The sequence below is a fragment of the Corvus cornix genome, chromosome 1 (assembly GCF_000738735.6).
Source record: "Corvus cornix cornix isolate S_Up_H32 chromosome 1, ASM73873v5, whole genome shotgun sequence".
Classification (NCBI taxonomy): domain Eukaryota; kingdom Metazoa; phylum Chordata; class Aves; order Passeriformes; family Corvidae; genus Corvus; species Corvus cornix.
In genome coordinates this window covers 42,955,042-43,099,220 of record NC_046332.1, presented here as the reverse complement: position 1 = coordinate 43,099,220, position 144,179 = coordinate 42,955,042, and the positions used below count along the sequence as shown (strand labels likewise).

Here is a 144,179-nt window from a genome sequence, read left to right as displayed (position 1 = left end):
GTATAACTAAGGCACTTACTTAAATGTCTTAAAACGCTTGGCTTGTAAGTGAGAAGGTATTTTTTCAGGCCCAGAACACTCACAGGGAGGTTTGTTTTTGTTGCTTACTTTGATTTCATCAGCTGTGTCCATTTTGGGGTTGCCTCTTAGTAGGAAGAAAAGGGCTGAAGGTGACAGTGGATTATTTAACCAGTGCCCTCAGTGAAGAGTTATCTAGTCCTCCTAATTCTTCTCCATATGTTCTCTTGACTTCCATGCCTGGAAGAATAAGAGTACCAAACTTTATCTGAAACATTATACTGCAGGATCCTCACTGTAGAAATAATTCATCCAAACAAGTCCTTCTAGGATTAGATAATGCCCACCCAGTCCTTGATCAGATTTTGAAGCAAGAGCTGACAGGTGTCCTGTGGCAGGGATGGATGCACATTCCAGGGACAGCTGTGGGGGGGACTTTGGAGCCCCAGACCCATGGCAACAGTGGCATGATGTTGCCTTGGCCACGTTGTCAACAGCAGGCTCTGGCTCTACGGGCCTTGGCTGTTTGAGACCACACAACTTGTCCCAGGAAACCTGCCAGGCGTCACGACTGCACTGGAACAGGGCTGGTGTGAATATATAGAACTACGAGCTGTAAGGAATACTTCAGATGCTGCTGCAGCAAGGACTAATGACTGAAAAGGAAAACTCTGCTTGAAATTCAGGGTCTATGAAGATTAGCTTTCAACCCTCTACAGACTATCAGAATCTGTCCTTTGCCTGTCCATAAATACCAAGGCCTTCAGATTATCTCCTCACAGGAATGACATGATCCAAAGGTCTGGTAAAAGACCCATATTCACAATCATAAAAAAAAATCACAGTCCCAACAGGGAAATCTTGCTACCTAGAGCATGAGCAGGGAATTTGTGGTCGGTATGTTTCTTTTTGAAAAAATAATTTTTGAAATAGACTTTAAAAAACCCGAGCTTTCTTAGATTGTTACAGAAGATATTTGCAGTACATAAAGTATATTAACAAGACAAATAGTTTTAAATGTATGACTTTGACAAGTGAGACTGATCCTGGCTGGGTTTAGATTGCGATTTTTAAGCAAATTTATTTCGGTGGCAATAAAGGGGTTAGTGGTGAATCCTGCATGAACTCCAGACTTCATATCTAGACTCCCTCTCCTCCTTGCTGAGAGCATCTTGTGCCATGGCCATGTTCTTTCTGTGTTCAGGAAGCAGGTTTGTATTGGAATAAAATGTTTATAACATATGAGGGTTATTTTGGCATCTTTAATGGTGTCTAGTTATGAAAATATTCCTTCTGGTTCTTCTCCATCTCCAAGCTGGAGATGGAAGCAAAAGTTGGAAGCAAAAGAAGTTACTTTTCTAGTTGTCTGGACGATGCTAAAAAGAAATGTAAATGTCTTGTGCTCATACATATCTATACGGCTGCTTTTTCTCTATTCATCTCCACCTGAGACTGAAGCAGGTGGCCTGTGAAAGTTGGAGAACTCAAGCTGTATTAAGGAAAAGTTGCCCCAGCCCTTCAGCACTCTCAGGAATTTCTTCTTGTGTTTTCTGGCCTCTGCAGATGCCACCAAAGCTGTTCCAGTCCTGTGTAGAGTTGAACTGCAGCATGACCCTTCTTTATAAGTGCTGGACATGCAGGGATCCTTATGCTCCTGTGAAAGGCTTGGCACTGATCTCGTGAGGTTGGCTCAGGAAGGCTCATCCCCATTCCTGGGGATCTGCAGGTTAGACCCTCCCCACAAGGGGTGGTTGGGACCAAGGCAGACATCTGCCCCAGCACCACCCCACTGTCCAGAGTGGCCTGCACTGGCTGACATCCCTCAGAAGAGTCTCCAGAGATGCTGAGGTTGGCCTTTCTTCCCACTGACTGCTGGGGCATCTCAGAAAGATTGGCCTTGCTGGGCTGAAGTTGTGCTTTGGCTGTGTGCACCTAAGTCTTCATCACACAGACAGGTGAGCAAAAAAAAATCGTGCTGGCTTTCTGTATACATCTTGCTCATCTTCCCCCTGCCCCCACCCCCCCACCCTGTTCTCTCCTCTGAGTTTATCTAGGAATAAAAAAGAGTCGATGCAATTGTTTCATTGTCCATGAACTACTTACGGCAAACAGCTTTCCAGTATGCCCTTTATCAAATGGAAAGACTATAGCTTGGTCTTTAGTAATCCTCAGCTTTGAAATTCAAAGAAAAGAATTTGCTGTCTATAAAGTAAACAAATAAGGCTTTTGAATGGAAAACAAACCCCAACCTTTTTTTTTTTTAATTAGCTATATTTTCAGGCTTTCCTCTTTCTGTCTCTTCAGTAAAACATCCAACACTTTTTCAAAGAATTTTTTGTCCAAATGAAATGAGTAGACCTGAAAATATTTTCAATTTTTTCACAATAGCTTGTCCTGCAGGTCCATCCAGTTTTCACAAGAGTGTGAAAGGTCCAAGAGATGGACAAAATAAGTATTGCTTGAGCTAAAAACATGACAGGGTCTCTCTGCATTTCCTGGGGTTTAAATCAGGCCCTAGAGCGAGGTTGTTTTGCCAGCTGTGATGTTTCTCCCTGAGCTCACTGCAGACTGCAGCTACAGTTTGCAGTAAACATTAACTGCTTCTCTACTGCAATTTTCACATTTGTCCAGAAACATATTATAGGAAAATGAAGAAATAGTACAATATTTACAGATCAGATGAATTTATGTATTCACCTCAGTGAACTGTTCTTAGGAAAGATAGTGAGAAATAAACTGTGAATAATTCATCCCCAGTCCTACCAAGAGGAAGATGGGAGAAGAGGCATTTTAAAATCTCACTCAATGTGTCAGCAATTTTCTCCAGGCTTTTTTTTAGCTCAAATGGTTTTTAGCAAAATTAAAAAAAAAAAGGTGTTAAAATAAGTCTTTTTCAGACGTTTTCAGGGAATGTTTCTAATGGAAAAAGGTGCATACAAACCCCAATGCACCTAATTTAATACTCTTGACATTTTCTGGTAGCTGGGATTACACAGAATGAGGAAATTATGCAGAATGAGTAAAAGCTATTGAAGCACGTGGACCTGCCTCCTCTTACTGCCTTCCTGCCACCAAGCTGGTTTTAGGTTAGAATGTGCTAGCTAGGGTGAAAGGCTGGTGAGAAATTAGGGGTTGCCACTCTGCTTGCGTTATCTTTCTATGGCAGAAACCAGGATATTCCTGCAGCGAGGTGTGCCTCCTATTGGCAATTCCCACCTGTATAGCACGCTACCCTTTAGAAACACTTGAAATTGGGAGAGTAGCTATTAATGATTTACGTCCTCCGACATGCATTGATTGGTGTATCTAGAATGTAAGCAGGAAAATGCCATAAGATTTCCATAGCTTGGCTTCCTGAAGTTGCCTGACTTGGCTTTGACTTTTACAATGCCATGAAATCATAACATAGGCTCCATGGGTACTGGGCAGTCCCTCAAGGTCCCATTTGCGTGCTGCTTCCAGAGGGCACTGCAATGATATTTGAGTTCCTGAACACCCTCCTGTGTTGGGGTGGTGTGCTCATGGCGTGGGTGCAGCACCGGTGCTGTGCTGCTCTGCCTGTGCTCAGCCCAGGGCTGCTGCCTGCCCTCCCTGCACCGCAGCAGTGCTGCGTGTGGGGTGCCCGAGCTGAGCCGTGCTCCACCTTGTGCTGCTCCAGCTGCCCCAGCTGCGAGTCTCGTCTCTTCCTCCCCTGGGAAGTGGATATCAAACACCGACATGAGAGGCTGGACAGATCCACAGTCCAGCTTAGGAAGGGAACGTTCTTGTAGCCTGCATTGATGTACAAAACCCAGGGACAGTCAAGTCCCTGTTGAATTCCCCAGAGAAGACAAGCCTGTGTCTTTCCTTCTGAGTCAGCAGACCTGCTTGGGTCTGGCATCTCCTTCCAGAGCTGCACATGTGGTCATGGCCAATCCTGGGCCTGAGTGGCCCTTGGCACAAGGGGCTTCTCAGCTACATGCAGATGTACTACAAATTCAAGCAGCAGAGGAGGGCAGTGGTGTTCCTTCAGGGCTGCTCTTTGCCGCAGGACTGTGACCTTACAGTACTTCTAGTGCTTCATTAATTCCAGGAGGTGACATCCTATTAGACCTCCTTATCACATTCCAGAAGTTTATTTCAGAAATATTACATGGACTGTAAGTGGGACAGCTGTTCCCTTGTGACACTGTTATTAGCATGGATCCCCTTTGTCAGGAGTCCCGGAGCTCCTGCTGCTGCTCCTCTCCCAGGCTCAGTTTAACGCTTTGCTTTTTCTTTCAGCCCAAAAGAACTCAAATGAAGGTCCAACAAGGTGTACCAGGCAAGGAGGCTTGGAGAGCTGGGCAAGGGGCAGGACCGAGGGCAGGTCAGGCTACTCTGAGGCTGACCAGCCTGGCACAGTGTTACTCCTGTGCAGCTGTGCCTGTGCTACTAAATAAAACAAATCAGGGCCATCATTTGCCCTGAGAGGGGGAGGTATGGCCCAGCTGCCCTGCCTATAGCTCTCTTCCCTCTTAAGATGGGATGATCATATCCAGACTGCCTCCAGTGCAGGGTCCCAGTGTCATGCTGCAGAAGCCGTGCTTGGGGACATGCCTCTGTGGGGCTCAGCCTGTATGTCCTGGGTGGATAAATGGTACTTTTTGGACTAGTGGGAAGCACAGAGGTGGAGGTCATCTGTATGGCAAAGCGGGGAATCTCTGGGGTTTTAGAGGGGAGCAGAGCCCTCCACTCCTGTGTGCCTGGACGCTTTGCTGAAAAGACAAGGAGGAGCAGAGACACAGTCCTGACAAATTTATGGGTAGGTGAATCCTGTCACATCTTTTTTTTTTCAATCTGGAGCTTACTAAATTACAGCAACCCAGTAAATAAGGATTTGCACCTAGCCATGTGTGAATTGTGGCAAGCTGTGCATTGTTCAGTAAAAGGGCCTGCCTCCTACAGAGGATACTTTTGGGTTTATGGTAAACCTGGTGGGACTGAGATCAAATAATACAACATGCCTTTTTCCTCACTTGCTATGTCATGTGCAACCTGATAACCTGTGATGGGAACCTGAAACTTCTGAATAAAGCACAACAGAAAGGGAATACAAAATACAGAGCCGTGAATGGGACAGACATGCAGAGCTGGTGGGCACTGGATCTGAATTCAGAAGAACAAATTTCCTTCCTCCATGAGGACAGGGCTTGGTGGGTACCAAGTACATCATGAAGTCCCTCAGGGTGGGCACGGGGGATGCTGCAGACAGATGGCTCCAATTTTTGTCTCTGTTGTGCACTCAAGTCAGTCACAAAACTCATCACCTCCTGCATGTCTTCCGTGATGTGTTTTGGACAAGACATGCACTAATGAGACTGAATCCCAAATCCAAGGTTGTATTTGTAGGTGGGATCAGCAATATTTCTTGCTGAGATTATGGTTGTTTTACAGGCATCAGCCTGCTAAAGTGCCAAAGGTGTTTATGAAATTCATAGCTTGAACAATTAAGAAAACCTGGGTCCGAGCTGAGTGGTTATGGATGAAGAACAGAGGACTGTTGTGAGGGAAGGAAAGCAGCCCAAATAACCTGATTTTAGAAACAATCTCTGCGTAACGAAACTGGAACAGGCTTTTTGTGCTCTTGCCTACTGCATTCTTAAATCTGTAGCTGTCTGAATTTCTGCTGAAGAAGGGATTTTGCGGTTAGTTGGTAAAACCCAGTTATTTATACAATCATGTTTTATTTGCAGTTTTCTGCCCAAAATAAAATGTATTTCCCTGACATTTCTAAACCAGCTCTGTTATGCCTGGTTAGTGCAGCAAAGCCAGAAGCACCAGCCTTGGCCAGTAATCACAGTAAGTCCCATTTTGGGTACCACTGCTGACCAAGTAAAAACTGATGGTGGGGTCGATCATGATCAAAAATATTTGTTGCTGGATGCAGAAAGCTCTGTGCCCTACATCTGTCTCCAGCTGTGTTCAGCCCTGTTCTGTCTGGATGTGATCTCTGAGTCCTGCCAACCTCACTGTAAGTACTTGGGGCCCAACAGCATTTTCTAAGTCACTGTGACTGTCACCAGTTTCCCTGAATTTGAATGGGGCTCTGCTTGGCCACTTTTCCCTCCAACCAAGTTTAATAGACTGTATTTCTGTAGAGGACTAATGGGGCAAGACCTTCTTTTACTTCCAAGTTAAATGGCTTGGGAGACAGTAAGCAGGCAAAGGCATGCAGTCATGCCTCTGGGGGTGGGGAGCAAGCAGGCTCCTTGGCTCAGAGTATCCTGTGCATCCTGCCCCCCTTGGATAACACACACTCCTTGGCTGACATTTCCCCAGCACCTTCCGTTCTCTCAGACTGGTCATACCCAAGCCACGTGCTGCAAACCTCAGAAAATAATTGGCACAGAACCAATAACTTCTTGTTATTAGGAAAACTGCACGTAGAAAACAACACAAACTAGCAAGGTTCTCGTGCCATTATTGCCCAGGTAATCATCAACCATTTCAACCCTTGTCAGTGTGTCGGGGTGGAAAAACTGAACTTTAGCTCAAGCTAATGAAGCAACACCCCTCTAATGTTGCCTGGAATAACAAGTTTCTTGTCTGACCTGGCACAGATTGCTGCTTCTCTCCAAAAGCATAACAAGCCCCACAGGAGCTCTGCAGAGGATCAGAGTGTGGTTCCCTGGCTGTTCCTGATGGATTAAGAGATCCTTCTATCATCCAGGGTTGACACAGGTCAGTGTCATGTCATCCAGCCTGAGCAGTCTATTAGGTGTCAGATGGTTGCTTAGGTCCTATGGGCAAAGTACTGATCTTGTTAATGTTATCAAATCAAGTCAAAGAGTGCACAGACTTGCACCCCTGACCCTCTCTTGCAGGGAAGAGTCATAATCATAGAATCATTTAGGTTGGAAAAGACCTCTAAAGTCACTGAGTCCAACTGTTAACCCAGCACTGCTGTGTTCACCACTAAACCATGTCACACCAACCCCTGGTGACATATCTATGCATTTTCAAACATCTCCAGGGATGATGACTCCACCACTTTCCTGGGCAGCCTGTTCCAATGCTTGATAATCCTTTCAGTGAAGAAATTTTTCCTAATAAAATCTAAACCTCCCCTGTGGAAATTTGAAGCCATTTCTTCTTGTTCTATCACTTGTTACCTGGGAGAAGAGGCCAACCACCACCGTGCTACACCCTCCTTTCAGGCAGCTGTAAAGAGCAATAAAGTCCCCCCTTGAGCCTCCTTTTCTCCAGGCTAAACACCCCCAGCTCCCTCAGCTGCTCCTCACAGGACTTGTGCTCCAGACCCTTCCCCAGCTCCGGTACCCTTCTCTGGACACGCTCCAGCCCCTCAGTGTCTTTCTGGCAGTGAGGGGCCCAGAACTGAACACAGGATTGGAGGTGTGGCCTCAGCAGTGCCGAGTACAGGGGGACGGTCACTGTCCTGGTCCTGCTGGCCACACCACTGCTGATCCAGGCCAGGATGCCATTGGCCTTCTTGGCCACCTGGGCACAGCTGGATCATGTTCTATGATGGGTAGGAGTTCATTCTTGCTGACACTTTAGCCAGACCACCTACCTGGAAAGTGTCTCCTGTGATGCAGAAAGCTCCGGAAGATGGCAGATAACACATCTTCCAATAAAGAAGAACTGGAAGATACTTCAGAGGGGCAAGTGCCAGAGGTGCCCTGAGCCAATGCTTTCAACACAGCACTTTCAAGCAGAGCATCTTGTAACCATGAAAAGGTTTGCACTGTGCAGAGTGGGTAGCACTGAGGAGCACATCCAAGGGTGAAGGGAAGGTGGGGTGCCCGGCTCCAGCTGCCATAAACACTGAGTGCACGCTGGCAGGTCACCTATTCACTGCTGCAGGATTATGTCCATGACCTGATTCAAAGAGAGTCATGCTGACAGCTGGTTTGGTAGTGCACAGGTTTGATATTAACAGTTACCTAATCAAGCCCTGAGAGGCTAAAACAAGTAGTTTCCTATTCCAGGGAAGGGAATGAAAGGTAGAGTATTAATAGAGGAAGGGAAGGAAAGGTATGATAGCTGAGCAGGGAGTGGATCTCCTATTTGCCCCTTAGCCATATAACACTTGAGTCTGTGGGCATAAGCGTGGGTGACTGTGTGCTGCTCACTTGCTTCTTTCTTGCAGTTGTACACCCTCAGGTAATGAAGTCTCCATCTGTTCATGCAGAGATGTGTTAATTGATTTTGTAGAAAGCAAAAAGTGGATTTAACTATTCATCAGTGATGCACAAACTGTGATTACTGAGACAAGAAGAGGGCAAAGAACATTTATCGCAAACAACAGAGGAAGCTTAACCTTAGTGATGCAGCTATCTAGTGTTGAAAGACTTTGCTCCCAATACATTACTGGTCAGTAGTCCTGTTAAAAGTTATTGTTCACTCTTAACACTTGTCTTTCCAAGACCCAGAACATACACCCAGCAAAACAGACTGGGAGAGCAATTATAATAGATGTGGATTTTGACTAAGAGGAAAGAAGAAAGCACTGGCAGGGCCTGGGCTGAGAGTGCTGGTTTGGACTGTTCCACTAATTTGGCTGTTCAAACTTTTTTTCTGGATTAAATCCTGACAGTCTCAAAAGCTTTTTCAGCTTCATTTCATAGCCTGGAGAAGCATCTGGGTCCTGGAGAGGGAAGGGGTTACTGGATTGTTGAGAATATCCATGTTTTTACTTCTTCTCATTTATTCCATATAAGTACATTGCTCTGAGAAAGAATAACAGTTTCTTTTCATTAGTTAGTTACAAAACTCTGGTCTACATTGTCTTGAGTCAAGGTTTATTTCAGATTTCATCCCACTTACACAGGGTCAGTGACTGATGTAATTAGAAAGTCATTAGAGACCTCTTGACTCTCTTTGGCTGTGTATAGACACCTCAAAAATGAAGGGTGAGTCTGTGTTGAGAGAGGATCTTCTCCTGCTTTCCCCCACTATCAAGTCAATCCAGCCCTTATTAGGGGGCTGTTATTATTAGGTCTGTTTTTTTTCTAATGAACACAAAGCAATGCAACCAAATCCTTTGGGTTCAACTCAGCCCTTGCTAAAACCCATAGCAAGATTCCTCTGGAATTAAGTGAGAGAAGGATCAGATCCTTCATGAGCTTTTCTTGCTAAGTAATACCGGCTTTGGATTTATCTCAATGGATAATACTGAAATGTGAGTGTCAGAATCTCTGCAAAGGGTATTTGTGGTAGTGGTGGGCTAGAAGAGATGTTTTACGTCCTGTTTAGTGGCAGTTTATCTATTCATCACATGCCTTTACATTTGTAGAGAACACCTAAATCTTGCAGAAGTATTAGGTCTTCCAGCCCTGATGGCTTCCCCGTCCCAGGCATTGTCTGAGGGTTCTTGTCTACAGCATCCAGAAACTCAGACTACTGTAAAACCCAGTATCTAACTGATGGTGCGTGCTAAATTGTGCTTTACCAGGGCTCATGCCATGAAGCATTTATAGAGATAAACTTTTGTTGTTTAAATTCAACAATATTCCTGGTTCTAATACAGATACCTAACTTAGTGTGGTTTCCTCTTTACCAGTCCTGAGCTGGACCCAGAGCTCACCCCACATGTTCTCTTTTGCAGACCCCCATGCTTCTTTTTCTTGATTCCTGGATGAAAGTATGTGGCTTGCTATGTATCGCTGAGCTCCACAACTCCAGAAGCAGGGCAGTTGCTTTCTATTTGTTTTTCTATTTCTTGGTGGGGTTTGTGGGGTTTTTTTTGGTGTCTTTTCATTTGTTTGTGGTTTGGTTTTTGTTTTTCCTTCCTCCTCCTCCTCCACCCCCTCCCCCCCCCGCCAAGACAGGCCCCAGGCTAAGGCTTCAGCTTGCTGGTTCTGTTCACATGGTTCTCTGAGTGTCCCTAGGGAAGAACAGTTCCTTTCCGTGTTCCCAGGAATGGGCTGTCTGTCTTCTTACTGTGGATGCTGGACTATATAACATGCCTACTGCTGGTAGTTACTTCCTGATGATCTTCTGACTGAGGGTGAGGTCCCACCATGGTGTTTTTTGGTTGGTTTTTTTTTTTTGGTTGGTTTTTTTTTTTAATTGAACCAAGTGCACTATTTTGTCAAAGAGTTTGCTGTTGGTATTTGTAAAGTAGTGAGAATGGGAGGGAATGAAAGCTTGTACTAACAGGTAGCGCATACCCAGAATTTCTTGCTTATTGGAGTGGTATTTGAGAACCCAGTTTGGCCAAGGTTTAGTCAGAATTCCAGGGTTCTTTCTTTGTTGGGTTCAGGTGGAGCTGTCAAAGAATTTGTTTCCCAGGTGCACTGAGAGAAAGTGGCCCCCTCCACTCCTTTCTGACTGTGCATGCACAGGCTGCTCCCCTGCAGCATTCTTCCTTCCATAGTGCCTATCCTTCAGGACAGCCCCCATCACCCCTCTGAAGCACACCCCTCTTTGTATTCCTATAGCCAGCTAAGGATGTTTAACACTCCCCTGTGACTGCCACAGCTTTGTCATGAGGATTTGGGCAGGACATTGTCTGCCTGAGGTGAGATAGTGCTGCTTTCTTGAAATGCAGCACCTGCTCCATGGCATCTGTGTTTGCTGTTCCGTGGTAAATACGACAGAGGCGGAGGGACCACACAGCACACCTGGGGTAAGGGCAGCCATGTGCTTTGCAAGGTGCAGCAGAGATGGGCTGGGAGGTTCAAAGGCAGGTTCATTGGCCCACAGCCCTGCAAAACCACACAAACGCTGTTGGCTGGAAGTACCAGGATGTGTTGGCACAACAGCTGGTGGCTACTTAGTAACTAAAGGCAAACCTTTTTCTCAGGAAGGGGTTACAGGCTGCCTTGTGAGTGACTTCAGAGACGCAGAACTCACACAACAGCTGTATGGGTTAAGTTGAAAGCTTGTCACATACCAGTAGTGCTGATAATGTTATTCACAGAGATAAAAATTGTATTTCTTCATGGCGCCAGGACATAGTTTATTGAAGACTCACTTCTTTCCACGGAAGAGATCAAACCAGGCCGTAAGTGCACAGATGCCTCACTCTGTGCTAGAGTAAAGGGAGAACATGACTGACATCAGTGGAAACTCGTGGCCTGACTCCTACTCAGAAGTTACTCTACAATTACTTACAAAGCTGCCCCTTTTTTTTTCAGAGATAAGCACCCTATCTTTGCTTATATGCCCATTTACCAGGACGCAACCAACAGGTTGTAGGTTCACAGCCACCCTTGTTGCTCTGTGTCCATACCTGTTCCAGGATAGCTGGACCCTTTGCAGAGACTTGTGACATGTTGATAGCTACAAGGGCATCAATAATTCTTAATGAAAAAGCACTGAACACCAAGGCCTGAGTACAGAAATCTGCACTTCTTTGTCTGTGACCCTGCTGCACCAGTCTCTCCTCCACCACATGTAGAAATTTCCTGCACCACTCAGAAATCACTTTAAAAAAGATTGATTTTGTTTCTGATTTGAATGTGTTCTTCTTCCACTGCAGCTTCTGCCATCAATCCCTCTCATGTATTTCCTTACTAGGTTGCAGATTGTTTTTTCTTTGAACCACTGATTACTAGATTTTTGATCTGTTCTGCTAACACCTTATGCCTGTGGACAGCAGTCTGCTGGTTCAAGCATAAAACCTCATAAACGGCATTCATCAGAAGACAGAATCTTTACTGTTGTGGCAGAGGTCACAACTACTGGGCTTCTGATGGTGCCAATGCAGGGGTTCATATTCCCAGGGATTTAATGTGCTCCTGCCTACTCTGTCTGCCCAAACTACAGCTCTGTCTGGCAGCACATTTTAAGGTGGTATGGAAGAGTATAGCCCCAGTAATCTACACATCTGTGACCTTGATCCTGATTGCTGAAATTCTCTTTACGGGCATTTAAGCTCAAAACCCTCTCCATAGCTTCCCTGGTGCTGTCTGGACAAGGAAGCACAGCGATAGCATATCCCAGTGCATAGCCATGAATTCCTGACTAGCCTTTAGTTAAATTCCTGGAGAAACTCATTAACTTCAAGGTCTGACATTTAGCATCATGGAGAAGTTGACTTTTAATGGTTTTCTGTAAAGCCCTGTGAAAGACAAGTCTGTGTCCCAGAATTCAACTCCATTCAGAACAAGTGGGATGTAAGAATATAGGAGCCAAGATGTAAAATACATCCATTTTTGTCTAACTTTCAACAGCATTTTTGCATAATTTCATCTGTGATATTTAATCTCCTAATGCTACTCACTGCTTGATTGTCCCTGGAGTGACTGGGTCACCGCTGTTGAAAGTGAATTGATGTTTTCTTCACTCTTGACCTGACATTTAAATTTTTTTTGAGACAGCCAGCTATAAATGTTTAAAATCAAGGCCTCCTCTGCTTTATCTGTCTTATCTTACCTCTCATTTGTGGTGCTTTAGAAGTAATTTCAAGTTTTCTTCTTTCCCCTCTGTGTTCAGGGTTGCACGTGATCTTTTATTGGTCTGACTGCATTGCCACAGAGGGTTGTAGTTATGTGCACAGGATTGCAACATTTGTCCAGTTGAAAATGTTGTAGAGAAATAAAAGGAGTATCTTCTGAAGTCTAAAATTAATAAAACAACTGCCAAAACCTAAGAAAAATATTATAAGAACAAGTATAAAGAACAAGTTCTGACAGAGAACAAGGAATTATGCTGGCAACAACTGTAAACATCTGTGTGATTCATGGCCCATACTTATACATACATATACTGCATTTGGTAAGAAAGGTAATGCTGAGAGCAAAAATGAACACAATATCTTCTGTGTAAGAATGGCTTTGAAAGATTATATGGTACTTCATTAGTAGGCTGGGAAGAACGTGAGATAGTAACAGCAGCTTTAAATATAGACTAGAGCCTTAAGTTTGAGTATGCAAGGCATGAAAAAGGAGTTTTGGCATGGCCACATGAAAGCTGAGAACATCCAGATCAGTCAGAAAAAGAAGAAAAAGTGACAATGACTAGCATTTAAAGTAAAATCACTACGTTCACTCTTTCTCTCCTTTCTGCTTTCCTAATCAGTACTAAATCACTTGGACAAATAAACCAACTTTTTAAAGATACAGCCTTTTAGGTCCTTATGCTTTTTGTTCATAAAGAGCAGGAATAAGTGGGGTTTTGTTGGTGGAGGGGAGAGTTGGGTGGAGGGGGCAGAAGTTTCAACCTCTGGCAACCTCAGACTCTAATCTATGGCGAGTTGAAGACAGATGTTCAGACACTGGTTGGATTCACTGTTAACATCCAGGCACATTCCACAGCTCAGGGGTGTTTATTGGACCTCCTGGTCAGTGCTAAGCCCTTTTTTTTTCACAAGTCTGTGTGTGTGTGTGTGCGTGTGTGTGTACATATGTAATATATAGGTACATCCTGTCAGATGACATCAGAAGTAAATGTAATATAATTTGGCTCTTCTAAAGTTACTATGGTCTATCTCTGTCAATCAAAAAGTGTTTCTTGGCTACATGCTCTCACTTCTAGCAAATGAGCTGCCTTCAGTTTGCTGATGGGTTCAGAAAAGTTACTTTCTTTGCTATACAGAATATTTTAATTTGCCATATAATTTTTATAATGAAAGTATGTAGCATGTTGTGTAGAGAAGCTCAACTATGAACAAGTTGCCTAATCTAGAATTATGCATGGAATGAGCAAGAGGGAGCCATAAATCCAGCATGTTTGTAGTACCTATCTAGCAATCCCAGTAGACTGATTCCCAGACGTTTGAGGATACCTAGGCAAAGATCATGTTACATTTGCTGTGTTTCTCTATGCTTTTCCTGGATTTCCCTACCAGTCAGTGTGTTGGGTTAGATGAGTTTTGTTCTGGTTCAACAAAGAATTCTTGTGATCCTAAATGGTCATCCATGGTCTTCTGCAAGATCCTCAGCACAAAAAATGAGAGAGATGTCTGTGCCTGCAGAGGTGAGTTAGGGTGTTCACTGTGTGTGCTGATTAGTGACATTTATAGCGCTGTTTCCCTGCTTTGAAGAAGGGAAATTTTCTAACTGTCGTGCAGGACATTCAAGAAGGAGATGAATTGGGACAGAGGAGGAAGGGGCTCTCTGTCAATGTAGAAGTGCAAGTACAGGCCTGAGGACCAGAGCTGACGGGTTCTAGGTTAAAAATACACTTTTTGAGTTTTCTGTTAGCAGAGAGTAAAATAAATCCCGAGGTTTCCACAGCCCAAGGGGAATATTTGGGCAGTGCTGTGTAACATTCAATAATTAGGGTGAATGGCATTCAAATGTTTCACCATTTTTCTGGTGAAGATTTATGTGTTTCAAGGTGAAGTAGATGAGGTATGGCATGAGAAATCCACAGATTTCTGCTTCAGAACATGCCAAGGGAGGAAACAGTATAGGGTAGGCTCATGGTAGTCATAATCTTGCTTCCTGCAGGCTAAAAGGAGCATTTTCAACCTATATTTCCCAAATCCCTGTTAAGTGTGGGATGTTTGCCCAGGTTTTCCTTGAAAGGATGGCTCAGCAGAACAAGCATGGTAACAGGACCCTACAAGCCTACTTAGGCATGTAACCCCTGAATGAGGCATGGGTTAAAGCCTTTGCTGTTTGAACTGTGTACTTTAGCTCAAGACTCCCACGCAGCATACTGGCTTTTTTGAACGTGCTGCCTGGTTGTGTAGGAGGGCAGTGGCAAGGCAGTCAAACCAAAAGGAAGGCTTCTACTGTTCTGATCCCCCTCCTACCTCCACTGATCCCATGGGAAGATTATTTAGGGAGATCATCCAGCAAAACCCAAGCAACACTCCCCTCCACCCCCCTGGTTACCCACAGCTGTTTGTTTTGTTGTGTTTTCCACCGGGTAGGTTTCCAGCCAGCTGGCCTCCCTCACCGGGCCATCGTCCCATGATATGAGTGCCAGTGTTGGTGCAAAGGGAGAAACCTGGGAGCTCAGGGAGGGGGACAGTGACAAACAAGCTTGGATACTCTGAGCTAAGGTATGTCCGAGCATGGCTGAATATAAATATACAAAAGGCATCAGAATTAATAAATAATCTGCATGCTATATATCACACCGTGTTTGGCAGTGAGAATAAGGTCAGCGCTGTGGATAGCCTTACACACTTTAGCTTGATCAGGATCCCCACACTCCTCTGGCAGTACTGTGCTGCAGAAGTGACCCCTCTGACTTCAGTGGAAGTACTTGTATTTTCTAAGTAGGGGGAAACCCATGGCACTCCCAGTTCATTCCAGCTCGCTCTGCTCTGTCAATTCAAAGGAAGCAAATAGCCATTTCTACTTGTTCATGTTTAGAGCAAGTTCTAGCAGTGGCTTGAGCAAAGATAAGGGAATGTGGGGTTACAGCTCTCTAGGCCACAGAGCAGTGTCTTTCTGGGGTGAAACACTGCAGGGTGGCAGAAATATTTGTCTGTTTGCTCAGACAGATGAAGCATTCACACCAGCACTGAAATTCAATGAGGGAAGAGCATGCAAGAGTGTTCTTTAAAGAAATGTTTTCCACTTTTCAGCACAAACTAGTCTCGAACTTTTCTATCCAGCAAATGATCCTGTTTCAGTTATTTGTATTGAAATGAAAAGTATATTTTGCTCCTATTCACTTTCTTTTAAATGCATACGAAGTTGAGAAGCTGTGCAAACTGTAGATATGTGGAACAGCAACAGTTGTACTGTACTCAAAAAGGTAGATATGTAGACAGGCTCCATATCCTGGAAATGATCTTGAGATCCTTAGCTCTGCACACAGAACTCTTCAAGGGGCTCTTTCTTTCCCTTTCCCCACACTGGGGAAGGCACCAACAGGCTAAAGGAAAGAATGTAGTTACAGATCATGGGAGAATGGCTTCCATCTCAAAGAGTAGGTTTAAATTAGATACTAGGAAGAAATTCTTTACTGTGAGGCTGGTGAAGCACTGGCACAGGTTGCCCAGAGAAGCTGGGTGCCCCAATTCCCAGAAGTGTCCAAGGCCAGGTTGGATGGGGCTCTGAGCAACCTGGTCTAGTGGAAGGTGTCCCTGCCCATGGCAGGGGAGTTAGAACCAGATAATTTTTAGGGTTCCTTCCAACCCAAACCATTCTGTGATTGTATGAAATTCTCTATCAGATCCAATTGACTCCCAGGGGATGCACACAGCTCTGCTGTTAGCACAGCACCATGGCAAAAGAAGCAAATCAGCCCACAGGGTCCACTGCATAAACAGCCTTAACCAAATCTTCAGCCCAGCTTAGACCTTTAAAAATATTTGGGGGGGTGATGTCAGCACCTGGGTTGCCAACACACTTGTTGGTCTCCACCCTCAGCCTACTTTAGTTCCCACAGAGGGACAGAGCATCCAGACCAAGTGGGAGATAGGCAGAAGCTTGGAGGGAAATAAAATCTGCACTGACCCAAAGTCCAGAGGCAGAACCACTGGGCTCCATTTACCTCCTCAAGGTAAAAGAACTGGCTTACTTATTAGGTCAGACTTTCTCATGTGCAAGGACATAGGAGGCTGGCAAAACAACTTGAAAATGTAGGAATTTCTTAACTGCATGCACTAGGCTTTTAATATTTAATCTGCAAACTAAAGCAGTTTCAATTGAAACTCTCTGTCTTCATACTGGTATGGTCCTGAGGCTTCTCATTTGCACCAGAGACGTTACAGCCTAATCTGGTTGCGTAGCTGAAATTCTTTGTCTAGAGTTTATGCTTAATTTGTTTAAAGGTTCTTATTTTATTTACCTGGTATGCAGATTGGATTAGTTCATGACATTCATGATAAAGTATTCTCTTTTCTCTGCATGAACTCCAAAAGCATGTAAAATTCAAAAATTGCTGTCATAAACTAAATAAAAAACAATAACCAACAGAAAAGTTTTTGAGTACAACTTGAATGGGATTTTTGAAATATGAGATTTTTAGCATTTTTCAATTCATTTTTTCCTTGAAATTTTAGGAAAAGAAGGAGTTTCTTGAGAAAATACTATTTCATCTGTAGGAATGACTCACAAAATATGTGAAGTTCTTCAGAAATGAAAATGTCTAACCTTAGGTTCTCCTTGTACTTTTGGTGGTAACAAATAATTCAGATTTATTAGTCTTTCTCTATAAAATAGTAGTTTACACTTAGTTTCTTAAAAAAAAAATACACAGAAAAATACAGGAATTTAAAAACTCTTACCAGTAGTATATTTACAATGTATTCTTGTTGAAAATGTTAATTGGGGCTTGGGCATTATTTATTTAAAAATGCTTGCTCTAAGCTGGATTGATGTCCACGGACTGCTCACACCTGTGCACTGTATTTTGGGGTGACACTGGGAACGTCCTTGTCAAATGCTGGAAATCAAAGAAGGTGATAAGCTGCCAAAGATGGCTTTTACTTCTTAGCACCCCAGTGCTTTCTGACTCCTGGCCACTGAAACAACATTTCTTTAGACCAACGTAAAAAGTTCTACTGACTCTGCCACCTTCATGCATCTGTCCTTTACATATTTTTCTTTTATTTTTTTAAGAGAGCCTGAGACTTGAAGGTTGAGCTCAAGGACACATCCAAGCAAGTCACCGAAGTTTTCCCTTTGCTCTGCCTGCTGACCTCTGCTCTCTCCTCATTATTCCCAAAAAATGGAACATTCCACACGAGAAATTTGCCTCAACTTCATGATTGTCCTGATTACTGTAATCCTCATGTGGCTCCTCGTGAAGTCTTACCAGGATTGAAACTCTCAGGAACTCTGGAGGTGATTTCAGTGTGTGCCTCCACAGACATCAGTAACACCCACAGCATGCCACAGCAATTAGCTTTCAGTCAACTGAGGATGTCATGAACCCCTTTTTTTACTCTGTCCTATCTTGTGCCTGTGCTGATGTTTGTTATGGGTCTGTGATGGTGGAATTATTTTAGTCTGCAGTGATCCAGCTGTAAAATGTAAGATGCTTAGGAATGGTTTGATGTGGCTCTCTCCTCTGGTAGTTTCTGTGAGTGCTGTATCCCCAGCCCACCATGCTGGCTCATTTGGCAGCAGTGTGGGGTACTTGAGGGTATAAAACTGCAGTGTGTAATGCAAGAGCCTGTATTTTCCAATGTAAGAGGAATAAACTTGCTTAGAGAAAGGAATATGAAACCTCTGCTTTCACTTGCACATTTTGTTTAAATAAAGACCATGTAAAACCATTTTTTTTGAGCGTTCCTTATCTCTCTCCTGACCTGAGCTGATAACAGCTGTGGTACAGTGTGATATGCAAGTGGGGTGGTTTGCTTGTTCCTCCTACTTACATTTTAATTTGTATTTAAAAAAAAAATGCCATAGAATGGAAACCCTGCAGCATAACAGACATGTAACCACATACACGACCTGTTGGGGTCACTTTTCTGTCCAGAGAGACTTACACACTTGGTGCCTGTGGATACGGACTTCAAAGAGAGCCTTTGTCCCACTGAGGCATTGTCAATAATTGCGTTCTCTGAGGCTTGATTTTGGGCAGGGATTCCCACAGTCCTATTTTTGGCCAAGCTATTTTTGGAGCAGTGCCTGGAGGGATGAGCCTGGCCAGTTGCAGGCATAGGTTCCCGCTGGCACCCCAGCCCTGCCGTGAGCCTTGGCCAGAGCAGAAGTCCCTCTGGGTCCAGTGTGGCACACCAGGTGCCACGGCACAGCCGTGCCCAGCCTCAGGAGGCTGAGGTGTGACTGTGTCTGGGTTGCTGTGATGTTGTTGTCACCTGCTAAAAAATCTTGAGCCAGCTTGAAGAGCCCACAGTTCCTGGGCTTGTGAAATCAGTGATCAAGCTCCTCCTCATCATTCCCCATCTGTCATTTTAATGGCTTCAGAGAATCAACGTCTTCTACAAAGTACAGCTTCCTGTAGGAAGGCAGTTAGGTATGTGCCATGCTGCTGATTGCACATCTCTTTTCTTTCCAGGAGCCTGGAAAGAGCAGACAACATTGCAGGGCTGTGCTGGGCTACCCAGGTCTTTGATGGTGAGGCAGAGCTGGCCCTCACAGGTGGCATTTGGGCCCACGCTTCAAGGAAATAGCAAATATTCTTTGTCGCTGTTGTACCGGGGATGGTGAAAAAGCAACATGGAGTTCAGTCCAGGAAGGGAATGGAATTATTTATTAATTTCCAAACTCCTTTATATAACCTGGTTCGCCTGAATGGCATAAGGTTATTGGTCCTTTGACCATCCACCTCTTAGAATGATTGGTTAAACCTACAACACCCATTTCAAAATATTTCTCCAGTCAGTATCATAACAATACTGCACAACAATCTTGCACCTGCAAGATAAAGGATTGATTTACAAAAACCTCTCACTGTTTTCAGCAAGCATGCTTGTGAAAGCAAACTTTCACATGGATGCTGGCAGAAAGCTGGAAAATTTCTCAGCATCAAGCTTTCCGCATCCACAATTCTTGCAGCACCACTTATTGAGGGGTTTTGCTGCTTAAAGTTTGCTAACAAATGAGCCCTTGCCCTATGTCGTTTGTACTGTCTGGGTTTGCAGTCTTGCAGTATGTGCCTTTCATTCTCCCAGTCAAGGAATCCCCACTGCAGTGCAATGATAAAAAGTCACCTCTTGTTTATTCTTGGCTACAAATGAGCAAACTTGCCTCCAGCACTTCTAGGGATGGCAAATTTTCTGAAAAAAAAGTGCTGCGACATTGAAATGAACTTCTGTCAGCAGTGGATGCAGCCTTTCTCTGCAGCCCACCTTGTACCAGATGCTGCTCTATTATCAGTATTGCATCTGGTCTGTTTGTGTTCATAAGCTTGGCTGAGATATGCAAGCAATGGCTGGAGAAGGACATGGAAAATCTGTTTTTAAATACTGTGAATACTTTATAATTCAGTATGAAAGATGAGAATCTTTCACTGGCTGTAACTCCCAGAAGAGAGCAATACCATGAGTAAATTGACATTTTTGGGCTCATCTCAGTCTAGCAATGGAAAAACCAGAGGTGTGGGCTTCACTATCTGAACTAGCAGTGGTCCAGAAACAGTTCAAAGTGATCCTAGCAGTTTTCAGATAGGAAGAATCACAGAATGGTTTGGTTTGGAAGGCACCTTAAAGATCACCTACTTTCAACCCCCCTGCCAAGGGCATGGACACCTTCCCCTAGACCACTCTTTCACTCTAGATCTATCCCCTCTTGTCCTATCACTATATGCCCTTGTAAGAAGTTCCTCTCCACCTCTCCTGCAGACCACTTTAGGTATTGGAAGGCTGCTAGAAGGTGTGCCCAGAGCCTTCTCTTGCCCAGGTTAAACAGCTCTCTCAGCCTGTCTTCAGAGGAGAGGTGCTCCAGGCCCCTGATCATCTTTGTGGCCCTCCTCTGGACTCACTCCAACAGCTCCATGTCCTCCCTGTGCTGGGACCCCAGAGCTGGATGCAGCACTGCAGGTGGGGTCTCACCAGAGCAGAGCAGAGGGGCAGAATCCCCTCCCTGGCCCTGCTGCCCACGCTGCTTTGGATGCAGCCCAGGACACCTCTGGCTTTCCAGGCTGTAAGGGCACATGGCTGGGTCATGCTGAGTTCTCATTATCTCATTATCCAATGCCCCCAAGTCCTTCTCCTCAGGGATGCTGTGAATCCATTCTCCACCCAGCCTGTATTTGTGCTGAAAGATGCTGAGAAAATGTTCTAGAGAGTATGGATCATCCACAACTTTTAGTTGCCAACCTTTTTCAGAGTCGACATGCGTCTGACTTTGACAATACAATTAAGGTAAATCACCTGGAACAAGTTCCTAAAAGTGAAAACACCAGCCTAAGTGGTTCTCTTTTCAGGCATTTCTAGTTTTCAGGCAGACTTTGAATGAGATAAGTTACTTGCCTAGGTCATTTGCCTGAAACTGAGGAAAAAGGCAATTCAGTATTTAGTGCCAAATGCTGTGAAGAGTCAGCACTTTGTAGGTGTACAGGCACATTAATGTCAAAGAACTTCAATCAAATACAGATCTATAAATACAAAATTTCCTAGTTTGAGAGGCCTTAATGTAGGTGTTTGGTGTGACCCTTAAGGCTGAAACTCTCTCCATTACCTTCCTGCTCACCAAAGAACCCCTGGATGAGAGATGGTTCTGTGGAGATATATGCTATCATGATTTTCCATCCCTTTCCAGTATAAAGGAGATGGAGAACATCAAAGGACTTCTGGGCTAATAGTGATTTGTCTTTAGTCTATCAGCCAAATTATTTTAGGCAAAATTTTAATTAAAACAATACTTTAGTGTAAGTAGCTGCTCTACCCCTTCAGCCTCCCTGGGTAAAGTGTTGGAGTGCTTGACAGTCCTCACAGTAAAAAAGGGTTTTCTTATGTTTCCTGAATTTGGGTTTGTTCTCATTTCCTCTTGTCTTGCTGTTGGGCACCACTGAGAAGGGTCTGGCCCTGTCTTGTTCATTCCCTCCCAGCAGGTGTTTACATACACTGAGATGATCCCTCTAAGCCTTGTCCAGGCTGAACAGCCCAGCTCCTTCAGCCTTTTTTCGTATGTCAGATGCCTCCTCATCTTCATGGCCCTTTGCTAGAGTCTCTCTCTGGAAAGTTCAGCTCTGGGCACAGCATTCCAGATGTGTCTCCAGCTCTGAGCAGAAAAGAAGGATCACCTCCCTCAATCTACTGGCAATATTCTGCCTGATGTAGCCCAGGAGGCTGTTAGGCTTCTGCTACAAGGGCCATGGTTGGTTCATGGTCAGCCTGGTGTCCACAGTGAGCCTCAGGTCCTCTGCAGAGCTGCTTTCCAGCTGCTTGGCCCCATGTATGCATTTGTATGTCAACATTCGACCCGCGAGAAGTTTCATACAGTGTGCCCAACACATCAGTGCAGCACAGTTCCTGCTCGTGAGGAGGATTGCCCAGGTGACACTTTACTACCCTCATTCCCTCTGCAATCCCACCTCCTCTGTTAAAGGCACTGTGTGCAGCAGCAACTGCCCACAATGAACAAAACAGTGGTTGCTCATGACTGACCTGGCCCAAACGGGGTAATTTTCCCTCTGACATCTAAGCATAGAGGAATTAGCCACACACAGATCCAGAAGTCCAGCAGCAGTCTCTCTGGTCACTTTACTGGGCTTTGGATCAGGCCATAGCTACCTAATTCCAGATGTTCAGATTTCAGAAGCTTGACTCTAGACCTGGTAATTTGCAATTGCTAAGCCCTTAGCACCTCACTCCACAGAAACTCAAGACACAGGGTGTTCAGCATGCTTTTGGGAAAAATCAGACCACTAGTTTATATGCCTGGATACTAACCTAGAAAAAATTTAGGCACTGAGATTCAAAACTTTGGCTAAATTGTTCAGTGGGGTTTACCAGAATGCTTTTATCAATTCAGTGTGTTTTCAGCTGAAACCAGTTTCTGTATTTTTTTTCAAGAAAACCACTTTAATCAAGGAAAAATAAAATTTGTCAAAGGCAAACGTCATGATTGAAAGCCAACTGTGTCCACTTTGCTTTTGAATGATGAGTCACTGCTGCTGTAGGCTGTGTGACCTGTGCCCCTTCTCCTTTATTGCCCAGGCTCCAGGCCAGGCAGGTTCTCTATCCCATGTGACATAACCAACCACTCTCATGACATGCTACCTCCAAGTCACAAGGTAGGAAACTGTGATGCAATGAGAGAGAGGTGAGTATGGAAAAAAAAGTGATTGACATCAAGGAACTGCACATGCTGCATTCCTAAGTGAATTGATTACAAACATTTTCTTAGTGACATTTTTTTAGTTTGCAAAGATTCACTCAAAATTCAGTTTTCTGCAGAAAAAAATGGCACACTGTGTAATGTCTGTGTTCAGCAGATGGAAATATATAATGTGAAATGTGTAAGTTCTGTGTATGTATTCAGCAGATGACATAAAAAAGAAGAAGGAAATGCAAAACCTGGGATTCTCAACCTTATCAAGGCAGCATTCCTCTGTATGCACAGAAACTTTGTCTGGGTCATGCCAAAAAAACGTGAAGCATAAATAACTTCCTTGCTATGTAGCAAGTCCAGCACAGTTCTATTTCTACAACTGCATTTGGAAGTGTGCCAGAGGCAATAGATGCCCTTGCAATTCAAGAAGAACTTGGCACAATCATAATCTATATTTTGCTGGTGCAGTGAGCTAGAAGGGATCAAGAAGACTGACAGGTGCTGACACCTGGGTTGCCATTGCAGGGGCTCCTAAATCACTCCTCACCTACACAGCTGAGCCGGTTTGCCCCCTGCGCGCAGGGTTTACCCATGGATTAGCGTCTCGTGGGCCTGAGTTGGAAAAGCCTTTGGCACATTTCTCAGGGCCACATACAGCTTCTGCTCAAGCCAATCAACTCTGACCTCGCAGCTTAACAGTTCAGCTGTCAGCTTCTGCAGAGAGATGACAGCATTTTCAGGCAGGCTCTGCTATGCTTATCAGCTAATGCCAATCTCTACTCACACTGATCTGTGAGGGAGTGCAAAGAAGCCTAAATTCATACATGGAATGAACAGAGATGGTCATCTTGTCCCACTCTGTGTGCTGTATTCCACTTGTACTTTCCATCTCTTGGCTGTAGTGGCTGGATGAGGGAGATGAGTAATAATTTGGTTTTGGCAGCAGTGGTTAGATAAATGCAGACCCGTTCTACTACAGCTTGTATGGCAGGCTGAGAAAGTTCTTATATGTGCCTGGATGTGCCTTAATCTTTTGGCTTTGCATTTATTCCTCTTGTTGTACGCAGAAGAGCAGCCACAGCTGTTTCTCTCTCCCAAATGACTGTTTTCCTGTCGAATTTCCTGCATGTTCACTCGTCAGAGGAAATCACTTCCAGGGATGGGACTAGGCGATTACACAAATTTATTGTTTAAAATAACAAACACATCAGTCGAGGCGTGAGCTTTTACAGCACCTCCCAATAATGGTGATTAGTCACAAGATTTAGAGTTACATCGTAATTTATAACTTTCTAATCCAATAGGCACTTAAAATGACACTTTGTTTTGGATTTATGACCTATCACCTGTGGCACTTCTCACTGCAATGCAGCTGTGTCTTGACCAATAACTTCTCATGTCACGTACACACAGATGTCTCTCTTATACCATCTACATTCTTAACTTAAACTATATAAAATCACACTGTTATATTTTAAAGTCCTCCACTAGAACGCCCAGTGTACAATTTTACTTATAATCATAGGAACACAAGCTTGTAATCCTTTTGCTTAAGATCTATAAATCTCTGTCAATTAAGCCAGACCTAGTCTCTTCCAGGGTTGTAAATAAAAGCCTCCTTTAATTGCAGGAGTTTCTACTCCTCTGTCTCCCACATTTTCCTTGTGTTTCAACTCTTCCCTCTTGGGAAGCAGGCAGTGGGTTTTGTCTCAGCCTCTTGGCCAGAGATATACACAGTCTACCAGAAAAATGTCATGCCCTGTTCATGTCTGCCCCTCCCTGCCGTCCCTGTCGTGTGTATGAAGGCCCAGAACAAGTGTGGCTCAGGTGACTTGAAGATCAAATTGATGGGGCCAGGATATTCATGATGATCCAGGTATCTAGGTTGCTCATGGAGATGTGCCTCGGGAGAAGGGCTCCTGGAGAAGATCCTACCTTGTGCTCATAGAAATCTGCATATTTCTACATGCACATGCTGTGTATGTGGGCTTGCACATCACTGTGACAGCCTGGCCCAGATGCATAAACCAAAATATCTAGTGGGAGTGACCCAATTCCTTAATCAAAACTATGGGACACACTGAGCAATAAATAATATAGAATGGATTTTGCATGTACCTCTTTTCCCTGCTGTATTCAACCCTTTTGCTGTTTAGCTTCTTGTCCACAGACATCTCTTGGCATAGCTGAAAGCAGGCACATAATTTTTTAATATCTGCAGCACAGTTTCGCTGGTGACTGCCAGTTCCAGTAGGATTGAGCCAAACCTTGTTACCATGAAGACAGGATCTGTTTCTGCTTGCTGCAAACCTTTTCCCCAAAGTGCTCCAGTGGAGCTGGGCCTGGTTATATCAGACAAGGATCTGCCCCTCTGTGTCTCTCTGGTTCTGATCTGCCCTCCACAAAGTTCTGTTTTAGCATCATCAGGAAGAGATATGCCAGAAGTAGCTTTAGATCTTTCACATCAACACAATTTTCAATAAAAGAATTTCACTACAAGCAATATTAATTAATACTTTAAGGAAGCTATGATTTGGAAACAGTAAGCCTCACACTTTGAATCTATAGCTGTGTTTCAAACTATGCTTTCGAATTGCTAGGTTCTAAAACCTATTTGGCTTGGAACAAAATAAGTAATAACAATTAACTGAGTTTAACAGACTTCTTTTGCAACAAATTTATTTTTACAACCCCAGTAGAACTTTAAATCTAGTCTATTTCTTTTTTTAATGGTTTAAATCTAAGTAAAGTCAGAAGATAAGCATTTAAAACACTAAGCCTTGGTCGTTTTCTTCTTTCTTCAGTATAGGATATTTCCCTACTTAATGATACCTCTGGATACTTCAGCTGCATTTTCACTTGTGTTGTGTATCAAGAAAACTGTTAAGCTGAAACTATCTCATCAGATACAATAAATTCCATGTCATAATGAGGCTAAATAAATAAGTGGGAACTTACACCTGTTGACCCAGAGTTGCACTCCCTTTGCAGCCTTGGTTGTGAGTTTTGACTCTTTTCTCTGCTGAGGCTGCACTCACTTGAGCACTAAAATTACTGGAAACTCCCTTTCAGGCTTGGGGAAAGCTTGTCTGCATAAACAGCCAGCTCCAAATGTGTAGTGCTCAGCTTCTAGATTTAAAATCATACCATACTGCATCCCCTGATATGGATCAGGGTGAAATTCATACAGGAAACAAAACAATCAGCAATTTCAACAAATAAAGGCCCATTTAGCCAGAAACAGAAAAAGATCACAGTTAGGCATATTGGTTTTTTGGAGTTTTTGTTTGTTTGTTTGTTTTTCTGGGAATATTACTAACCACAAAATGAAGCTGTGTGATTTGGAACATCTGTTTGTTAACCAGGACTGGCCTCTGAGAGAGGTGGGAACTGGGAGACAACCATAGGACGTGGTGTTAATGAAAATACCAGAAAGACAAAGACGACAGTATCAGTAAGGAAGGTGCAGCATACATTAAAGAAATCTTTATCAAAATAAACTAGCTGTTAAGAAATATAGTAAGCTTCTAGCCTGACATTTAAAAAATAAGAAAAGTGCAATGAGGACTAAAGTGTGAACCAGAATAAGACACCATAGAGGCTGTAAGGCAGAAAGCACAGTGGCCATAGGAAACATCAGCTTCACACTGCCTCCACAAAGTGGAAAAATGTCAAACTGGACTCTAATTCTGGCTACATTTTTTAGCAACATAAATTATTTCTCCTTGGGCAGTCAGACATCACAGAGGGAGAAGCCATGCAGCCATTAACAGAGCACAGGATCAGCATCAAATGTTACCTTTGTAAAATGATGGTGTGACCGTCACCACAACGTGCATGAGTGAAACTTCCTTATGGGACTAGGAAGGGTAAAAGAAGAATTAGCAAAGCACAGGGAGGAGTTATCAATAAAATACTACTACTCAAAACACAGAAAATGTGTCTACATTGGCAAAACTTAAAAGAACTCAGAAAAGTTAAATAAATGGTTGTAAGGAGGGCAAGAAAAATGTTGATTAACACCAGGGCAGATGCATTAAAAGCTAAAAATAAAATACATCAGAAGCAGGCAACCTGCCAGGAGACTGCAGGGTTTGCAGATGATAGATACAGAGCAGGAGTGCTCAGAAAATATGTTTGGTATAGGAAAGGTATATTAATTACCTGCAGCAGTGCTCACTGTGGAAGGGATTAGGAGAGTTTCCATGCTAGAAATTTTATCTGCAGGTGATGAGAAATGGTCTCAACTGACAGGCCAGAAGCCAATAGCATGAACAGTGATATATCAGCAGGACCAGATGATGTTCACCCAGTGATTTTGAAGGAGCTTGGATATGAAATTGCCTGCCAAGTTACTGTGGAGTGTAACTTATTGCTCACTCAGACTGGTACCAGAGGAACAGAAGGTGGCAGATGAAGTATCAGGTTTTTAAGAGGACACCTGGGCAGTTACAGACCAGGAAGCTCCCTTTCCATATTGGAAAAAAAAGCCAAACCACAGAAAAGAAACAGACAGAATCCAAAGGCACAAAATTGCCTTGGGTTGCTAAGCATTAGAACAGGCTGTCCAGGGAAGTGGTGGAATCAACATCTCTGGAGGTATTTAGAAGATGTGTAGATGTGGCACTCAGGGACATGGTTTAGTGGTGGACTTGGCAGTGCCAGATTAATGGTTGGAGCTGATGATTTTAAAGGCCTTTTCCAATTGAAACAATTCTATATTTCTATGATTCTAAGTGGAAGAAGTCAGCAAGGCTTCTGCAAAGGGAAATCCTGCTTTTGGTATCTGTTACAATTCTGAAACCATCAGTAAAAGTGAGCTGATCAATATGTTTTAAAAACCACAAACTGTCATGGGACAGAAAGGGGAGTTCTTCCTTTAACTGGGTGAAAGACAGAAAGAGGATGGCAGTGAACAGGGAAATTGTGTAATAAAAGGAGGTCCACAAGAGACTGCACTGTTTAACATATTTACAGGAAAAGCAGAAGGATTGCAAAATTTTCTGGTGGTATAACGGTCATAGATGAGGGGATTGCAGAAAGTCATCTGAATGCCAAATCGTAAGTGATAAAATGGTAGATAAAATTAAAAGTTGATAAGTGTGAAGGAGGATGCATAGGGAGAAAGAACATTCCAACACATGAAAAAATGAGCTCAGCAGACACTGGCATAAAGGAAAAATCTAGGAATTACTGCAGAGAGTTTCCTGAACACATCAGCTACATTGTCAGTGTTGGAAAAATTGCAGAGGGCAATAAGAACATAAAAAGCATTGTAACAGCTTTGACTTGGGAAGAAATTAAGTAGAACTAGATCCCTTTACCTTAAAAAAAAGGTAGCTGAAGAAAAGACATGAGTAGTAGCAAATAAAGGCACAAAGACTGGCTATTTGCAGTCTCCCAGTCCATCAAATAAATAGCAAACATAATAGCGACATATAAAATGAAGAAAGGCATTTCACAGAGCAAAAATGAGATGTAAAACTCGAAAGTACAAGATGTTCTGAAAGAAAACAGAACAGATGTGTTTAAAAATGTTTAGACAAATCGGCAGAAGGAAAAAAAAAGACATCGAGTCCTGACAAATATGAGGATAGACCTGCTGGCTCCATAGGAAGGTTAACCCACAGACTGCTAAATCTCAGGAGGTATTCAGGAGAGTTATTGCTCCTTGTTTCACCTGTCATCAGGGCACCAATGTGACCAGCCCCAGCAGCAGACACCAGGCACCTCACTGGGAATGGGGGTGGGCCAAATAAGACAAAAGAAGATTCTTAACAGCCTTCAAATACATACAACATAGCAGCAAAGAAGAAAGCAAAAAGTTCTTTTCATTGCACACAAAGTAATGGGTTTGGATGTTAGCAACAGAGACTTCAGAGCAGTTTTCTTAGTCTAACTAATGAGTGGCATAGTTGATTACTGTCTACACTGTTGAGAGGTGTGGGGCTACCAATGTTAAGAGATACTGCCAGTGGTCCCATGGAATGGGTTCAAAAATCCATCAGAAATCCTTTATAACAACTGTCCTAGCTTGGAGAGGGATATTACCTCTTGAGGAGCTCCTGTGAAAGCAAATATCAAAGGCTTCTTTCACGGTTTAAGAGGCCTCAGCCTTCCCAGCCTGGCACAATGAAGAGGAGAACATTTTAGGATGGAGAGAACCACTAATAGAAAGCTGCTGCAATTTTCTTACAGGAACAAATGAGGGGTATATGAACAGGCCTATCTGCACTTTCCTTGATGGAATTTAGGAGGTGTTTAGGTGACTCAGAGCAGTGCTTCACAGCATGGAAAATGCTTGCCTCAGGGAAGACAAATGCGGCACTGGTTTTATTTCCTTCAGGCTGCTCCTGTCTCTTTGGGATGTCTCAGATCTTGAAGTGCAGGATCCTTGGCAGACTTTCCCCAAGGTGAGGGAATTCACAACAGCAAAATCCTATTCAGGCAGCTTTTGATAGAATAGAAGCATAAATTATGTCAAGTTGGAAGGGGACCCATAAGGATCATCGATATCAACACCCTGCTCCTCGCAGCAAATGTAAAACTAAACCAAATGGCCAAGAGCATTGTCCAGCCACTCTGTGAACTCTGACAGGCAAACTGAGCGAAAAATCACCCGGTACAGTTCCAAAGCCCTAAAGGGCATGGCCTCAACATGACTGCCAAACTCTGAATTCCATCAGAAACTCAACTATAGTTTACCTAATTTTGTTACCAGGGCTTTCTTGGAGATGGTTACAAAGCATCTCCACTGCTATTGTTCCAGCACTCAGTGGCAGCAAAGGGCTGTAACACGGGAATAAGCAGGAGCTAGCAGGGCGGGTTACTATTTTTGCCTCGGAGGCCCAGTGCGCCCAGTCAGTAGCCCCGGGAGCGTTCTCTGCCCCGCACGCCCAGCGCTCTCCGGCGCTGTCCAGGGTGCTGAAGCGGCGACACTTCACCCTCCGCGGCTGCGGGGGCCGCTCTGACCGGCGGGAGGCGGTGGCAGCGCCGGGGTTGGGAGGGAGGGACCCTGGCACCGGGAGAAGGGGGTAGTTCAAAATCTCTGGATGTTTTTGAGAACAAAACGAGAAATCTCGTTCTTTTAGCCCAGAATGGTCCTTGGTTATAACACAGAGGGGTCAACTGGAAAGAAATTAGTCATAGAATCACCTGAGTTGGAAGGGATCCACAAAGATCACCAAAGTCCAGCTTCTGTCCCTGCGCAGGACAACCCCAAGAATCACACCATGTGCCTCAGAGCATTTTACAAGTCCTTCTTGAGCTCTGTCAGGCTGGTGCAGTGACCACTTCCCTGGGGAGCCTGTTCCAGTGCCCAACCACCCTCTGGGTGAAGAACCTTTTTCTAATACCCAACCCAAACCTCCCCTGACACAGCTTCAGGCCATTCCCTCGGGTCCTGTCACTGGGCACCACAGACAAGAGATCAGTGCCTGCCCCTCCTCTTCCTCTCACAAGGAAGTTGTAACTGCAATGAGGTCTCTCCTCAGCCTCCTCTTCTCCAGGCTGAACACACCAAGTGATCCCAGCCACTCCTCAAACAGGTTCCCCTCTAGACCTTTCACCCTCATGATGGCCCTTCACTGACCATAATGTGAGGCTGTTCATAAAAATGTTGGTGCTTATGGCTTTGAAGTTGTTGTTCGTGGTTTTGTTTTTGTTTTTTTGTCTTACAATTCCAAAGTCATTGTATAGTCAAACATCAGTGGCAAAGACTTAGGTTGCGGGGGCCTTGCAAGAAGAAAAGTTTTGAAGGGGGAGTGAGACTTTGGTTTTGAGGAGATAAGAATACAGGTGAAAAAATAGTCAAGGAGACAAAACCCAAAGGTATGATGGTCAACTAGCTAGAAACTAGAAAAAGTGCCAGGCATTAAACAGAGAAAGCTGCCCCCTCTGCCAGGGGTATCTGACTTTCTGTATTTAGGTGGTGGTGTGGTTTAGTCCCAGATGGCAACTCAGCACCACCCAGCCACTCCCTCATCCCCCAGCAGTGGGATGGAGGAGGGAATTAGAAGGGTAAAAGTAAGAAAACTCCTGGGCTGAGATAAAGACAATTTAATAGGTAAAGCAAAAGCCTCACACACAAACAAAACAAAATAAGGAATTAATTCACCACTTCCCATGGGCAAGTAGGTGTTCAGCCATCTCCAGGAAAGGAATCCATCACATGTAATGGTTGTTTGGGAAGACAAACACCATCACTCCAAGCATCCCCATTTCCTCCCTCTTCTCCCAGCTTTATATGCTGAGTATGATTCCATATGGTCTGGAATATCCTTTAGGCCCCAACTCTGTCCCCTTCCAAATTCTTGTGCACCCCCAGCCAACTCACTGCTGGGTTGGTGTAAGCGCTTCTCAGCAGTAACAAAAATATCTCTGTATTATCTGTTTCCAGCATAGATCCAAAACACAGCCTCACAGTAGCTACTATGAAGAAAATTGACTTCATTTCAGCCAAAACCAGCACAGATGTTGCTTAGAGGTCAGATTTCAAGTGCTGCAGGATGATGACAATGATGTGATAGCTTTAAACAAGACGAGACACTGTGTTCCATGCTCAGTGGATATATGTATGGAATAACACAAAGTTCAGCCATGTCAGAGAAGTGGCTGGTACAGCAGCTAAGACAAAACAATGAGATCATACCTGAAATTTGTATTCACCAACTATAAACCAAGATATTTCATTCTCAGAGGGTATCTTACTTGTCTTTTGGAGAAAGCTTCCTCATGGCTAAAGCAAGAAGGGAGAGCATGGGAATTCAGGCCTCTTCCATGTACTAGCATAATTGAGACCTGTATTATTTTGCGCCTCCTTTTCCTCAAATGTGATAAGTAGGTGTTCCTTGTCCAGGTACAGGAATTTTGTGAAACTGAATTCTGTATGATGGGCAAAGCATTACTTGTCCTTGCTGGAGCATGGCTATTGGGACTCAGGCATGCAACAGCAGTTACCTGAGATACACTGATATTACGTGGACTTGTCAACAAAAAAATTTTCTCTCTCTAAACCACAATATTTTTCCCATTTCCCTTTTGTTACAGACAATTTAATAGGAAGGAAATGAAAATATTGCAACTGCGTTGATCCCAGGAGCAGCAGTGAGCTGAGGTATCCTGGAATTAACTCCTGGCACAGTGCAAGACCGATGTAGAAGTCCCACTGCTTGTACAGGTAATTCATCACTCCAGTCCCCAGCTGCAATGGGCATTTCAGGCGTATCTTTTTCCTAGATAGGTACATGGTCTTATCAGCATTTTCACTTGTGCTTATATTCCTCTCTGAAGTTTAGGCAATTGATATCAGGATTATATTGATTCAATTTTCAGTAGCATCACAGATGACCTAACCCAAATGACACAGGCAGCATTGCCTCCCACAGTGATCTACCCCAAAGGCAATTCTCTCTCTTTGGGGAAGAGAGTCTCTAACTCTCATCACTCGGATGTCTAGGAGCTGTGATTGCTGTGCCTAAAAATAATGGAATAGAACTGTGACATAGAAGTTAATCACCATTATGTATAAAACTCATAGGCAGTGATTATAGACATCCATAAGAAATTTAAGAGGATCACAAAAGATACTGTTTCTAGACAGTGACGTTTAATGCTTTATTCTCTATCCTTAAATTGCACCTATACATGCAAAATAAATTGCCAGCATCTCTCTCTGGTTTGCGGTTCAGACAGCTCCAAAATGCAGTTCCCACCACTTCTCTGTATCTTTTGGATCTCTACTGGAATTAGAAATTAGTTTAGTGCTCCAAAAGCACTGATACTTCACATAAGGAGAAAGTCACTGGCAAACTTTTAAAATAGTCTGTATGGCTATGAATGCTTAGTCTACCTTTTAATGCAAGGGCACTCACACCAATGGTCAAGGAAGTCCTTCTGACCCACTCACTGTGTTGCCAGATGAAAAATCATCTACACCTGGTGAGCTAACACAATGCTTATTCTTCAAAACCCACTGGTCTGTGGAAGTGCACAATGCCCATTGTGTAAGGAGAACTGGAAAGCAACCAGCCCCAGTTCTGCTAACTTTTCTAAGGTCACCAATCATTCAGCTCTGACTTTGGGATTGCTGACCACCAGGGACCACCAAAGAGACCCCCAGCACAGAAGAGCACATGTGTGAAGGGGAGGGAAAATATGTCAATGATTTCAGGGAAATGACTATGACAGATGTATGTTTATTCTGGGACAATCAATGAATATGTATGTAAAATACAGTATATAAACAAGAGCTTTCCTGTACTCAGCATGGTATTTTGGAGGAGATATTCCCTCATGCCTCCAGATGAATAAATAATGCCTGATTCTTAATATTGCATGGTTGTTAAAGAGTTTATTTTATTTTTACTGATTTTTGGTTACATACAGCTAGATAGTTGATGTTCAGATCTCCCTCAGACCTGTCTTTTTATCCAGCTAATGAAGAAGAGTACTGTGCTGGGATTATAACTTCTTGCTGGGGCTCAGGATGCCTTGTTCTTTGCTGTTGCTGAATTCATTTTTTCTGGTCAGAGTTGGAACCAGTGTAAATTTGCTGAGTTTCACAGCAGACAGGCAAGAATTACACTAACTGAGGCTGGTCTCGGGCAGGGACACAAAACCCCCCCCAAACCCCCATTCTATTCTGCAATACAAAAGAAGCTGATTCTCCCTGGAGAGAGCCTGGTGGGAGGTTGAGGGTGCTTTAGGGGTAGAACAACCCCATGCACTGTTAGCAGCTGAGCTAGACAAGCCCTGGGTCATCCATGCAGCCACATGCTCATGTCCCTTTCCCACAGCCCTCAAGAAAAGCACAAAGCAGTTGGAGACAGCAGCCTGGAGACAGCCAAGCTTAGAGCATCTTTCCTACTCCTGGTGTCACATTGGCCCCCTGCAAACTGGGACAGGAGGAGCGGGCTCCCCAGGTCAGGGCACTTCAGAGCAGCCTTCTCAGACCTCTGCTCCCACTGTTCTCTTTCTGCTCTCTTTTGGCCACAGAGATACGGAGAAGTGACACTCATATCCTCTGCAAAATGGCTTGCTGACAAATGTGTGAGAAGGGCCAGTGGGGCCAGAGGCATGGAAACCAGAGGTGAAGTGTGTGCCAGTTCGCTTAAATTCAAACCAACCCACTGTGAATGGAAAACTGGGAGAGAGTGAAGAGGCAAAAAATGGCTTAGTCATAACAGCTGAAAGGAATATGTGAGACCATCCAGAGCCAAAGCAGCATCACAAATTCCCCTATCAAAGAGAGACAGCAAACTGCATCCTTGGGTCTTCTGCATCCTGCCCCTTTGGTATTCCCCCATCTAGCACATCAAGCAGAGGCAGATTCTCAGGGGTGAGCAGGCAGGTTTCACAGGCTGATTGCCTAGAAGTACTTTCTAACTGTGAAGAACACTCCTATCTTGTCTCTGGGCTATGACCAAGGGCCCCACTTTGGCCCTTAACCTCCCTTCAGGGCTTTACATCTAGGCTATGTCTACGTCTTATTGATACTTCCTGACTAGTCTCTTTTGAAAATCACAGATTTTCTTCTCATCCATGAGGTAGGCACCAGGGATCACACAATAGTAGAATGGCCTGGATTGGAAGGGACCTTAAAGTTCATCTGGTTCTAATTGACTGCAGAGACGCCATTCACTAGACCAGGTTGCTCAGAGCCCCATCCAGCCTGTCCTTAAACACTTCCAGGGATGGGGCATCCACAGATTATCTGGGCAACCTGTCCAGTGCCTCACTACCCTCACAGAAAAGAATTTCTTCCTAATATCTAGTCTAAACCTGCCCTTTTTAGTTGAAAGCCATTCCCCCTTGTTCTGTCACTACATGCTCTTGTAAAGAGTCTCTCTCCATCTTTCTTGTAGACCCCTTCAGGAGCCGGAAGGCTGCAATTAGACCACCCCAAGGCTACGCTTTTCCAGGCTGAACAATCCCAATTCTCTCAGCCTTTCTTTATAGGAGAGGAGCTCCATCCCTTTAATCAATCATCCTGGTGTCCCTTCTCTGAAATCACTCAAGCAGGTCCATGTCCAACCTGTGTTGAGGACCCCAGAGCTTGAGGCACTGCTCAAGCTGGGGTCTCACTTCTGTCCTCATTTCCAGTGTCACAGGGCCATGCCCTGTTGTCCACTGGTTAGGTTTTTCACAGTCACCTGCATGTACCTCCCTTGGTTACCCTTTCAATTGGGCAATACTGCCTGTAAACATAAAACAGGAGACCTCATGCCCCTTTTTTCCAGCTCCTCTTGTGCTGCTCTGCTTTGCTGAGCTGCCAGCTGTGCTGGTGTGTGTTGTCCTTGTGCTCCCCTGTCCTGCTCCTCTTCCTCATTCCAGGTTGTAAGCTCTTTGGGGAATACACCACCCACAGCTTTGAGAGTCCTTCAGCACAGTGGAGCCCAGGCCTAGGAATGCGACAACCCAGGTAACCAGCCCTCTGCCCTTCCTCATAGCTCATTCGGAGCTAAGCTGCTGTACCCAGCTCTTGCTTGGTGGTTTTAGAGCTAAATCTCTTTTCTAATTATAGTTCTATATAGAGTAGAATACTTTATTAGAATGAGTAATGATCTGATTTCTATGTGCACTGCTCACAGGGGAAAGCACAAAGCCTGTCCTGCTATGTTCCTATAGGATCTGGTAGGAAGAGTCCTGTATAATCTTTGGCAAGTCTTACAGAAAACCTGCATTGCCGCAAACTAAGGAAAACAATGAATAATTCATTTCCTTATCCATTTCAGGATTGTTTTCTGCAAAACATCTATTTTAATAATTTATGTGATTTTTAGCTGCGCCATGCCGCAGATGCAAGAGTACAGAGGGGAGCCCTACTGTTTTTCTCAGTGTAGCCTAGAGGATTCATTAGTGCAAAATCTGAGCTCTCATTGGATGAAGTTCCAAGTGAGGAATGAGAGGTGGAAATCAGGGTGGTTAACAAGATTCAAAGTACAACAATTCTCTGAAAATCACAGTTCCAGAGGAGTCTTCCTGTGATGCCAAAATGGTCATATGTTGATGATGTCAAGCCTGTTAAGAGCCAGCTGGGGGACAGAGGGAAGTATATTCAGAGTTCTCGTATTTCCCAATGTGTACACAGAGTTTCCCTATTTTCCCAACAGCACTTGCCAAAGACATGAACTTAACAGTAATAGAATTGCACTCCAGTTACTATTTCAGGCTGTAACTGATTCCTACCTCGAGTCGGGTCCATCCAAGTGGCAGAGCTGCAGATTGAGGTTTCCTTTAGAGCTCGGGCAGGAAATGACTACAATCTGCAATACCCCACTAGGGGACAACCCTGCAATGCTGCTCACTCCTGTGAAGGGTCAAAAATCTCTGGTCACATTCTGACAAAAAGGGACAGGTCAGCAAATGACATGTTAAAAACTAACCACAATCCATGAAGGGAGGGATTAAGAAGGAAATGATCCCTCATAATGGAAGGCACTGTGTTCATGATGCTACCAGTGATTCTTTGGGTCAGTAGAGGTGGATCTGGGTTCATTAACCTGACCATCAGCACTCTGTTCACATACATCCTGTTCCACCTAACAGCACTTACTTCAGCTGGGGATATGCTGAAAATGCCCTGCTTGCAGCAAAGTGTTTCAGCCTGCTAAGTCATCACCATCTGTCTGTGCCCCATAGGGCACACAGTGGGCACAGGTGCTTTTAAAGATTGCTCTTTCATTAAAAAAGACAAGAAATTAATGTCCTTTACCCTCTATATGACAGTAATTTTTCAATCAAGCTTCAATGATGCTTCAAGGAGCAGCCAGGAGACACAATTGTCCAAGACAAATCATATAGATAAGGTAGACCTTGTTTGCGTCTAAAAATAGTATCTAGAAATACCACCAGCACCGTCATTTGAAAAAATACCCTCCAAAAGAGCCAATTAGAACAGCAGCAAAATTATTTCTCCTTGCCTCAAAGGAAAAAAAAGCTACAAGCCAAGAAGTGTCAGGAAGCTGTAGGTAGCACTTGCTATCCTCCTCCTGGCTGTCATCAACCCCCCAGGCGCAGATCCTGTTGGCTCTCACATCCCGGCTCCACAGATGCTGGCAGAGCACCAAGGTTAAAGAAGACAAGTCAGTGTCCACCTCTGTTGTTGAAGGAGCCCTGGCACCAATTTAATTACACATTAGCTGGGATAAGAAAATGCTATGGGAAGTGCCTGAATCTGTAACAGAGAGAAATATAGGCCACCCTTATGAAATTATGCATACAGAATTAAAGAACTCCAATAGTACATAGCCCTTTTTTTTATCCTGGCTTTAAACACATCAAGGTAAATATTTCTGCATTTTAACACATTCAACCTTCCAATATTATACTTTCATCAATGATAGTTTCCTCTGCTGACTCAAAGCAATACATATTCTGCATAGCTTTAGCATGCTATCTTGAATTTTATACAATAAAGTAGCAGCTTAGACTTACAACACAGCTGGGCCTTTTTAAAATGACACCTGGGCTGTGTGGCATTGTCGATGTAAATTAATTACCTGAGAAAAATTATCTGTTAAGAAAGAAGGTGTCCATTTACTTTACAGTCTGGGCAGGAAGCACTTGCTGCCCAAGATGCACATGGCCAGGCTTGAGCCTGTGGGAGAGCTGGGTGGTGAAATGCAACAACCATGAAACTGTGGAAAGTCTGTCCAAAGATCCAACCTAAACTGTCTCTATATTTAATGAAACCAAACTCTGCACCCTGCAGTGAGTATAAACATTGATTCTTCTTTATTGAAACAATTTTTTATACTTTTTCCCCCCATTTCTTTCATTTTCTCCTCCCTAGGGAAAGCAGCATCCAGTTGCTCACAGGTCAGTTTGGATCTGTACTAAGTGATAGTGTAAATTCTAATTTTTTTAAGAAAAGCTTGGGTTTGTGTCATGGTAAGAGGTCGTTCCAAGGGAGGAAGCAGGGCAGTGCCAGACAGACACCCTCCCTCAGCAGTGCCCAGCCAGTTTTAGGCACTCTCCAGGGATATTCTCTGCTCCAGGTTTGACATGGATTTTGGGAACAAGCATGTCACAGGCCAAAGCTGAAGTACAAGGGGGAAGAATGATAAGATTTGGAGGCACCAGAATGCAAGGGCTCCACAGGAGAAAGAATTTCACACTTAGCTTCATTAAATCCATCTTCCTGCAAGACAGGAAAAATAATCACCCAAACCAGTTAGATTACAGTGATACAATCTGACACAGAGCCAGATGACATTTTCTGATTTTATTTGAAGTTGACACCTTGAGACAAGGCATAGCTGAGAGGATCAGAGCAGTAAAAAGGTAGCAGACACCTTCCCTCCCTCCCCCACAACTCCATGAACTCCATTGCAGAGTATTAAAAAAAAACCAGTGTAACCTAATAAATTGCAGAAGATTTTTAAGTCAGAGTGGGGCAAGGAAAGAAAGTGAGAGCCTAAAATTTGAAACAATGGAAACTGTTCCTAGAAACCTATTTTAGAAGCTTCAAGAGTGACACAAAAAGTCCTTAAGGCCTAATGACTATAAAAAATCACTTTCCAAAATCAATGGTATTAAGTTAAACATGCATAGTTTTTATTCCTTGTATTCTCATGCAAAATACGCTAATATTTCCAATTCCAAAATTCCAAATTCATTGGAGAAGACTAATTATTGCAACAACCATAGAATTTTGCTGATTAACTCCACAATGAGTGCAAGTTTCCAGCTGTGTAGAGAAGTGCTGACCCCCAGCTTACATTTTAGCGAAGAAACGAGAGGGCTTAAACCCAAGGAGTTTCCCAAGAAGTTGAAGTATTCCAATTTCTTTATTTTTTACTTTTTTCTTAACAAAATGATGGCCCAAGCAGTAACTAAAACGATATAAAGCACCTTATCTGAAGAAGCTGCGATCACACTTCAGACTTGGGAACACCACAGAGCTGTTACATCCCATTTTACCCGATCCATTATGCAAAATATTTTTCCTCTGTATTACTGCATCTCTCAAAAATAAAACCCACAGTGCTTCAGTTTAGAATGATGTACAATTTATTCATATAATTCACAAGTAGTTGGACACTACTCAATTTAATCTCCATATGCAAGTGATTTACACAAACATATAATACTAAAATTGATTGCTTAGAAGGTAAAAAATACCATGGGTATGAAATGCCATGGTAGATGTTGTTCAGTATACTACACAATCTTAGTGTCAAACACTTTTATTCATTTATGGTTTTAGAAAAAAGGCAGTTTGCCATTTTACTTTTTTTTTTTAATAAGTAGTCTGGGAAACACAAGCAGTTTTGTTCTAAACCTTCTAATTAATTATTTCTCCCAGCTCTTAGGAACTGAATTGACAACCAAAGCAACATTTTCAGCAGTTCAAAGAAAAGATACATATTTTTGTTCCCCTGAATTCACCAAGCACCACGTGACCAAATCATGTTGCCCTCCGACGTGTGACACAAAACACTAACCTCTGTATACCTAAAGGAATGTGCAGGAATCTGGACCATGCTTCAGCACGGTGGTGTTGGTAACAACAGCCTGATGTTATAATTTTGGCCCCTGCCAGTATCTGGTAGTTGTGAGTGTGTTCACAGTTCACTGTATTAGCATCACCAGACCATTTGGAATTCATGCATTTGATCGTAATTCTGCGTAAACTCTTCCCACTGAAACTTGTATCTCATAAGCCTCATTAATTTTGCATTAAGCATATAATGGCTGCATGGAGAAAATTGGACTTTAATGTGTTTGCCTGCATTAGATTAAATTACATTATCTTCTAGATGAGGTCCAAACATATATTTTGCTTGAAATGCCAGTAGTTATCTTAAAACATACCGAGAAGTTAAAAAGCTTTCACAGTACAAGATCCAGCTACTTATTCCACATATACAAAACACTGCTAGAGAAATACAATTCAATTGTCAATGCTGAATTATGAGGAAAGTCTAAAAAAATAGAAAAACTCTGATATCTGGACATCAATTCAGAAGGTAACACTGCATAATGAGGCGATATGAGCACCCATTTAAAATGAAAAATCTCCAACAAGAGAAGCATAAGGGGATCATGTGACAAAAATAGATGAACACTGCGCCAAAAACATGCACACGATTGCCGTGGTCATTTCAGTATGCTAGTGATGGTCTAACAGTGATCTAAACCAAGAGTGAGACAGTGCTTCCAAATAAAATCAACTGAGTAACTACATATTGATTAAACTTTCTGATGCAGCAAAATGAGGACACAGAGCCATCTCTGGGTTCTGGAGCTGTCTCAAGATTCGCTTGTAAAATTTCTCTCTGACACGATTGAATTCCATTATGTCCAGTGGATCCTCATCAATCCAGAATTTGTGGAATTCATGCATTAAGTAGCCTACAAAATAATAAAAAGGAAGAAGAGATAAATACAGCATATAAAGATGACATATAAAATTAGAAAGTAGCCTGGAATTAACTATTAGGATTTGCACAGAGAATCCTGGTCACTGAGATCTGACACCTCATGACACTGTGCAGGAACAAGACTGAACCAATTCTGGACAACCCCAAAATTGGATGAATATTACACACACTGGCAGAACTTCTCACAATAAACACAAGAAGTCACTACTCATCCTGACACATGGATTCACGAATTGAAGCATAAAACCAGGGAAAGATGCTGCAGGTGCTTATTATCAGTTCCTTGCCTACACATTGAAAATATTAGAAGTGTTACTCCCACTGTGCAAAGAGGAACAGCAGGCCTCTGCTGTAGAAGGGATGCTCAAATACAGGGGAAAGAGCTGTCAAAGCATTATTTTGGCAGGGGAGCTGCAACTCTGCTGAAGGGTGGAGAGTAACACTTGAATGTAGATGCAAGTATCATATACCAGTTGGATTAAAGGGGAAGCAATATTCAGACACTCCTTAAAGCACATCTGCTTTCTTGTTATTATTTAAAAAACCAGGAAGGTCATTTGTTAAGGCACTTAGTGCATTTTTTTGTTTGTGTTTCTTCATTTGTTTTACACCTTGGTTTGGTAGTGGCCTCCATCACAGCTAAGAGCTGAATCCAAGCATCCTAAAGACAGGAGAGGGAGACTAGCATTACAGTCTCTGTGCTGTGTCAGCAGATTTTATTTCTTTTTTTAAACTATGGGCAGTACAACAAGTGTTAGCAGAGCACCAGTTACGCCTTTCCACCCCTTGCCCCACACTCACACCCAGCACTTACAGAACGTCTGCTGGAAGTGAGTGAGCGTTGGTGCTTCTGGAGCAACGTTGTAGAAATGGGTCTTCAGAGCCCCACTCACAAGCAGGTTGTATGCAAGGTCTGTTATGTTAATGCCCACGATAGCAAAAGAGTAGCTGTAAGGAAAAGCAGCAACTTCTGTTGAGAGCTCACCTTTCAGCACACTTTAAGAAATACTGATGACCCTGATGTTGCAGATTGCATGTTACTGAGATGCATTAATTCTCTCCTTTGTGAGTTTCCAAGGTGTGTGTGGGGTGGAAAGCAAAGAAAACATTTATTCTGCATGCTCTGTACAGTATTTCCCTTGGGAAATACATGGTCACAGTTAAAACAGGAATTTCATCACTGTGCCAGCCATTTCAGTGGAACAGTACCGATTAATTCCTACAAAATAGGAACAAGCACAGACCTCCCTGTGCGCCTGCACTCGCCTCTTAAACAGGGCAAGGACTCCACACGGTGGCCACAGCTGCAGGGTGACCCATTTGCTATTTTTAACTGCTGGAGTTCCCCCTGGAACTCATTACCGATAGTTAGGAATATCAGGTTTCAACAACCTGTCCTATAAAGACATTAATGTGGCTAAAAAGCTTGTGAAAAAGATCCAGCCAAGCCACCTCTAATTTCTTCCTAAAAGAGAACTAGAGACAAAGGCCAGAAAACAGGCAAAAACCTAAATCAGAGCATGCTGGAAACAGAAACATGAAAATCAGGCTCATTAAGCAAACTCTGTCCTGCTAAGAGATACCAACAAATGAAGTATATTTAGGCACAACAAAGCTCGGAAACTGGAAGTTAATTTGTGAGGCTGGTGCATAAAGAACTTGACATTTCTAGCAGTGATTATTTCCCAAGAAAGCATGTAAAGACTCACATGGACATTTAGTGATAAAAGTAAACATGCTTGGATATTCGTTCTCAGCTAAAGACAGCTGTCTTCTCTAGACTGTCCTCGGTATTTTTTCAACTACCTCTATCAAGCAAACCAAAATATTTTCTTTTTCTTCAACCTTCTTTTGCATTTCAGGGGGAAAAAATAAAAACAGAAGTCCAGAAGTTAACTTCAGAACGAGGCCTAATGGCAAGTTTCACAGAAAAATTAAATATGGGAAGTAAAATCTTGTATTACAGATTTTCAGATACATTCAGAAGGAACATCCAGTTCCATACTCATGAATAATGCAGCTATACCAAACCCACTGCTTAAGAAAAAACCCACACTACTGTTTCTTCCCTATTATGCTTTCCTGAAAGCAGTTCTGAACCTGGCTTTGACAGCAAGAAGTGAGACTTGATCGTGTCATGTTCTAAGAGGAATTTAACAGATATTAATCACTGCACTATACATAGCACACAAAGTTTCTCCTTGTTACAAAATTTTGGGGTTATTTTTTTCTATATGTAGCTTGAACTGTTTCTCCTGTAATCTTTCATCAAAACCAAGGTGTGGTCAAGACAGCAGATATTCATACGCTCTCAGAAGTTTCCTTTAAAAAGTAACCAGGAAACACCTTTTTCTCCTCAAATATACAGCATCATGGTTACCTGCTTTAATTTGTAGCAAATTAAAAAAGATCTTTAAACTTACCCAATTGCCTTATCGAACTTTTTCTTCTCCCATTCAGCTTTGCTAAGTTGGCTGAGGAAAAAAAATAATTAAAATCTAGATATTGCCAAGCATTACTAACTGACAAATATTTTCTTTCCACTTTTCTAATGTTATAACATTGACTGAACATGGTATTTTCCCTTCTTTTATATGGCTAGTCCCATTTAACACTGCTTCTGGCTGAATGGATTGATACAAACAGACTTGAAATGGGTGACTGGTTTAGAGCACTGCCAATAGACTTGTCTCACCATTACAAAATGCACCTATGTCAATGCTCTCAGCAAAAGCCCGTTGTTTTCTGAATTGACCACAAAGATGATCCACCTCAGTTAAGCTTGAGCTGTACAAAAAGTTGAAATTACGTTTAACTAATCCAAGATGGCTTTAGCTTTTTTGTGTTTTCAGAGATATATGTTATACTCATCACTGGAGGCATGATCCACCTGAGGCAGCAAGCATGAAAATACTCCTCTGACAGTAAGTTTTTATGACCCGCCAAATAGAAATCACTCAACAGTCAAAGATAAGGAACAGTGTTTCCTATTATTTGGCACAATAATGCAGTGCTTTTCAAGGACACAGAAAACGCCTCCCTTAAAATAAAATTAGTTAGGGAACAGATTGATTTTAAACTAAATTTCAGCTCTTCAATGATTCAAAAGAGCTGTGTGATCCAACCAGTCAGCCAACATCCCGCTAACCAGATTTGAGTCTACTGAAATAAGCAAGTTTAGCAGAAATCATTGCCTGCATTTATAACCAGCTAAAGGCAGGCACAGAACTGACCCTAACCAGGGTGCTACAACCTTGACATGGCTGTGGGAGTTTTGCTTTAGTAAGGCAAATCTGAGTTTGCAAGCTTTAGGTCACAAATTATAGGCAGCTATGTGTGAAAGCATTGTTCTTAGACTATTCTTGAACTTCAACAAGTGTATACTACACTAAAAACAATTCCCTGAGCTTCAAGTAAATATAGTATATAAAAATTGTTGCCATTAAGTACTTAAGATGCTAACAGATTCATACCCATCGTGACCTGAGGGTTACTAGGTGGCATGCATGAGGACAAAACTTCAGCTCCTAAATAGCTTAGCATACAGGAATACACTGTTCTTTGCTCCTCTAAAATCTGAACCATCTTTGTAGGCTGTGGTATAACATCAGTTAGAAAACCCCAGGTAAAGACCCAATAATAAAGGTGGCACACATAGGATGTGGGCAAGTGAAACAGTTCAACTGAGATAGAAAATCCACTCATCACGATCCCATCAGAAAACAGCACAGCTGCTAAGCAACCACATCAGGAAGATCACCATGGGCACCACCTGCAGCATCTATCTTCTACTGAATGCTCTGTCAAGGCATAGAAATTGCACATGCTCACACAGCACTCCAGGACTGCCTTTGGTAATCAAACATGCAAACGAAGAATACCAACATATTCCAAGGGCTTTTTGTCACAGAATTACCATTAGGAACTCAACAAAACCAAAACCAAAACCAAAAAAAAACCCAAAAAAAACCCCCAAACCCCTGAGGAGATCAAAAGCTTCAGGATTTAGGTGTGAACCAGCTTTATGGATATCTAACATTACTGGCAGAAGAAAAATGTCTTTTAAGGCAACTGATTTCTAACTGGCTAAGAGGCCTCTATCCCCCCAATAATTATGGAGTAAGTATCTTACTGTCAAATTACTCACAACACAGTTTGTGACACTTGAAGATACCTGATCTCTTAACAGTCAGGACAATGGAGTAGCCAGATTGGAACCATCATTAGTCAAGGTAGACAGGGTATTGTGACCATAATTAAAGGGGCTTTTCAGCTCTGCTAACAAATATTTGGCCTAGACTACTTATGATTATCAAGTCAGTCACTACAACAAGCAGGATGGATTTCATTTTTGATATATAAGCACGCTCATATATACCCAGTGTTCCATCCCCAGGTATGTTTGGGTCAACTTTAAAGAAAAGAATATGGATCTCTTGGTGTTGCAACAAAGACTTAGATTTTGTAACACACCAAATTGTAGTCCGATCTTTATTTACATGTAGTGTCTCAGAAAACTTAGAAAAAAGAAAAAAAATACCTTAGTTCCTTCTTAGTGACTTCCCTTTATTATGGAAAAACACAAACAAATTAAAAGAAAGGTAAATAAAAATACAAAAATCACTTGAAAAGAGAAGTGATAACATTTAACGCTAAATTTAACTATTTCCAAGATTCAGAATACAAGTGTGCCTCTTGCACTTGATCAACTTTCAGGATCAGTACTTTAAAACAGACATCATGTTGCCATACCCAAGGATATTCCCAACAAAGAGAAAATACCCCAGCCCCCTTCCTCAAACAGAGCCAGCAGAGTGCTCTCTCAAGTTATTGTTTCTGGTCTCAAGTATTACCTGTATTTAGGGTGAAGAGAGTCAGTGAGAACTTGCTGAGCTATCTCAGTGTCCCATTCAGCAAAATACCTGCAGACATATATGTTTAGGGAGAATTGTTAAAAAAAAAAACAACAACAGCAAAAAAAGCATCTGAAGTCATACTAAGTTGTCCATACACGCCTTTTTAAAGGTCAGTGCATGTGTTACACAGTATGAGTAGCATTTGACATGTTAAACTCATTAAGCTGCCACTCAGACCCCCAAAATGAAAGATTAAAGAAACCACAAATGACAAGCACACTCCCATATGAGTTTAGTGAATGTGCATTACCAGAGTTTCCTTTCTACCAACCCTACACAAAATCAGTTGCCTATTACTAGAGCATGTTGGGTGCTGAGCTCAAGGGAAAGCAGCTCAGGATTCTTGATCTGGCAGATTCATTAAGCCAAGATGAGTCATCACAGAAGACTAAGAAATTAAATACATGCTAGGGATTAATTTCAAATGGTAGTTCAAAGCCAGAGTCAAGAGTCCAGATCCTCAACTGAGATTTACTAGAGAACAACATACGGACAGAGGATGATTTATATCCTTCAATCTATAAAAGCAGAAAATACTTCTTTTTCGCCTCAGAAGGAGAAGTTATTTTACCAAATGTTTCCAAGTTATGTAACTACCTGCAGCAAATGCAAGGGCTGGAGAAAATAACAGGCATTAGTCAATTCCCAAATTACAAAGCACAGCTACGGCATTAACACCTGGTGTGTGTTAGTTGGAAAGAAAAAGTGATGTAAACTCACTGCTTAATTTTGAGTATCGACGGAAATTGAAGCAGTATTCAAACTGCCTAAGTGGGCCATCAGTGACTGCATATCAAGTGTTTTGCTTATGAATTCAGCATGAAATTCCCAAAGAAAGCAGCTGAGCAGTAACATAACCCTCCCACCTACATACTTCCAGGGTATTTTGTTTAAGGAGATCTAGGTACTGGTGAAAATACACTTTACAGTTTCCTTCTCGTAGGAAGAGAGTGCTAATTTACTGTGTCACAGAGAAATTAAAAAAGGAGCTTAGCAAGTGGTATTATGGGGTTGAATTATGAATACTGAAAGAAAGAAGACCACTTTGAGAAGAGAAACCCTCCAAAAATTAGGCTAGCAAATAAATTCTTTCATTTTCTTAATATGAAGTCCCTAGCACTTTTATAAGTTATTCCCACAGATTTGCTAAACTCTGCAAGTAATGCTGCTTTTCATGACTTCAGACACACATAAACCCATCTGCACAGGAACATACTTACACCAAATTATATAAGCCGAGGAGACCCATTCCTCTAAAGTCTGTTTTAGGATCGTCACCTTGGAAACCAATTTCGCACCATTGCTTTGAAATCCGAGCTTTCAGTGGTGAATTTGGCTTCAAGCATTTCCACAACTAGGAAGATTACAGGTAAAAAATAATTAAGCTTCCACACAGTACACCTTGGCTTTTTTCCTCTTTTTAAACCAAGCTAAGTTCTGATTTAACATCACTGCATTGTTATCCCAGCAACCCAAACACAAAATCAAATGAAGTTCCTCTGTATGGTGGGGTGTGGGGGGAAGAATCCCAAGCCACTCTGAAGTACTGCAGACATTTCAGCCCTACAAGGCCCTTCTGGCCCTATCATCTGCTCTAACATCTCACACAAAGACTTGTTTTGCTCATGCTTTGTGCATCGAAGTGGTGTCTGCCTCCACAAGCACAGAGACAAGAATGGCCTGGAATTTGGTTGTAAATCACTGACAGAGCAGCAGAGCAGCTTTGAGTCCCTGAGGCTCTGCAGCAATCTTTTCTCAGGCACCTTTTGCAAGTCTCTGGAAAGGTTATAAAACAAGAGAGCTGACTTGGCTACCACAGTGTTGAAGCGCAAATCGGAGAACATAAAAAAAAAAAAATCCATACAAGGATAGCATGTGCACCACCATATTTAACTAAGGGAAGAATCATTCACTGATCTCACATAAAGAAATGTCCAAAGTGATTTAACAAGCCACATCATCAGCTGGAATAAATCCATTTAACTGCACTGGTCCAGCAACTTTAGTGCCTAAGTACCATGTTGCTATGCACCTGAAAGCAGCCTAAATCGACATATGACAAATACATACCTTTATGCACACCTCAACTGCCATATCACAAACTCACCCTTTCTGAAGTGTATTAAGAAATCAGAATTTAGAACTAAGAAAGTGTATTAATCACCAACCATGAGTTGGTTAGTACGGCCTCAAGAAAAGCACACAAAGCCCACCCAAGGGAAAGAGCTGTATGTGCGTTTCCCAAATAAAAACAGAAATTGTTTTAATTTTAGCAATTCTAACAGCATTTAAATTAAGTGCCCTAGGAAGGTTAAAACTTTAATGATTTCACTTTGTAATGACTGCATAAAGCATCATTGTTTAAACCAATGTTCATCCATCAACAGTAAACACAGTATTAATCATTAGTCCAATCACATTAAGTTAATCTTTCTCTCATTCATGAAGTGCTCTCCTGGTAAACATGAATAAATGATAGCCATTAGGAACCTGAATTACCCATTGCAGAGATCACTTAGCAGAGTATCTAGAAAGAATGAAAACCAACCAGCCACAGTGAGGATTGGAAAATGAATTAAACCCTTGGACATATTTCCATTTGACATTTGCTAAAGCGGAACACCTGCTGTAAACAAGTGCTAATACGTAGGTGAAACTGATACTTTTTTCAAAAGTATGAGTTTGCATAATGTTGCATAAGCTGCACTGTTTAATCTCTCCTCAGACAAAAGCTCAGTTTCTATTCTGTTTTTATGCTCATGCCACTATGATTTTAAAGCACTTACATGACTATACATCACTGATGACATGATTCTCAGGACCTTGCCCTCACAGGCTGGGTGGCTGGGAGAGACTACAGTCAGCTCCTCGGTCCTCCTCACCTACGATCCCACCCTCAGACCCCACTTGCTCCCTGGGCAATGTAGATTCCCAAGGTATTTAGGAATGCTTTGCTGGAGCCAAAGACCCTCTTTAATCTGCAGTGAGGTGCCTGCTATTTTCAGGGACCTACACTGTAGGCTGGCACCTGGATCTCTCATCTCCAAGACACAGGCTTCCTCAGTGGGTAAATCTGTGTGTCCCTTTATTAAAACTCACTCTATTTCCATAAATTTGTGCATTTGGCTGCACAGGGGCAGGACGTGAACAGGAGGAGCCTGCCCATCTGCCCAAGTCTACCTGATGGTTAGCACACTCCAGGGCAGCTCCGGATTTTGACCACTCCTTGGTGACACTCCCACGTCCCAGCAGTGGGCAAACCTTAAAGGCAGCTTTCCAGACACCAGAGGGAACCCTGACCATTTGAGGCATTTATAGAAGCAGTTACTTGCATTTGACAGTGCTTGTATAATGTGCCTACTGGGATTTTTGGAAGACCAAGTAACTGTGGTAAAATTTCCAGAAATTCTCACTGTAACTTGTGCAAAGCCTTGCACTGCAAGCTAGAGCATGGAAGATATCTTCATCATCATGTGGTATTGTTAAAGTTTTCAATATTTTTGTTTTAAATAATTGAAAAAGAAAAATCCTCACAACCAAACAGGTAGTATGTTTTTATAAGAACTCTGAAAATTCTCTAAGAAGGCCTTTTGCTTGTAGCTAATAAGCTCACTATCACTTATTCTATGTTTCTTGGCATTCCTCTGAAGCATCTTGCAATAGCGGTGGTTAAAACCGGGATCAGGACCAGGGCTTGCTATTAGACGGTTTTCCAGACCCTTTAGTCTTTCCTCAGTTTCCTTCTAGTATAAGAACTCTCTAGCTCTTCCTCTGCTTATGGCTTCAAGAAAAAAAAAAGCTTTTATTATCTGTTCCAGTGCAAGGCTTTCCTGAAAGCACGAAGGAAGTAAAACCCATTTGGTAAGGATTGCATAGCTCTGCATGTCTTATCTAAAGAATCGTTTCATTTTGTTTTCATTCGAAAATATATTTGGCAACTATAAATGTGTAAGTCATCAACTCCCACTCTTCCATTCCACATAATAAAAACAGATGTTTGCCACTGGTAGACACTGCCCTCAAAAATACAAGAAATCAAAAAAATTAATTTGTAATTTGATTAATAGAGAAAAATATCCTTCTTGTGTTGGAGAAAGGTGTACTGAAGTAGGACATAAAGCTATTTTTCCAGAGCTCACTGCAGAAAAGTGCTCTAAGAGCTGCATATCCAGTGCCTAGACATAGTCCAACCAAGGGAAATTCATTTATCAGCTGGGGAGTGAGCTGCTTGCTTGGCAGGTGTTACACCCAGACCAGATTATAATGCTGTGTAGTCTTATCTTCAAACAGGTACACGATAAAGGAAGGTGACAATAGCTCTGGATGTTTCAAATAGGTTTATGAACCAGGCTTGGGAGCTGACATGAATACAGGATGCCCTCTAAGTACCTCTTCAGTGCCTACCTTCAGGAGCATTTCCTCGTGTTGCGGATTCTCTGAATCGTAAGGCTCTCGGCGCAGCTTCTCAACCTCTGCAATAAGGTTTCTGTACCCCACAATCTGCAGCAGGCATGCCTGAAGAGATACTCCCAACCTGAGGGTGGGAGGAGCAACATTCTCCAACTCAATCATGTATGGCCATGAAACAGTGCTACCATGTACACACACAGTTAATACACATGACCAGTGTTACCTCCATGAATTGATAGCCTAACACTTCAATTGCAACGGGAAAATTTCCAAGAGATCAATATTACATTAAACAAGGCATTGTGAAAGGCATAGTCTCATTTAATGCCTTCCTTAGATGATAATACTTGGGATTTTTTTAAAACCGTGAACAGCGATTTTTCACACTGAAATCCCATAATAATTATACACAGCAGCTTTGAATGCCTATAACAGCACATTACTGAATCTTTCTCCTCACTCCAAAGACAGCTTCTCAAACAATTCTCTGGGATCAGAGATGTGAACTTGAAAAGGGCTGAGGGGGGAGAGAAAACTCAGCAAAAAGCAAAAATAATCATTTTGCTTCTGTGCCACAAAAGCTAGCATAAAGAAGCTAAAACCCCGAAGTAATATAGTTTCAAATCTGCCTCCAGGCAGATTTGGCTTTTGTCTATGTTAAGAAGCATCATAATGGTTCTTTTTTCATTATAATGCAGATTTTTGTGTTTCCTTTTTACATTTCCTGATGCATCATCAAAAAAACCAAACCCAACACACATGAAATAACTACCCTCAAAAAACCCCAACCCAAACTTAAAAAAAACCCACCAGAAGACCCTGCACCAAACAACAGATTTACATTAAGATTTTATAATACAAAATGCAAGTCATGCAGTGTGCAACTCCCATGCTCATAGAAATATATGCTTATACGTGGGAATAAGTCCTTTAATATTTAATAGTGTCTAAAATTATTTGAACACCCTAGTATGAATTTGGAGGGCAAGCTAAGCGTGCACCCTTATTCCTCTGTGGAACACAGGCTGCACTGATACTAAGTTGCACAGGTTCCTCATCTGTCGTGTTTGATACACTGAAACATTTTGTTTATTCGGTAATACTCTTAAATTTTCTGAACAGAAGAATTTTCACTGCTTGTCTTTTGAGGCAGGTCCTGCTTGTCTAAATTGATCTCCTTCTATGGCAAAGTGACCTGCCTAGGGGATGAGGGAAAGGATGTGGATGTCGTCTACCTGAACTTTACTAAGGCCTTTGACACTGTTTTCCTCTCCTGGAGAAGCTGGCTGCTCGTGGCTTGGGTGGGTGCACTGTTCACTGGGTAAAACACTGGCTGAATGACCAAGCCCAGAGAGTGGTGGGGAATGGAGTTACATCCAGCTGGGGGCTGGTCATAAGTGGTGTTCCCCAAGGATCATTTTGGGACCAGTTCTGTTTAATATCTTTATCGATGATCTGGATGAGAGGACCAAGTGCATCCTCAGTCAGTTTGCAGCTGATACCAAGTGGGGCAAGAGTGTTGATCTGCTGGAGGGCAGGAAGAGTCTGCAGAGGGATCTGGACAGGCTGGATCAAAGGGCCAGGGCCAATTGTATGAGATTCAACAAGTCAGAGCTCTTGGACCCCCCACGACAAGAAAGACATTGAGGGGCTGGAGCGTGTCCAGAGAAGGGCACCGGAGCTGGGGAAGGGTCTGGAGCACAAGTCCTGTGAGGAGCAGCTGAGGGAGCTGGGGGTGTTTAGCCTGGAGAAAAGGAGGATCAGGGGAGACCTTACTGCTCTCTAAAACTGCCTGAAAGGAGGCTGTAGCCTGGTGGGGGTCAGTGTCTCCTCGTAAGTAACAAATGACAGTACAAGAGGAAATTGCCTCAGGTTGCCCCAGAAAAAGGTTAAATTGGATATTAGGGAGAATTTCTTCACTAAAAGGTTTGTCAAGCCCTGAAACAGGCTGCCCAGGAAAGTAGTAGTCACCATCCCTGGAGGTATTTAAAAGGTGTGTAGATGTGGCACTTAGGGACATGGATTAGTGATGGATTTGGCAGTGCTGTGTTAACTGTTGGACTTGAGGATTTTAAACCTTTTCTAACCTAAATGATTCCATGGTTAATCTACAGAATCAGAGATGTGAGCATTAATCCATTTCTCACGCTGCAATTTTATCCCATTTGAGGCTATAACCCTTTCAGACAGAAAAAGCTGCACAGCATTTTCCATCCTCCTTTTCTGTTTGGTTTTTTTGGTGTGGGTTTTTTTTTGTTTTTTGGGTTTTTTAACATGCTTCACTAGCTATAGCCTCCAATTTTACAGAAAGTCTGCTTTTCAGAGAAAGCTGAAAAGCCTGACAGACTGTGATTTGCTGCAGAGTATCACTAAATTACAGCCATAATGTTTTTAACTTCTCTATAGCCTCAGAAGAGTTTAGAGCAGCACAACACAGGCTGCGGCAAAGCCGAGCAATTTTATATTAAAAAAAAAATGTTTTTAAGATCCAAGGTGCACAATACATTCAAAGTAAACCATTTTTGCACTTTATCTAAAGGCAGTCAAGAGCTCCATGCAATGTTATTTGGGTGAGGGGATGGGGGTCGAATGAACTTTCATTTTCATTAAGGCTTTGTTCTTCTTGCCAAACACAGGATGGGGGTGAGCTGCTGATGTCCCACACCTGCTCCTTGTCATCTTTGTGCTGGCTGTGGCAGCTCTCACAGCACAGGAGCAACGTACCTGGGCTTGCACCCGCACTGTTCTCAGCTCCAGGTGCTCCACCAGATGAAGGCAAGCCCAAAACTGCAGCTGGGGAACTAGATGATCCTTAAGTTCCCTACCAACCCAAGCCTTTCTGTGATTCTATCTCTGCTTCCATAGTTAGTGTAGACTGCACATGTCACCACCAGGTTATTCAACCTACTTGGTCCTACTGCTAAATACACCCTTATCTGAGAGGCATTGATAAAGGAAAATTACTGTGGGCCACGTCCTCCTCTTCAGATCACACAGCCTTCAAGAACAGCCCAATGCAGGCAGCCCTGGGATGCTAGTTCAGCTCTGCAAAGATGCCACATTAACAAAAATGACTGCATAGATTTGCAGAAACACATACAGTATGACTTGCTCCCTTGTCCTTACCCCAGGAGATTTCAAGTCTCTGCCAACACAAGGCCAGAGCTTCTAAACAAGATGATTTGGATGCAGGTTTTTTATGTACAAGAGAAGGCAAGGCATTGGATTTTCCTTAATCATGTCTAAAGAAACAGCTGACCTGCTTTTGCTCAAATTTCTCCAGAAAACTTCAGTATAAAATAAATGGCTCACATGTAAAACTTCAGTGCAGATGTCTAACGTTTAGCAGAAATATGTTTAATTTAATATAAGGACCGATTTAGGGGTAGAGTGTGTATCTATGTATGTGGCATCATCTTGCATAGTTCAGGCCCCCATTCCTCACTGTTTTAAAAATATATTTTACCAGACTGAAGGGAGTGCAAGGGGGAAAGGGGATGAAAGACTCAAATGCAGTAAAATATTGAGTGCAAGGGTTCTTGTCTAAAAATAGTGAAGCATTTGTCCTGTGCTAAGCATATGAACACCACTGGGATCAGAAAAGATAATTCAGGCGATTTTGTGTTTGAGTTGTTTGGGGGTTTTTTCTCCCTTTGTGTGGTATTTTAAAAAAAATATTATTGTCAAGTCACAGAATGGTTTGGGTTGGAAGGGACCTTAAAGTTAGTCTAGTCCTAACTCCACTGCCATGAGCAGGGACACCTTCCACTAGATCAGGTTGTTCATAGCCCCACTTAACCTGGCCTTGAACACTTCTAGGGATGGGGCATCCACAACTTCTCTGGGAAACCTGTTTCAGTGCCTCACCATCCTCACCGTAAAGAATTTCTTCCTAACATCTAATCTAAACCTACTCTTTCAATTTTAATCAATTCCCTCTCCTCCTGTCACTACAGGCTCTTGTAAAACTCCCTCTCCAGATGTCTTGTAGGCTGCCTTCATGTACTGGAAGGACAAGATCACTCAAAATATGACCTAAAGTTCAGGGTCCTGAAGCAAGGAGAAGTCATTTGCACCTCTGTTCTCTCTCTCTTCTGAAGGTCAACATTTCTTCAGAGGCCAAAGGCATGCCATGAAGAGAATCAGAGGGCAATCTCTGGTGTTATACAAAATAATAATTTCTTGTTTTCTCCTGAAATCATTCCATCCATTTTCCCAAGGGTCCAACACTGAGAAGCTAGAATTTGGATCATCCTGACTGCTAAACATTCCAAGTACTGATGTCCACAGGACAGGCTCTGAGCTGTGCACATTTACATCCTGCAGTTTTTCCTCATATGTCACCTTTACTAATTTTGCTATTGCTGGTTTTTTTTCTGTATTTCAGCTATCAGCATCCTGTGTAACACAAGAGTACCAGTGCTGTGACACCCTCCTCAGATGGCAGCCTCTCAGAAAGGCCTCACATCCACTTGAAGCAGCTGGTCTTTCATCCCTCCCTTTGAACAGCATGTGGGCAGGGCCAAGAGACACCCCTGGAAAAGCTCTGTGCTCACTTCCAGAAAAAATTCAAAGGGCTTCTCACCTATGAGAATGAGGGGTTCTCTTCATTTTGTTTCTGTTATTTTCTTCCCTTCTTTAATTGCTGGGTCACCATTTTTAGAATTCTTGGTAGTGTGGTCACCATCACAACAGTTGTCTCTCAGCCAGACCTTGGGACCACATTATCTGTTGATGCTGATGACCACTTAAAGAAAAGTAGCTATCAATTTATGGATGCCCATTTTCAATTATGTATGTCAACTTCAAGCTTGGGAAGAGGAGTGAACCTCAGACTGATCACCTGGCTAATACAGGTCTCAACTTACCTCCTAGTGACTCCTGACCTAGACATCTTGTGCCTTAAGCTAGGAAATGAGAGGTAAAGCAACCACAAAAGTGTTATCATCTACTCTTGAAATACACACTTGTAAATTTAATGGTTGATTGTCAATCTCTTCTTACAGTAATAAATATCTTCTTACAATAATAAATATAAATAAATATAGTAAAAAAGTGATGTTATATCATTAAAACTTCTGTTTGGATAATTAAAGGCAGTTTTAAAATGCAAACCAGTACATGTTTATATCAGCTAAACCAGGATGTTTTCTTCCCTACTCAAAAGGCCACATACAGCCTTTCTAAGAAGCCATCACTGTCCCTGCCAGGATCCCTGGTTTGGTGGTATTTTATCCCAGGGGAAATGACCCCCATAAATCCATGCATTGACAATATACTAAGACAGAACCAGCTAGATAAAAAACTTGGGACAAGTCACCATTAAAAAATCATTCATTCTTACATTTGTTTTTTTACGGCAAAGCTAAAATGAGAATTTTATGCTGAGAGACAGGATTCGTCTTCAAACTGTGTGCCACAAAAACTATGGAGAACCAGTTCTCCATGGACCTAGGCACTGAGGAAATCAGTAATTCCCACTTGCTCTGTAAGGAAACTATGAACTTACTGTGGATTTATATCTGGATTAATCCTTTTCAGCTCCATGATGTCATCTATTGTTTTTTCAATAGCATCAGGGTGAACATTTACTGATGTTTGCAGCCGCTAAAAAGAGGTTTTAAACACACATTAATTCCTTTAGAAGCTATTACTCAACAGAAGTTAACAATGCTAAATTTGATACCCGAAAGCTTCTACATTAAGAGCCCAGAAGACCCAACTCAACACATGTGCTTATCTTTCCAAACTATTCAACCCTACTGACTCATTTCAGAGCACTTGCCCCATAAGAACTTGAGTCTCTTGGCCCTTGTAGTCAGTTTATTGCATTTCTGTGGTAGCTGTCAGTGAAGATGATCAAAGGCCTCAGTGCAGATCAAGAAGCAGCTTCAGACCATCCCCCTAATTACACTGGAATTTCTAGCCTTCATTTGACATTCCCTCTCTCCACATGTTGCAGTAACACAGCAAAACATTCTTTCCTTTCTTTCACACATAATTGCTATTTGTAGAAATGCCCCTGGAAGTTCAGTATTCAAAAACCAACATGCCATCTGAAAATTTAAGAGGTTCAACTTTCTTGTGCTTTGTCTCAGAACTACAGACTTGCTTAAATGCAAGCTTTTAAATAAGATTCTGCCTTTCTGTTTGTGCTAGAAATACATTTGGAAGTACTATGCTGAACTAAGAACTCCATGACATCATTTTTGCTAATGCTGAGGTAAGCTTTTCAACATCACTGACTCTTGTGACAGAATTTAAAGGCTGAAAGATGCTACTTAACATATACACAAATGCCTTAGAGAAGAATTTAGATTAGCATAACCACTAGTACAGTAAAAGGATGAAGTGAGAGAGGCTTGTCCTCATTAATGCATTTAAAAGGAAAGGAGGGAACAAAGTTGGGAAAGTTCCTTTCCAGACAAAAACTTACTTTTTTCTTCTAAGTTTGCAAGTGACTGACTGCAGATTACAGATATTCTAAGACAGGATGAGGAATCAAGCCAAGAACCATAGATTACAACACTTCACTCTCATCATCTCCACCACGGCAAATTTTTCCCTTGATTCCATCCTTGCCACGGTGGGCCTGTCCCTGGAACACAGGACACTCTACCTGACTTTGCAAGATCAACTGCTATTGCAGACACAAGACCCTCTTCAGTGGAAAATGGTTTTAACGTAAAATCATATCAAATCTTAAAGTGATTTTTTGGGGTGAGCAAAGAGCAGACTGAACAAACCAACAGCACAGGACACAATAGAAAAGGTGAATAACAAGATCTTTCACTCACCTTGCTTTTTGAACCTTTCAGGGATGCCTCTGTAAGGGAACAGTATTTGAAAGCATCATGTCAGACGAGCATTTTGACATTGGATCAATTTAACAACTTACTTCTGATAACAATGGCATGCTATTTTTAGCACACGCAGAAAGTTACAAAGGTGTGCAGAACTAAATATTTTGCAGTTACCTATTTTCATAGTTCTGGCAGCTCCAGGTTTGGTATTGTAACAGATCCTTTGCAATTCACATTGACCTGTTAGTTTCCTGACCACAAATTTCAGGCAGCGCCACAAGCATTTGCAGTAGAAGTACAGGCATACCTGGACAAACATCCTGGCAAAAGAGGAAGACTGAAAATAAGAGTCTGGAGCAGAGTTTATTTCAACCTGTTAACCACCCAAACAGAAAAGACTTCCTCACCCCAAACTCCCATTGCCTAAGGGCACCTTTAGAGCAAAAGCAGCAAACACACTACAAACATTTATGCCAGTAAATGTTAAATGGCGCTTTTCAGTATCAGCCAACGAAACAACCCACACAGAAAGCACCACAACTACAAGCACAGAATAAGTAAACTCCAGAGGTTTCAAAAGAGTACTTATAGAAAACTCTTTGCCCTCTTAACATAGAAGACTGTATAGTTCCTACCGATGCTTTGGGGAAACAGGACTACATGAGCAGGCAGTACAGCTCACCCTGATACGATGGATGCTGAGAATCCAAGAAGACACTACACCCCAGCTTAGTTTTGCCTCAGCAACCATCTGCTCCAAGAAGAGTGGTTAGTTATCCTGACAAACTTGACATGCTGAGAGCATTCATGTCAGGTCCCCAAGAATGAAAATTAACGCAATCAAAGCTTCCTCCCTTTCAAAAGAAAAGGTGCTTAAGGACCTTTCCTGAGGATTGCCAGTTCTTCCCAAGATCAGCTGTTACACAGCACTGATGCTGCACAATTTCTCAAAGTATAGAACTGACAGTAAGCCAAGAAAGCCTTTATTTAGCTACTGCAACTAGTTTTGAGCCTCAGCAACAGAAGACAGACTTCGACAAACTGGATGTATTTCAGTGGAGATGGTAGGGCTGGAGCAGAAACCTGTGAGGAGAGGCTGGGAGAGATGGGCTTGTTCCACCTGAAGCAGAGACAGGGGATCTAACAGCAGCCCCCACTGCCTGTGGGAAGATCTTGGAGGAAACAGAGCTGGGCTCTTGACAGTGCAGGGCCAGTAGACAAGGGACAATAGTCCTAAGCTGAAACACAAGAGAATCAGCTTGGTGAAGAGAAGCTTTTTCCCCTCGAGGACAGTCAGGTAGTGGCACAGGCTGCCCAGAGAGGCTGTGAAGTCTCCTTCCTCAGTTTTTTAATCCTTGACTGGAAGAAGCCTCAAGTAGCCCAGTCTGGCCTCAGTGCTAACCCTGCTGTGAGAAGGAGGTTGGACCAGAGGCCTGCTAAGGTCCCTCCCAGGTTCAGCTGAGATCCTACAAAAGCCCACGTACATGAGAAACACTCTATTTTAAACTTGATTAGCATTACAGCTGCTACCAAAGCCCACATACTGCTACCCCAATTACACAACACACCCCAAACCCATACTTTTTATGGGAAACAACTTATTTGGAAATATTTTATCTTTCTTGTTTTTCTGGCTATGATGGCACAGATCCTGCCATGTTACCCAACTATCTGTCAACCTCCTGGGGTGCACATGGATCCATCCACAGTCCCTGGGTTCAGAAATACATCCCATAAAAGACAAATTGCGAAGAACTAACAGTAGGAACATTGCCATTTGGGCCTGGTCCTTGGTTACAAGTGGTTCTGCTAGAACAGGGGGATGGAGTAGATGACCTCCACATGTGTCTTCCAATCTCAACCTCTCTGTGATCATATTCTGTGATTATATTATAGGAAAACATCAATACAACTTTGATATGCTAGCTTGCCAATAAATATTCACAAATAGTTTGGTCCATTATGTTCTAAGCCTGTGTGTATGAATATTCGTCATTAGCCAATTATTTTCTGCTGTTGATGCTTTCAAAGGACAGTTATTTCTTAGGAGAATCTATTATCCTTTTCAATAGACTACAGTGATTATTTCAAAATACTGAATTCCAGATACTCAAATCAGTTATAAATACGTATATGTATGTATGTAAAGCTTGAAGAGCTCCATCACTTGCTAAAAACTTCCTGAAGGGCATGGTGTAGAAGGATGTTCAAGGAAGGGAAGATGAATTAATGCGTGTTAATGTCCACACAGGAGTTTAATCTGCTTTATGTTACCTTCAGCTTAATCATCTTTGAAGGGGGATTAAGCTATGGGAACTAAAGACATTTTATGTCTAAATGGAAAGCATCCACACAAGTATTTAAAATGCTTTAAAAGCATCCACTTTATCTTCACACTTTTAGGTAATTCACTTAGTACTCCCAAATGCCTGCATGCAGGCAAGCCTCCTTGGTTTTATGCAACAGGAAGCCTCTATTTTAGATATAAGTCGACACCTAAAGAATGGGGAATCAGTCCCATGATGGAATCAAGTTTTAGACAAAAAAAGAAGTTTCAGGTGCTAACATCAAAGTATTTGGGTACTCCCTCATCCCTGACTCAAGATGAGATCTGTTCAAGTGCCAGAACACACTAGTGTGAGGAGCTAACTTGTGCTTCACAGCAGGTTATCACCTTCAATATTGAGAACAGCACCAAGTACCAGGAGGCAAGGCCATCATCAGGCAAGCAGCCATTTTTTAATTTTCCAACAGTCAGAAATAGAGTAATAGAATCAACACAGAATGATTTGGGCTGGAAGGGACCTTAAAGATCATCTTGTTCCAAACCCCCCAGTCATGGGCAGGGACACCTTCCACCAGACCAAGTTGCTCAAAACCCCATCCAACTGGCCTTGGGATATAAGTATATCAAATAATCAATCTCAGATAAAGTTAACAAATACCTTCAACTGCAGCCTTTAATAGTGGCTTGGAAAACCCCATAGGCTAACATTGGGCATTTTGGTTTTCCAGTAGACATCTGGTATCAACCTTCACAGATCTGAGTAGTGCCACATCCGTGAAGAATTCAAATATAATCTATAGCCATTCCTTAGTTTCCTCAGCACAACTCAGCTCTGTAGTCAGGCTAAAGGCACAGGAAAACACCAAATTGAAAGGTGGAGTATGGTAAAACAAAGTCCTGAGTTTTCATCATAGATTTGTAGTAGGAATTAGAGTTGCTTTCTTTCAGTCTGCTTTGTTTCCGAATGTAAGGTCTCTTTTAAAGCAAAAAAATACAGAGAGCCCATTTATATGGAAGATGAGAGGAAAGACTCACTTAAAGTCATGTTAACAGTCCATGTAAGATTTCCTTCTAGTGAGCAAGATAGCTCCTGTAAAAACCACATGTCCTTTAAGAAAGTTCATGCCTATACTTAGTTGCCTCCAATGCTGAAACATGACAACCCATTTCATTAAAAAACATTTTGATTACTATATTGTGGATAATTGAATACTGCATGTTGTGGATAAGTTTTGGGGGCTTAGAGGAGGGAAGGTATCAGGTGCATTTGAATTACATATTTTTGCCTTAGCTCAAGGACAGATTTGCAAATTGAAGGGAAGACTCCAAATGGGATAGAGCTGTGACCACATAATTGCAACCACTTTCTCCACTAAAGCTCTGCTTTGGCTGTGGTTTGCACAAAGATTAATAAAAATTAATCTACTAAAAACATGACGCTACAACACACAAGCACTCCTCCTGTGATTCACTAAAATATGCTTAGCAGCTATTACTAATAAACCAAACACACACTAATTTTGACTAGGTAGCTTATAGAAGAAAGTTAGCCTTTGTGGGTACCTTCAGTTTTCTACTACTCATCCATCTCAAGCTTACAATTGTTGAAACCTTCCATTTGTAACACGATAGACATAAAAAGTATCACAAGCTGTTTATAAAAGGGAATTCTTGCTTGCAGAAATCCTGTAATAAAAGCACACCAGTAATTATGCAAGACAAGTTTTATGCTAGCCCCTATGCACTTTAGAACAAAACACAGTGTATCAGGAATGGGAACCCCCAAAAGCACAGCATGAGCCACATGTTTGACTGTGGCACAGCAGCACTAATTTCTGGTTTGTTTCAGAGCTAACTTCCAAACCTCCTCTCCACTTAGTCTCCTCCGTGGTTTTTTTTCTTTGGTTTGTTATTCTTGTTTTTTGTTTGTTCCGTGGGTTTTTCCCCACCTGCTTGCCTGTGCAGGTTTCTCAGCACAGAAAATAGTTTATGTGGTCATGTACCGCATTATTTCAGATCCTGAAGTGAGGTTTAAGAACAGAAGTATTCCAGGAATGAAGGCATTCCTCAGAAACTCACACTTTACTCTTTCCTATTTCAATCCAAGTTCCTTCTCCTGTATTCCAAGCAGCTGTAAAGAGCTGCATATTTGTGTTTATACATGCATTAAAACAGCTCATATGAACATTTATTCAAGTAAAACAAAGAAAAAACTGCATAATAAGATGTCAAATCAACATTTGGTTCCCTTGCCAAGGATGCTGTATGACAAACCCAATCAAGCAAACAATCTCTATCAGCAATAATGGGGCTCAGAAGAGATTCTGGAGAGCTCTCTTCCATGACAAAAAGGACAAAGAAAGGGGTTTCTACAATTGTTCAGATCCTTGCAAGACACAGAGCAATTTAGAGCCAAAACCAGCACAAAATAAGAGTACTGCTGCAGCAGTGACAGTACTTCTATTTTCCACAGCATGTGCTGCTCTGCCTGGGGAAAGCAAGCACGTGGCAGTGACCAGCACAGAGCTCTGAGCACGTTGTTTCTCACCCCAACACTGCAAAGGGAAGGACATGAGTGGTTTTCAACAAGGCATTTCCAGGTTTGCCCTCAACTAGCCCAGCTGATGCTGGGACAGTGTGATGGAAATGGCACATGAGATGGCTATTAGAACTTACATCTCTCTCCAATGACAGTATGACATCACATTTTCATGGAAACTGGCTTTTTATTTAAAGGTGACTGGCCCTAAACAACCTTCTCCATGGTAAACTGTCAGAAGCAAAATTGAACAAAACTTTCCAAAGTTGCCCAGAATTTCTGTGAAGCTCTTTCCTGTGTGATCTGTTCACCTAAACAGCAAGGTGTATGTATAATGCAACACAAAGTACTTCCTGAAGGGATGTAGGGATTAATTACTGTGCAACATTTTTGAAACTAATAAAATAAAAGGTGCTTATTCCCTCCCTCAGTAATTTCAGAATTTTAGTATTTTCAGAGCTAGTAACAAACATAGGTACTCTGGATAAAATGAAAAATTTCAACTAGATATTCAATGCTAGTTACTGGACTTAAAACTGGGGGGAAAGCAAGCAAACCCCTAAAACAAAAAAAAAAACCCAAACCAAAAAGCCACCCCTACCAGAAGAACCCCAAACACAAAACAAACCCAAAACCAACCCCAAACCAAACCAAAAAAACGCACACCCCCAAAGCCCCTCTTTTAAAAGAATGAAACAAAAGTCACAAGTCACTGAGCATACTTACACATCATTTTCTTTCCTTTGTGTCCTGTTTTAGGTCCTATGGATACTAAAGATTGTTATTTTTCCTGAAGGACATACTCATCTCAGAAGAGAGTACAGTACATATCAGTATTTCCTTTCTGAGAATTCTGATTACAGTTTGAGAAGTCAAGGACACACAAGTCATGGCTGATAAGTTGTCCAAATGGGTGAGTAAGCAAGTGATACAACCCTGCTCATTAACTTGACTATCTTTGGTTTATGTGCATAATTTACAGTGTGTATACAAGGTCAACCAAGAAATGAGGTAGCAGTCACCATTTCTGCCATAGTCAGACCTGCTGTTACCTCCTTTAAAATACAAGAAATTGCTTTCATTCTGTGCCTTGGCAGACTTGACAACTGAAATCCACCTTATCTCCCCATTTAGACATGGGAGCAACTCACCGTGGCAACTGGGGAAGACATAAGAATAGATTTTAACAGCAGCTTTCCACACATTCACTGTTCTTGCTCTTTGCTGATGTGATTTTCATTTTATCTGATATGACTCCAGTACACTTAAAATCTGCTAGTGCTTACAGTCTGCTTTGCAGTAGATCAAGAAAAGATGTCAGATTTCTAGGATTTACTGAAAAAAACCTAAGGGTCTACTAGAGTTGTTTTTTCAAGTTATTATTTCAGATGTTTAAGATAAGTTACAGTCAAAGTAGAAGTGTTGTTGACAGATTCCTCAGAACCCCTTTACAACAAAAAGAGAAAGCCCTGAAAGATTAAGTATTTAACTGAGAAACAGCTTTATTTTTTCATAAGTAATATTTCAGATGTCAGAAATAATTCATATCAGAGCAAGCTGGTTTCGGTTTCCTTTCTGGAAAAGAAAAGAAACCTAAACCAGCTATTTTCATTTGGACATCACCTTGAATTGGAAATATGAGCATAAGAGTCTAAATTTAGGGATTTAGAGCTACTCCAACTACTAGACGGTTTAACAGACAGACTCCTTCTCCAACCAAGTTGGGTGGGAGTGATGATCTGTTAGAGGTAGATCCCTCCAGGGCCAGTTGTGTGAGGTTCAACAAGGCCAAGTGCCAGGTCCTGCACCGGGGTCACAACAACCCCAGGCAGTGCTACAGGCTGGGGGGCAGTGGCTGGAAAGCTGCCTGGTGGAAAAGGACCTGGGGGTGCTGGTCAACAGCAGCTGAACATGATCCAGCTGTGCCCAGGTGGCCAAGAAGGCCAATGGCATCCTGGCCTGGATCAGCAATGGTGTGGCCAGCAGGACCAGGACAGTGACCGTCCCCCTGTACTCAGCACTGCTGAGGCCACACCTCCAATCCTGTGTTCAGTTCTGGGCCCCTCACTGCCAGAAAGACATTGAGGGGCTGGAGCGTGTCCAGAGAAGGGCAACGGAGCTGGGGAAGGGTCTGGAGCACAAGTCCTGTGAGGAGCAGCTGAGGGAGCTGGGAGTGTTTAGCCTGGAGAAAAGGAGGCTCAGGGGGGGAAACTCATCGCTCTCTACAACCACCTGAAAGGAGGGTGTAGTTCTCCCAAGACAAGAGAAAACAGCTTCATGTTGTGCCAGGGAAGGTTTAGATTGAAAATTATTTAAAATTTCTTCACAAAAAGAATTGTCAAGCATTGGAACAGGCTGCCCAGGGAGGTGGTGAAATCACCATCCCTGGAGATATTTAAAGGAAGCATAGATGTGGCATTCAGGTGACATGGTTTAGTGGCAGACTTGACTGTGCTGAGTTAATGGTTGGATTGAATGATCTTAAAAGTCTTTTCCAACCTAAGGAATTCTATGATTCTAAAGAAATGGAACAGGTTTTTCAGGTAGGCTGCAGAATCTCCATCCTTGGAGGTGCTCAAAATGTGTCTGGATGCAGCCCTGAGCAACCTGCCATAGCTGACCCTGCTTTGAGCGATGGGATAGGACTTGATGATTTCCAGAGCTGTCTCTCAACCTCACTAAACACTTACAGCAAGATGGATTTGAAATCCACTCTTCAAAGTTCTCCTTGGGTCTCCAGGTGAATATCTGCTGCATGAAGTTGCTACAGGTAAAGTACTGTCACTACTTAGAAAGCAAAGTCAAGGTTATCATAACTTCAGAGATGAAAGCCCTGTTCCTCTCACCATCTGTTTTATAGCATTTTCCATGTTGCAATCAACAAAATGACTTGCAGTTTGTGCAGACTTAACTCATTGGTTTTAAACACAAAGATAATCTATGCCATCAGCATCAGCTACTCTGGGGTCTGTTCCACGTTGTGCAACAAGGAGAACACTGTGCCACTGAGCAGTCCCTGCCACCAGAATTCTACATTTCAGCCATGCTTTTGATCTTCAAAAACAGTTAAGGATGATTTAAGCTCCCAGGTGGTGCTGCTATTGGTAACAGATAAACACGGGGACACAATATACGTTAACTTGTTTATTTTCCAACTGATTTCCAAGCTGGAAGGCTTAGTATCCTTGTCTTGCACATATATGTCCCTGCAGTTCCACACTTCACTGCCTTATTCCCCATCACACAAACCTGTGACTGCAGGTTGCAACACATAGAGCAGAACTCATTATCCCCAGTAAGTGCTTTTCTTGGAGGATTTTTGCTTCTTAATCTCTCTGGTTTTCTTCTATATTTACAAAATATGGGGAGGATTGTACCCTTACCAATTCATGTCAAAGGATTAACATAATATAAGAGAATCCAGATGCTTGTAAGCAAACAGAAATAGCTTTTCTATTTCAACACTGTGTTCATATTTTTGGTGCTCTGTACTCTCCTCCCCCCCATCCCTTAATCCAACTTTCTGTTCACCATTTGGAATACTGGACTTTCTATAACAAAGTCCTAGACTGTCCTGTTTAGATAAGCAACTGTTTTTCAGAAGATCCACCTTGACTATTTAAGAGAATCTAGCACCACCAAGACTTTTCAAATCTTTTAGGATTCACTGACTTCGAGAATAACATGAAGAGAAGTAGAGGGTAGTTTCTCCATGATAGCCTCAGGAGCCCACATATTCAAAATAGCACTCTTCCTCCAACATGGAAAAATCATCAAGGGGCCAGGAGAGCTGAAGGTGAGCAGAACAAGTAGTTTAACAGGAAGAGAGCTGCAGCTTCAAACTTGTCAACAACTCAGCTTCTCCATCAGGAGGGAGTAAAGTTACTTCATGTTCAGAAAATACCACACCATTATGGGGGCAAGCTGTAACACCCTCTGTGATCCCAGCCAGAGGTTCTAGCCCCTCTCACAGGATGGTAGAGTCCACTTTACGAAGGACTCATGAACCAAATCCCATATGGCATCAATTTGTGACCTTGGGTCAGGCTGCTGAACAAGTCTGTACAGAGAAAAAAGGTAAAAATTATAGAGACAGGACTGTTGAGAAGGAAATAATTAGGAGGATTCCAGAAGAAAGGCTCTGACATGAGATTACAAAATTGTAAAGGGAAAAAGCAGTGAAGGATGTTAGTCAGGCTACTTGTGAACTTTCAGGTCACTGGACCAGCCCCAATGGAATTGGTGGAAGACCTGGGACCACCCAGGACCTGGGGCACAGAGCTGCAAGGATCAATTCTTTCCCTCCTGGCTGGTGCCTATCAGGTGGTGAGCACACCAATGTTTAAATTAAGGCTCAATTCAACCTTGGCTATGTTTTGTGGATGTTAGGAAACAAATAGTTGCTTTATACTTCTGGTCTATGTCCTGCTTACAGAGTCCTTTTGCAGCTGGTTCAAGATACCTGGGGAAGCTGGCCCAAACACTCCACAGAAATGCTTAAGCCATGTCTGTCTTTGCAACAAAACCATTACAGATGATCAGCCTAAAGGTAATGATGCTGATATGCATAGTGTTTAAGATTCTTTCCTACAAGCAGTCTAAAAAGGGAGAAAAATATAGTGACAGATGCTCTATACAGAAGCATATGTTTCAGTCCTCTTGAAAAGATTCCTCCCATACAGACGGAATATGATTTCTTTGGTTTATACACAAATCAAGCTCTTGATCTGCATTAGTTTTGAGAAGTGTTCAAATCCCTCCACTAACTACAGAACAAATGCAACATGGGCTTTCTGCACCTTACATCTGTTGTCTGCAAGTCCCCCATTCTATCCCTGGTTTATAGGGAAACAACTGCAACCCATATATAGGAGCAAGTAATTAACATTTCTCCTGAAAATTGAACATAATCAGCTTCAAAAACACTTGCACATCTTCAGCAAGCTTCTCTGCTTTCACAAACAACACTCCAAAAATCCAGAGAGTGGACAAGAGCAGGATGGAAAAAACCCGATGTTTTTCAAGCTCTGCTCTATATTACTACTTCTTCTATTTTCCCCTGACATATCAGGCACTACTGATTTGATACATCACTGCTCCAATCCCACAAGACAGTTCCTACATTCTTTGCTTCTAAAAAGAACTGCAAAGGAAAATTTAAATTAAAATAGCTTTAATTAAATAGTGAAATCTAGGTGAATGGGAAGCAGTCTAGTATAAACTAGTTTACACCTTCTGTAATACTTGTAACAGCTAAACCACTTAGCTCACTGCAGCATAAAAGTAATTAGGATAATTCAACACTTTTGAGAAAATACAGAACAGTTACCTCAGGAAGTGTTTCATGGTGATGGTTTGGTTGGTGTTTCTAGAGCTGTAATATATTGATCACTGATGACCTCTTCTTCACAGGTGATATTAGTGCTGTAGAAATAGAATTGAGACTTATTTACTGATAGAAAAAAAAAAGTGATACTTCAGTTTTTTAAAATTGCTCTTGAAACAAACACCCATGGAAATACAAGGGAAATACGTTAAGAAAAAATCTCATGTAAATAAAAACAAAATGAAAAATAAGGTGTTCACACTTCAGCCTGAGCACATACTTTGACCAGACTATACTACCTGTGTGTTTTTTCAGAGAAGTAAAAAACTTGAATGAGAATACAGAAATAAGTGACAAGGCTTGAAGAAGTACCTAGACATTTTCAAACACTTGTGTTCTTTGAACACCTGTCTGGTTCACAGCAGCTCCCAAGTGGCAGCTTCAAGAGACATTCAGTTCACTCTGCTGTTGGAAGTCCTCTCTTCACCATAATTTGCATGCTACATACCACAGAACAGTAAAATACGCAGAGTTGGAAGGGACCTAGAAGGATTATCGGGTCTAACTCCTGGCCCTGCTCAGGACACCCCAAGAGTCACACCATGTGCCTGAGAGTGTTGCCCAAACACTTCTTTAATTCAGAGTTCTTAAAATACAGTTGACCGGGCTGCCCATTGGTTCTGTGATCTAGTGTCCTACAGTTAATGTTCATTAATGTTCATTAATGTTCATGAGAGTTCCAGCAGAGGAGAACAGGAAGAACTCGTGAAGAAATTTCATAAATATAACCCTGTCTACGTACTGTAGACTCTCCCCAGTCACCACCTCTTTACTTTAAGTTTCTAAAATTAAGTATGCACATACAAGTGGTATTTGACTAAAAGATGCAGACTTTTCAAATTACTGTACTTCATGTCCTGTAAAAGGCATTAAAACTTTTTTACTTGCTGCCAGAAAATGGGACACTGCTACACATGTCTGTTATTGGGACAACTTAATCCAACACTTAAAGGGAACAAGACCATGCTTTTGAGCTCTGTACTAGTACAAACCACACACAAAGGCCTGAATGAAAGTTCTTTCATTAAAAAATCATTTAAGACCCCATTTTTCCTTAGCACTGCATGTTGAAAAGTGCTGAAGGCCTTAAGAAGTCTGACTTCTTTTGTCACAAATTTATAAATCTAGAGAACCTCAAACCTGTTTTCTTCTGCAGGATGTATCAGCACTGATAGAATAAAAATCTTCTTGCCCTACCATGTTCTCATATTCTTTCCTCTTTGTAACTTGCAAGTTTTATATTGTGCTATTGCCTGCTGACAAGAACAGAACAAGCATTTAAGTTCAGAAAAATACAGCTATCTTGTTGGGTTACATCACATACAGCTTGCTAAAAATATATAATCCCTGAACTGCGAAAGCTTCCTTCATTTATATTGTTTTTGACTGGCTGAATCATGTTGCTGTCCTCTGAATACAGCTGTAATTGGTGCTGGCTGCAGTGACACCTGCTTGCAAGGGCAGAGAGATGCTAACTCTGGTTCATTAATGAACACAAGAGGCAGGCTCCAAACACTTCCTGCTATAGCTTTTGATAGGTCTTCTACGACAGCGAGTACAGAAGATAGGCAAAAACTGGAGGGGATGTAACCTGCTCCCCTTCTCCAGTCTAATAATTTGCTGTTTAAAAGATACAGTTTGTGAAAGATTCTCACAGCTGAGTCTCAGCGTTTTAACATCAACTTGAACAAAGGAAGTTCCACCACAAAATTTGACCCATAAGGGCATCAGTGTAAGGAACACGCCAGAAGTGCCAGAAGCTGTCAAATCAACCCCCTCTAAAAATGCTAGTCTCAGCCTCTGAGGTCAGCTCCTTCTTGATTCTGACCAAGGTCCTTGCTGAAAATTATGCTGCTTCGTTATTACTGCTTTAAAGGGAAGAGAAGTTCCACTTCCTGCACCTTCAGAAATGGCTCATACAAGCATGGCACGGTAGGAGCTTCAAGATACTATCTCTTCAAGAATAGTTACCAGCTACAGACAATTATAAATTATAAATTTGTTTTGAATGCTCATTAAAAATTAGAGCATCTCTGTAGCTCTTCAGAGACACTTGTCTTCTATGCAAAAAGCTAAACTCAAAGGAAGGTAGTTGATTGAAAAAAAAAAGAAAAGCTAAGTGACACAACAAGCATGACAAGTGGTTAAAAGCGCCTATTTTGGATGTCTTCAAAAGCCCACACTTGAAATTACAAGAATAAATTTTCCTTGCTCTCTCTCCCTTTTAATTAAAATGTATGTGGGGAAGTCTATAGAAAGAAACTTTACAGCTGAAGACCTGATGCCATAGAAGTCAGTATCAAAGCCCTTCAACTTGGAGAGAACGTGCTCACCCTGCAAGTTCAACAGCCAGCTCCCTACAGTACAGTCCCAGCTAATAACTGGGTCCATAGGAAGGCCATGGCCTCAAAAGCAGTTTCCTCCACAGGGGCACAAAGCAATCAACTTCCACCTGACTCTGTTAACAAGAGGGCTTCAAGATCTACAGGCAAGACTTCCAACTCAAACAAAAGTACAGGGTATCTATGCTGCTGTCTTGGTTCATAAGGTAAAAAGTTTAATTTTTGTGTGTGGAACACAGCCTTTCTAAATGCTGTCACCTGCTAAGTACAGAGATAGAAAGCAATGCCATGCTCTCCAGTTCTTGCAACAATTCACTTCTGTGAACACACACGTACACATGGCATTAAGCTATTTACATCCAGGCTAGACTGAGAAGCTGAATCAGAAGGTGAGAATTTACAGTCATCTTTAAACAAGTAGGACTGGAGGGCAGCATTCTCTATTTCCATATACCTCCTTAAGCGATCCTCTAGTGGAGTTCAGTAAAGATTTTCTGTGAAGAAAATGGTATTTAAACTCTTTAAAAAGATTGTTACTAGAATTTACAGCTAAGTTCAACTATTCATAAACCTGTAAAGCCAGAAGACCTAATTTCTGCCAATGTCTTTTTATCTCAAAATGTAATAGACTTCTCATAGATGAAACTTTACTTCCAGTGAGGTTGTTCTAGCATCCCAGTGAACAGGAAGAACAGCCCTAGCTTAGAATGGTATGTTCTATCAGCAATTCAGAATTTACCCAAAAACTCACTTGCCATTAAGTGTGCTTAGAAAAAACCCAACCCAAACCAAAAAGCCACACATTCATTTTTATTCAGGGAGAAGGACTTGACTTCCAGCCTCCTGTTTTCTTTAAGAAAGACCTTCCTCAGCAAGTTGGATGTCTGCAGATCAGGAAGGCTTTCAAGGTCCACTTGTAGGAAAGAAAGACACATGAGAAAAAAGATTCTCATCAACAAGTGATAATCTTGTTGATAAATGTTTATGAGTTTGCTGAAAGAAAGGGCACAACAATTGTACAATTCAGTTGAGGAGCTGACAGCAGTTATGGATTTGGAGAGACTGAAATACAAAATTCTGAAGACTCAACAGCAGGACACCCAGAGACAGCAAGTGCTGGGGAGCAGCCAGTTTGCTCCAGCACCCACCCACTGCTCAGAGCCTGAGTTTGTGCTTTTACATGGTTTCACTCACATGAACTTGTAGCTGTGGGTTGTTTTACGGCTTAAGAAAATGTTCCAGCTTCATGCTATACACGCAGTTTCTCACTAAGGAACCCTCAAGATACTTCTCTTCTTCTGTGGTCAGTTTGTCAGCCTTTCCTGATTTTAAGTCATGCGGCTGAAATAAGTCTAAAGACAAGTAGATTTGACTTCGTTAGCAATTTTCCATTAACTTCGTAGAAGTTAACTGAACCTGCAACTACAGAAGCCTCTAGACTCAATGTTTGAAGGGCACCTTTGAATGCTCTTTGACAGGAAGAGACTCATTCATGTTCTAAGCCTCTATATTGAGAATGATGGGGTGAGGATCAAGTTTGGATTTCCCATACGCTCAAGTTTTCAGCTTGCAGGACTTTATCCCATACCACATCACTTCCACAAAGCAGCTTCCTACTCCCTCCAACAACACACCCACGTACCCATCCACTGCCAATTGTTTCATCCACTTTATTTTAAACTAGACAGCAGTTTCCCCTCCTAAAACTAACCACAGCTTTTCTTGGAAGAAAAGCAGTACTACTATAATCACATAGAACAGCAAAAGACCTCTTGCAAGATCTGTCTGAAAATATAAAACAAGCTTTCCTTAAATAAACACCAGCTATTTGAATTTCTTGTGACTATGATCTTTTTAGTAGTATAGCAAGACATGCTTCAATCTGAAAGGTTAACAGTTGCTGGAGGCTTAAAGAAAACAAGAGTAAGCCTTAAACATCACTTCTTTATCTAAAGCTGAGGCTTTGCTTTGTTTGTCTTCAATAAAACTGCAGATACAGCTGCAGGGAAAAGTTGTGTTATTTAATATAAAGCACCATACTTTCAGAATAAAATATAAACCCAAGGTAGTTTCCTTCACAATTTTTGTTTTGCAAGCTAATGGGTATTTGCAACCTGGTATATTGCAAACACTTTAAAATGTATATTCCAATTATAAAGAAAGATTAGGTTTGCTGAAGAAAAAAATAAATCAGAAACATAAATGTGAGCAGGCTGGATATAATACTGGATATATATAATATAATATCTTTTGTTTACATGTATTATTAGATTACCAAAAAAACCCGAAACCAAGTAATTTATTTTTAAGTTCAGTTGTTGCAGTTTTAAAGTACTTTCTTCTGAATGCCACCACCATGAAGTTGATTTCAGGTTGCCACTTTTCTTTCCAGTGGTATCCTGGGTTGGCATCTACTCCTCATTCACCTCAAAAGCCTACATTTACTTATTTTTGAGGGACAATAGGCTTGAGCCTTATGTCACCGAAAGTGTTTTGCTACTGTGTATTCCTTTTTCTTTTGCTGATGGGAATGTTAGTGCTTCTGTGTCTCGAACACCAATCTGAGATAACTAGAATTAGAAAGGGGAAGAATAGCTGATACAAATTATGAAATGTCCCTTGAGGTCCTGGAGGATAGCAAGCTGGCTGGAAGCCAGCAGGATGCAAAGACAGACAACAGCACTCTGGGCTGTATAAACACAAGCAGAGCCAGTAAGTAGATTGAGGGAAGAGATTATCTTCCTCTACTCAGCACTCTGGGCCATATTTAGACACTGCCTAGTTTGGGGCCCCAGCAATACACAAAAGACACCAAAAAATTGAATAGAGTTAAGCAGAGACCACTGAGATGATGGGGGTGAGGCTGGGGGAGATGAGTTTGTTCAGCTCCAGGCTGGGATAGCTTTGAAGGGGCACAACAGCACCTCCAGTGCCTAGAGGGATGTCACTGAAAGGTCAAGAGATGGACTCTTTACAGCAGTGCAAGACAGGAGGGGGAAAAACAACAGGCAAAACTTAAACAGGAGTGGTTCAGTCTGGATACGAGGCAAAAATTTTTTCCCAAGAGGACAGTCAGACAGTGGCACAGGTTGCCCAGAGAGACTTTGAGGTTTCAAGCCCCAACTGAATGAAGCTCTGAGAAGCCTGACTTGAAAGCTGACCCTGTTGTGGGCAGGAAGTTGGGTCAGAGATAGTCTGAGGTCCCTTCCAGCCTTTGAGTCTCTGCTTCCCCCACAGTCACTCCCATGGGGCGATCTCAAACATCCTGCATTATATCCAAATACCCTTAGTACTATGGTGCTATAGAGATACAGCTGACAGGGTGCTCAAGTCCCTGCTATTTTATCAGTTTGAGAGCTACCTGCTTCTCAATAAATTCCTATATACTTTGCAATGTTTTCCAAGAAACAAGCTTAGCTTTAGGATGGAACAAAATCATTCCCTCTCTCATCTCTCACCACCACTCCCACCAAAAGCCTCCACCATGAAATTTGACCACAAACAAGTCTTATTATGGTCTTACAATTCAAGAACAAGAGTCTACAAGAGTCATGCCAATATCAGCACAACACACAAAAAACCCAAATACAAATAAACCCAAACAACTCTAGGACTCCAGTTTGGCAAGCCACTCTAATTCTAAGCAAGCATTGTTTATCCAGCTATCCCATGGAATAGACACATACCTACTTGCATCTTCCATCTTGCATTCATGTGCAAAGGTGGCATAAAAGTCACTTCAAGTGTATTAAACAAACTAGTAAAAACAGAGGATCTTCAGCCATCTCATTTACAGCATAATCATTTATTGGTCTTTGAATGTTATAGCAAGAACACTGCTCAGACCTCTCCAACTCAGAGGACATCCTGGGAAATGCTTGTGTGAGCTCAGTTTCCCATCTCAGTAGAGAAGGGTATTTTCATTTCCATGTAGCCCAAGATGAGGCTGTAGTCAGCGTCAAGCATTCTTTAGAAGAAAATCTTGGAACAAAATGTCACACATGATCGATGACACTAATAAGCAAGACTTGACTTCAGTCACACGGTCACAGGTAATAAGATTTTTCCACTTCTAATCACCATCACACATTGACATTTTGCATTTCTGTATTTCACTAGGAGAGTGAGGGCAAGGCTAGATATGAAGAAAAATTTAACTGAATTTTAGTCCTGTGAGCATGAGCACATACCACACAATTAAGCAATAAAAAGAAAAAGAGCCCTGAATAAAAGGTTAAAATCACAGCAGAGTTGGGGAGACAGAGAGCACAAAACCCCCAGCTTCTCTCAAGCTACAGAACAGTGCTTTGAAAGTCTCTAATTTTGTAGTTCTAACTTAGCATTTCAGTCCATTACTGCCTCTTAAAAGCATTACCAACGTAAGGAAAGATCAAGAGGGTCTTACAAGTCTCATAAGAGACAGTCACATAGGATTGTATTTGGGTTCAAGAAAACTAACTTCTCAAATCTCACATGGCAAGTTACCTCTAACGCCACTCAGTTCAGCCTACATGCTGTAATTCCTCTGCAGATTTTTGCTCAGTGATAACTCACAGTTTGATGAAGACAAAACCAAACCAAAACTCAGCATAGTAGAAGCATCTCCACCTTTCATTGTCAATCTCTGCCCTTCAAAAGAAAAAGGCAATGATTCTCTACCTGACTATTCGAAGCAAGCTAAATCCTACAAACTCAACAAAGGAGATGTTCATGCATACAGATACACTTTGCACATGGATCTGTGACGATAATCTACTTTTACCAATTTCTATTAGCTCTGCTCTATTACAAGGTTGAAAGATGTAGAGGACAAACCTATATGAAGTCACTTCAGGTCACTGGTGAAGACTTTGCTGGGTACATTATATTTCTAATAATATACGAAGCTAAAAAATAGAGGAAGCTCTTCACAACCTAGAATACCACAAACTTCTAGAAAGGTAATCACATGCCTAAATTCAACAGGAATTAAAGTACCCAAGTCTTGTCTCTGTCTATAGTTTGTCCATTCTTAACAAGCTCACTTTACATATTGAAGAAAGTGTGTTTTATCCAGAAGGGGACTGAATAAATGACATACCAGGTAAAAATGAAGTTCTCATTCTTGAAAACCATCTTCAATGTACAGCAACCTCCTCCACTGCCCTCCTTCACACATTAGAAAAAGGCATAATTTTTAGTCACTTCTCATGAACTGTCACTGGACCACTGATGAGTTCACCCGGGAGAACAGCAGCTTCATCTGGGTGGCTCACGTGGGTCTACATGGTTTGCAGTGGGATGTTTCTGGCCCACTTGCTCTGTTTCCAGACACACTGTACAACAGCTTGTATTGCAAGGAAGTCTGTTCTAAATAAAACATCACACTTCGTAGCAAAAATCCTTCAAGTTTAGAATAAATCATACAAGGCTAGGTGCATCAAATCCAAAGAGGCTGCCTGGCTACCTTCCAGACTAATTACTGCAGAAGTTTCATGGAAAAAACCCCAAAATTACTATTTCTAAAAGTGAATGACTGATGTGCTTTTGCTCTCCCTCCCTTCTTGGTTTCCACTCCATTGCCTAGAGACGAGTGGAGGGCACAAGTTAAAATGCAAAGATGAAGTATTCGTTTGCCATCAAAATAAACTGAAGTCTAGATTTCCTTTACGGCCCTATCAATTCCTTCTTTGTGGGGAAGAAACATCATCCTATCAACAGGTTACATACAGATCTGCAATGTCAATAGATTTACACCAGAGATTCTTGTTCTATCCATTCCCCTACTTTTCCAACGTCTGTTATATTTGCTTGGACCAAGCAGAGCTAACTTACCCATCAGATTAATACAACCTCACATCAAGTACCAGCCTGAAAGCATGTAAAACTAAGGACTGAGATTTAGTTTGTTAACTGACCCTTTCCCTCCAAAAAAGTTAAGACAAGGATACCAGAGGTGTCAGGACAATAGCCAAACTCAGCTTTCAGGCTAGAGGAGCATAAATCAATTTACTTACCCAGGAACCTGGTGAAGATCAGAAACAAATCATAGTGATCTAACAGAAAATTGCTCCATGTAGTGCCATTTTCCCATCATTTCAACACATTACTTTGGCATGGAAGTGACAACTTTTCCACAGAGCTCTGAGAGACAGACATGCAAGAGTAGAGCAAGTAAGATCCATTAGAGTTTCTGCATTTCCATCTGCAATTTGACTAAGAAGGGATTCAAGAATGATGACCTCCCATGCACTAAGCCAGTTAGATGATGTTATGGAGCACCACACTTGTGAAACCATAAGCATCCTATAGGAAGTATTATGCACCAGCTGTTTGCTGCCTGCACTCCTGCAGCCTGCAGAGGGACCACAATAAATAAAGAACAATCTTATTCAGCAGATGGGAGGATCTAAAATCCCACTGCAGTTACTTTGCAAACTTCATGGTCTACAATTTAATCTCCTGGTTGCTGCTCAGTGAGATGTTCTGCATCCCAGGAGGTAGGAAATCAGGACAACTCCAAGTACATGACCTTGTTGGAAGCTCTGGTTATGCATTTGCTGCCCAGAAGGACATGTGCAGGATAGATTGCTCTAGTTTTACCAATGTCTGTGTGAGGAGAAGTGGAAGAAATAATCTATTTTATCACAGAAACCAGAAAGTTTTCTTAAGTTTCTTTAATATGTATTGCAAACTCCATGCTCTGGTTGAACCAGGTTTAAGCCCTTCTTTAGGGAAAAGTTTTGAATGGCAACACAGTAAAAAAAAAACCAATAAAAAAATTAAAAAAAAAAAAAAAAAAAAAAATCACTCTAGGGCATCTATCCAAATCTGTTGTCCAGACAAGCCTATGTACCAGCAACTATCAGTTCAACTTGGAAGAGTCACGAGTATTTTACCAAATTTTTATCTCCATTAACAAGAGCTGTGAAGAACTGTAAAAATGACTGCACTAAGACTCCCTTCACCTTTCTGTAGCTTAAGATACCTCCAAGTAGCATCCGTCAAACACTGCTTCTATAAGCAGTGGAGAAAGAAAGCTATGATGGAGTTTGGTGACAGGGACATTCATAGAAAGGAGGGATACAGAAACACAAACACCACACTAACACGACAAAGTAAGAGCAAAAGGTGATGAAGAGGTAAAAGGTAAAGATGGAAAGAATGGTTTGAAGGTCAATAAACTTACACCAGCTGGTAAGCAAGACTTATGAAACACACTTTCAAGCATAGCATAGGAACCAGTCTTATGTGGCAATTGCACAAAATGTATTTTCTCAATCAAGTAGGAAAAAAACCTGAGTGACAAGGGAAGTGCAAGGTGCTGTGGTGCTCTTCTTCCCTCTGTCACTTCCTGCTTGGTTCAACCAGACCTTTACTTTCTTTCAGGTGCCCAGTCTCAGACAGAAAAGGATGCTGGCAAAGATTTGAAGTAGAAAACTGGAAAGAGGGGAGAAGACAACGTGGAAAGAAAAGACAAAGAAGAAACATGAAGACCATTGAAAACTGTTCCTGCAACAACATTCCAAGGGAAGAGGAACAAAGTGGAGCAGAGAGGAAGACAGACTAGCACAGGATGATTGACAGGATTGCCATAATGCATTTACTCCTAACACACTGCAACACTGAAAATCTTCTTCCTTCAGAGTCTCCTTCTACTTAGAAAAGTGGGCATACTTTTATTTTTTATAGTCTTACTCTTTACCTCATAAGTGTAAAGTGATAGAAAAACTTCTAAAAGGAAATAAATTAAACAAGTTTCCAGAACCCTTGTAGCAGATATACCCATAATAATTCAGTAATATGAACTGATCTTATCCTTGAGATGGTAACCTATACCAACATAGCACCTGTTGGTCAGGACAAAGAACGTTCAAAGAAGAACATGACTATCTCAGACCACTGGAGATATTGTTGTAGTCCTACGTGAAAAAGTTGGGAGTAGGTTGTGTGGCATTCTCCTAATTTGTGCTTATGGTATGTCCTGCTTTCCATGTCATCTTCTGGGAGCACCACCATTTCTTTCCCTTGCTCACTCAGTTCAGCAAGAACTCCTTTTTTCCTCCTTCAGCCCATCTGTTCTCCTCAGCCTGCTTTAACACCGACAGCGTGAGGGCCTAGCAAGTCCAAAATTAACAAACTCCACATTGATTTTAGTGTTTCAGAGGAACAACCTGTTTGATGGCACACATCCAAGCCAATGTTGATATGGATATAGCTTTGTGAGAGCAGAGTGGGAGAAGGAGTAAGAGACTTGCTCTTATAACTGCCTGCCAGAAGAGGACTATAGTTTCCATGACCACAGGACAGCTTTGTACTAAGGGACCCAACTTTTATCACCTACACACCCACATGACTGTGCAAGTATTATTGGTGTAGTAACAAATTGTCGCTACGCCATGGACAAGTCTCAACACCCAAGTCATCCTGGAAGACAATAAAAGGTAGGGATTTAATTCTATTTTTCAAATATATGAATAAGAATACTGAAAAAAAAAAAAAAAAAAGAAAAATAATTGGAAAGCTTCTGTTCATTATTAGTGCTATCTGTAACTAGGCCCAGAAGCCCTTGCTCAACTGAGCAATTCCCAATAGTATCAATTTTGGGGTCCTAGGAAACTTACTGATTCATTTTTGGCAGACAAGACATGGGCACAGGCATAAAATATGGGCTTAAATGGCAGATGGTGTATATATATATATATAAAGGAATAACTCCTATGTCTGTGAAATTGATAGCCAACTGCACATAGTCCTAAATAAGCCTTCTTTGCAGAAACTGCCTTTCCTCCAAATGCACCATCAGAAAACATTAGTTAACCATGGCCAAGGTAGCAGGATGATACAGAGAGCTGTGGAGATGGGACTTTGTATAACCAATTCTTTTGGCTTTGGTCTTGTCCCTTAATTTACCTGAGTATCCTTCCCTGGGAAAGCAAAATACATAGCTACTACAGAAGCTCCAGCTACATCAGTGCAGAGCACCAACCAACAGAAATGCTGCTGCCAAGCACTTGAAATTGAAACTACATAGGATGGGGAGAAGCTGTTTGTTTTTAAACAAAGCACCCTATGCAGATGCTGGAGTAGCCCCAACCTGGTCCCTGGTTCTGAATGCCAGGTTGCAGTTGGTGTGCTCCCAAAACATTTTCACCTACTTATTTTCAGGTACTCCAAGATGAGCCCACAAAGAAAGGTGAAGAAGCTGGGAGGTTTGCTTCAAAAACATGAGGGTAGACATCTATATTTAGACTAAAAATGCCTGTGAAGTAATTTCCTACAAGAGAGGGAAGAACTCACAGGCACATAGTTTGCTATGGACACAGTCCTGAGGACCACAGTATACTGCACCTCCTAACCTTTCTCTAACAAGTTACAATTTCACCTGCTTATACTGTTAATTGTTTTCAATTCCAGTCTTCATACCTGCTATATTACTCCTGTTCCCCAGGTTCTTTTTGATGTCTGTGGCTGTATCAGTCTGAACCAGAAAGGAGTGCTCAGTCTGCAGATCTGCAGACAGAATAGGATGAGGTAAAAACACTATGCCAAATCCCTCCATTTCACTCAGGTACTATAACTACTGTAAGGGCTAGAAACTATCTTCTTGAAGGGCCTCTCAGCTGTAACAGAAAGCTGGGAAAATGCTCACATTTTGCAGAGGAGTAGGATACTGCACTCCAGAACAAACTGCCAGAAACATTTGAAGCTGATGAAGTTGGTGTGGGGCTCTTCATTGGTTTTATGCTAAAGTGGATGAGAACTGTTCACTAGACTACAGCTGAGAGGTACCTTAAAGAAACTAATATCTTTCATGCAAGGCTCAGTAATTGAATGGGAACACTCCCAAAGCAGAAGTCCTGGTGTAGTTTCAATGGGAGAGTTCAGATCTCTTGCAGCCAGGCTGCTCTGAGACCTGAACCACTGCAAGGCAACTGGAGAAGGTCTTTGGAGGATGTGTCAGATACTTAAGCCGGATGCAAGCCAAATCACTAGTGTAAACATATCCATAATTTGTCTCAAGGCAAAGTCAGACAGGTCAGTTTGTCACCAAAATGCTTGCTTTGCCTTGAAAAGGAATGCTCACGCAGTCCCACGTACCACTAAGTAGTGACTCGGGAAGCTGCTCCCACACCTTCTGCTGTCATACTTCCCTTTCCACTGCCTGGCAGGAACAAGCAAAATTTCCACCTCCGTCTCAGGCTTGGCAAATCCTGCAGTACAGCACTGCTCAGCACTCGAACTCAGTTACGTGGCTAAGCCTGTATCACGTTAGATGGATGCTGAGGATGCTAAGCCTGAACCATAGTCACAGTCCTGAACTACCACAAACATTCTGCACATCTCTTTACACCACTCTCATTTTTAATTTATTTTTCTTGACTTCATCCTTCTTTCCTGTTTGGAATCTCACCACATGGCTTCCTTCTCAGTATTCCAGCAAGCCCTGCTCTAGAGTTTACTTTTCAGGCTTCCTTCCCAAAGCTTGTATTCAAGGAGACTAATATATTTCATGCTGTCCTTTGCCCTGCATTACCAAGCAAAGGATTTAAAAGGAATGTCAAATGAAAGAAGCTTTCCAATCAAGAAAGCTGAGCAGATGTTCATTAAAAAAAAAATAAAAAAAGAAGTAGTCTTATGAGCCAGAGGGCATTAAATCCAACAAGATTTTATCTCCAGGCAACCCAAGCTTGTTCTTCTTGCAATTTTCTGCTAACACTTCAAATGACCCCTTGGGAAAAATAAAGCTTGCCTGGCTCTGTAGAGTTATAATGCCCTGACTGTACAACTGAACATAATTTTTGTTTAAATTGGTTTATACTTGATCACAGCTTAACCGCAAGTACAGATTCTCTGCACAACTTTAAAATACAAAATTATTTAAATACTAGCAGCAGACTAGAGCCCTACATATGCCAGTATTTGTGCAACAACATTTTCCCCACAGCCAGCACCAAGTCTGTTTGCGCAGGGAAGATGATAGATAACAAAATAACCACTTAATGCAGCATTGCCCTGAAGTTTACCACTTAAGTATAGTTTAGCTCAGAGGGCTCCAATTTCCTGTCAAGAGCAATAGGAAGATGTTTGATCACAAGAAATTCTTGGGTTCACACATGTCACTGAAGGTAATGTGATGCTGTCCCATGGTTAATAAAGCCCTGTCTCAAAACTTGAGCAGGCTAAGGATTCGTAGACACTTTGGTTACATGCTCAGCCACAGCAGGTTTTTACACTAGCAGAACATGTTTTACTGTGTATCAGTGAGCCAGTAGGAAAGTTAAATGCATTCCGTTGCACGATTTTTCCATTGTTTCGTGCTTTCCTGGAAATATCTTCAGCCCATTTTCTGTTTAGAGTGATACATACAGCATCTGATGCTGTCACATGATTTCACTCCTGAAAATCATAGGCTTCCTGTCTCCAAGCTTCTATTAGCCTTGATGATAAGTCAATTGCTACAGCAATGTAGTTTTGCATTAGTTTTAGTTGAAATATTGCTTAAAATGATATGCAGATTATGAGAACTGAACAAGTCAAAGGATATTTCTAGATGCAGCTCCACCTGTTCGGTTTGGTAACGCAGTGGCCCACATTTTTTAAGACAGTCAGAGAAAAGCAGGCTCTCCTAAGAATCAGTAAATCTCACCTGAATCTGCACTTTGCTAAATAGATATAAGTGTGCAACACCTACCAAATTACTACACATAATGAGGCTTTTGCTGTTCTGTTCCTGGGCAGATGAGATGTTCTTATCACACTCAACTGATTCAACTATTCATTGACCTACCAGTACAAAATAACATTCTTTAAAAATGTGCAATGAAACGTTTGAAACAGAAGGCAACCAGTAAGCTTGTTCTAGAGCACAGGGATGATGCAGGATTTTAGAAATGCTGTTTTTTCTATTCTACTTCATTTTAGGATAAATCAGAATAATGGGAAGTGGAGGAGGAGGGCAGCGGGGAGCAGAAGAGAAAAGAATGAAAACCTGGATTTACTAAAGCATGCAAGCCACAAAATAAATTTCTTTCAGTTTCTAAAATGGCTCCTTTGTTTCAAATGCCTTTGTCACAAAAAAACCAGCTTGTTGTGATCTGACTGTTGAGTTGATTGAATTGGGACAAAGGTGGTGTTCTTCCCTCCCCCCCACCGCCCCCATTCTGACATACACTTTCGCTACTCTCTTTTAGCGATTTTAAAGGAAATTGTAAGAAAAGCAGGAACGGTGAGGACAAAGGGAAACATCAAAGACATCAATCCTGGAGTAAACTCAGAGCAAGTGTAACTTCAATACACAATGACCATGTAAGGGGGATGAAGGGGCGGCAGGGAAGAAGAGAGTGCCATGGAAAAAAAAAAAAGTCATCATTATCATGTGCGCACGTTTGTGTAAGTGAAGTGCACAGAGCGCAGGGCAGGTGCAGCGGGGCAAGCCAGGCCAGCGGCCCCGCGCAGGGCGGGCTGCGGGGCAGGGCAGGGCAGGGCGCGGAGCCCACTGCGGAGCCGCAGAGCCGTGCGCCTGGCGGCCGCCCAGTGCCGGCCTCCTCCTGTACAATTATAAAGGATGGGGCAGTTAGAAAAAAAAAAATTAATTAAAAAATTGTAAAAATCAACTAAAAGCCCCCAAATGCGCAAACCACTCAGCGTCTCCAAATTTCCTTACGCCGCAAGGTCTTTCCATAAAGCGTCCCGCATTCAGAGGGGCAAAACTTCTCTCCCACCGCCGGGCGGTGAACGGGGGAGGGAAGCGGTGCAGGGAGCTGCGATGCGATGCCCGGAGCCGCCTCCCGTCGCTAAGCGACCCGCGGGGCCACGGCCGGGGCCCGCCGCCGCCGCGCACTCACCACTCCGCGCCGCTCCATCCCCGCGGCGCAGCGCAGCCGCCGTCCCGAGCCGTCCTTCCTCGCCGGGAGGGACACGGAGCTGCCGCCGCCGACGCGATCTGGGTCACCCGGCGCGGCGCCCGGCGAAGGTGAGGAGGAGGAGGAGGCGGAGGAAGGCGGGTGGCGGTGCCGCCTACCGGCGAGCGCGGGGGGAGGCTGCGGCGGGGCCCGAGCCCGCCCCGCGGGGAGGGGAAGGGGCCGGGGACCGACGGGAGCCAAGGCGCGCGTGGGCGCTCCCTGCGCGCCGCCTGCTATCGGTCCCCGGCCCCAGCGCAGAATGCACCTCTCATCCCTGGACTTCGAGACCTTCCCCCCACGTCGTTGTCCCCGCGCTTGCCAAGGAAAGGCGATACCTGTCTTCTCTTCAGGGGAATCCAGTCACAGTTAAGGTGTTACAGGTGGTACAGTTAAGGTCCTACAGGAAAGCGAGAAACATCTCCAAGGTGTTAAGGTCCCGACTAGCTGGGGTAGTATTCAGCGAGCCAGTATCCTTCCTCCATATCCCATCCCACCGACCTGTCAAGCAGTTCAGTGTCCTTTCTTCCCCAGCAGCATATATGCTGAAGGCTTTTGATCTTCAAAGTTTAAAGTCACCTAGTCGGGATCATAGGCATATCATTCTATTTATATGGCTCTCCCCTCTAAGAGAATAACAACCTTGTCTGCAGCATCCACAGAATAATTTAAAGTTGCCCAGTGCAGTATCTAATGCCAGTAGGCAAGTAGTCTGTGTTTCATTCTTCCCTGCATCTGTCCAGATGTTCCTTTGAAGCTGTGAGCAGGCTGTCAGGCCACACTGGCATCCCAACATTGGCCAATAGTCTCATGTTTTCAGAAGTCCTTTGAAAATGCTTATTAACCTATTTTTCTAAGTGTTTTCTATGCCTAATTTGAAAATAGCTTTCTGCATGCCTCTTTCAGGGACATGGTTTAATTTCTTCTGAATCTCCTTTTTCAATCATTTTGAACCCATAATCAACTGTCACATTCAAGAAGTATGGTGAAAACACTAGGGTCGTTGTGTTAAACATTTAATGACTAGGAAACGCTGTTCCTGTCTTAAGGCAAAGCAGACTGGTATTTAATTCTCCTCCTAGCTAGAGCTATGTAGTCTCTCTTCCACTTGCCATCAGCATGCCCAATGCACCTGGCTGGCAGGTGCTGTGCCCTGCAGAGCTGATTGAATGGCAGGGACGGAGGACGTCCCAGCAGCCACTATGGCTGTGTGGTCCATCAGCAAATGAGGTCCGACGCTCAATGGAACAACTCAACAGTCGCTATCAGACTACAGCTTTACCACCTCATCTCTTATTTACATCATGCTTTGCACATTGAAGTAATCTTCCAAGCTTAATTCCATGCATCAATGCAACTAGAAAAGTAGTTCTTTCTCCTGTCTCCTGCATTATGGCAGTATTTCTAATTACTATATCACAACGATGTCCAGCCCTTAGGAACACATCAGATCCTTGCCCTTAGGACCTGTGCCTGTCAGAAACTTCTCCGGCACTAGGCCAGAGGAGCTGCTGCAGGTCTGTAGATGTCTGAACAAAATAAACTCTAAATTGGGGGACTTCTCAGGGGCTTCAGGAGCAGAGTTCAGTTACGCTTCCCAAAATAAATCTAGGAACAGAGATTTGTAAGACAATTCATTCATAATTATGCAAGATGAATCATGAGCATGAAAAGCCAGATTCTTGCTACAGAAGTAGCCTTACTTTCCCACAGGACATGTTCTGGTTCACAAATACTGAGGAATCCAAAATGTAAGATGGAAAACCTTATTGATTTATTCCCTTACTGTTATGGCAAACTTAGGGGATCAGACCAACATGTTTGGAGCTTCCAGATGGCCTCCTGCCCATTCTCTGGAATCATGCAGCGGTACATAGCTGTACTGTAGTCATGCAGTGCCATTTCAGACTTGCCTGGATTTTTTTGAGACCCCTGTTGTCAAATTTCAGTTTGGTGTACCCATTCACTCAATAGGTTACTATGACTCCTATGTTCAGCATCATTGTTTCGTGGAAATTTGAGGCAAACCAGCATTTTATAAAAAGCTCTTTTGTTTATAAGCAGTTAGAGAATATTTTATTATGCTGTACTTTCCTTTTAGCAGAATAATTATTTTTAATTTATGGCAAATGAAAGAAACTGTGCATGACAGCAGAAATATAGCCTGTACTTAGAAATGGCAGTGAAACCATATAAGAAAAAAATGGATGTGGGACCCCACTAGTTGAGCAATGTCACACTTTTCCAGCAATAGCTCATACAGCCCGCTGTGCTTAATAAAAACCAGCAAGGTCACCTGCCTGATTAATTTAGCATTGGAAAGAAGGTGACAGAAGCAGCAGAAAAAACAGATAGCAACATACCTCGCTCAGATATTGGTGAAAAATCAAAAGCTCAAGTCCTTATTATTTTGGATAGAAGCTCTTGCTGTTACAGAAATTACTGATAAAGACGAAATTGATAACAAGGACACGTGCTGTGTCCTTGTGAAGAAACTAACTATTTTGACACCACCCAGCACTTTTCTCAGACAATGTGCTACCCAAGCATTATTAAATGCACCATAAGGAGTTATATTTTAGTTAATATTTTTATAGTATTATTTTGTTTCCTTTTTAACAAGTACCATTTTTCATTTCATGACAATACAGAGGTGGCAGAAATACTTCAGCTACACTTGTATTCTTTGACTTAAAATAGACAAGAGAAAGAATGTATTTTACCTAACAATCCTAGTACTGCTGGAATAATCTTAAAAGCTGTAGTAAGAAAAGATAAGGAAGGAATAGGAAAACCCTCCCTATTTCCATAAGGAACTTTCTTACCTCAGTTTTCAAAATCTGTAATTCAGATTATCAATCCCTCTAGTTTTCACTCAGCAGAAGTTAGGCTACCCTCTCCATAAATGACAAGCTTCTCAGGCTGTTCTCACATTTCCTCAACTGCCCCTTTTGAAGGGATTCTTGTCAGGTGGCAATTCTTTGTGCCTGGCTTAGGACAAGCATCAAATACAGATTGTCCTGCAATGGTGAATTATATGGCTTTCATATACACCGATATTATAGCAGCTAGGGCAGTGGGCACACAGGCTTCATGATAATTTTTTAAACCAATCTCCTAGTTACTTCGTTCATTTCCAGTCCCACACTTTGCCTCACTTGTATTCCTTTGACAGAAGATGCCATAAAGTTTAACACGGGAGACACTAACAGAAGCATGTAGATGATGGTAACGTGAGAGATGAAGTGTGTCAGGCTTACTCACAGAGCCTTTAGAGAGATGACAGCTAAGGGAAGCAGCCAGTATGCTCATTTAGTTTACCCATTTCTTGAAGCAAAGAATTTTGCCAGAAAAGACTTCATCTGCATATGAGTTAAGAGCATTTAATAATATTTTAATTTAAATCATTCTGATTGACATTTCTCCATAGAAAGAGTAAAATAAAGTGATGTAGGCATGAATTTCAAATATTATATGCTAGCAACACCTGCTTTTTTCGCTTAATAAAAGTGAACAAACTCGAATATGCTGAAACGGTACCCTAATAATCACCAAAACGTGTACCAATCATATTATGGCTGTGTGAAAAAAAAAATTTGCACTTATAGGAGAAAAATTTTAAATCAATTTCAAACAAGGGAAAAAAAAAAGGTGATGTGATTTTTTTTTATCTATTCTTTTCATTCATCGTCTACCATTAATTACAGCCATACTCTGAATGCATGTGCTACACTTCATTCACAGATTAAAATGTGTTTCACCAACAATGCTTCATGAAGATTCACAACCCATGGTGATTTGGGTAAATATTTATGTAAATGTCATACAGATCAGCAAACTGACTCACAGACAAGTGGTGTTTGTAAAAAAAAATCACTAAGTTTGGATGCATCTTTTTTTTTTTTTTGCCTATTCAGTTTAAAAGCTTACAGCTCCTGTTTTCCAGATATGACAAGTGTGCACACAGATCCAGAGAAATAATGAAAACTAGATTACCAGAGCAGCAAATGGGATGACCCAAGCATCTGACCATGTTTTTGTTCAGAAAATTTTAACTTATGGTCGCACAGGTATTCTTCTTACAAAGACAGTAAATCTATTGCATAAGCAACAGCTAATGAGTTGTCCTAAGTTGATGCCTGAAAGGAGATGAAAGAATGAGCCCCAGTCTAAGGAATACATTGCAATATTCTCTCCAGTCAGGGGGAGCACCAAGGATCTCACTTATGATGGAAATGTAATATTTAGTTCTCTTCTGTAAACAGTACTATGTCTTTAAAAATTAACTTCATAGATTGTGTCCAAACTGCAAGCACTGCATCCCTAAAAATGTATTGATTGCTCAAGTAGACAGAATCAGAGCCTAATATTCCATGATTGTTCTTATGATACGTTTATGCCCTGAAGTTATAACTGTGAGAAACAATGGTTTCCAAAGATATGCAGGAAAGCAGACTGCCTGCCCAGTGTAGATATCAGGGAGGATCCCTGTGCAAGGTCGCATTGCTTCCTGAATGCCTATCAAATCCTAATTGCTTGTGACAGAACTGAGTTTTGCCAGGTTACTGTAAGATTTTGACTGTAGGGCCAGAAGAGTATAATACAGTTCAAACAGTATTTTAAAAAAATTCTATTTCCTATTTTTTTAATGTAAAACAGGCATAAAGATCAGGAAGAGAATGTAAAGTACATTCAGACTTTGAAGGGATGACAATTTTCAGTCTTTGTGTCAGAGAAAACAGAAACATTTTGTGAGAATCTTTCTAACAACATTGCTTTCAAGGCTAAACTAGACCATGTGTTGATAGGTTTAGTGATTTAGAGGGAAATAAATATTTTGTATAGTTCTTCCAGTACTTCATCTTACTTTTCTGACACCCCAGAAAGTGTACTAGACTGGCAAAAGATCTTACCTAAACTTTGCCTGAACTGCAAAGAAAGAGTCACATGGGCAGTGAGAGCAACAATTCCTGTTCAGCAGAGAATTATCATCTTTTCTTCAAAGCCTGCATGGCTTTGGAAAGATTTAAAGCCCTAAGTTGCCAAGATTGTTAATGCCCAAAGAAAATTAAAACTGAGGACAAAACAATTTCATGCAATGTATGGTTTTCTTAGTATTGCTGCATGTGGGACTTTGAAGGCTGAGGACCATTCACTGAGAGGTTTTATTTGGGCAGAAAAAGCTGGCAGGAGCTTCACTGGAAATTTCTGAATTAAGTTCATGGATATTATGCTTTCCAGTAGTTTTGCCCAGGGATTTTACATCTCTTGGGTTCTTCCTCAATCAAATCAAGAAATTACCTGTGTCCACATGTTGCAGGGACCTCTCAAGAGCTGATTCTTTGCACTGGTATAATGCAGTAATTTCAGACTCATAGTATGCACACCATAATTACAGTAATTTCTGTCTTATGCCTGAAAGTTCACACAAATTTTCCGAAGATTCACCAGAAAAGGATCAAAGTTTTTCTGTTTATTGGGGCTCACAGATTGCGCTCCCAGTTCTAGTGCAATATTAATGGTCACCCAGCAGTGTAGGCAGGCCTTTGCAGTGTGTCTGACAACACAAGCTAAAGCTGTTCCTCCCTGTCTCTAATAAAGAATCTTGAACTTCATTAGTGCAATCTCATGGCATAGCACAAGCGCTCAGTGTAGCTAACCCCTGTTCAATCCTAAACATTCACCGTCCTGTTTGGTTCTCTAGATGACAAGATCTGTAGCTGTCCCAGTACAGAACTGGAATGTCCCTGCTCTGAAAAAGCTGTGTCATCATGCTAAAGAAACTTGCTCCACAAGAGGGTCACACCTGGTAACAGTGGAAGTGAACCTGCCAAGAATCATGCATTCGTGCCAGAAACACAGTGTTGCCAAATCTTACAATTTTACCATGAGATTTATGCTGTTTAGTGTATTTCTTAAAGTTCCAGTACACTGAGTCTTGAGATTTCAGGAAAACTGCAGCTTTTATTAAAGGAAAGGGGAAAAAAAAGTACTCCAAAATCTTATGTTTGTGAAAAAAAGCTTGAAAAAGTTTGGAGGTATGAACAGAATGTAGCCTAAAGCTTAGAAATCAGAAAGCATACTGATATTACTTGACATTTTAAGTCTCTTGAGACTAGAAGCATTTTGATCACTAGCATTGGAAAATCCCACTGATTTTAACAGGACCCAGACTTCTCATGTCTCTTTCAGTCTTATGCAATTGCTAAAAAATTTCTAAAAGATGTTTTTTTCTGACTGTTTTTCTTTTTTAGAAAGAAATATGAAATCTAGCATTGAACAGCACAAACACAGAATAAAAATGACATGCAGCACAGAGCCAGCCTTGCCTTCTTCCTGAAAAATATAAGCCCTTGGCATTGCAGAGGTTTGTTATGGAGAGTTTTATTATCACAAGCAGCAGCAGCAGCACATTTTGAATTTAGGTCAACACATATTTGTCCAAGTGCTGAACTATTACATGAATGCTATCCTAAAACAATTCATCTTGTGTCTCATCCCTTATTACAGTACTTCTCTACAGGACTAGTCATGGGTGATTTTGAGCTGGATTTTGTGCTAAGAGGTTTCTTCTTATTTCTGTAACAAACTGCTATCCTGAAATATATCCTATTTGTCATGATTCTTAAACTGCAGTTTCTTACACCAAGAGATTTGATATAGAAAATCCTATCTTCTTGCAATTCCCTTTTAATTGGGCTTGAAAATAATGGAAATCCAGTGTGATCACATTAGGCTAAAGCATGGCTTAGCTTGCTTTGCTATAAAAGGGAGTAAGATTGTCTTTCCACCTACAGACCAGTAACCTCTTGTTTGTTGAAGGAAATAGAAGTGTTTACTTGTTATTGTGTGAACTTAATTCCCAGGGACTGATTAATGCCTTGATTTTCCCTGGGAATGTGGCAAAGATAAAATAGCTAACAGCATAGCAAATAGTGTAATTTGCTCCTGAGAAAAGTCAGTAGGATTTTATTTTTCACCTATGACTAAATAGGAGCATGATATTCTGCTTTAGAACATGTTTCCTCATTATCAGTTTAAAAAAAAATAGAGCCAGAGCCAAGATTTTCTGATATAAACTTTTTTTTTCTTAAGAAAACTATTATGACTTATTATCAAACTAGAATACTTGCTGAAGTTTAAAACCAAAATATTATAATTACAAAAAAGGGATTTTTAAAAAGAAATATTGAGTTTTCTGCTAAAGCACTTTAAATGAGAGATTATAATAACATCAAAGGTAAATGTATTTGAATCCCCACTTCTGTGGACTCTGTTGTGGGTTAGTCAGTCATAATGTTATTAATGGAGATGCATTTTTACTTGTGGTCAATAAGCACTGTGGTATCTGTAGGAGGAGTCTGTACCCATCTTATCTACCATGGGAGGAGAATGCACAGGGCTTCTGGGCTTGAATCATGAAGGGCATAACAGTTCTGGTTTGAAATAATCTTGTATTAAACCCCTAACCAGCCTTTAACTGGTTATTCCTTTTAAATGGTGGAAATTTCCTATGCGAGAATGTTGTTTATAGAATCAAAACCTTGATGCATTATCAGAGGAAATGTTATTGCAATATGCATGGCAAATTCTTGACCAATGCTAATCATACAGAGATACTTAACTCCCTCCTCCCCCCAGTGAGTTTGTTCTCCCCCAGAGAACACACATGGACACGCACATAGAAGGGAAAGTCCATAGAATCTGGAATGTGGGCACTTATGAGAAACAACCTTTGGGCAGGTATTTTCCACTTGTCAGAGCAAATTGGTAATGAATTACAAACTGGTACCATCAGGATCATCCTTTCAGTACCTTTCAGGGCTGGATGGTTTCCAGGGCTGAGAGCCTTGGAGAATATTTTAATAGAGATGGCAGCTGTTGATGTGGCCTGGTTGTTCTTTCCCCATTCATTCTGGCTCACAAGATGACCAGATGAAGATAAGGCTTAGTGTTTACAAAGGTTAACAAGCTCTGTACTTTACTCTTACTAGGTAGGTAGTTAATAGTCACACTTTACATATAAGAAAACTTAGGCAGAAGATCGGTGCTATCACAACATTTTGCTACCCACTGTGTGGGTCGAGGAAAGAGAGTGATGTAATGCCACAGACTGTGGTGGCGCAAAAGAAGTGGAACCACCCTTCTGAGCAGATACTTCCTACCTCCCAAATATTACAGGCTGGTGGATATGCCCTGTCAGCCTCACATGCTTAATGCACTTGTACCTACTGCACATGGAACAGCTGTGTCCCTAGCACTGGACATGGAATACACTCCAAGGGAAAGAGAAAATATTTTTTTGTTGTTGTTTTTCATTTGGTTGGAATTTTTATTGTTTGTTTGCTTGTTTGTTTTTGTTTTCTTCTGGGTAAGCACAGCCATGGGTAGATTCCTCCGGAGTGTGCATCTGGGAAAAACTTGAGGAGCTGGCTTCTGTCTACAGGCTCATCAGTCACCTGACACACCACCCGCCTGGGAATCCCACGCATCATTGATGCTGAGAAAGGTTACATACCCACAGGAGGCTGAGGGAGGAAAAATAAAAACCAGCTTGGTACTTAAATAGAGAGAGAGAGAGAGAAAAAAAGAGTTAGTATTTTGGTAATAAGATGCAGTGAGAAGTAGAATATTTGTCAGTTAAACAAAAAGTAGGTAATTCCAAATTCCAGCATTTTGGATAAAGAAAGGGGAAAGGTTATGTCTAGGGGCATAGTATAAAGCTTGGTTTGCCTGTGAAGAAGGAAAAAGAAGTGAAGGCTTACACACTGTATCTCTAATTTAAGGGACCGCTTTCTCCGCAGGGAGTCAGTGAGGTGTGGAGATGCTTCCCTTCAGCGAGGCAGGTCTCTCACTAGTGTGGGCTCACTTCACAGCCTTAGTGAGGTTGCTGGCCAGGTCAAGAGTGGTGCAGTGGAATGTTTATGTAGAACCAGAGGCTCGGTCTTCACATGACCTTGCCTGGACTGGCGTGGTTTTATCTTCATCTCTAGCGACGTGCCAAAGGTAACGTGATCAGTGCTGGCTGTAACGGTGGCTTGTCCAGGGGATGGTCTCTTCTGGTGAGCACCGAGGCCTGGGAGAAGCCATGATGCTGTCTTTAATCCATCCTGGCCTGGTGGAAGCTGTCTTTAATGTGCAGTGTGGATGTGGCTTCCCCCACCTGGTTTTGGATCCTCTGCACTGAAGGAGGTTCCAATGAAGGAGTGGAGGGAGGTGTGGGACTGAGGGATGGTGCCCCACTGCATGTGGGGGTTAACGCATTGCACTTGTTCTGTGTGAAGTCAGAGGGACACTCCATGGATGGAGAGAAGGATGACAAGGAGCTGGCTCCACTTGGAGAAAAGGTGGCACAGGGAGGGCCTGCTGGCAAGTGGAGTTGGGAAGCATGGAGTGAGCAGGAACAGGAGGTGGCACCGTGACAGTAAGCGTGTGCCCATGGAAAGTAGTTGTAGGGGGTTGCTCACTCCCTTCCCCTTGCCACACTGACTGCCCTGCATCCACCCAGCATGGATGTCCCTCTCCCCAGGACACGGCTGCATACCACGGGAGAGCCCTGGCCTGGTCACTGGGAAATCTTGACACACAGCACTGGCTGCTGCCAGCAAATCAGAGAGTCAGTTAGGTTGGAAAAGACCTTTGGAGATTATCAAGTCCAGCCTTTGACCCAACATCACCATGTCAAATAGGCCATGGCATTAAGCGCCACGTCCAGTCTTTTCCTAAATATCTCCAGGGACAGTGACTCTACCACCTCCCTGGGCAGTCTATTCCAAGATCTAATCACCCTTTCCAGGAAGAAATTACTCCTAATGTCCAACCTGAACCTCCTGCAGCTTAAGCCTATGCCACTTGTTACCTGGAAGAAGAGGTCAACCCCCACCTGGCTACAGCCCCCTTTCAGGCAGTTTTAGAGAGTGTCCCCGCTGAGCCTCCTTTTCTCCAGGCTAAACACCCCCAGCTCCCTCAGCTGCTCCTCACAGGACTTGTGCTCCAGACCCTTCCCCAGCTCCGCTGCCCTTCTCTGGACACGCTCCAGCCCCTCAATGTCTTTCTGGCAGTGAGGGGCCCAGAACTGAACACAGGATTGGAGGTGTGGCCTCAGCAGTGCCGAGTACAGGGGGACGGTCACTGCCCTGGTCCTGCTGGCCACACCACTGCTGATCCAGGCCAGGATGCCATTGGCCTTCTTGGCCACCTAGGCACACATTGGATCATGCTCAGCTGCTGTTGACCAGCACCCCCAGGTCTTTCCCAGCCACTCTTCCCCCAGCCTGTGGCGCTGCCTGGGGTTGCTGAGACGCAAGTGCAGAACCCGGGGCTTGGTCTTGCTGAACCTCAAAGCTTGGCTTCCTTGATCTGTGACAAAGCGACACACGTCAATTTCCTCGTCAATTTCCCCCGCAGGCCAGCGCTCCGCGGGCAGCGGGGCAGGGCGGTGCCATGCCGGCGCGGCGGGGGCGGCGCTGGTGCCGGGTGCCCGCCCCGACATGGCCGCCTCCTGCAGGTAACGCGCCCGCCGGGCCGGGGCTGCAGTGCCTGGGCCTCGCCCGGCTCCTGCTCGGGACGGGGAGCCGCGGGGGCGGCGGGAGCGGAGGTGGTCTCTGCCGCCGGCTCCCCTGCCCGCCGTGCCGCCCTGTGCGGGGAGCAGAGCCTGCGGCGGCCTGGCCGCGGCTCCGGCTCTGTCCCTGTCAGGACGAAGTGGTGTAAGGGGGAGAAGGCCAAGTCAGTCCCTACGTCTGCCTCACAGCTTTTACAGCCTGCCCCGTGTTTTCTCAGGGCAAAGCGGAACGGACCCTGCCGTAAGGGTGGTGAGGCCCTGGCACAAGTTACACAGGGAGGTTGTGGATGCCGCGATCCTGGCAGCGTTCAAGGCCTTGAGAAACCTGGTCTAGTAGGACGCGCCGCTGCCCATGGCACGGGGTTTGGGAGCGGTTGATCTTTAAGGTCTATTCAAACTCTTAAAATTCTGTGATTCTAAGGCACATTCCTATTATCGTTGCTGTTTGTAGCGACTGCCCAGAGCCCGCGGGTTTGCGGGAGTGTCGGTGGGAGGTTCGGTGCTGGCTGTCCCTGGCAGAGGTGGGACAGGATAGCTGCGGGGACGTGCTGGTGCCTGGATGTGCCGGCGCCTTCAGGCGCATTTGGCCAGTGCTGGAGCTCTTAAATCTCACCTTCGGGCCTCCTGAATGTATTTTTTTTTTCACAGATGTCTATGTGTATACAGCGTCCTTGTACGTTTGTGGTGGCGTGTCTGCCGCACAAAACCAAGCCAAAACTGAGTAACAAAGAGCCAAACTTATCCCTGATCGTGGCGCTCCCTCTGCCGACAGCCGCCGCTCAGCTCTGCCTGGCCACCAGGTGCTTTCGTTTTCAGAAGCGGCTTTTACGGCAGGTAAGTTTCCTGCATTGCTTTAAAGCTTTACATTAACCTTTGTAGTAACTTCAGGCCATTTTGTGACCTGCTATAACCTGAACTCGCGTTGCAAGAGGAAGCCGTTTTCAGTGTGTATTTTCAGGAGCTACTTTTTAAAAATACATGTTGTAAAAGTAGGTGGTAACAGTAGTGAATGCAGCAGTGGATTATCCCTTTTTCTTCTGTAGTCGTGTTGGCCTTTCTAAAGGAGGTGTGAGATCCTAGCAAATGAACTTTCCTACTTCTATACAGTTGAGTGTGACTCCTTTATTCAGCAATCAGGGCAGACTGTTGGTTTCTGTGTCTGCCGAATTGAGCCTCCTGCAGCGATGCAACAGACGAGAGAGTTTAGACCCCGTTCAGACAGACACCAAGGGAATATTCTGCTGTCTCAGCTATGCAGGCAGTACTGTTTGAGATGCCTTCAGGAGCTGGAGGCACCAGGGTGGTGCTGGCAAGCATGACACAGCACATCAGGAAGGTCTTCAGCTTCTTGAGCAGCAGGTGAAAGGCTGAGTGTTGTGGGGTAGGTAATCTCTGCCAGTGTTACATGCTCTTTAGACAGCTGAATCACACCTCATCTGTCCCTTGTTCAGTTTAGTTCAGTGGTTATGAAAGGATAGAAAGTAGCCTTTCAGCTTCAGTTTCTGTGCTAGTTTGACGAATATTGTGGCATGCCTTACTTGCTTTTGCCTGGAGAATGTGGGAGTTTGTGAGGACCTGACTAAAGGCCTGACTAAACTCAGAACTGCTTTCCCTGGAGAGCAGATGAAGTCTTCCAGTATGTAGAGGTGTAGATGTTATGGGAGAGGCCTGACCTTTTCAGTTTGAAGTCCTCTGTTCTGCAGGCTGCATGACAGTGGTCTCAGTGGTATGGATGATGTGCATTGCCTCCACACTTTTCCATCAGAAGCCCACTTTCCCTGTTTCCAAAGTATTAACCTGCGCTATATTTTTGCTTGCTTTCTGTAAACTCATCAAATCAAAGATGCGTCACTTTTCTGTGAAGTAGTTTGGGACGGCCTGACACCCTCCCCAGAGGAGCCTGCACATGTGTAGGCTGTAAAGATGTGGACCTCTGTTCACCTGTGTGTGGCAAATAAAGTTGAGCAGGCCAAGCCTTTTGGACGAAATTGTGTAGATGGTGATGCTTAGGGACACTAGAGTTTAGTGGTGGGCTTGGCAGTCCTGGATTAACAGCTAAACTCAATCTTACAGGTCTTTTTTAACCTGAATGATTTTTTGATTCTATGAAATCTTTTAATTGCACAGCTTGGTCACAGTAGGCTTGCTGAAGGAGCCTGCAAATCAGCTGAATCTTGGTAAGGGTAACCTGTTAGATGCACTTAGAAGAATTTACTTGATGAAAACTTTTTGTTCTTCTTCTCATGAGACTTTTATTTTTCCCCTCCCAGGTACCTAGCCTTCTAATTATCTTATGCTTTTGGGTGTTGGTTTTTTGGTTTTGTTTTTGTGTGTGTGTGTCTCTCACTGTGCTTTTTTTGGTTTAATCAAGTTTGAAATTTCTTGTTCATTATTTAACTAATGAAGGTTAAGATTACCATTGCTCTCTGTGTGTAAAACACTGTTGATTAAGTGAAGAATATTTTGAACTATTTTGAGCTATTTTTCTTTAGAAGGAAGCATGTTATTTTCAAAGAATGAGCTGTGGCCTGTTTGCAGGTCTGCCATCAGGAAAGTAAAATGATTATTTAAGAAAGTACCAAGAGATTCAGGAAGGGAAGGGAAAAAATCAGAGTATAAAATAGGCAAAAACATTTTGAGCTTTATGAGCTTAAACTTTATGAGCACCGTTGCTTTGAAGGGAAATGCCAGACAGTTCCTAACAAATCTATAATAAAAATAATTTTGCAGAGATCAAGATTGATTCTATAACCCATTGATCTTCTCAGCCTCTACCCTTCATTTCTGAAGTCATGTGAAATAATTATTTTAGTAGTCCTCTCCTTTTTCTGAAACTCTGCCCTGTTTCAGGTTTGCTATTTGTGAGATTTTATTCTCATGCATTTTGCCTCCATTGCATGTGAGCATGGCTGTGCTTGAATTCTCTCTAGGAGATCCTGGGAAATGTCAAGAATCTAATGGTGATAGGATGGATTTCAGTGCTGAGTAATTTATTCCGTGTCTTTTGTTTTTTGGGTTTTTTTGGTCAGGCTCGGATATAAATATGACCTTTATGTGGTCAGATATGTGTAAAAACTTGCATAATGCCAGGAAGTCAGGGTTCAAACTGTTACAGCCATGCATGTGACACCTCAAACTTGATAGCAGGCATCTGAAACTGTATCAGGAGAGAATTATTGGTGCCTACCATGCCAGTATCTTGCTATGTTTGCTTGAAATTGTTGTTGACAAGTGTTTCAATTCATTTAAGACCACTGTAAAATCGTGTTCGAGAATGGAAGAGGAATGGTAGGAGGATGAACCAGTAAGTGGAAAGGAAGGGCAAAAGACTGAGTCTTCTTTGGCAGCATTTACTCTGCTCCTTTTTGGAGAATTAGAATCTTTTATTTCCACAGAGCGCTTTTGTCATTCTGATTCTCTTTAAAGATTTTTCTCTTGCAGCGCGGTTAAAAGTTGTGCAGGTTGATGATAGTAATGCTGCAGCAATCACAGGGAATACATACTTACAGCTCCTGTGTAACACTTCAATATTTTATAACAATTTTAGTAGCATATTAGTGCTTGTTTAAAACAAAATTTTCGCTAAGTCATTCAATACAAAGTTGCAATGAATACTAATATGAGGGATTTTTTACCTTTACCATTTTTTGTGGTACGTTGTCATATTATCGTGATTGTGTCTGCAGTTAAGGTATTGGGAAGCAGCTCTGCAGTCATGCAAGCCTGAAGGTATGCAAGTGGATGAGTGACTTCTGGGGCAGTTGACACAGTTAAATAATTACATATGGGGTGATTGACCTACTTTTGTTTCAGTTTTTTCCTTAAAAATAACTGAAACAAAACCATTTTTTGACATGAAGAGAAGATGGAAGGATTGTGTCACGTTGATGATGATAAAATAATGGAATAGGACAGACAACTGCAGTTGGACTGTCCAGCTATACTTTTAGGAGGATTTATAGGAAAGAAGAGAAGATACCTCTAAGATACAGGTAAGGGGTTATGTTGTAGGGAAAGATGAAGTCAAAGTCAAGCTGCATCAGTGTCTGGGAGCTTTGTCATAATCTTACATGAGGTCTGGACTCTTCCCTTGGATTTGAATGAAGTAGAATAAAGAAAGGAAAAGAATGTAAGCTCAGAGAGATGTGGGAAGGTGCTGTATGATCTCAATATAGTGTTAGACCAAAAGCAGCAAAAGATGCAGCAAAACCTGGAGAATGCCAGTGACCCTTAAGTACTCACTGGTTGGTAAATGCTGTGTTGCCATGAAATTCAGTAGTTAATATAGATATATATTTATATGTACACAGGTTTCTGTTCCTTCTCACGACAGGAATGTGATTTGCATTAAGTTTGGCCTTGGGAGATGTGGTGAATGAAGTGTGGAGCATCCGACATCTAAGTATTGGACACATTTTTCTACTCTCAAGAAAGGCAAGTTTGGCCAAATGCCATACTTCGTTGCAATTAGGAAAAAGGAGCCAAACATTTCATCTCCAACTCAAGCATTGGGTGAGGCATGAGAATAACTGAGAAGCTGAGACAATACAAGTCTCATGGCAGTTCCACACATAATTTTTTTCTCATGATCTGCTCTGGAGAGACAGTAGAGAAAAGGAAATTAGCTGAAACTACTGTGTGAAAACAGGAGGGGCAGACAGGTTAAAACCCACAAATGGATGTAGTAATACTGTGAATGTGAATAAAGGAGTGAAGAGGAAGAGAAAAATGGGAAAATGAAATCAAGCATCATAGCAATCTTTTAAAGCTTTATTTTTGGGAGAGATCCTTTTCAAGCTGCACACTCACTGTGTGTTGTTATTTCTGCTTTCCAGAACACCAGCATGGAAGCTAAAACCACTGAAGATCATTTGAAAGTCCATAAAATGAAGAAGAAGGTACTGAGGAAGCAGGTCAGAGCTCAACATACACTGATGAGACATGAGGGCATAGAGTGTGTCTCCCATGCCACACAGGTGACTGGTAGTTGTGATTTTGATGGTAGTGTTAGAATGCTGCTTATCTGTGTTCTGTTCTCACATGTGTCTTGTGTAAAATGCAGTTCTTCCAAATGCACTTCCTGAGACTGATGGTTTTCTGTGCTTCTTTGATTTCAAAGCAGAACTCTACATCAGCAGTTCAGTGTCTATGGAGAGACTTTGATGGCCTTTGGATAAGGTTTTTTTAACCTGAAACAGTAGTTGCTTGGGTTGAGGAGGAGGAAGCATTGGAAATGCTATTGAAGTAGATAAACTTTTCTTCTCTGTCTCTGTGGTTTCTTTTTTATTTTCTCAGGCTTTTAACTTTTGTACCTTTCTGTCCTCTGTACTTCTCTCTCCAGTGTAATTTGTCTCATCTAAACTCCCTGTTAAAAACATGTCGATATTGGAACTCTTTTCCATTTTGTTTTCTTCCCCTAAATAAATTAAGGCTGTGGTTCTGTGGGAGTTGAACTGGTTGGCTGAATTGCAGCTGTTGAAATGGGGACAGCTTTCTCCCCTTCCTTGCAGAAAAGCGACCTAACAGAAAGCTATTCAGATTTTTGATTTGTAGTGTTCTGCCACAGCAGAGTTATAGCAGATCAGAGAATGACCTCACAGATACTGATGTAGCAAAAAGTGACAGGAATTTGCAGACACAGAAGTCAGAGTTTCTAATTTCTCTCTCTCATTTATGAAGAAATACAAATGGCTTGAAACACTGTAGAGCAGTGTCATTTACTCTATGGTTGTTCATCCCGATCCTGCAAATTCTTCCCATTCAAGTGTAGAAAAATCAGTTAGATCTTTACACATTTTTGTAATCAAATTTAGTTTAATTTTCACTCAGATTTCACACCACATGGACAGATGCTAATGACTCAGCAATCTTGTTTATGTTGTAAACTCTTTAGAACAAAGACTGAGTTTTTCTAGTGTTGCTTGGAAGTGGATCTGTAATTTGGGACTTGTTCCCCTTGAAACTGTTCCAGGTACCAAATTATCCATCTAATCTATCCAAAGAGTAATTCTGGGGTCCAGCAAGGTCCTTATTGGTGACAGAACATTTGAATAAGTGATATATGAAAGAAAATCATAGTGCTAGTGGTAAACTTGTGTCAGGAATACAGAAAATGCTTCCAGGCTTTGTGCAAGAGTCTGATTATCTCCAAATTGCATCATCAGTTGCTGCATGTTCTGCAGCAGTTGTGTAGTGGGGTCTTTGTAGATTAAGTGAAAGGAGTGGTTTGAACCTCTGCATGTCCTTCACACGCAGGCCTCTCCTGCATTAACTGAGGAGATGTTTCTAGTAGAGGTTGCAAGGCTTTCAGCCAGACTGTGTGCTGGGCAAGCTCATGGGAATGTAAGTATCTTGTGCAGAATACATAAAAGAGTGCTCATGGGTTTAAATTTTATTTATAGTGCTGTTCTCTTGGTAAAATGTTAGTTTTAAATGAACCAACAATAATCACTAATTCTCTTTTTTTTTTTTTTTTAAATTCTTTTTCAATTAGAGCCTGGTTATTGCCAATGCTGGTCTTGGTAATGGAATGAGTAGACAGCAATTGCTCAGGATACTAGAAGAATATGGAGCAATGGAAACACTCTTAATGCCACCAAATAAACCATATTCATTTGTGAAATATAGGACAACAGAAGAAGCCAAGAAAGCCTTTAATGCCCTTAATGGAAAGGAAGTAACACTGGAAGACTGTGACCAAAACATTGTTCTATATATTAATTTTGTGGAAAAAGGTATAGTTTTTCTGCTCTCCTATATATCCAGCTTCCTGCACACTGCTATCCTTTGCTTTTACTTCCTGGGTTGTAAATATAGGTGAAAGCACACTAGTTTTTATAAGTAAACACAGAGAATGAAAGCTAGAATCTGAGATGCAGGACAGAAAATAATCTTTGCTCCTTGTATTTTATTATAGGATACTCTAATTTCAACTCTATTACTTGGAAGCAAAAGGGAAAAAAAGATTTGAGTAATTTCCTGACCATTCAATACTGCACGTGAAGGTTTTGTGGTTAAAGAACCTGGAGAATCTCCAGACAGTTCATTGGATTTCTTGTGTCACCTTAGTCTTGCAATCTCTAGCTCAGCTTCAAGAAGAAAAATATGCAGAATGGAATTTCTGTCTTTTTTTTCCCCTTATCCCCAAGATTTTTTTTTTTGACTGATTATAAGCTATTTAATACAAGATCTGTTGCTCTTTCTGTGAGCTTTCATAGTGTCTAGCAAAAAGGGTTCCTAGTGTTGGTCTGTACATTCTGCCAGCAAACAGATTTTTTTGACCTCTTAGGATAGCAAACTGAATGTCCCAATGTCAGTGATGTTTCACCTGGGTGTTGTTTTGTACTCCGTATTTGTACATATTTGATTACAGAGTACTCTCTGTGGAAGCAATCTGCTGATATGGTAAATCGCTAAAATTCTACAAAATTAAAATGAAATTCGGGTAGAACCTTGAAGTGATTGGGAAATTCTGTTTACCATTATTTTGACAGGAAAAGCACAAGTGGTTTTGTGTTTAAATAGTGTAGAGTGTTGTTCATCTTATGCAGTAAAACTTTTAGAAAGTGCTTGAATGATGCAAAACTTGGGCCTTACCCTGTTTTGGCATGACAAAAAGGGATCACTCATTCTCCAGATAAGACCACAATGAGGGCTTCATGGTATTGTTAAAGATTTCTACAGCTGTAATATAGTCTCATACCAAGTAAATATATCCCCATAGGGAACACATGGTTTTATTTTCTCTAAACAGTGACAGAATTCTCTTTTTTTTCATATACCTCAGTTTCCTTGCAAAATGCTGTTCCTACAAGCTTGCCTCCAGGCTTAATGGTAATTGAAAAGATTATTTCTCCAGAGGAAGAAAGGAAGATGTTGGAAAGTATTGACTGGAAAGGAGATGAAGATACTCAAAATGGTGGGCACAACTATAGGAATCCAGATATTCTGTACTTTTATGATGTTTTTTCCTACAGTTTCAGGTTATGGGAAGTCTACATCTTGGTAAATGTATTGTCAGAAATTATCCTGTGTTTGTTCTTAGCGTTTTAGGAATTGGGTCTTATACTGTAGTTGATCAACTCCTTAGGGAAAGTGGTCTGAATTGATATTCTAGAATGGATTTACTTGAATAACATACCTGCATCCAGAGACAATTAAAGTCTTTTTTATGTGTCTTGTGCCAAGCAGAAGACTTTGTAATTTGATGTCCATCTCAAGAGCTGTGTCTTCTTTTAAGTAAAAAGTAACTTAGTGAGGCATACGTTCCGGATGCTGTCGTGCTTTCACTTGAGTTTGTGGAGTTAAATCCTTCAATAAATGAATTCTTGGAAATCATTTCAGAGTTGCTGTGTAAATTTGTTCTGTGGAGCAATGCAAAAGTTATGTTGACCTTATCTAGTGTGTAACTTGGTGATTGATAAAAGCAAAGGGTCTTGAAGTATCTCTAGGGTATTCATCTGGTGTAAGTTCAGAGATCAGGGCAAGGAAAAGGTGCATTAAGCATGGCTCAAGAAAATGGGTATTCCCTGCTTCTTGCATATACAAAAACACCATCCCTTTGACTCAAAACAGCAGTGAATGTTATGCTTGATGAAATACAAAAGATAATAAGGCAGAAGTGTGTACCACAAAGAACGAGGGTCACATACACTGTTTTAACTGCTAATTAAAGAATGTTTAGGCTTAACAGGTCAGATGGAATAGGGAAACATAGCAAATTGCTTGCAATGTTTTATGTAGTCTAACTTTAAAATTATGTGTTTTTACAGCCCAGAAGACCTTAAAGCATAGAAGAGTAAAGCATTTTGGATATGAGTTTCGCTATGATAACAATAATGTTGATAAAGACAAACCATTACCTGGAGGTGAGAACTTCCGTATTAAACTGCACTTATTTTGCCCTGATGTTTGAAACCATTATGTAAAGCCTTTAGGCTTAGCTGAGTTATGGCTGCGAGATTCTGGTTAAAGGAGAGCCCTTGCTGTATCTTAAGGACACACCAAACAGTGCCTTTGAGTTTTGAGATTCATTCCAAATTATTGTGAGTGCTTTAAGACTGTTGTCAGTCACTTGGAGCCAGAGGTTGCTGCCCTTTGTTGAGGTCTGGTCAAATAGGGCTTTTGGGATTGTAATTGTCATTCCTTTTTAGCTTTTTGTTCCATCAAACAATTGCATGTTACAAATTGCATATTAATTTGTTTGGGGGGTGTGACGTATGTTGCTGTGTATATTTATCTCTGCCAGCTTGAAGCTTGTTGGATGCACACTGAAATAAAATTTCCTTTGCTCTGAAAGCAATTTTGTAAAGGTTTCAATAACTCCTATTTGGAGTTGAAAGCTGTGAGTCAGAGCAAAGCCAGTGAGTCATCTTACAGAGTTAGATTTAAAAATAGTAAAATAGGAGAGTTAAATTCCTGTAAAACTTGAAGGTGTTTAAGGTGATGCATGTGTACTGGGGTGGATGCAGCATGCAACAGAAGGATTCTGGTTATATTAAGATTTTAACTGTGAAGCTATATCATTGTAAGAGGATTGATATGTGAATTGTTTTCTAGTCTCACAGACTATTTTGTGTGAGAGAGAAGCATAAACACTTCTTGAGGGAAAACAAAAATAAAAATCAGTAGATTCATGGATGGGATAGTAGTAACATATTTGTTGGTGTTACCTTCAGCAGAATTTTTCAATCAAGTCCTCAGGTAAAATAGCAAACCAAAGCTTCGGTGGAGGACTATGCCTTCCCCATTCCTGTTTCAAGACCATCTTAACTTCAGCAGATTTTTTTGGTGATATATTATCTAATTCAGTAACAGATTTCCAGAGAATAAATTTTTTGGAGGGCTCTCTGCACGACTGACTCTCTGCATAATAATTTTGCTTCTTAACTGCAACTCTTTTATTGTAATTGGTGGAAACTTTGCCTTTGGTTTGATGTGGTTTTATTTATGTGTAGAGATACTACAGTTTGCATTTGTTAGGGACTAATCTGCTTCTGAATGCAGAGGCCTTGGAGGAGTTGGCGTTTCTAATTTTGAGATCTTAAAAATATATTGGACTTGAAGACTAGGCCCCCAGTTCTGATGTGTGTGTTAGCAGCAGATGCAGAGTAATCATTATTAAAGATGGACTTGCATGTATATGAAGCTATTTCTATGTATTTTTCCAGTTATATTTATTGTAAAAAGATGTCCTGTCTTGTTTACAGTTCTGTTTCTGTAACTAGGTCTTCCTGAAACTTGCAACCCATTCTTGGAGAAGTGCTTAAAGCAGGGATATATCAAAAATAAGCCTGATCAGCTGACTGTAAATCAGTATGAACCTGGACAAGGTAAGTTTATTTGTCCCTCAAAAATTGTGAGCTCTTTATCTTACATTGTGGTTTAACCCTGGTAGGTAACTAACCACCATGCAGCTGCTTGCTCACTCCCCTCACTGAAGTAGAGGAGAGAATTGGAAGACAAAAGTGAGGATTGAGATAATGGGTTGAGATCAAGACAGTTTAGTAAGTTAAAAAAAAAGAAAATAAAACAAAGGAAAACAAGTGATGCAAAAAATATTCCTTGGCTACTGGCCAATCAGTGCTCAGCCAGTCCCTGAGTAATGACATCCCTGGTAAACTTCACCCTTAGTGTTATTACTGATCACAGTGTCATATGATCATATGGAATGTTCCTTTGGTCAGTTGGGGTCAGTTGTCCCAGCTGTTTCCCCTCCCAGCTTCTTCTGTACCCCCAGCTGACTTGCTGGGAGGGAAGCATGAGAACCATAGAAGACCTTGGTACTGTGTAAGCACTGCTCAGAAAGAGGTAAAACATCCATGTATTATGTACACTGTTTTCATCACAAATCCAAAGCATAGCACCATACAGGTAACTGTGGAGCAAATGAACTACATTCCAGCCAAACCAGTACAGCTTCCCTAAAAAGCAGAAGAGTGTAGCATCTAACTGTGACATGGTGTAGGGACAGGATTTAAGCACTTGCTTAGGGTATTTTCTCTGTAACCAGAGATGCTTTGAATCAAAACTAAAGTCTTAATACTGGTTTCCGCACATGGGAACTTAGTTCAGAAGTGCAGTCTTTGATACTACTGTTACGGAAGATAATGGTGTTTGAGTCCAAGGCCATAGTTTAAAAACTAACTAAAAACATAGTTTAAAAACTAACTAAAGAGATATAGGAATAGGTAGTCATATTTGTTTTTTTTATTTAAGTGCATTTTTTTACGCCAAACTTGTATTGCGTCCTGTAATGTGCATATAGTCTCCATGAAATGGCTCTTGCTGTTAGCGCATATGATATAATGTTAGTGTATGTGATATATGGAGTCTTAAGTATGATGCAAGCAGTGTTCCCTTATCTTAGTAATAAGGAATTACTGTATTTTTAAAATTTTTCCCAAACTGGAGGCTTCTGAAGAAAAATAAACTTCTAATCACACTTCTAGGGAATAAATCACATGCTGTACTTTTTGCTAAGCTTAGTCATCAAGGTTAAGTATCTGGCTTGCTTTCCAGAGTGAGTATCTCATTTGTCCTTAGGAAGAAAGAACATTGGCTTTACTCTCAGAATTAATGTCTCACATCTATTACAATGTCTACTGAACAAGGGTCTGAAAAGCTGATCCTATTTGTTTGTGTATCTGACAATACACAATTAAATTGATGCAGTTGTGTACTTCTGGCTGGGATATCTGAGGAGATTAGTTAGAATTGTAGATTTCTATCAAGAATGGAAGCAAGTTTTCTTGAAAAATCAAACAAACAAAAACCCAAGCCCAAAGCAAAATACCCCTTCTTAAGTGCAAATCATTAGGATATGAATGAGTACAGAAGTGCAGTCAGATTAATACTGTCTGCATCTTTGTTCTGAGCCATGTTTTCACTGGAAATTATACCTGAAACTTTAGTGAGTTATGGCTATGAGTGTCTAAGCTGGAAGGGCCACATATAAGATACTTTAAATGAGGTGGGTAGATCAGTGTGGCCTCGGTTGAATTATCAGTGATAGTGTAGAGAGCTGTCGATGTTCCCCTGCTGCACAGTGAATTGCACAGACTTCAGTGTGCCTCTTAAGGCAGAACCTCAGTGCTTTGTACTGAGGCAAAGTTATGAGCCGTAACGAACAGGTATCTTATCTGTCCTTGGTTTTCAAGTCTCACTGATTTTCTGTCAGATTAAATGTTGGTCCCATAAAACACTTGTATTGTTTTCACTGAAACTAACGGAATTCAGAATATTTACATCTGGATGTAAAATCTGCCAGGTAGAAAGGGTACTTTATAGAGCTGACTGACACTGTTAAAAAAAATTGTTTTTAACTCAGGAATTCTCTACAGAGTCCCAAATGAACTTGGGTAGAATTTTTAATAAACAAATAAAACTGTTTCAGTTTGGATGGTTGAGGAGTTACTCTGTCTGCCTAGGCCTGCAGTGGATCAGAGGACAGTGTAGTTGCAGTTCCCCCAAGCTGCCTGCTGTTCTCCCTTGCTCCACTGCTGACTGCCATTCCCCACCATGTGGTGAGATCTTGCTGTGGCATGCACACTGCTGTTTTAGCACTTGGTGTTAAAATGTGTGACACAAGCTGCGGGGATTGGCAGTTTCTTTCTGATTAGCAGATATGAAAGAAAAATCTAAAAGGCAAAACTAAAAATGACTGTCCTTTTGGCAATTCTGTTATGTGTGTGTACTCAAACACGCACCGACAGATGTATTACCCAGGGCTTAGCCTAGCAATGATGTGTGTTTGCCTAGGAAGTGCAAAACAGAGGCAGGACTTGATCCTAACAGTGCCTGCCCCTGAGATACTAGGTCCTAATGCTGAAGCTGAATCCCTTAATGCAGTCATTTGCTTAGGAAATAAAGGGATTTGAGATTACTCCTCTGTGAAGAGAGTTAGGAAGAAGTACATGATTGTGGATGAACTAAAGCCCAAAATTGTTATATGTGCCATAACTGTTAGTGCTGAGGGCTGACCTGCCTACAAGGAAAGTGAAGTGATTGAGCTGCTCTCTGCAGCAGGGAGAGCGTTTGGAGTCATCCAGGAGTGAGGGAAGCCTTGGACTAACGTGGACTATCTTGTAGGTATTTTTACTGATTATATAAGACACCTAAGTTAATTGTGTACATCTAATCTGGATGTGTAAATAAGACAATTGCCCTGAATTCTTATGGAAGGCAATTCCCTTGTTTATGATAAGGTTGGTTTGTTCAACCATACATCCCAGTTTTCCATATGGACATCCATAAAAATAGGGCTTGCTAATGGAGATAGCACTCTATTACTATTGTTGTTATTATTATTATTATTATTATATTGACTTTTTTGTTGTTTGTATTTTTTTAAAACAGGAATTCCTCCCCATACTGATACACATTCTGCTTTTGAGGATGAAATAATCTCTCTCAGTTTGGGAGCTGAGGTACGCTTAACATTTGCATGTGGTCTTATGCTTTACTGAGAAGTTCCATTTTCATATTGTTAATTTGTTAATTTGATTTTCCATGGTGTCTGTCCACATTCATGCAAACTTAATATTAAATGTGAAAGGTAATGTGATACGCTAATCAAGTAACTTCAATACAACATTGTCACTGGAAGATTTGCCAGTGATAGCAATGATTCTTAAATCTTGGCATCCAGTTTTCCATTGACCTTCCTTCATCTTTATTTCATGCTTTAATTTTACATCTTCTGCCTCAGTCCTGCAGCCCTGGGCTTTCTTATCCTTTCCATTTCAATGAAAAGGCTGACTCTGGCACGGATGCTGTGTTACTTCTTTGATGTAACACCATAAGTAGTGCATTTCTAGGTTATTGTATTACAGCATACCTGTGTGATGGTCTCAGAGATAGCCAAAAACAGTGATTTTAATCACGTGAAAAATACAAACCTTTTTGGGAAGTGGACTGCCTGGAGCGTTTTGAAGCTGTAAAAGGTTGGAATGTGTACATTTCAACCAGGGAGACAGCTAGACTTGGGCCATTTCTAGATATTTCAGGCATAGGCATTGGATTACAGCCTGTTAGGTATCTCACAAATTTTAGTGCCTTTTCCTAATGGGCCATAAATAAACTTTTCAGGTGCAGGCAGTCAAAGCACAGATGCAATAAAACAAGCCAGTAGCCCATGACATGCTGCATTGTTTATGGCTTTTCTTTCTAGTACTTCTACAATTTTTTTATGATTTCTTTGTAGTTTTGTGCACTTAGCTCTTCATCTGATTTTAAAATGAAAATGTCAGTTGCAGTAATACGTGAGTTAGCTATTTTAGGAGTGAAGCCCCCTTCTCTATTCCCATTAAATCTTGCCACGGGCAAAATTTACACACTCTCTTAATAAATAATTGGACTTACACATACAGCATCAACCTTTGGTGTCTTTCTCTTCTTCTCTTCATTTTTCTCTCTGTAGGATGACTTGTTTTCCTACCTGAATACATTAGGCTGCAAGGTGGTAGAAAACATGCATAAAGCCATATGTCTTGTCCTTTTTTGTTCTCCTCAACAGTAAATGCACACATTTAAATAAAAAGTGCCATAAAGAAATAACCTTGCAACCCAGCTGATTCTGTATTCTATTTTGGAAATTGGCAAACCAGACACTTCAGAGGAAAAGAAGGAAGCAGAATGCCTCATTATGCTGAGGAATGGAAAGAGCATTTCTTTCAATTGCTTATATGCTTGTCCCTTCAGGATCTGAATTAGGCAGATTGTGATACTTAATAACTAAAACAAATGCATTGGCTTATGAAAAAGAATTCTGGCAGAACAGAGGACTAAACACAAACACGCTCCTAGCGTGGTGACTTAGTCATCACCACAGATTCTCAAACTCCTTATGTCATGTTCACAGGCCCACAGAACTGTTTAAGTTGGAGAGGATCTCTTAAGGTCATGTAGCCCAAGCTCCTGCTTAAGCAGGGTCAGCAAAAGTAGGTTGTCTAAGACTGTGTCCAGTTTTGTTTTGAATATTTCTGCAGATGGAAACTCCAGAACCTCTGTAGGCAACCTGTTGCAGTATTTGACCTGTGTCACAGTAAAAATCCAAACTGTTTCTTTGTGTTTTGATGGAATGGCATGGGGTTTAAATTGTGCCAGTTGTTTCTTGTCCTGTTGATGGACACTGTTAGGAAGAATCTGGCTCCCTCTTCTTCATTCCTTCCCATCAGTTATTGATACACTTTAATAAGAGCCATCTTACCTGACCCTGAGCCATCCCTTCTCCAGGCTGATCAGTCCCAACTCTCTCAGCATCCCCTTATGTAAAGATACTCCTTTATAATCTTCCTGGCCCTGTCCTGGACTTGCTCCAATAAGTCCATGGCATTTTTGTAGTTGGAAGCCCAGTCCAGTCCCAGTACTGGACAGAGTACAAGAGATACGTCTTCACCAGGGCTGATTAGTGAGGAAGAATCACCTCCCTTTAACAGCTGACAGTGCTCTTGCTAATGTAACCCAGGACACTGTTGGCTTTTTTTTCTGCAAGAGTACATTGGTGGCTCATGTTCAACTTCTTGTCATCAGGACCTCAAGGTCATTTTTGGCAAAGCTGCCTCCTAGCTCATCAGCTGCCAGTGTGTAGAGATACATGGGATTGTTCCTGACCGGGTGCAGGACTTTGCACTTCTGTTTGTAGAACTTAATGGGGTTCCTGTTGGCAGCAGTTGTCCAGCCTGTCCAGATCCTTCTGAATGGCGGCACAACCATCTGGTATCAGCCACTCCTCCTAGTTTTATTTCACCTGAAAATGGGCTGAATGTGTGCTTTGCCTCATCATTCAGGTCATTAATGAAGTTGTTAAACAGTGCTAGCCCTGGCGTCAATCCCAAGGGCAGCCCACTAGCGACAATTCTCCAACTGCGCTTTGTGCCACTGTCATCTTCGGTGGTACCTTGCAACCTAACTCACATTACTGAGGATCAGTCTTTTCCTCAGTGGGGAATGAGTTTATCCAGTAAGAAAGCACTCTCTACTATTTTGTTAGAGGAATCACTGTAAGTTTAGTTTGTTTCTGCAAACCTGATTTGTATTGAAAAATGAATAGTTACTGGCATGTATGCTCATTTTAAATATAAACAAATAATCTTGAGAACAAAATAAAGGCATGATTCTTCACAACACTGCACTTGTCTTGCATCAGAAAATTGACAGCAATCCAAGCTCTTGTGTGAAATGAGGTGGAAATGTAGGTGTGAGATCCTCTTTCTGTCACATGAAACAGCTTTATCAAGAGGCACAGAGTGGCCAAGTAGTTGCCCTGGTTGGTGCAATCCATTGTGTTTTGAGGATTTTACAAGACAGATTAAACTTGTTTTGAAGGAGAATAAATCTCATTATTGCTTTCCACTTCTGCCTAGCTTATAAAAACTATTGAATAGTGTGAGAGCAAAGCAGTGAGAGGTGATTTGTCTTGTCCCATAATACTTCAGGAAAAGTGAGGGTCTCAGGCTAATCATTCCCGTTTGTAACCCATTTCTTTGGCATCTCCTGGGAAACTGCAGAATAAAATGAGACTTCTAGAATGTCCTGTGGACTTGTAATTGCATTTTATAAATCACCACATTCACCCTTTCTTTATAGAAGCTGATAGACTGAAAATATTAATGAATATCAGTGTCGGTGCTGTTGTATTGAATGCACTTTATTTGGAAATTGTCATAGTAGGAAAGCCAAGGTAATGTGGTAAATTTAGGTGAGTGACCTTCTATTAAATTTAATGGCAAATCATATTCTATGTCCATGAATTTGAACAAAGTACTGCAAAACAGTCCTTTCTGTTGAGAATGTTGGTTTTATTTCAGTTAGGTGTTATTTTCAGTGCCTCCATTTGGTGTCTCTAAAGATATGCAGTTTTACATCTATTTCATCTTAGAAGCCTGGCCAAGTTTGCAGCTGTCTCAAAAGAATCCTAATTTTAAAGCCTGTGTCGAATTTCTCTTTGCAGGTTTGCGGCAGGAGCTTGATCAATAGTGAGATTTCTGTTTTTCCACTTTTCCTAATTTGCCATTTTATATGCTGCCATGTAATGCTTGATTCATTAAAACTTTAGAAATACAGAGGTAGCATTTCTAGTATGAGCTAAGTAGTGCTACAAACATATCCAACAATAGAAGAATTTTCCCTTCCTGGCTGCAGATCTTACTCCCAGTCAACAGCTGCCAACACCCTGCAGTCCCTCCTTGTCAGCTCTGCCCCGCTGTGTCCAAGACTGCTGTGGGACACCCACTGCACCATGCCAGAGAGCAAAGCACAATCATAGTTTGCTCAGAGGGGGTGTTGTGTTGGCACAATACTCTGATTTATGTTGTTGTGTCCCATTTTCCTAAGATCCAGCCCCAGGCTTGTTACTCTCTTCTCTTATCTCTGCTTTTCCTTGACTTACTCTGCTTCCTATCCATATGCCTTGGGCTGGCAAAAGGCTGATACAAACACTGAGAACTGCTTTGATGCTCTGTCTAGGCCCTGACCTAATGTCTGAGGAAGGAAAGCTTTAGGGATGTCAGCCAGACTTGTGGCTCAGGGTTAAAGAGGGGGGCCATGTACGGAGGATCCTTGACCTCTGCCTAACTTCTGTTAATCTGACCACATTGATCATCTCTTAGCCTGCGGATCTTAAGTGCTTTGATCTATAAAGAGAACCTGTGACTCTCTTAAGCCTTGAAAGAAGAGCAATGTTACAAAGAAAAACTTTATGCGACCTTTTGAACAACCTTTGAGTATGGTCATTCTACCACTGATAGAATGAGGTATGCTGCTTCTGCTCATCTCTCAGTTTGATAATCAACCCTTTTTCTGGCACTTTTGCTTCTTACCTGTTGATTGATTTCCAATCTGTCTTGGTTAACAAACAGAAACCTGTAGCTGGTATAGCACCAGCTGTTTCTGTAATGGCTGAGAGATTTTATGAGAAGCCTATAGAAAGTCTAGACTGTACCCAGCTTTAGACAGTTAGCAGCTGTTCTGTGTCTTGCATGAGCTTTAACAAGATAGGCAGGCACTGCATAGTGTTGTGTGGTCCAGCTCTTATTCTGCTTATCTTGGTTAGTTGCTAATTCAGTTTAATTTCCTTTTTACATCTATATTGCTTTATTTTTTTTTGTTAGAAAGCATCTTGCCTATTTAAGGAATTACTATGGTAGTGGCTATACCGAAGTTTTTTTCTCCATCTGTGCTGGTAGGATGATGGTAGTGGGTGAAATAGTGGTAAGAATCATCACTATTTAAAAAGAGATTGTGTTGGCAGAATCAAATTGTCTCTGAACCCAAATGGAAGACACTAATTTTAATCACTACAACCTAATGCTGAGTTTAGAAGTTTGTTCAGATTAGGTAGGATTCCTAAAGCTCAATAGTGTGCTTTTCCAATCTGTAAGACAGGTGCAACTCAAGAAACATGTCTTACAGACATGGATTTTATTGGTTCTTGAAGAATAGTGACTTGCAGTGGTTTTAGCTGGAAATCCAAATGGACTTTATTTATACTTGTATACCAAGTTTAGTTGGTTTGTTCCATTTAAAGTGGTATTTCATTTTTGAAAACTAATGCAGAGCTGCTCCATGTGAAAGGTATCCTGAGCACCGTAAATTAAATTTATCAGGCTTCATAAGTCTGTCTCTCCTGTTTGCATTTGCTTTTTATAGCTGTGTCCTGTGTGTTTCTTTCTATCCATGTCATACCATACTGTCACTGAGCTTGGATGAGATACAAGAACCACCAAAAAAGGAAGAACTTCCTGTTAATGTAATTGAACATTGAAATATGCCCTCTGAGATAAGCAACAAAGCCTGCAGCCCCTTTGTGGGAATACTTAAAACAGTCTTAACTGCCTCTTTTGGGAAAGGTGAAACTTTCTGTTCTGAATTTTTATTTCTGTGCTGGATGTCTCTTCCCCATTTTCATACAGGATTCTCGTCATAGATACCAACATGTCCTGATGCTTCTACCTGATGAGTTATTTTAACCTTTGGAAAGATCCTGAAAGCCCAACTGCGATGTAAACTGTTCAAACAGAATCTGCGTTAAAAAAAAAAGACTCCTTGGTTGTTGATAGGCTAACTCCTGTTTCAGCCAAGGGTAACAAGAGCAAGGCACCCACTGTGTGCAATTAATGCAGACAAGCATTTGTTTCCAAGTGCTGTCCAGGAATCTGCTAACCAATTTCAATTTGCATTGAGATGGTACAAGAGCAGCACTTGGTCAAAATTGCCCCCAGAAAAATGATTTGATAGCATTATTTCTCTGGAAGCTGTATGGCGGTAATTTGTGAAGAAACAAGACAGCAGTGTGGAAATCTTGCTTTCTCTGATCTCTCCTAAGCTCCTTGGGAAGAACAAAATCAAAGCTAAGCTATGATAGAGCCACATTTCAAAGTTTTGTATGTAAAAATATGCTTTTTTGCTTCCCTTTCATATTGGTGAGACATAGTTTCCAGCTGCCTCTCTCTCTCTCTGAGATTGGGCATTTACCACCAGGGGGCCAATACCAGGCAAGTAGCTCTGCAAAGATTGGTCTCCTGTCTCCCTTCTGTTAGATTTATACCAGCCTGCCTTCCTCTCCACAGAAGGAAGAAACTTACCATCTCCCATCTCTTTCCATAAAGCTGTTCCCCACTATGCAAAGCCTAGTAGCAACTACATCAGTGCTGAGGAAGGAAAGCACCCTGTAGTTTGATTGCTGTGGGATCTCTGATCTGCAGAATGTGCTGTGACTTGCTGAGTATTTCTCCGGGGTCTGCTAGACTGGGAAGCTGCCTTACTCCATTCTCTGTAGTGGTTTTGTTTCCTGTTCATGGTCCCTTATTTTGGCTACTGAAGGGGAAGACAGAGCTGCAGCCCCTCCTGGTTCATACCCCTTTGCTTTCTTCACAGCCAGCTGGTTGTTCTTTTTAGCATCCTGTGTTTTGTTTGAGCCTTTCAGTGTTGAGAAAGGGTTGTGGGAAGAATGTTCTCTTTGTCTCCTGAACTCCTCTGGGCAGTGCATCCAAAGCAAATGTGGAAAGAAAGATAAAAGAAATGGCAATTAGGAGGAATTTGAAAATGAAATCACTCAATATCACATAGAAAAATATATAGAGATGCTATAAAAATGTCATATGGTTCCAGTTATTTCTGTGTGATTGTGAGAAAACTCCTACTGTGAGTGAAATACTTTCTAAAATGTTTGCAGTCTGCAGTAGGGCTTATGATTTTCTGACTGGGGTCATAACTGCTAAATAATGAAGGAAAACTTCTGCGTAATTCCTTTACCAACTTGATTCTGTTTTAACAGAACCTGTTGTCACCAGGCTATTTGCTGTTTCTGTAGTGTGCTTATTTTGTATGCTGAGGCAGCATCATTTCATTTTCAATTCTCAGACGTCTGGCTGTTAAGGCACTACTGTGACACACAAATACAGATACTGAATTTTTCAGTGGAAGCAAATGTACTCTCTAAAAAGTGTCTTGCTATTCCATAGCTATTGCTACATTTTTCTAATTGGTTTTCATGTGGTGGTGTACTAGTTTGAAAACAAACTAGTGGTAGGCACCAAGTCAGAATAACAATTTAATGGGGAAATTCAAGAAAAGGGGGGAAAAAAAAAAAGAAAACACTGGTTCAAACTGACAAGAGTCAAGATACAACCTGTTAGGCAGGATGGTGGTAGCAGTCTGGTAGAATGGTAGCTGCAGTCCTCTGAAGTGGTAATCCAGTAGAAAGGCTCTGCTCTTCCTCAGAAGGTCTAGTGGTGGCTATGTAGCTCCTGTCCTCTGGAAATCCAGTGGAAAGGTTGTCTCTGGTGTTCAGAGTCCCAGCTTATAACCACGATGGGATGCTTGGTTCCTCCCTCTGGGTGGAGCATCTCACAATGGGGTAATGAGTCATGAGGCAAAGTGTTGATTAGGCTCATTAACAGAAGATAGTCCAGAGGGAGTTATCTCTGAGTCAGGCGGCAGGGCAATGATGGGCCATTAACAGAAAGATAGTCTGGGGGGAGGAGGCAAGGAAACACTGCCCCTCCTGATTTCAACAGCTCATGAGGATGATAATAGAATACACTGCAACCCAGGACAGGTAGGAAAAATATAGATAGATAAAAATCTTGGGAAAATATTACATTATGGTGTACAGTACTGCTAGTTTTAAATGAAAACCTTTTTTTCTCTCTTTTGTACTTCATGCTTCCCATGTATCCTTCACTATGATGCATGAGCGATTCTTCCACGGTGGTGAGATGAATTAACTGTTTAAATATGAAGTTTCTATTAATTCCAGTGAAAAAAATATTGTAATAAAAGAAAAGAAGCATCAAACAGGAGACCAAAGGCAGTGTGGTCAACAGGTTGAGGGAGGGGATTCTCCCCCTCTACTCTGCTCTCATGAGACCCCTCCTGGAATACTGCATCCAGCTCTGGGGCTGCCAACATAAGCAGGACAAGGACCTTTTGGAGAGAAGCTAGAGGAGGATCATGAAATTGGTAAGAGAGCTGGAGCTTCTGCTATGAAGACAGGGTGAGAAACTTGGGATTGTTCAACCTAAAGAGAGGACTCTAGAGAGTTTTCCAGTACTTAAAGAGGGCCTACAGAAAAGTTGGACAGGGATTCCTTATTAGGGAGTGTAGTGACAAAATGTGGAGTAATGGTTTGATACTGAAAGAGGGGACATATACATTAGATATTAGGAAGAAATTCTTTACCGTGAGGGTGGTAAGACTCTGGAAGTTGTGAATGCCGCATCCCTGTAAGTGTTCAAGGCCATGTTGGATGCTTCTTTGAGCTGGTGTAGTGGAACATGTCCCTGCCCATGGTGCTCTCGAAGGTCACTTCCAAACCATTCTAAGATTCTGTGAAAACTAACAGAGTATTTGAATTTACATTTCAGTTGGTATTTTTACAGCTAAAATGGTTTCTGAGTCAGGTTTTGAGTTGTCATTCTTGAAATGTAGTTCCATTTTTTTATAGAAACCTCTGTGTTGTTTTTTAGTAGATAATAATTTCTTAATTTTTTAAAGCATTTTTTATTTTGTCAAGAGGTTCATCAGTGGAAGGTATTTCAATTCCCCATGTTATTTTTAGAAGGTCGGTACTCGCTGTGTGACATGGAATCCTGGTGTCTGCTACCAATTAACAGCAAACAGGCTGAACTGGAGCATTAAAGATTTGTTATCTTTAGCTGTTGCATTTCAGCTGTACTTCAGTTTTGGAATTCAATTCCTTTTGGAATAAGGAAATCTAATTTCATTAGCCAGTGATGTCATCTCTATTGTCGTAGGAGCCTATTTTAAGACTGTGGCAAATTTCATGTAGAAATGCCAAGTAGTCAGTCAATAGTAACAATCACAAGTAGCCTATAAGCAAAGAAACAAGCTTAGCTTGTTAAGCTCCTGCTGTGGTGTATTGTCTCTCTTTGCTTTGGACAGAACTTTGTCATACCAGTAAGTGTAGGAAATGGGGTTTGAAGTCTGTCTGCATTTATACTACCTTTACAAATCTGAGTATTTTGCATGCTGTAATGTTCTGTTTCTGTTTTTCTTACCAGCTATATTTTGGGAGGAGTTTCTCCACAGAGCTCTTGTTGCAGAAGAGTTGAATTTTTGCTGAGGAACTGGCAATTTTGAGCAGTTAAAGTGTGCTGGAGCTGTCTGACCTGTGATGCTGATACACTTGACAGAAGGATTCTGTCAGTGGGAGAGTCTTGCCCCTAGCAGAGAAGCAAGTAGGCAGGCAGCCTGTTGGTGCTGCCCAGAGGCAATGCAGGGAAAACTGGCCTCTTTGCTGAGGCAGCAGAGGAATGGTTGGAGGAAACCAAAGTTGATGGTGCAGCAGAAAACAGTGAGAGCTGGACACCTCACAGTTCCTTGTGAGGTGTTCGTGTTCCTCCTGCCCTTCGTGTTACTGCCTGCATCTCTGCAGTGCGTGTTCGTTCATGCAGTCTGTTGTAAATTCAGGGCCAGATGTTGAGGCCCTGGTTAGAGCTCTTCTGTGTAACTTTTGGCTGCATTATGAGAAGACAGTCATTGTCTTCTCATCTCTTCCACAGCAGATGGAGGGAATGACAAAAGAAAGAGATGACATTATTTATGATGAAAATCAGCAGTGTTAGAATACTGCCTATCCAGATTTCAGAATGTGTTTTCCCTTTATGGTTGTTTCCCCTGCTTTAAAATAGTATTTAGATGTCAGATGTGTGGGACTTCTGTGGGGTGAAACATAGCAATTGAGTAATTGATAAAACAGTTTTCTTCAAATGATTTTAAAGAAGTGTCTTTGTGTCATGCAGCATTTTGAATTATACTTTATGGCCACAGGAGACATCATTAACTAAGAAGATGGCTTTCATTAGTTCTTTGGGTTTTGTTTGAGGGGGTTTTTTTGTGGGTTGGTGTTTTTTATCTTTGTTTTTTTTTTGGTTGGTTGTTTTTTTTTGTTGTTGTTGTTCATTTGTTCGTTTGTTTTTGGTGGGTTTTTTTTGTTTTTTTTTTATTTGTGGGGGGTTATTTTGTTTGTTGTTTGGGTTTTTTTTTTTTTTTGGTTGGTTGGGGTTTTTTTGAGGGTTATATGCTTTTGACTGCTAAGGAATGATGTTTCTTAATGTATTTAAGGAATTTCTGCAAATTCATCCCCAGATCTTTGTTCGTCAGTAGATTTCCCTTTTACAGTGAAGATGTAGAGGATTAAGAAACAGGCCATATGGTAGTTTCTATAGCAATAGATTAAAAACCATGTCTTGTCAGCCCTTATGAGATATGATGCAAAAATTAGTTTGGGAAGGCACAGTTTGCATGTCGTGTATCCTGGAAGTTCTCTTTTATTGTAATGATCTCTGAGACAGCTGTTAGATGCAGGTATGAGAAGGACTAGCTGACCTTTGTTTCAAACTCTTGAGTGAATAAATTCATCATTTCATCCCTTTGAATTACAGGTATTCAGCACCACACTGTTTCCATACTACTGTCTCAGAATGTAGGGGCCAAGATTTTAGTGATGATAATAGTGCAGGAAGAGGTTTTAATTAAGGCAGAACTCTTTTAAACAGAGTTGAAGCATCTGCTGAATCCATACTTGGATGCCTTATTTAATAACTTCTTGTCATTGGCATTCAGTCCGGGATTAAAGCACTGGAATTTTAGAGTTTACGAGTAGGTGTGCACTGCATGTGTACCTGTGCACTGCATGCCTGAGCCCCTCTCTAATCAGTGGGGGTTGAGTCAGTCCAGCCTATGGGTAATTCAGCTCATGCTGAGTTAGACATCTATTGTTTCATTTAATAGGTTTCAGTTCCCTAATGGGTTGTTTTAAAATCTAAGGCCAAATGTAGGTCCTTATCTTGAACTGATTTGCCTGTTTCCACCCCAGACTTTACGTTAGCCTGAATTCCTGTACTACAGCACTGCAAGCAGAAAGCTGAGACCTGCAGAGGAGAATAAGGTTTGATGAGCAATCCCAGTGTTTGTAGAGAGTGAGGGAAGATGGTTTTCCACAGTGTAGGGTAATGAACACGCAGCATGTTTTACCTATGCCTTGAAATACACTGAACCTGCAAGGAGTTGGGCTGTTTACAACAGCTGGCAGGTCTGTGCCACACTAATACTTGGTATGAGTCTACACTTTGAATGTAAATATTTCAGGTCCTGTTTCCTGCAAATTACACTTTCCTGTTTTATTCCATGTTTGGCAATATTACTCAGCCAAAGACTGGTTTTTGCTGTATCAATTATTCTTTATACTGAATGGAGGCTTTACAATTCCTCACACTGCTTCTGTTGTAGAAAACTTGCAATTAAAGGCTATAATGGTTGATGACAAAATGATAAATGTACAGGTAATGTGGAATGGACGTAAAATTACAGTTGAAGGGAGTCCTGCTTATGTGTATATGCAACCTCAGTAGCGTGAGAATTGTGTGTATTTCCACAGATATTTGTAAACCATCAATGCTTTAGAAAGGTGCCATGTGCTTTTTGAATACTGAAGTTGTTCCCCTTTCTACTTAGATATTGAGAATCTCTTGAGACCTTTTCTAAATGTGTGGAAGAATTACAGATATGCCACGGCACCACATAGACCGTGTACTACCAGGATCCTCCAAATATCATAGTTGCATATAAATTTGTGCTTATTACAGAACAGCTGTGTCTGTGTTGTAAGGACTTGTTCAGTGGTTTCTTGGTAGACATTTGGTACAGTATTAAACATGTAAATAAGATTATTTGCTTTCAGGACACAGAGTAATACATTAAGTGCAAGTCTGAGTAGATGTAATCGAGGACACAGAACTGCTTTCTTATGATGTCTGGGTGTTACATCTTAAGAGATTGAGCTCTCTGGAGCCCATCAGGGTCAGGATGATTGTGCTCTTCCATTGAAATGTACTCCATTAGAAAGCAACTGATGTAAAACCTTAGAAATTTCCTTTCCTTTGGAAGGGAAGATGAATGATTTGGTGCATTTCTGGCACATTCTGCCCTGGTATAGTTGGATGCAGTTCCCTATATGTCAGTGTAGTAGCACCCATGGATTTAAAGGAAGATGTATGACTGAAAGAATGGAAAGTACTGCAGAGGCTAAGTCAGTAAAATAAATTAAATAAAGACTAACAGCATTAGCTGCTTGCTTTCTGTGTACTAAAAGAATTTAAGCTAAGAGCTAGGGAGGCAATTTATTAAAGGATGAAGATGAAATGTTAGTGAGAATAAATAAATTGGTTCTTGTTGAGAAAGACTCTTTGGATTCACAAAAGGACATCAAGGTTTTATGCTTGGGTTGGGATAGCACTTTCCAGAAAGGAGCAATCTATACCTGTTGGGGGAGACAGAGAGAGAGAACCAGTGGTAATGTAGCTATTGTCTTTTACTGTAGGGATTGAAAAGCCTTTTACATGTGAGTCTAATATTAAGCATTGAGTTTTAACACAGGTAATGATCTGGGAAGGTGCAAAGACCACAGGTAATGTCCTGACATACAAAAGAAGCTTGGTATTTTAGAGGCAGTAGGAACTGACATATTTAATGGCTTTTGAAACACGGAGTCAGCTTGAGAAGACATAGGAGTGAAGCACAAAAATTTGTAGCAGCTGTGAGGGATCTTAGAGTGGGAAGAGCAGCAGTCAGAAGTTGGTGGGACAGTGCCAGAGGTACCACCAGCATCCCATCCTCTGCCAAGGCTGGGCAGAGCGGCCACCTTGCTGGGCATCATAAGGAGCTGGCATCCAGCTAGTGAGGTGACTGGTAATTTCTAATAACTTGGAGCTGGTGAACTTCCAAAAATGAATCCCTGTGTACAAAAGGAGAGTGGTGTATGTTCCAGCTAGCTGTGACAAGGCCTTTAGAAGATTTGAAGCTCCTCCATCCAACTGTGGTTAGCTTGAAAATTGCAGTAGTTTTTCTCTTCTTGTGCACTACCTGAACCTTTTAAACAGAGGCCAGACAGTAAGGGAATTTGTATCATGGAGTCAACAGCATACAGAGTAGCTAAGAGAGATACTGGTGTGCTGTTCAGTGGATGCACTCAACTCCACTTATCAAGAAAATCATAACAAGGTGAGACCTCAGATATAAAGAATGAAGTGCTGTCATATATTGAAATATTTTTTAAACACTCATGTGCTAGACTTCGATTTAAAGGAAGAAATGCATAGATACTTAAAATGACACAGAGAATTCAGGAAGATGGATGTAAAATTGAGTACAATTTTTGAAGAAAGGAAGCCTAGTAAGTATACTAAGCATCTGAGTAACATCGCCATAGTGCCTAAGTGGATAAATAGGCTTAGCAAGAGATGGTCTACTTTGGTATAAATCTGATACGGGGGAGGCCTGCACATGTGTTGAGAGATTTTTGAGAAAGGCAGTGCTGAAGTAGTTCATCGTCACGATTGTCAATGCTGCACTCGTTTTCTGAAGTATGGCCAGAGAACATAATATAGGATGTAAATATCTGCATACATTACATAAGGTTAATTTGCTATGATGTGGATTATTCAGGAAAGATAGTCCTAATTGCTTTCCTTTAAAATTTCAGCATTTTCTGAGTCCCAAGTTTTGGAATTTAGCATGGTTTTTTGCAGTGCAAGGTGCTGTGTGTTACCAATTGATTGCCTTGGTCCTGCGTGAGCCAGCAGGCTCTTGTCTCTGCATAGAGCCCCACTGTGGTGTTCAAGCTCCGTGTGTGGGCTTTAAACCTCTCAGCTGTCTTTGAAGTAGACATTCTTTTTCATCTGTTTTACATGTGGGAAACTGTTATGTAGGCTGGCTGTCTTTGCTCTCTGAAAATTCAGTAAATAATGTCAGAGTCTTGAGAAGCATTCCACATTATACTTTTTTTAGCTTTAGTGTGTGTTTCGTCTAAGGTAGTCTATTAACATCAAATACAAATTGCATCAGAGACAAAGCTTAGAAAAATAATTGTCATTCCCCACTGTAGCTGTGAAATTCTTATTAACACTGTCCTTATAGCTCTGTTGCATTATTTCTATTTTGCCTTTGAATCTTTACTTATTTTATAGACCAGTCACTCACTTTCATCCTCCTACTCTTTCATGAAGTATAGTACCACTGCACTGAAAGGTGGTGCAGACTTCTGCATGCTGAGGTGTTAAGAAAAAGATACTTTATTCCCTTCTTATGTTGGATTATTTTCTGATTTTTGCACCTTGCCATATTTTATGCCACAGGAACAATGTTTGTGATGTGGGTGTCTCTTTGCTTTGATGTTTAGCCATCGTTGAAAGCTGTTTACTGCTTCATGTGCTCCCTTCTCATGAACACTCTCTCTTAAATAACTTGGCATCATGACAAGTTATTTAAAAACACAAATAGGTATTAACTGTTTTGGTTTTTTTGCTATATTTAGAGACACACTTTTTTCATTGTAGAAGGAAAAATGGTAAAACTTATATAGCATCCACTGTTTTTATTTTTTGATTGTAATCCTTGGATGATGCACCATGAGCTAGCTGGAAATTTGATCTTTATTGACTCTTCCATCTAAGAGAAAAAAGAAAATAGGTGAAAACAAAAATAGTAATTGGAAATAGCTCCTGTGGAGCAAAGCTGTCATGAAGCAGATTGATTCAGCAGTGGCAAAGTTGCTTTATTGATTGTAATTCGTTAGTAAATTAAAAAGAGGACCACACGCGTTAATCTTCTGTGTGCATGTGTGTTTGACAGTTAGAATTGAGAATGCTGTCCCAGGATAAAGACACACAGAGGAGTGTGGGAATGCTATCTACTTCAGTCAGTAACAGGCTTGCCAGAGATAAGAACAGAGTTCTTAAAAAATCCTTCTGGGTTAAATATTCTTTACTGTGCTGTAAACAAAGGATAGAAGAAGTACTCCTTGGTTTTTTAAGCATTCAGGTGCAGTTAATCTAGGTAAAGGAATGAAGCATAGGAATTATACTAATTATCTTCAGGTGTTCCTTAAATTTTATTCTGTCTCAATTGCAATGTCATATTTATTGTTAATAGATCAGTGCAAAACTTTAATATATTCTAGCTGAGGACCTCAGTCTGCTTCATGAGCAAAAGTTGGTTTTGGATTTAGATTTTTGACTCTTTTAATTATTGCAAATTACTTGGTGTCATTGTCCATTTCCAAGTAAATTAATCCTTTATTTATATTTTCCTTCCCAAATCATCCCAGCTTCTCATAAGGATGAAATTTAGTTAGATGGGGAGCAGCCACACAAAATGAAATTATAGTACAGAAGTTTTCCCTTCCCAGAAAAGTAGGGAGCAGGAACACAGCTGGGATTCTGTTCTGGTCAGGACTAGATGTTACCAAGATAAATTCTTGCTTTTCAGCCTCAAATTCTGCACCATCAGAAATTTTGTTTCATGTATTTCTTGTTGGTTTAGTGTAGTTGAAATTCAGCCAGGAGAACATGCTCTTCTCTTCTCTATTCTCCTGCAACTGCTGTCTGAAAATCCAGCTGCTAGGGATAGTTTTGTGGCCTCTCATTGCCAGTGTGTAACCTGCTATAGAGCACTCTGAACCTTTGTTGTTTTGGATGCACAGTTGTTTACAGGACAGGGTTTGAGGAGCATCTCCTGTGAAGAGACTCTGGGGCCACACAGATGGTGGGGGAAAAGGAATTGGAGATGCATGAAGTAAAACAGCAGAGAAGGCAGGGAGCTGGGGGTACTGTTGTTTTCCACTACTTCATATGGAGTCGCCAGCCTGGCATGTGGGAGTGAAAGGGAGCAAGGTCCTCTTTTGGGCCCTGGAGGGAGATGGGAATTGGAAATGCAGGGGACCCAGTAGAGGTCTTCTCACTGATTCATGGACAAAGTGCAGGTTTTTAATATCATCTGCAAGAACAGATGTTTGTAGTTACTACTGACTCAGAAAGAGGACCAGTGGGGTAATGGGATTCCTTCCTGGAAGGAACGTGGGCACTCATATGTTCAGTTTATTCTGCCATACTGCTGAAGAACCCAGTCTCTATCTTGTCCCCTCACACTTGTCCCCAGCAGCACTGAGCCAGAGAGGCAAAAGACAGACTGTGGCATCATCTCACCCATTTCATCCTACCACTTCACTCCCCATTTCTTTTCTTTTCATGCTTTTTTTTCCTTACGTGCCGCTCCTGATTAGTTATCTTCTGGTTTATTTGCCTTGCCAGATAGCTGCATCTTTTTAAAGAGATTTGCTGCTACTTGTGCTTTACAGGACAGCATCTCCATCAGATTTGTAAAGCCACTGTATTTTCTTCTTCTTCACCCCATGCTTCTTGGAGGTTTCCTAGAAGAAATTGCGAAGTGCAAGGGAAGGAGTACAGTAGCAAGTGGCTGCCATTTGTCTATTTGTGTAGCTATTGAAATGTTTCATGATCACTAATCAGAGCTTATAGTTACGCTTTATTCCTCTTCCCTGATATCTCTCTACCCCTTTCAACCCCACTGTTTGTCACCCTTGTCACTTCTTGCCTTAAATTTAGATAACCCAACAGGAGAAGAAGCTGTGTCACTCTATGTGAGTGGTAGTACAGGATAAAAAATTTTTTTCCTAAAAATGTGAAGTCCCTTGTGCTTTGCTTCAGTGTGCACATTAAATAGTAATTGTTGTTAGTGGCAATTTGTAGTGTTTAAGAGTCTTGCTTATTCAGTCTCTGTCTTACTGAGTTTTTGTGCTGAATGACTGATTGTTGCACCACTGTTTTCTCTTTGTTAAACACATCTGTACGCAGAAATAGAACTGCCTAATTTGTTTCAATCTGGCATACTGGAGTAAGTCTGCTTTTAAATTGCCTACTTAGTAGGTTACAAATCAGATGGCTGCATTTTCATGGTGCTAATTCTCCAGTGTACCAGGAACTGCTGACTTGAATAGTTTTTGACCACTTTTCTTTTTCAGTAGGTCTTCTGTAACTCATTTGGCTTGCTTAAATGACCTGCTCCTTATTTTCCACAGCAAGAGTTTCTCTCATTTGGGAAATGTAAAAGGGTAACATTCCTAGCCCAAGTAGAAGCAAAATGTACCACTGCCATCTGGGCTGTGAAATTGGAATAAAGTGGAAAGCATTACCTCAGTATATTGCCATGGCTGGAAGCCAGATGGCAGATAATAAAAGGATGGTCTGGTAGTTGGCATGTTAGTCAGGATCTGGGGATGTGCTTGTTGTGCTTCAAACCTCCAAGAATGTGGGCAGGTTGGAAATTATTTCTCTCACCTAATACTGCTTATCTGAATGTTATGTATCTACTGAGTTAATTGTCTCCGCTCCTCTGCTGTGAATGGATAGGCATTTCCAGAGGGCATAGGGTCATTCCACATCACTTAGCTGTACATTTTACACTAGGATGAATAGCCCTGTGGAGAAACTTGTCTCTCTGCATAGATATCACAAAAAGACAGTACCTGACGGCCTTAGTCCAGGTACATAACTTTCAGATGCTTGAGATACAGCAAATGAGCCCGCTCTTCCTCTTATGCAGCTGCCTTTAGTTGAAGGATGGCAGTCCTTTCTGCCAGATACACACAGAGGTGTAATTTTAGTTATCTCTATATACATATATTTGTGACTACTGATATTTGAACATAGTGCGGAAAGGGAGAGAGCTTTAGGACAGGAGACGTGGAGACTTTTGCATCCCTAGGAAATATGTAGCTGTTTAACAGAAATATTCAGTTGAACACATTAGAGAGACAAACAAAGCTAGGACTTGAGAATACCTGGCTTATGTATGAGGCTCTATAAGTCATGCTCATTTGTGGTGACTGGTTTTGTTTCTTTTTAGATTGTGATGGATTTCAAACATCCTGATGGCCGTACAGTGGCAATTATGTTGCCCCGATGTAGTTTGTTGGTGATGACTGGAGAATCCAGATACCTATGGACACATGGGTATGTGTAAGAGTCCCTGCACTGCTGATAATAGAGGAATAATAATGTTGTTTGTTTACTTTATTAATTATATTCTGTACTTAAAATTACTCTGAAAAAAGTCAAATCAAGTTTTAGAATTAATATACAAGTTCACTCTGCTGCTCAGATGCTGCTTAGGTTAAATTGAAGAACTTGGGGATTTAAGGAGCTAATTGCCAGTCCCTGAGGTGCAGTTTCCTGCTGCTGTCACAAGTGAAGTTTCAGCTGGAAATTGCTCTCACTTACATCTGCAGTGTGAAAGTTCTCAATGACTCTGAGCTTGCAAAGAATTGATTGTAGTGCAATTAGTGTCACCATTCTCTTTCTTTTCAGCTCACAGCTTTTCTCATTGGATCACATATGCCAAAGCCTTGAGAGAGGGGCTAGTTTAAGAGAGTGACTTTCCCTGCACTGGGAGCCTCAGGGTGACGGAGGGGAGTCTTCCTGAGCTATTCCCAGCTGCTTTAGGGATACTTTAGCTGCTGGTAAGACTGCATTGAGCAGTTTTGGGAAGCTGGAAAGAGATTTCTTGAAATATGTCTTGGGGCTTTGCTTATTGCAGAATCTAAGTACATGCTTTTTAAATTGTACACCACTGGGAGATACTTACAGTTGGAGTGCTGAAATTGGCAAAAAGTGTAGCACCTTGGTGAGCTCTGAGTGTGACAGTAACGCACTTCAGGTGAGTATGGCAACCCTGAATTGGACAGAAATGCCCATAGTAAGCATTTCTTCCTTTGTTTGACCTAAGCAGTCACTGGTTCAGCAGTCAATTGGCGACACTAACTACATTCTGTGTAAATTAAACACCAAATCCTTTTACTGGCAGAAAATCTTCTGCCTTTTAATTTTGCTGGTTAATATGTATTATGAAGAAGGGTGAATATGAACTCCTTGATAATCTTTACGTTGTTAATTTTTATAGAGCTCTTATACCACCTGCATATTCCCTCGTTAAATTGAAGAGTTGTAAAAAGCACTCAGTACTTCTGCTGTGCATCATTATAGAAGGCCAGGGCAGTGAACTCCCTTGTTGTTTGATATCCAGGACTGAACACAGGTACCGGCGTTGTAAGTGTCTTATGCTGTCCTGTCAAATACTGTCAGCTGCCTTTTGGAAAGGCTACATACAGCTCTGAGAACACAGTGCAGTTTCCGTGTCAGTGACATTGCTGGCCAGGAAAGCCAGTGGGCAGTCCCCAACCCCAGGCCTCAGGCAGCTCCATGGGCTGGGCTGAGGCCAGGTTGGAACACCAACCAGGGGTCAAGGCAGTGGCTGTACACAGAGCTGGGGATGCATCTGGGGCTGTAACTGGAGCATGGCCCAGTGGGACAGCCTGTGCTTAAACACAGCTCCCAGGGGAAGGAGGGCTCGCCCTTGCTGAGGCCTCAGCTTTCTCCAGGGCTACCAGCTCTGCTCCTTCCAAGCTGGCCCTGGGCAGCCACAGTCCCAGGAGGTAGAAGGATGCGTGCTGGGCGCTTGCAGTACTGGCCAGCAGCCATTCAAGTTGGAATAGTGTACCTGTCTATTAACACCTGCAATGAGATGATTACTTAACTCCCTTATACCTTCAAGTGATGGTTGTCTTTTGAGAACCAGTGAACAAATGACATTGAAAATGAAGATCCTAGATCTTTTTACTCAAGTACAAGTGATTCCCATGCTGGTTCTTGTCCACCTTTCCTAAATACAGTTTTTCTATATTTTTTTATAAGCAGTAGTGGGTCAGGATACTCAACAGGAGTAAGCTTTCCGTCATGCCACTGGAATGTCATATCGTAATCAAAATTAATCATCCAGCGAGAAGTTATAGCTAATTCACTTGTTTACATAATGTCAAAATGTATTTAATAACATTTGTGATGCCTTTTATCTACACCTCAGAAGTCAAATCATAAGAGCAAAAGAGTCAGTTCTGAAATTATTCTGGACATGTTTTCAGTGTGTATACTTGGAATGCCAAGGAATTAGAGACTTCGTTTTGACCCCATTAACAAAGTGCACAGGAAAAGTGCTTTGGTTCAGTTCTCTCTGAAAGAGAAACACAGGGTTTAGAAATAAGCTATGCAGTGTCATCAAGGAGGACAAAAGATGTATTCTCTTTTTGAGTCATAGGTGAAAGTAAAATTCTGACTTTTCTGATGAAGTTCATTGGTGATGTTTTTCGTATTTGGTTGGGTAACCTGGCAAAACTCTATTCTTGGCACTGAAATAGTAAAACCTCCCTGTGCCAAGCAAGAGGGTCTGCAGCATTTTATTTTTGGCATTGAGAAGTCCTTGTAATAGTAATGAAAGGGAGTGAGAGAGATGAACAGAACCCAGGAGGAGCAAGTGATGCACAATGCAGTTGTTCACCACCCACTGACTGATGCCCAGCCTGCCCCCAGCAGCGATCGGTGCCTCCCAGCCAACTCCCCCCAGTTTATACACTGAGCATGATGCTCTGTGGTGTGGAATATCCCTCTGGCCAGTTCAGGTCAGCTGTCCTGGCCATGCTCCCTCCCAGCTTCTTGTGCCCCTGCTCACTGGCAGAGCATGGGAAACGGAAAAGTCCTCACTTAGAGTAAGCACCACTTAGCAACAACTAAAACATAAGTGTGTTACCAACATTATTCTCGTACTAAATCCAAAACACAGCACTGCTGCTGTTAGCACAGGTGCTTAGAAGAAAATTAACTCTATCCCAGCCAAAACCAGGACAAAAATAAATATATTTTAAAAATTAAGTATTAGACAAATAAACAATCAAACTTTATGGAAGAAAATGGAGGGAGGAAGGGAAGGGAAATGTAATTACATGCAATTAAACAACACTTTAATTCATGTCATTAGTTTGTGTCATCTCTTTTCTCTCTGAAATTGAATAAGTGGAAAACTGAGAGGCAGAAGTATGTGAAATAGGATGTTGTAGTCACATTTCTCTCAGAGTGTAAAAATTACCTTCTTACAAAGGCGGATTGGGTTTTTTTCTGATGCAAATTGAATTATTCCTTTATTTTCTCTTGCTTTATTTTAGGATCACACCCAGAAAATATGATGTCATTCAAGCATCAGAGCTTGGGCAAAAAGTTGGAACAATCACTGCTGATGCTGGAGATTTAACATTAAATCGAAGGGAAACAAGGACATCATTTACATTCAGGAAAGTGAGGAGGAGCCCTTGCAACTGCAGTAAGTGTCTTGAGGCAACCTTCAAGTCAAAATTGTTATTTATCACCAATAGGTAGCTGCTTTTGTTTTTGAGCAAATCATTTGATTCCTTTGAGTAGTTTTGGTAGTCTTCATAGTTATTCCTGGATGGTTCATAGCGTGCTATATGGCTTGAATTGGTTGCATTCATGTGGTTCCTGGAGTTTCTCTATACAGGAAGGCATTTGACTTGCTCCAGAGCCAGGTGAGTAATCTGTAGTCTTGCGTTTTATTGGCATTTCAAGTGCTTAATAATGTAACAAAATAGAAATAACTATTCTTCAAGTTTTCCTCCTTTTTTTGATTGTTTTTTATTTGAGGGGGCCTGTAATTTTGAGAAAATAAGTACATTAGAGAAGGAGTCGTATCTGCAGTGACAGAGCCATGTACAGTGCCTTAGGGCAGTAGAGATAATAATAGACAGGTGGCTCAATGATTACATGGAACTGAAGTCCATTTATGCCCTTAGAACAGAATTTCTGAGGCTGAATTGCGATGATGTTGTGGTCTTTGGCATTGGGGACACTATCTCAGTTTTGAGAGCATAAACATCATTAACACAGCAGATTAATGATCACTGCAAACAGCCTCTGATACATGTGGGCAGGTTATTGTTTTCAGGTCATCAAGCACTTCTGCAGTTTGACTTGTGTTTCAGTTTTTAAAAGATAAAGGAGGAATGAAGCATTTTTTTGCATTTTAATATTTCACTTTTAATTTAATTTTTCTAAACATGCTTAATCAACGAGGAGTTGCTTAAAAAAGTTAATATTTTGTATCCATTGCTGTATCTAGTTTACCCATCTGTCTGTGACAGCCAGAAGGGACAGCATAGACTGGTGCAGCCTTCATTTCCCCAGAATGAGATGGAAGCCTCAAAGCTGGAGCAAGAATATGTGCACAAGGTGTATGAAGAGATTGCCACACACTTCAGCAGTACCAGGCATAGCCCATGGCCCCGAATTGTAGAGTTTCTCAGGTCCCTGCCAACAGGGTCAATAGTGGCTGATATTGGCTGTGGTAATGGGAAGTACCTAAGCATCAACGAGGATTTGTACATGGTAAGTAGTAGGTACTGTAATTTGTTTTTGTTGGTTCTGGTGTTTATTCTGTCATACACTTGTAGCATACTGGAGGTTCAGGTTGGCATTGGAAGAATGCCGAGAACAGAAAGCTATTTCCTGATCCAAGATCAATTACCAATTGTCTTAAGTTTCCACATGTATTCATTATCTGTGTTGCCTTTTTCTTTTTTTCAAAGCCACTTTTGCATTGTAATTCAAAATATGTTGAGAAAAGTAGTAATGGGTGCAGTGGATTGAAAAATTCTAGTGGATGGTTTAGCCATTTTTGTCATTGTTGTTGAATAAATTTATTAAATGGTTGGGCAATCTGAATGCTTCCAACAAGATTTTCACTTGGTTGGTGGGTGGGTGAAATCTCCATGGGCAACACTATTTTTCCTGTCCTCTTCAGTTCCTTGTGATACGTCTCATTTGTGAATGATGTCATGTTTGGCTGTTCCACCTCTGGCTCTGTGCACAGGCCCAGTAAATACACCAACATAAAATTCACAGGGAAAACTTTGGTACAGATTTCTGGCCCTTCTCTCCCTTTTCTTTGCTTTTAGACAATTCTGACGTCATTCTTGCTCATATTCTCTCTTCTGCTGTCTCACAGTCTGTACTTAGTCCAGTTATACATCTCTCCCTTCCTGTCAGGGAGAGATGAAGTATATACAAATATGAACCAAGAGATAGCTTTCATTGCAAATATTTAAAAAACCTTTTTGGGAAAAAAAAAAAAATCAAACTTGCTGTTTTAACTCAAAAGAAATCTCCGAGAAGTGTGTCTTATGGTATCTGCTCTCTCCCAGGATTGTCCGATTCTTTCACAGGTTTGTCCTCTGAAACACTCTGAAATCTGTCAGGCTTTAAAACTTCTATATAGGGCAAAGCATTCATTATTGATATTAAAACTTGGAGTTGTTTGTCTGTCTCAGGAGTTGCTGTCCTGCTATTTATATTCAGCTAAAAAAGATAAGTTGTTATTTACAACCCTGTTTGTATTAGTAAATTATCTCCCTTACTGTTCTTATGGGCTAGAACAACATCATCCAATTAATGAGTAGGCATCTTTATGCCTGACTGCTGTAGCCTGAGTATAATTATTAATTTCAGTACATTTCAGTCTTTCAGTCCTGACTCCTGTAAGAAAAATCAACAAGCCTAACTAGAGAGGAGAAACATTTATTAGGGTAGCATGAAGCTCAACTGGTTCTAGAATGGATTTGGTAAATTGCAGTTGTGGAGGTCTGTGGTAGACTTTTAAAGTGAAATTAATGCAAGATGCTGTGTTCAGGAATTGCCAGCACCAGTCTGTTTTCTGGAGCCTGCAGTTAACCAGCTAAGGAAAGGAAAGATCACATTGGCTGGCAGTCAAAGGAAAGCCAGCTCCTCTCCTCTATTACTTTAGGACTCACCTCATTTCATATGTGTCTGCAGGAGAGATAAAAAACATGAAAAATAACAGTGAAATGGAGGAAACTGTTAGAAAAGCAGTTGAAACAGTTGAAAAATAGAATCTGGGAATTGCTTCATTCAGTTGACCTCCCTAGATGTTTTATTTTCCACTGGAGACAGCTAGTGCTTCTTAGATGGAGATAGACTCTAGACTTTGCATTTGGTTGTTTTCATCTACAAGTCAGCACAGAGCCTCAGGATGATGGATGTGACTCCTTTTTTCTACTAGACTTATTTTTATGTAGCCTCCAAAGTATGGTTAAAGAAACCCTGTGTTTATTGTGTTTACAGGTGTTTTTAAACTTTTGACAAGGTATCTCAAGTGCTGTTAATTCCATCTACCATGGTTTAGGCATGGAGCTGAGGGTGAGGGATTACAGAATGTTTTATATATCAGGTGCATTGTTGGGTTAAAGGGAGTGCTCCCTAGATGCAGGGCATCAGTTTTCTCCCTCATTTACTCCTCTTTAGTTGGAGGCATGAAAACCAGGCATAAATTTAGTCAATTCTACATCCTTTTTTTGTGCACAATGTATTGGAGCTCTTAGCCCAGGTCCTGTTGGGAAAGAAGCAATAAAGCAGTGCTGCAAAATTAGGAGTTGTGTAGGGATTGGATGGAGCACTGTTGGCACAGCTCTGTAGCTTGGGGTGTTTTGACTCAGCAGTACTGAAAACCTGAGGCAAGCATTTCTGAAGGCAAGCAATATGCTTTACAGGTTATTGTGCACTTTTATGCTTTAGGTAGCAGTGCTAATGGTAGATCAAGGCTAAGGTGGCTCTCTTGATGGTTTTAATCTTCAGGTACTGTCTGAAAACGTCTCCACTGTGGCCTGTGCTGTTGTACTTGCTTCAGTTTCTCCAGATGATTACAGGCAGCCTTATCTACTTGAGTATCCAATGTGACAATGAAATGCACGAGTCCATCTATGCTCAGCGAAAGTGACAGTGCTGTAATGGCTGCATTATTCTGACACCGTGCAAGAGCAGCAATTTCATGACAAACAAATTCAGATTAAGAATGTTTCAGCTGGAGGTGGAATCCATGTCTGATGTAGCTAGCACAAAGGCTGGAGAAAGGTTGAATTTAATAGAGTTTCAGATTACTTTTTCTGTCTCACCCACCTCTTTATTGTTAAAATGAATGCAAAAAAGAGACATGTTCTTAGGGTTGTTTTTCCACAATTCTCTCCCCATCCAACCTCATTTGGGGGAATTATTTTAACAGATTTTATTTAGGTGCTTTCAACCTTAATATTCATATCTGTAAGCAGAGCTTTTATTTTTATGGAACACTGTGTTTCAGTCTTAGGCATTCCCCCAATTACCACAAGGGTTTCATTGATGTTATGGCAATGATCTCATCAATTTCTATATGCTTTAGCTTTGTCTCCTTGTTTCCAGTGTTCAGGTAGGTGTGGTGATGTGTAAGTCTCTGCAGGAATGTTCAGCATCCTCACAGGGCTAAAGTGTGAATGAAAAGTCATTGAAGTCTTTCAAATTTGTGGTTTACATTTGTAATCGAACTGATAAATTGGTGGGAAATTCAATGGCAAACAACTGAAAATGCCATAGGGTAGATATTTTTTCTTTTTATATAAAGAAATTACGTGACAGAGTACTGATGATAGGAAAAAAAATTTGGCAATAGAGGAGCCAGAATGCTTTGCTTTAATACAGACATTCATATTTCTGTTGTGTGTCATTCAGAGGTAATTGGTAACGTAATTTACATTTCACAAAACCTTGTAAGACACCTTTTTGCTGTGCGATGTGCATCGCTGTTTTCTGCATTACTGGCCCAAACTGTGATCTACTAGAACTATATAAAAATTTGGTTTTTCCAGGGTGTGGGGAGGAAAGAGAGTGAATATTTACCGTGGTGTGGTTGCATAATGTTGGGTGGGTTTTAGTTGCACTGGGTTTGTACAGATTGAGAATAGATTTCTCTCCCAAGGATATTTTAGTAGTGGGTAAAAGCAGGAGGGACAAAACCAATTAGTAAAGGTACACCTGGAGTAAGTTCACCATATCTTAGCAATTGAAGGGCAAGGCAGATGAACCTTTCCTGCCCTTTTCTCTCAATGAGTAACAGTCATTAAATGGATGAGAGAGCTCAGAAGGAACTGGCAAGAGCAGCACAAAACCAGAATGAATGCTGAATGGGTCAACTTGGTTCTGTTGCTTTGTCACTGAGAAATGAACTCTGGGTCTTAGGCATAGCACTTGCTTTCAGAGATACCCTGACTATATGCAATGGAAAACCAAAACACTACATAAAAGGAATACTGAAAGCCTGACTCAGACTAATTGTTCATAATTTGGTTTCTTGAGCTTCTCATGCTATTGGTTATAGCTGAGGCATTTCTCTGGAGAGCGACATAATTCCATTTGGTGGCTGGATTTCAGAATTAGATGTCATTTTGTTCATCGCTTCGTAATGTGCTGAATAAATCAGGTTCCCAGATACTTAAATGGACTAAATCTACCAGGCTGAGTTAATTATAATGTAGAAAGAAAATACATAGTGGTGGGTAATGTCTAGCTGTCTTTACCTATCTTTATTTCAGCATGCAGGAGGATTTATCTTTTGCAGATTTGCAGCATCATTACAAAGCAAGCTATTTATTAGTCTCTTTTGCCCCCTAATGATCTATACCAAACCACTGCATTAAGCAGATTTTATAAAATCTACTTTAGGTACTCCTTGCTGAAAAAGTGGAGGTGAAGGTGTATGGGAACATGAAGGAGCAGGATGGCATAACTGCATATGTTACCCATTTCCAGGAAGCCAGTACAGAGCTGCTGCAAACTTGGACAAGTCACAGGTGTTATAGTTGTTTCTCCCTCTCTTCTCCTCTTGTATCTTGGTCTTTTTTTACATATATATTTTGGTTGTTTAAAGGTTTGTATTATCCAGTGTGCCCAGAGAGGGTGTGGTATGCCTGATGACATACCTTTGCCCCTTTCCTAAGTTTTGTGTTTGCTGGGGTTCTAGTTACAGAGTTACAGGCCTCCATACTAATGTAGATTTCCTGTCTTAAAATAAGAGTTGGGTGCAGTTAGTATTTATCCTTATAAACTGAAAATCAGCGCATGAAATCCAAGTGGATTTCAATCACAGTACCTGTCAGCAGCCACTCTGGAGCTCCTGTGAGCCATTGTTTACATCACAAAAAAGATGTGCAGAGAGGGGTAGAGGTACTTCCCAAAAAGGCAGGGATGTGGGAACAGATGTCTGGATTATAATTATTTTGAAATATCACGTAGAGATAATTCTAGTAAGCATGCTAAAGTTGCCTAGCTTCAGCACCAGGCATCTGTGATGACTCCCTCTGTTCACAGTTTATGCATATATGCATAGCACCTATTGTCATGTTTACATTTAAAACCATGTAAAGTTTTAGCCTAATATATCTATTCTAGAGCAGCTGTGTGTTCAAAGTGTTCTGTTTCAAAGTCTCCATTTTCATTGCGAAACAGCCTCTTTTTGCTTTGGATGTATATTTGCTTTAGAAAGTATGTCAATACAAGTAAACCTGACTTCATAATATTTGATATAATTTAGATGCAAATGTGGACTTTGCATTCTGGCAGTCATGCCTTTGTTCTCATTCTCAGTTCATTGGATTTCATCAGCATACATTGTAGTCCTTTTCAAGGTCATTTTGGGAACAGAGGATTGTATTCCATTATCCAGCCCATTTTTACTCTAGATGTAGAGGGCCAAAGCAATTCTTTCTGGGAAAGCTTGCTGTCAGTGGAAGCTGCAAATGTTCTTCTTCCTTCTTCTGCCAGCAGTGAATTTCGTCCTTTGAATTTTATTATTAAGTACTGCAAGCCAATGTCTTAATTGCAGAAGTAGTTAAAGGTACCAGTAATGAGGTGTGTAATCGCTAACATGCAGGTTGTCAGAGTAATTCAAAGACACTTCAGTTGGCTGCCAGTGTCAAATGATGGGGATTTGTTTGCTTTCAAGTAAACAAGAGTTTCCTTTTTTTATTCATAAACAACACAATTCACTCAGTGCTTTAGTAAATGTGAGAGACCAAGGAATGAATGTGAAGAAAGCAATTGATTGAAGGATTGATCTTTCCAGGTCTGTTTACTGCAGGATAATATATACATATTCATAGTTTCTGTGGAGGATTATCTTGTATTGTCAGGTTGGCATTTTCACAACCGTTTCATTTACTTTGGATAAAAAGTCAGGGCCCTGAGTAGAAGGCAGCTCACTGGTAAGCTTTCAGGACATAAGACTGGAACAGAATTCTGGTTTTCTTCAAAACTGTGATGGTAGGCTGAAAGATAAAAGGATTTGAATGGATAAAATGAAAAATTATGATGGAAAATAAATATATTTTCATTAATCATTGCAAAAGAGGTTTTCAATTTTAGTGGTACTGTTGTCTCTTCTGGGTTGATTAAGCAGAGTAAGTTGTTTGCTATTCTTGTATCAAAGATGGTTTAGTATTCTTTCGGTGTCATGCAACAAACACTGTCAACAGTAATTATTTAGGATTCTGAACCTATTCTCTGCTATCTACTTGTTGTTGGTCATTGAAAAGAAACAAATTTATTATTCTTATACAAGCAAAGTTTAATATACAGCCTGGTAGCAGGGCTTTGGTTTGAGTATTCAGTGTGCATGGCAGACATGAAAACAAGGATGGCGCATGCCTCACTCTATTTCTTTCAGAAGGTGTCTTGATCAATTTAGATTTACTGCTTTTATGCAGGCATGTAAAAAAACACTTCTAGATGCTGATTTTTCAAAGATGTTAAGTTTTGTGTTACTGTCTTTGATGTGGACACTGGGCAGGGTTTAATGGGGAAAAAGACTAATGTTTTATGAGGTGTTCTGAAATGGCTCTTAGGGGTCACTTCACTGGACTGTGTAGAACCTTGGAAAATTATGTTGTGCTTAAATATTTTTGTGGATCATGATACTGAGGGGTAAGAAGAAGATATCTGAGCACTTCTTTACTTACACTGAAATGACAAAACCTGGGTGATGAGTGAAGCTGTATGCCATATTTCAGTGATGCCACCAAAGTCCCTGGATAGTTGTTTACACTTGTAGGTCAGCTTTTGTGAGTTCAGTATTTGGGTACTTGAAATGTTGTCAAACTACAAATGGCAGTTTGAATGAAAACAAAATACTGAGGTTAGATCACCTCTCATTTTGCTCATTTCAAGACACCTTAAATGGGTTTTGAAGAAAAGTTAGGTTGAAACCTGGTCCGTCTTAAGCTGGTTCAAAATCAGCGTGCTATAATAAGCTACTACCCGGTCTTTCATTTTTGTTTTAAGTAAGCATCAAGGTTGTTTTCTTTCTGTCTATACCTGGGAACTATATACTTCTCTTAAAGATATTTTCTCACACTTGCTCTTGTTTTGATTTTAAACTGTGTTCCCTCAGTGGGAGACTGTGATGACTCTATTACTTTAAGCATCAAGTGAGAATCATATTCCAGTCTCATAATTATCCTCTTTTGAAAAGCTTAAAGAAACATTATCTGTTCTAGGTTGGCTGTGATCGCAGTAAAAACCTGGTGGATATTTGTGCAGAAAAACATTTCCAGGCGTTTGTCTGTGATGCCCTGTCAGTGCCAATCCGCAGTGGTTCTTGTGACGCCTGCATCTCCATTGCTGTAATACACCACTTCTCAACAGCAGTAAGTCACCCCTCTCTCTGCTCCACTCTACCGTTGTATTGCTGTGCAGAGCTGCCAATACTACAGTACAAGCAAAGGCAAGAACAAAATGGGAAGAAATCCAAGGTTTGCATTTGGTGTAAGCAGTTGTCAGAGCAGAGTTAAGCTGTTGTGCTACTGCTGCTTCTTAGACTTTCTCTGCTTTTCAGATACCCTTGCTCCCCCTGAAGCTTTGGTCCTGATGTTTGGGTTTCATTTTTGTGTGCTTGCAATTAATGACACTGGAGAAGGGGGCTCTGCTGTGGGAGTCAAGAGATATATTGCTTCCAGGCTCATATCTTGGGCAGATCTTGTGATTTGGGGTTTTTTAATCTGTGCATTCGTTGTCCATCTTCAAACAAAAGGGAGACTCCTCACCAGTCTGCTGTGTCCTTGGGCTGGGTAAGGTTCTCCTGGCAGGAACTGTGCCATGGTAACAAGCTTCCAGACCATCTTAGAGAAGCCCCATGGATCTTTCCATACCAGAAACGCAGTGAATGATTCCAAATCCAGTACAAAAAAATAGAAGGAACTCTGTTTTGGAGAAGGCTGACATATCTTTGTTTGTGTGGTCAGAAGACCTGTGTTTAAGCTGTAAATCTGACCCCTTCAGGTGCAAACTTAGCCTGTGCATCATCAGGTACAGTAGGTTTGAATCTGGGATTTTAAATACTGAATCACCTTCTTGAAAAGGTGTTTGTCTTTTCCAGGTGGGCTGGTATGTCCAAGAAATCCTGCTCAGCACAGAACTATTTTCAAATGGAAAGGGAATAGTAGAATCACTGAGGCTGGAAAAGACCTTTAAGATCATCAAGTCCTGCTGTTAACCCAGCACCACCAAGTTCACTATTAAACCACGTCCCTCAGTGCCACATCTACAAGTCTTTTAAATACCTCCAGGGGTGGTGAATCCACTACTGCCCTGGACAGCCTGCTCCAATGCTTGACATGAGTGATGTCTTGATGAAGAAATTATGTCTAGGAAAATGTCTTGGCTTGCACACAGTGATGGAGGCTATATTATGAATGAAAATAAATAGTGGGAAAAAACACCTTCCTTTCAAGTTTTAGTGTATCTTAGGCAAGGAGGAATTGCTGCCATTCCATTCTCCTGACTTTTTGTTTATGTACTGACTTCACACTTTTGCTTTTCCTTTCCAGGAGCGGAGACTGGCTACTATCCATGAACTAGCTCGGCTTCTAAGACCTGGTGGAAAAGCACTCATTTATGTCTGGGCAATGGAACAAGAATACAAAAACCAGAAGTCTAAATACCTTAAGGAAAAGAATGGTAATAAAAACAAAGAGAAGGAAATGAATACTGGCACAGCCGAGAGACCACTTAATGACCAAGGGCCTGATAACAGCAGCCAAGACTCAGCATGGTCTGACCAACTCCTTAATGGCTTGAAAGATGAAAGCTGTAGTGCCAAGCCAGTAGCAGACTTCAGACTGCCTGTTCACACTAACAGAACCTCCTTTCACTCTCAAGATTTGCTAGTTCCTTGGCACCTGAAAGGTGGTAGTAAAAAGAAAGAAGAAAGTGTTGATACAGTATTAGTTCCAGGTGGCTCCAAAGAATCACAAGAACTCAGCCCTGTTTTCCACCGCTATTACCATGTGTTCTGTGAAGGGGAACTGGAAGCAGCGTGCAGATCCCTGGATTGTGTCAGGGTTCAAAAGAGTTACTATGATCAGGGAAACTGGTGTGTGATTCTAGAAAAGTTGTAGCCTGTGGTGTTTCCTCTACCATCTGTAGAGTTTTCTTGGTTTTTTACAGTGAAAGGTATTTTGTGAAAAATATTTTTAATGCAGGCTGCAGCTATTGCCTCTTTTAAAATAACAGAATAAAGATTGTGTATTGAGTTAATAATAGTGGCTAGCACTGTGTGCATATGTTAACAAAATAATGGCCAAATTCATCTACTTCCTCTGCAGAGTGTTTGCTTTACTTCTCTGAATTACAGTGAAGAGGATTAAGTGGGAAAATACTGCCCACGCAAATCACAAAGTCTTGAGCTTTTAAAGACAAAGGGTCTGGTTCTCCCTTCTCTTACACCATTTTATATTGAGGTAGCTGCAGTGGTTTCCCTGCAGTCCACAACTAATTGAAATGGAGCTCTGGGCAGGAAAGGCAGAGCTGTTTGCTGTGTAAAACTGTGGATCAGGGACGAGGGAGTGAATGGTGTATGAAGCAGTTAAGCTGAACAGTCAAACTGTTGCCTCAAGTTTGGTCCTGCCTGTTTTGGTGTCCATGAGGGGTGACAGATCTCTTTCAGTTTGGAATTTACTCTCTGGATTGTGGTAATAATGATTTCCTCAAAGAGAGCTGGAAAGTCAGTGGGTACACTGCAGACATTTTTCTCTTCCTTGGCTCTCAAATACCTACAATTCATGCTGTGTGTCCCCAGAGTTCTGTAGCTCTTCATTGTAGTGTAGTGTGAAAGCTCCTCTGAAGTGTGAGTTCCAGCCCAGCTGGAACAGCCAGACCAGCTCTGCTACCCACCTGCATTCCTATGAGTGCACATCTCTGTGCCTGTAGCACCAGGACTCGTTGGGTGGGGTGACCCTGACATCCCCTGTGGGGGGAAAAAGGGAAAAATATTAAAGTGAAGGCAATATTGGTGCAGGTTTTCTGCTGGGTAGTTTCAACCCCTAAATGTTGGCAGTGGAGCAAGTTCTATTTACTGCACTTCAGAAGAGCAAAGGGCTTGAGTAGAGGGAACTGATGCTGGGCTGGCTGACTCAAAGCAGCCCTTTTGGCTGTTGCCTACAAGGACTAGGGCAATTTATTTAATACAACTCTTGTGGTACCAAAGGAACGTGCCACCTGCAATGCATTTCTGGAACTAAAATAATGGGCTGACTTTTGTAGGGTGAGTGGCTATTGGTGCCTCTGGAAACCAGTGCTGCTAAGTGATTTATCGCCTGTAGTTGTCGCAAGATCTATGGTATTGGCAGGTTGTGCTTCTGTAAATAATGGCATTTAAAATGAGTGCCCATCCTAAATCATGTGGGGACTTCGAGGACAGCTGTGTGCCCTTGGCCTACTCCTGCCTGCCTCCCATGTGCAGGCTAAAGGCTGCTGTGCTGGTAGCCTGCTCGCAGTCACTGTTTCTCCTAGGCTCCCATCTTATAATGGAGAAGATCCGAGGGGAATGCTAGCAGTGGGAGAGGAGCTTGCTGCCACCACAATTCACCTTTGCTTGCTGTCTGCTTCCAAAGAGCCCCTGGGAAGGAAGGTCTCATTCCCCAGCTGCATATGCTGCCCATGTAGCAGCAGCCTTGTCCTAGCTGATCTCTTTCCTTTGGACAACAAAGGAAGCATGTCTGTAGCAATGAGCCTTCTTGGGCATGTTCAGGGGCTGATTTGCACACATTCAATGAATATCACATAGCTGGAAGCATGTCTTGCATCAAAGCCTGAGCTGGCTTCAGTACTGGGACACAGTGTTTTTGGGTGCAGGAACTCACCCCTTTACCGGCTGGACTGTGGGACCAGACCTAGCCTGGAGAGCTCCAGGGTGCAGTGCTACATGATGGTGGTGTGGCACTGGTGAGAAGGGACAGGGACAGCCTCTGATGGGTGTCTGTGCAGTGACTAACTTACTAAATTGGGCTCCCTATTCTGATTATGTGGATTGCTTTCATGTAGAATAAAGTAGAAGGACACATCTCTGAAGCTCTGTGTCTGCAAGGCCCTGTGTTTGCTGGTGCCTGGACTCCTGCTGAGCACACAGCAGCTGCCATTGCGTTTGTACATTGCCTGTAGCTGCATTTACTCTAAGAATATACAGTGTTCTGGCAAGGAACAACTACTTCTTGAAAGTCCTTCTGAAGTGTTGCCGTATCTTGACCTCGTGTGACAAATTAGGAATCAGGTCTGTGGTTGTGCTCCATTACTCAATGTACCCTTGTTCTGACTGGGGATAGCTCAGAGGTGCTGCCTCCAAATTCACTGCTGGCTCTGACTGGACACAGGGTCATGCATTGTTCTAACCTGGGGCTCAAATGCATCAAGTAGACAGAGCCTGAATAATTGAACGTGGGCTTTATGTAACACTGATCTATTTTTTGCAGGCCCTGTGGCTCCTGTAGAGCTTTCCTGCTTTCTCTCTGTTTCCCTGGCAGAGGCAGCATTAGGCAGTGTCTGGTGTCACATTCAGCATTTCTTGCCTTCCAGGCTGAATAACATCATTTATTGACTGCCACATGTAGGAATAGGTCAAATTTCCTCTCACCAGTTCTGCAGTGAAGCACCTGGGATGTCTGAGAGACAAGTCATATTTTGCTGTCAGCCTTTTTGGATGCCATCTCTCTTCCTGCAAGGTATTCCTTTTAGCTGAATCACAGCAGCTTTTCCAATCCATTTCATGCTGGCTCAGAGCAGAAAGTGTCACTCTCCCTGTCCTAGGCAGCCCGATGGTGGTGAGTTTCAGTGGGTCCTGGTTCTGGAAGGAGGTTCTGGCATGGAGAACACCAGCTTGGTCAACACTGCATGGACAGGCACACTGGGTTGAACATACAATACATAATTCCTTACCAAAGAGGGTTTTCCTGGCATTTCTGAGGGCTGTGAGCTAGAGGACAGTCCCAGCAGCATGTCATCTCTTCAAAGACAGTAGAAAAGTTAAAAGTACTCTGACATCCTCTGAGGCCTGGAAATGTTATGAAGTATTTCTTTGGTTAAAGTCAGGGAGTCTCTTCAGATGCTCGAAGAGGAATCAAGTGGTGATGGAAAAAATGACAAGAGAGGAGGGCAGGTAGGTGTTAACAAAATGTTTTGCAGGGATTTACAACACAGAATTACGTGCCACCACAGCTGCCCTCTGCACTACCGCACTTGCCCCTTTTTACCTCCTGGAAGTGTAATGAGATGAAACTTTTTAAGGTCAACAGTTAGATTTAAATGTTACAGGTTTCACAGTGCACTGGTTTTCATAGTAATTATGCTCCCTTTTTGGCCTTACTTAAATAACAAATGTGTTTAAATGGTTATTCATTTGCAGCCTAGAAGATAAAGGGAAAGCAAATACTCATCTCCATGTGAGTATGACCTGTGCTGTGAATGCCAATGCCTGTCCTATGGCAGTCCTCCCTGATGTCCCAGTCATCATCAGATCTCGGTGTACCCAGGAGCAGCGAGGTGGGAATTTCTGCTCCGGCCCAGATATGACCCTTGGTTTAGGTCTGGGCAGGCAAACATCTGGTGGTGTGACCAGAGGTGGCTGTTTTAGAGGTTACTGTCCCCCTTGTTCCCAGCTTCCTGTTCCAGAGACCACCAGGTGACCCCAGATCAGGTGCCCTGACCCTGCACTGGGCAGACCTGTACCATGTGTTGCACTGTCTTGCCCTGACAAAACAAGGGCTTCAGAGCATCCACGGGCTCAAAGCTAAGGACACGATGAGGTGATTTCTTGCCCTGGGGCAGGCAAAAAATGAAGCCTGCAAAACATGGAGGGCTTCTTTTAACTTCATAGGTTTCTTCAGACTGATGCCCTAATGCAGCCAAGCCAGTGACAAAAACTCCCCCAGACCTTGGAGAGGCTGGATTTCCCTGGAAATGCTCAATTTAAGCTTAGCAGGGAGAGGTGTAGGACAGCAGATGGCAAGGGATGACATGCTGATTGCATTGCTTTGCTGAATGAGAGCCACAAAAAGCTGAATGGGGACCACAGCTTTTCTTAAGAGAACTTGAAGGACTGGCCTTGGCACAATGAGAAGATGATGAATTCTTGTACTCCCTAGTGCCCACCAAAGTCACTCAATCATGCCCTTCCTCAGTTGGACAGGGGAGAGAAAATATAATGAAAGGCTCATGGGTTGGGATAACATCGGGGAGAGATCACTCGCTAATTACCATCATGGGTGAAACAGTAGAAAAAGGAGAAGTAAAACTGAATCTTGAAAACATCTTGCCCCCACCCTTCCCCTCTTCCTGGTCTTAACTTTATTTCTGATCCTCTAACTCCTCCTTGCAGTGACACAGAGGGATGGGGAATGGGATTATGGTCACTTCATCACATCTTGTTTCTGCAGCTGCTTCCTGTTCTCATGCCAGGATTAGGCATCTTCTTCCTCTCAAAGAAGCATTATGAATGTGAAACTTCTAATCCATGTAAGTACAAATACAGATGTGCTTCATAAGTATAAGTAAGATTAAAGTGTCCATCTTGCTACTACTGGCTTTTGGCTGAGGGTGTTGATACTGGATATAAGGTAAATAACTCATATTTCTGTCTTTAAGAGTTATAAGGCAGTGTAGGAAGCAGGAAGTTTCTTTAATGTACTAAGAGATGGAAAAGCAGAGAGATTATAGAACAAGTTATAGGGAAGAGCATGGTGAATAGAAACTACAACTTAGTATCAATAGAGCATGACAGAGAGTGGAGACTAATGGTGATCAGTTAAATGCCATGATCCCAGTGGGAGCAATTAAGCATCTATCAGAGATATTAAATATAGGCTAGAAAAACAGCAATCAATCTGAGTGAAAGCAAGCTGCTGGCGTGCATACAGGATGAAGAGAATTTCTGCAGATGACATGGAAAGTCAGCTGTGTCCGTAAGTCTCTCCCAAGCAGAACTCAGACATTCTCCGCATAAAATGAACGTCAATGAGCACGTTTGGGGAACCGTGTGCCAGAAATAAACGTCACGCAGCTGTCACTGCATACAGCAAATGTTCTGAGTTTTGCAAACTATTCCCCAGACTGTACTAGGTGGATGGGGAACCTTCCCAAACACCTAAATTATGAGAGATTTAGAGTGGTAACATTTTCCATACATTACAAAATTTTCATGTTTACCAGAATCTAAAAAAACTTTTCGTTTCAGAATTCCAGTTCTGTTATACCCGTAAATATCACAGAAACCTTTTCCACTTGCAAAGTGAAAATTGTAAAGATTTGTCTAGGAATACTAAAGAAGATTAATAGCTACTGTCTCCAGTGTGGTTTGTTTTGTGTATTCTTCTTGCTGCTACAATTACGGATTTCTTGTCATTACCACTTTCTGTGTGTCACTATGGTTTTCTATAATTTACTGGGGAGAAGAGAGGGAAAGACATTTCATTCATTATTACAAATCTCTTTTATGCTTTAAAAGAAGTGATTATACTGACAATGTCAGCATTTGGACACTAATTTATTATGCAAATAACTTGCTCTGCCTTAACTAGTGTATGTCCTCTTGGGGCAGAATCAGAATTGCATTGCTTTGTCCAAGCTTTCTGAAAGACCATACCTGACATCTCAAGTGCCCACAAATGAATCATTTTCCTTCTCTCACCTGCCTCTTTAACAGATACTTGCTACAGAGATGCTTGTTGAAGGCAGACAGCTTGTTCCTGTGCCTGATGGTGCTCTCATCGCTGAACTGTAAAAGACACCTATGTTGAAGTGTACAGCTCGGGTCAACAGCAAGACCCTGGATTGTTTTTGTCTGGCTGACATCATTTGGTACAGTATTTCTGTCACACTTCTGCACTTGCAGCAAGCTACCACTGATGTGCAAGCACTGTAAAATTCTCAGAAACTTTGCAAGTATTTTAAGCTATTTTAAAGGTATCCTTGTTTAAATTATTCTAACCTGTGACTTTGTCATAATATCAAGTATCTGATATTGTGAGTTGACTCTTAAAACTGGACATTTTACCTGTCAGCCATAGCTGTGGCTTTGAAGGATAACACAAGGAGGAAGCTAGAGACAATCCAGGGGGTTTCCTTGTCCTCTCTGTTCTTCCCTTCATTTCTAGTAAATAAGGTGGTCTAATAATTTTATTTTAGGGCTTTTTCTAAAGCATCCTGAGAATTGATGGAGACTTGCCCCTCTGCCTCTTGTGAGCTCTGGATCAGGCTCTGAGGTAGGTGGCTTAGCCAGCAGGCTGGGAATACCAGATGTGATGTAGGATGACAGAGGCGGGGGTGGTGCTTGTAGGTCTGAGGGTATCAGGACCTCCCAGTAGGCAGCCCCTCCATGGAGGCAGCTCTGTGGAGGTACATCTGGGCACTGACTGGATCAGGGACACAGAGAGAGTGCTCTGACATGAAACTCTTCTCTGCTCCTTAAGCAGGCTATGCCTACCATTACAAAACAGCAACCCCAATGACAGCAGTACTTTTTCCTCTGACTTTATGAAAGCTGTGGCAGGAGATTTCCAATTCACAAGCAAATAAGCTGGAGAGATATGTCATTGCAATATCAGTAATTAATTTTCTCCTTGCAATGCAGAAATGCTCTGTATTATTACTTTTAACATGAGGACAAGCTTACTCTTGTTAAAAAATGAATGCCCTTTATCTAAAAAAAACCCAAATCAATCTTCTATCACAACAATCAACTACATAGATGAATTTATTCTTAGCTGTCTTTGTCTTATATTCCTACTGAAATTTAATTAAAAGGAAAACTATTGAACCAAAGCACAAGACAGTAGAATAAATTAATGTGAAATAGATATTTTTATAAATGATTGTGTGCTTCTTTGTGTGATGTCTTATTCAGACTCTAGATCAAAACTGAAACTGATTCCAAGGCCTAGAGAGAGTTTAGAAATTGCTAACAATAAAAGTAGCTCACAGTCTGTTGCTGAGCCATCCTATCTTCTCAGATAGTTCATCTTTGATGCCTTGTGCAGAGCAGAAGATGAAGCAGCACGTTTCTCATCACATTTGACTGCTCAAATACACATCAGTCCTTAATGTTAGACTTCTCATACACTTGGATGAGTTCAAAATATAAGCTTGCAACCAGGGAGCTGCTAAAGCACCCATCTCAGGGAGGCAGAGTCCTTTACAGTATGCTGCAGCTCTCTCTGGCAGTAATTCAAGTTACAATCTGGCAATATCTGAAGCTCTGTTAGAACAATTACAGTGAATCCCACATTCTTGCTATTAGAAGGCAAACCCTGCCTTCCATTCCAATTTCAAAGCTCCCCAGCTTTTCACACTGCCTTATTCTTCTAGTTAAAAATGGTAAGGATAAGAAACAGAGAAGTTGTTCATTCTTTTTTTTTTTTTCTGCTTGCTTCTTGCTTAGTTTCTGAAAGTGATTTGCACAGTACATAGTTTTTATACATTCTCCTGTTCTCTCTAAATCTACCAACACAAATCTGCTGGTTTCCCCCCTCTTTCTTCCTTTGTAAATCAATTTTTTGTGCACAACATCCCTTTCTGAGGACTTGTTTGTGTGTGCCATCCATCTTTTCACCTTTATTTATGTACATATTTCCTCTCTGGTCCCATGGCCTCTGAATACTCACCCACATTAGATTTCCTAATATACCAATATAGAAATAACCCCTTGACTCATG

The 144,179-nt window shown here is 41.6% G+C and overlaps 3 protein-coding genes across 10 annotated transcripts; 2 read left to right on the top strand and 1 right to left on the bottom strand.

Annotated features, from left to right (window-relative positions):
* Positions 1-16,318: 16,318 nt before the first annotated feature.
* On the top strand, positions 16,319-18,133 carry SLN (sarcolipin). The gene is made up of 2 exons (XM_019286417.1): positions 16,319-16,413; positions 17,475-18,133. Exon 2 carries the CDS (start codon positions 17,584-17,586, stop codon positions 17,677-17,679), a length of 96 nt encoding a protein of 31 aa, XP_019141962.1. The 5' UTR covers positions 16,319-16,413; positions 17,475-17,583; the 3' UTR covers positions 17,680-18,133.
* A 20,001-nt stretch (positions 18,134-38,134) lies between these two features.
* On the bottom strand, positions 38,135-81,703 carry ELMOD1 (ELMO domain containing 1). 4 transcript variants are annotated; one of them, XM_039564397.1, is made up of 13 exons: positions 81,496-81,703; positions 66,270-66,364; positions 59,965-60,087; positions 56,289-56,434; positions 56,109-56,137; positions 54,821-54,918; positions 49,306-49,435; positions 46,122-46,255; positions 44,839-44,907; positions 44,526-44,549; positions 42,409-42,459; positions 40,800-40,933; positions 38,135-39,956 (listed from the first exon to the last, which is right to left on the bottom strand). In XM_039564397.1, exons 4-13 carry the CDS (start codon positions 56,431-56,433, stop codon positions 39,784-39,786), a joined length of 987 nt encoding a protein of 328 aa, XP_039420331.1. In that variant the 5' UTR covers position 56,434; positions 59,965-60,087; positions 66,270-66,364; positions 81,496-81,703; the 3' UTR covers positions 38,135-39,783. The 4 variants fall into 4 exon arrangements, with proteins under 4 accessions (XP_039420331.1, XP_039420314.1, XP_039420322.1 ...); XM_039564380.1 differs by lacking the exon at positions 59,965-60,087; XM_039564388.1 differs by lacking the exons at positions 59,965-60,087; positions 81,496-81,703 and adding an exon at positions 81,315-81,407.
* A 10,279-nt stretch (positions 81,704-91,982) lies between these two features.
* ALKBH8 (alkB homolog 8, tRNA methyltransferase) lies at positions 91,983-136,742 on the top strand. 5 transcript variants are annotated; one of them, XM_039564363.1, is made up of 13 exons: positions 91,983-92,056; positions 92,759-92,944; positions 96,946-97,023; positions 98,604-98,844; positions 99,897-100,028; positions 100,882-100,977; positions 102,337-102,441; positions 105,467-105,537; positions 123,335-123,441; positions 126,480-126,634; positions 127,448-127,713; positions 134,700-134,849; positions 136,029-136,742. In XM_039564363.1, exons 2-13 carry the CDS (start codon positions 92,759-92,761, stop codon positions 136,596-136,598), a joined length of 2,157 nt encoding a protein of 718 aa, XP_039420297.1. In that variant the 5' UTR covers positions 91,983-92,056; the 3' UTR covers positions 136,599-136,742. The 5 variants fall into 5 exon arrangements, with proteins under 5 accessions (XP_039420297.1, XP_039420284.1, XP_010398871.2 ...); XM_039564350.1 differs by having other exon boundaries at positions 96,946-97,086; XM_010400569.3 differs by lacking the exon at positions 91,983-92,056 and adding an exon at positions 92,157-92,360 and having other exon boundaries at positions 96,946-97,086.
* Positions 136,743-144,179: the final 7,437 nt, after the last annotated feature.

What these genes read in the sequence shown, in the direction of transcription:
- SLN (XM_019286417.1), top strand. Translation starts at nt 17,584, where the DNA reads ATGGAACATTCCACACGAGAAATTTGCCTCAACTTCATGATTGTCCTG.
- ELMOD1 (XM_039564380.1), bottom strand. An exon ending in CTCGGCTTATATAATTTGGT is followed by an intron (nt 44,908 to 46,121) that starts GTAAGTATGTTC and finishes ATATGTCTGCAG; the next exon opens with GTATTTTGCTGAATGGGACA. An exon ending in GTCACTAAGAAGGAACTAAG is followed by an intron (nt 42,460 to 44,525) that starts GTATTTTTTTTC and finishes TTTTTTCCTCAG; the next exon opens with CCAACTTAGCAAAGCTGAAT.
- ALKBH8 (XM_039564350.1), top strand. Translation starts at nt 92,759, where the DNA reads ATGTCTATGTGTATACAGCGTCCTTGTACGTTTGTGGTGGCGTGTCTG. An exon ending in TATTAATTTTGTGGAAAAAG is followed by an intron (nt 98,845 to 99,896) that starts GTATAGTTTTTC and finishes CATATACCTCAG; the next exon opens with TTTCCTTGCAAAATGCTGTT. An exon ending in AGATACCTATGGACACATGG is followed by an intron (nt 123,442 to 126,479) that starts GTATGTGTAAGA and finishes GCTTTATTTTAG; the next exon opens with GATCACACCCAGAAAATATG.